Here is a 135,732-nt window from a genome sequence, read left to right as displayed (position 1 = left end):
GCCCCCCCGACCCCAGCTCCCCCCTGCCCCCACTCCTAGAGTGCCTCTTCTCCCAGCCTCCCTCCCCGTCCAACCAGCCCCCCCCGACCCCAGCTCCCCCCCTGCCCCCACTCCTAGAGTGCCTCTTCTCCCAGCCTCCCTCCCCGTCCAACCAGCCCCCCCGACCCCAGCTCCCCCTCCCCCACTCCTAGAGTGCCTCTTCTCCCAGCCTCCCTCCCGTCCGACCAGCCCCCGACCCCAGCTCCCCCCTCCCCCCACTCCTAGAGTGCCTCTTCTCCCACCTCCCCCTGTCCGACCAGCCCCCCCGACCCCAGCTCCCCCCTGCCCCCACTCCTAGAGTGCCTCTTCTCCCAGCCTCCTCTCCCTTCCAACCAGCCCCCCCGACCCCAGCTCCCCTCCCCCACTCCTAGAGTGCCTCTTCTCCCAGCCTCCCTCCCCGTCCGACCAGCCCCCCCGACCCCAGCTCCCCCCTGCCCCCCACTCCTAGAGTGCCTCTTCTCCCAGCCTCCCTCCCTGTCCGACCAGCCCCCCCGACCCCAGCTCCCCCCTCCCCCCACTCCTAGAGTGCCTCTTCTCCAGCCTCCCTCCCCGTCCCAACCAGCCCCCCCGACCCCAGCTCCCCCTGCCCCCACTCCTAGAGTGCCTCTTCTCCCAGCCTCCCTCCCTGTCCGACCAGCCCCCCCGACCCAGCTCCCCCCTCCCCCCACTCCTAGAGTGCTCTTCTCCCAGCTCCTCCTGTCCGACCAGCCCCCCGACCCCAGCTCCCCTCCCCACACTCCTAGAGTGCCTCTTCTCCCCGCCTCCCTCCCCATCGACCAGCCCCCCCGACCCCAGCTCCCCCCTGCCCCCCACTCCTAGAGTGCCTCTTCCCAGCCTCCCTCCCTGCCGACCAGCCCCCCCGACCCCAGCTCCCCCCTCCCCCCACTCCTAGAGTGCCTCTTCTCCCCAGCCTCCCTCCCCGTCCGACCAGCCCCCCGACCCCAGCTCCCCCTCCCCCCCCACTCCTAGAGTGCCTCTTCCCCAGCCTCCCTCCCCATCCGACCAGCCCCCCAGACCCCAGCTCCCCCCTCCCCCCACTCCTAGAGTGCCTCTTCTCCCAGCCTCCCTCCCTGTCCGACCAGCCCCCCGACCCCAGCTCCCCTCCCCCCACTCCTAGAGTGCCTCTTCTCCCAGCCTCCTCCCCGTCCGACCAGCCCCCCGACCCCAGCTCCCCCTGCCCCCCACTCCTAGAGTGCCTCTTCTCCCAGCCTCCCTCCCCGTCCGACCAGCCCCCCGACCCCAGCCCCCCTCCCCCACTCCTAGAGTGCCTCTTCTCCCAGCCTCCCTCCCTGTCCGACCAGCCCCCCCGACCCCAGCTCCCCCCTCCCCCCACTCCTAGAGTGCCTCTTCTCCCAGCCTCCCTCCCGTCCGACCAGCCCCCCGACCCCAGCTCCCCTCCCCCACTCCCTAGAGTGCCTCTTCCCCAGCCTCCCTCCCCGTCCGACCAGCCCCCCCCGACCCCAGCCCCCCTCCCCCCACTCCTACAGTGCCTCTTCTCCCAGCCTCCCTCCCCGTCCGACCAGCCCCCCGACCCCAGCTCCCCCCTCCCCCCACTCCTAGAGTGCCTCTTCTCCCAGCCTCCCTCCCCGTCCGACCAGCCCCCCCGACCCCAGCTCCCCCCTCCCCACACTCCTAGAGTGCCTCTTCTCCCAGCTCCCTCCCCATCCGACCAGCCCCCCCGACCCCAGCTCCCCCCTCCCCCCACTCCTAGAGTGCCTCTTCTCCCAGCCTCCCTCCCCGTCCGACCAGCCCCCCCGACCCCAGCTCCCCCCTGCCCCCCACTCCTAGAGTGCCTCTTCTCCCAGCCTCCCTCCCCGTCCGACCAGCCCCCCGACCCCAGCTCCCCCTCCCCACACTCCTAGAGTGCCTCTTCCCCCAGCCTCCCTCCCCGTCCGACCAGCCCCCCAGACCCCAGCTCCCCCCTGCCCCCACTCCTAGAGTGCCTCTTCTCCCAGCCTCCCTCCCTGTCCGACCAGCCCCCGACCCCAGCTTCCCCCTCCCCCCACTCCTAGAGTGCCTCTTCTCCCAGCCTCCCTCCCGTCCGACCAGCCCCCCGACCCCAGCTCCCCCTCCCCCCACTCCTAGAGTGCCTCTTCTCCCAGCCTCCCTCCCCATCCGACCAGCCCCCCCGACCCCCCCTCCCCCCTCCCCCCACTCCTAGAGTGCCTCTTCTCCCAGCCTCCCTCCCCGTCCGACCAGCCCCCCAGACCCCAGCTCCCCCTCCCCCCACTCCTAGAGTGCCTCTTCTCCCAGCCTCCCTCCCTTCCAACCAGCCCCCCCGACCCCAGCTCCCCCCTGCCCCCACTCCTAGAGTGCCTCTTCTTCCCAGCCTCCCTCCCCGTCCGACCAGCCCCCCGACCCCAGCTCCCCCCTGCCCCCCACTCCTAGAGTGCCTCTTCTCCCAGCCTCCCTCCCTGTCCGACCAGCCCCCCCCCGACCCCAGCCTCCCCCCTCCCCCCACTCCTAGAGTGCCTCTTCTCCCAGCCTCCCTCCCGTCCGACCAGCCCCCCCCGACCCCAGCTCCCCCCTCCCCCCACTCCTACATGCCTCTTCTCCCAGCCTCCCTCCCCGTCCGACCAGCCCCCCCGACCCCAGCTCCCCCCTCCCCCCACTCCTAGAGTGCCTCTTCTCCCCAGCCTCCCTCCCGTCCGACCAGCCCCCCGACCCCAGCTCCCCCCTGCCCCCACTCCTAGAGTGCCTCTTCTCCCAGCCTCCCTCCCTGTCCGACCAGCCCCCCCCGACCCCAGCTCCCCCCTCCCCCCACTCCTAGAGTGCCTCTTCTCCCAGCCTCCCTCCCCGTCCGACCAGCCCCCCGACCCCCCCTCCCCCCTCCCCCCACTCCTAGAGTGCCTCTTCCCCAGCCTCCCTCCCCGTCCGACCAGCCCCCCGACCCCAGCTCCCCCCTCCCCCCACTCCTAGAGTGCCTCTTCTCCCAGCCTCCCTCCCCGTCCGACCAGGCCCCCCCGACCCCAGCTCCCCCCTCCCCCCACTCCTAGAGTGCCTCTTCTCCCAGCCTCCCTCCCCGTCCGACCAGCCCCCCCGACCCCAGCTCCCCCCTCCCCCCACTCCTAGAGTGCCTCTTCTCCCAGCCTCCCTCCCGTCCGACCAGCCCCCCCGACCCCAGCTCCCCCTCCCCCCACTCCTAGAGTGCCTCTTCTCCCAGCCTCCCTCCCCGTCCGACCAGCCCCCCCGACCCCAGCACCCCCCTCCCCCCACTCCTAGAGTGCCTCTTCTCCCAGCCTCCCTCCCCGTCCGACCAGCCCCCCCGACCCCAGCTCCCCCCTGCCCCCCACTCCTAGAGTGCCTCTTCTCCCAGCCTCCCTCCCCATCCAACCAGCCCCCCGACCCCAGCTCCCCCCTGCCCCCACTCCTAGAGTGCCTCTTCTCCCAGCCTCCCTCCCCGTCCGACCAGCCCCCCCGACCCCAGCTCCCCCCTGCCCCCCACTCCTACAGTGCCTCTTCTCCCAGCCTCCCTCCCCGTCCGACCAGCCCCCCCCGACCCCAGCTCCCCCCTCCCCCACCTCCGCCCCGGGGACCCTCCCCCCCCAGCTGTAACCGTCCCCTCGCGCGCCGCTCCTCACCCGCCGCCCGGCCCCGCCCCCTGGGCCCCCCCGGCCTCCCGCGCCGGCGCTCTCACCTCGCTGCTCCCGGCCCCTCCCCCCCCGCGCGCGCGGCCTCCTCGCTCGGCGACCAGGGGGGCCCGCTACTGCCGCCGCCGCCGCCGCAGACAGGGAGAGGGGGCGGGGCAAACGGCCGACGTCCCGTCGGCTCGCGCGAGAGTTCCCGTTGGCTTGCACTCTCCCCGCCTCCTGTGTCCGGCTCTGTGTGTTCGCGTCCGCTCTTTCGACGCAGGAAATTAGAGCGACTCGCCTCCGCTCCGGGTGGGGCCCGGCTGGAAGGCCGTCCTCCTCTCTCTCTTCGTTCTGTAGGGGGACGATTTTTTTTTGCTTTCTCACCCCCAGCTCGGGAAAGATGACGAATCCGCGCTTGGGAAACAGCAGCTAGCCCCGCAGAAGGGAAGGAGGTGCATTTTCGCCACAGAATGCCATAAATTTAAATTTATTTACATAATGAATTGCAACGTAGCGGAGAGGCAAAAGGAATAATGTGAGTCGCCCTGATGCACCGCGCTATTTTTTAAGGGGATAATTGGAGATACAGGATTGAATCAGCTGTGGTGAAATCACGGCTCGTTCCTAGGGGGAATATAAAACCTCAGAACTTTCGTCATGGGATGGAATAATGTTAAATAACGTTAAATAGTCAATTACAACATTAGTAACGGGTAAAAGGAAAAAACCATGACCCTTGATGCGTCATATTATTTTTTAAAGGGCGGGAGAGAATTGAATGTTCAGAGAACGCATCCGGTCTGTCGAAATCACAGCTAGGGGGAGGAGAATGTTATTTGCCTCTCGGCACTTTCGCCATGACCATGGATTGTATTTAAATAAATCGAAATATTTGATTACAGCAGCCTCGACAAGCCAACAGAGGCAGATGATCCCTGTCCCCACCCCTTCTCGACTCACACTACTTTTTTTAGAGGGGAGAATGGGAGAGGCATGTATCGAATCTACTTTGGTAACATCATAACTTGCTCCTTCGAAAGGAATGAGGGATTATTCAAACTCTGCACTTTCGCCATCGGAAGGAATACATTTAAGTATATTTTAATAATTAAGTACACAATTGTAGGAAAGCCAATAAGAGGAATGAGACCCCCCCCCCAGTATATCATATTTTATATTGGGGAAATAGTAAACTGAGAAATACAATTTTGCCAAAGGAGATACTATTTAGTACCAAGGAAGGGAGGGGAACCTACTCGTTCATTTATGCACAGCACTTTCGTCATATGATTGAATACAGTTGATTAATTTTACAATATTGTTTACACTGTAATAACGGAGCCAATAGGACGAACATGACCCCATCCTCCAAAAACAATGACCAAATTATTTGTGCAGGAAGAAATGGGAGGTTCAAGTATTTAATCTGCTTTGGCAAAATGCCAGCTAATTCCATAGACGGGAGGGATATGGTTATTCTTACCTTCCACTTTCACTATGAAATAGAAGAAATTTAAAATACATTGAAGTAACGAATTACAATGGTAGAAGAGAATGAGAGGGAGGCAAATGAGTCCATGGATTAGATATAATTATTTAAAAGGGAGTAATTGGATATCACAGGATTGAATCTGCATTAGCGAAATCACAGCTACTTCCAGTGGCTGGGGGAATCCTGAGGGATTGATTTGTCTACCGCACTTTTGCCACAGGGTGCAACAAATTACAATACATTAAAATAAATCATGTCCTCCCTTTAAAGAGTCACGAGTAGGAGAGGAATCAGCTCCTGGATTAACATAATATAATTATTTAATTTTAAGGGTTATGCCGAACCTGCTAAAGCCAACTACAGCTGGAGCCAAGTAAGATGAGAGGAAGAAGAAAAAACTCTCTCATCCGCTGCCAGCACTTTCGTCACAGGGTAGAAAAATCATTAAATAAATTAAGGTTTCAGAGTAAATTAATTAAGTTACACAACTTCGGAGAGCAGAAATTCAACTGCCACTTCGCTAACTTTTTTTAAGCCCATGGATCAATTGTGTGGAATCTACAAAGCTAATCAATCGCCTGATATTCCCACCCGGGAAAGCAATAAAAAGCCAGTGACTCGCCTTCAGCACTTTCTTCATTGTCAATAAATTGAAATAAATTTAAGTCATTAATAAAACCATCCAAAATCTCATAAGAAGCCAAATAAAATGCCAATTCATCAAGGCTGATTTTTGTCATCTACTTGATGGAGGAGATGGGTGAGTCTGTTGAATCTGCTTGTGCCCTTCCATAGGCTCAATTACAACCCTCTTGAGACCTATCTTGTGCCCTCTGGGAGGTATTTTGCATCCTCTGACCTATCTTTTGATAGTCGGAAGCACTTTCAAAACAATTAATTACCACCGATTCTCCCTATTTCTTTAATCAGCCCCACCCATTCACATTTAGAGGAGGAGGCCGCATTTAATTACAAATGGTTCAATATTTCCATATGTAGTTTTCACTAGTGTTGAATCTACTGATCTCAATGCACACCCCTGCTGTGTCGTTGCCACAAGGGGTCAACACAGTGTTGAGTGTAAGGAGATGCATTAGGTGCCCCCAGCTAATCTCCTCCTCAATGTACACGTTACACCAGTCCCCTTTGACGCCCGCTAGCATTGAAAGGCAGCAAGCTACATTCTGGGGTCCTGCTCATCTTTATTTAGGGGGTGGGGTAATAAACCCCTTGTACCCAAGATCTGCCACCAATGGGCATATTAACATTGCACGAGAACAATACGCAGATAGCCCCCACAGATACCCCCGCCCCAGCAGATTCCACCACATGTATAAATGAGACTTGTTGCCGCATAAAAGTGGATGGAGCATAGATGGAGAAGGCCATTAACCCTCCTAACCAGCCGCTGACCCTGGTACAGCTATAAAGGCCACTTAATGGTCTTTGTCCTTTCCTAACCTCCCTATTTAACTCAAACACCTGCCAACCATTGGTGGGAAAAGTTTGTTATGTGAAATACCCAACATGGTTTCAATTTAAGGCTGTGACAGACCTGACCCACATCTCTGGGGACTCCTAGGAGACTCCAGCCAACCGAGGTAGGCAAAGTACAGTTTGTTCCAAGACTAAAGTGACATGAATTACAAAACTCCTTCAGGGCTTGTGTACATAGAGGAAAGAAGAAAAAAAAAAAGACACAAACATAGGGTGACCAGATAGCAAATGAGAAAAATCGGGACCGGGGGTGGCGGGTAATAGGTGCCTATATAAGAAAAGCCCCAAATCTCAGGACTGTCCCTATAAAAACGGGACATCTGGTGACCCTACGCTAACACATTGTGACGGTCGTTCTTGTGGTTAAGATACCAGACAGGCTCTGGATGGCTGGGTTCTATGCCATCTCAGCCGCAGCCTCCCTCTGGGACTTTGGGCCAATCACTGAATCTCTCTGGGCCTCAGTTTCCCCATCTGTGAAGTGAGAAGAATGATCCTGCCCTTGTCTATTTTGAACGCGAGCTCGCTGGGACAAGGATCCTGATCTCAGTCGGGTCCCGCAGGAAACATGGAGTGAGAAGAAAGAGATGAAGTAGAAATAACTAATAGCAACCGGCATTTGATTTCCCTTGTTGCTGGTCACCTCTACAATCCCCTGGTGTAATTGCCTCATTTCCCCACCAGAGGGCAGCAGTTACCCAGATATTTCAGACCTAGCTTAAAACTAGCTCCCTACCTACCAACTGTTCTGTCCTTTGGGGTTACCTCTGTCCTGGAGCCAGCTGGTTCCCAGTCAGAGGGTGGGATGGGAGTTGGCACCCCCTAGAGGGGAAAGGCCCCATGCCCATTCCTCACCCTGGGGCCAGATGGGAGCTGGGGCCCCCTACAAGGAAAAGGGCCCATGTCCCATTCCCCAGCTAAAGTTTCACACTGAACAGCTGTTAATTCATTTTCTCCACCCCTGACGAGTCCAGACCTGAGTTCAGCCCTGGGGGTTTCGGTTCATGGCGTCCCTAAAACCAGGCACACGCCCTAAACCTGCCCTTCCCTGAGTCTCACCGACACCCCCTTGCTGGGAGAGGCCGGGCCTGGAGTAGCGAGGAGCACCCCGCACAGCCAGAGCTCCTGCCCTGCTCCTCACAGCACCCCCTGCTGGGTGAGGCGGGATGGCAACATCTGCTCCACCTCTGGCCCTCCCATCCCAGACTCTGAGGCAGCCTGGCCCTTTGGTCTCCGTTTCCCAGGCCCTTGTCTCGCTCTGGCCCTGGGCCCAGCTTGCCCCTCCCTCTGTGGCGAGCCATGTAAATATTTCAAGGCTGGGTAAATGTTTATTCTGGATCGGGGCCATCAACAGAGTCTGTCCCAACTCAGGACTCAGCCTGCCTTCGAGTGGGGGAAGATGCAGGTGCCCCCTGCTCTAACGCAATAACCCCCATGCCCCTCCCAGAACTGGGGAGCGAACCCAGGAGTCCTGGCTCCCAACTCCCCAGTTCTAACCCACCAGACCCCACCCCTGGTCCCAGAGCCGGGGAGAGAACCCAGGAGTCCTGGCTCTCAGCCCCTGTGGTGGAGGGAGCTGGGGCCATGCATGTGGGTCCAGCTGTTAGGCAGAAACTGCTTTGCCTCCCGAGAACCACCTGTGTCTACAATCGCTCCAAACTGCCCGTGCAAATAAGTGTCCCCAGTCAGGCCCTTTGCCAAAGACAATCATTTATTTACAAACTGACAAAAAATGACAGGCGCAAAAATACCAGAAAATCCACCAGCAGAGCCCAGGGGGCTGGAGCCAGCCACCATCCCCGGCGCTGGATCGAACTGTCGGCATTAGAGGGAACAGGCACCCCCGGCTCTGACCACCAGACCCCACTCCCCTCCCGGTACCAGGCTGCTGGTGATGATAAGGCACCGCAGTATGGCTGTGAATTGCTCTGCATATATTAATTTCTCAGTATCTCTTGCACATGGTTCTGCCCTTCCAGCTAAGACACGCATTTCTGCTCGCCGCCCCGCAGGGCGGAGTACACAATATTATAGGCCCTACACAAAGCACTGGCAGTTTGTTTCCATTAAGCTACTTGCCCGCACATTGGCTGAATCTGTGACAACATATTATAGGCCCTACCAAAACAAAAAACAAAACAAACAAACAAACCCCCACTGACTGGCTGTTTCAGTTAAGCAGCTGGCTGGACCTGCACCACCACATTACAGGTCCTGCCAAAAACACTGATTCGGCAAAGCAAGATATGCTCCCCTCCATCCGCAGACAACGCCACATATTGTAGGTCCTACAAAAATATAGTCTGTTTTGCTCTGCTAAAGCACCTGTTCCCGGCTGATAGAAACGAAGCACAAGACACATTATAGGTCCTACAGAGCTGGCTTTTGTTTTGGTTTAGCAATGGGTGTTGCCTTCTGCTGGCTCCTTTAGGGACAGGGTATGGACCATATTATCAGAGGGCCTACATTAATGGTAGCTACCATTTTGTTCTCTGCAGTGGGGCCACTCGCGATCTCGCGACTTTTGATCTTAGCTCCAATGCTAAGATCAAAAGTCGCGAGATCAGCTAGTGAGTCACTAATTCTATTTAATGACGAGTGGGGAAAAGGACACAGGCTCCAACCCAGCTGGGACTGGCTGGCTCAGGGGGACACGGGGCCTTCCCCCTCCAGGACAGGGCTGGGGGGTTGGCTGGCCCTCAGCCCAGGAGCCTCTGGGACAAGTGCCCCACTCCCATAGCCACCGAAGGCTGGAGAGGCCGTCGATGCGGAGATCCCCCACTAGGGGGCAGCACGGAGGCAACGTGGTTGAGAATAACACCCCGGCATCTACCCCCAGCTCTGGGCCCGCTGTACCTGACGGGTGGGCGAGCCCCAGATCTGTGCATTTGCCCCACTGCAGACCCCAGCTTGGTCCTATCAGTGGCTATACATTCCCCCCGATCGGTACCGGCGTGCCCCACACAGCACCCCCCTCCCCACCACCCCACCACGAGCCCATTACCATAGCCCCAGCAGGGGAAGCACGGGAAGAAGAGGGGACAGGGAGTGGTTCGCCCAGCTGGCATCTCCTGGGCAGTGCCTGGTCGGGCCGGAGAAACCAGCCCCACTTCCCCCACGACTGGGGCGGCGTGGTACGGAAAACCAGCCCAAAAGCAGCCGAGGAAGGAGGAGAAGACGGCAGAGAACGACCCCAGCTGTGGATTATCCCCCAGCCAGCCGCCGTCTCTCCTATCCGGCTCACGCAGCCTCCGCTCGAGGGGGGGGAGCCGCGAATGTCTTCCGGCCATCCCGGGGCAGCAGCCCGCTCCAGGCGCCCCCTGCGGTCAGGAGTGGGGGGGGGGGGCGCGCCCGGATCCGACCTCACACAGTTTGCACCCCGGTCGCCTCCCCGTCCAGCTGGTACTTAATCTTGCTGAGCTCCTCCAGCTCCTGCTGGTGCCGGTCAGTCTTGTGGCTCACCAGCGAGCGGTAGAAGTGGAGGGCGAACACACAAACACCCACCCCACCGGCACCATGATGACGGTGGAGGCCACGGCGGCGTCCCAGCCGCCGCGGCCCATGGGCATGAACTTGACCCAGCAGATGAGCACCACCTCGGTGAGGAAGAGGAAGATGCCCAGGGCGGTGGAGAAGCCCCAGGCCAGCTCGATGTAGCGGTGCATGCGCTCGTGGGGCGACTCGTTGACCGAGTTGAGGTTGTGGATGTTGCTGACGGCCTCGATGTTGGGCAGGATGCAGGTGCTGACCATGAGGGCGAAGAGGTGCACGGCCACCAGCACCGTCGTGCAGGCGCTGAAGGCGATCAGCAGCCCCCGCGGGTAGTCGTACTTCTCCAGCTGCACCTCCACCATCGCCACCTGCAGGGGGCGCCGGAGACACCGTCAGCCCTCGCGGGAGCCAGCCAGCACCCCCCCTGCCCTGGGCCCGGATCAGAGCCCGTGCCCCCTAGAGGGGAAAGGCCCCAGGCCCCATTCCCCACCCCCTGCCCTGGGACGGGATCACAGCCAGCTCCCCCTAGAGGGGAAAGGCCCCAGGCCCCATTCCCCACCCCCTGCCCTGGGACGGGATCACAGCCAGCTCCCCCTAGAGGGGAAAGGCCCCAGGTCCCACTCCCCACCCCCTGCCCTGGGACGGGATCACAGCCAGCTCCCCCTAGAGGGGAAAGGCCCCAGGTCCCACTCCCCACCCCCTGCCCTGGGACGGGATCACAGCCAGCTCCCCTAGAGGGGAAAGGCCCCAGGTCCCACTCCCCCACCCCCTGCCCTGGGACGGGATCACAGCCAGCTCCCCTAGAGGGGAAAGGCCCCAGGTCCCACTCCCCACCCCCTGCCCTGGGACGGGATCACAGCCAGCTCCCCCTAGAGGGGAAAGGCCCCAGGCCCCATTCCCCACCCCCTGCCCTGGGACGGGATCACAGCCAGCTCCCCCTAGAGGGGAAAAGCCCCAGGCCCCATTCCCCACCCCCTGCCCTGGGACAGGATCACAGCCAGCTCCCCCTAGAGGGGAAAGGCCCCAGGTCCCCACTCCCCACCCCCTGCCCTGGGACAGGATCACAGCCAGCTCCCCCTAGAGGGGAAGACCCAGGCCCCATCCCCACCCCCTGCCCTGGGACAGGATCACAGCCAGCTCCCCCTAGAGGGGAAAGGCCCCAGGTCCCACTCCCCACCCCCTGCCCTGGGACAGGATCACAGCCAGCTCCCCCTAGAGGGGAAAGGCCCCAGGTCCCCCTCCCCCACTCCTTGAACACATCACAGCTGGAGCCAAATTCCAGCAGGGCTCCTTTCCCAGCTGCTCTGGGGTGCAGGGCGGGCTCAGCAAACACCAAATATTTCCCAGGCCCCGACAGCTCAGTCACTGTGTTTAATGCCGTCTCGGGCAGGGGGAATGCAGGCAGGAGGGCAGCATAATAAAGTTTGCGTTCAAGGGGTGCAGCGGGGTGGGCTCGGCGCAGTGCTGCGGAGCGTGGGGGGGAGGGGTTGGCAGGGGGCAAGAAGGGGGTCTCAGAGCCCGGCCCAGCCCGCGGGCACTGGGCGAAGCAGGGACAGGGGAAGGGGGGTGGGTCACATTCATGGGGCAAGCACCAGTGGGAGACACTGCCAGGGATTAAGCCCAAAGGGGGGGGTAGTGGGCAAGGTGGGGGAGGGATCTGCCACCCTGGGCCCTTCAGTCCAGCCCCCAAAAGGGAGAGGGCAGCTTCCAGAGGGGGCAGTTAACCTCACAGTGCCAGTGGGGTCACCACTCCAGATTGACCCAACCCCACCCTCAGGCAAGAGGGGAGTAAATAGGACGCCAGACCATGGACCGGGGAGCCAGGACTCCTGGGTTCTAATCCCCGACCCTGGGAGAGGGGTTGTGTGGGCAGCGCTGCCCCCTACTGAGAGGGGATCCGGCCCTCGTGTGTTTCCCAGACTGGGCGCAGGCTGGGAATCGGAGGTCAGGCCTCCTCAATCGAATTAACACAGCCACAGCAACTGGCCAACAAACCGACAAGGCCACCCAGGGGGCTGGATAAGAGCTGGTGCCCCTAGAGGGAGAGGCTCCATGCCCCATTCCCAGGCTGCAGCGGTAGGTTCCAGATTCCGCCCCCCGAAGCCTAATCGGTGGCTGCGGTTACAGGAGCGAGATCATCCCCAGGGCTGAAATTTCGCCTGGGGACAGGGCTGGGTGGAAGCAAAATTATCTTCACAGAGAGACGGGAGGGCCTTGAAGGGGCAAGATCAGGGATCCAGGGCTGGGCTAGCAGGGGCTGCGGGTTGGGAGTGAGGGGCACTGGCAGGGCTCGGGGGGGGGGGGGGCGGGCAGGGGGCTGCGGGTCGGGAGTGAGGGGCCCCGGCAGAGCTGGGGTGGGGGGGGGAGAAGAGCTGTCTCATCTTGTTGCTAGGTCTGTGACAGTGTCACACCCACTGGCACATGCCACCGCCCTGGGGTCAATTAACCACAATTAACACGTGGGCCCCGTGGCAGGGAGGGGAAAGGAAAGGTTGCCAGGCTAGCTGGAGGGGGAGGGGCAGATCTGGGCCTGGGTGACAGTCCTCCTGGCTCCCAGCCCACGGCTCTACCTCCCGTGACCCCCCAAACACAGCTACAGCTCGTCAGGACTCCTGGCTTCTATCCCCGGCTCTAGGAGAGGAGTGAGGTCCAGTGGGTTAGAGGAGGGGGGTTGGGAGCCAGGACTCCTGGGTTCCATCCCCAGCTCTGGGAGGGGAGTGGGGTCCAGTGGGTTACAGCAGGGAGCACTGGGAGCCAGGACGCCTGGGGTTCGCTCACCATGGCGAAGCCGGAGAGCAGGGCCGAGGTGCGGCTCGAGGCCTTGAGCTTGGCCCGGCTGAGGTAGAGCCGGCGCCAGTTGAGGGCGTGCAGCGAGTGCTGGGTTGGCCCCCATCAGCTCCAGGTAACTGTGGCGCACGAACTCCCGGTAGGTGGGGGAGACCCCCAGCGTGTCTGCCGCCTCGGGGTTCAAGGGCTCCCGCTCCCCCTCGCCTCCCAGATCCCCCTCGGCGCCCCCGCCCGCCTTCATCGGCCCTGGGTGGCGAGGCCTCAGATCCCCCGCTCGGTGGGGAGGGGAGACCAGGGAGCACCCAGGCAAGGGGGGGGCGGGGTGGGAAAGACAGGAAGAGAGAGAGGAGCGGGGCGGGGGGACAGGCAGACTGTGGGGGAGGTCACAGATTGCAGAGGGGAAAAGGCAGGGGAAACTTGAGGGAAGTATGGGGTGGGGGGAGACTTCAGGCAGGGGAGGGGAAAGGGGGGCACGGGGATGCCCTGGTCAAGGAAGGGGGAACCAGTGGGGGATGAGACTGGAGAGACCTCCATGGGCAGGGATCACCTGGGGGGGAGGGCTGTCTGGGGGAAGGAACCGGAGGGGAAGTTCAGGGTGGGGGGGAAGGCAAAGGAAGAGAAGGGGCGAGGGTAGGGCGCTGAACCAGGAAGCGAGTGGGGAGGGGGAGGGAAAGTGGCTGGAGGAAGTGCCGGGGGGGGGGGAGTGGGGCGCTGTTCCGGGACGGGGGGAGCAGAGGAAAGAGCCCGGGGGGGGGGGTGGTCCCTGCAGGAAGGGGCTGGGAAGACCCGAGATCGGAAGTGGGGTCCCTGTCCTAGGAGGTCCAAGCGGGGACTGCCCGGGGGAGGGGGGGCGCTGTCCGGGGGGGGGGGCAGCAAAGGGAAGGGCCCGGGGGGTACCTGCAGGAAGGGGCTGGGGGAGCCGGGATCGGGGGGGGGGGGTTCCCTGTCCTAGGAGGTCCCAAGCGGGGAGTGCCCGGGGGGAGGGGGGCGCTGTCCCCGGAAGGCGGGGAGCAGAGGGAAGGGCCCGGGGGTCCCGGGGAAGCGGGGCTAGAACCTGGGGCGCTCGGAGCCGATGCCCGGGTGCGCGGCTCCGGCAGCCGCGGCGGGGGAAGGGAAGGGAAGGGAAGGGGAGGGGAGGGCCGGGCCGGGAGGGGCGGGACCAGCCGGACTCGGCTGTCCGGGCGGAGTTTTTAAAGGGGAAGCGGCAGCCGGAGGGGGGAGGGGCGGAGAGACGCGGGGCTTCCGCTGAGGACACCCCGCCCCGCGCCGAGCACCCCGGGGCGCAGCGCGCTGCCTGGGCTGGGGGGTCTCGGGCGCGCCGCTCTCGCCCACGAGCGCCCCCCGCAGGCCGCACCCTGAGTGCGGCCAAGGTCCGACGGAGAGAAAGAGAGGCTGCCTGGGGTGAAGAGTTATCGATGGGGCGGGTGGGTAGGTGGGGGGCAGATGAGAGGTGGGCAGGTATGAAGCGGGGGGTGGATGGATGGGGAGATGGGACGTTGATGGGTATGTACCGGGGGGGTGGATGGATGGGTGGGGAGATGGGAGGGGGTGAGTAGATAAGGAGGCGGGTGGGTATGTATGGGGGTGGATGGATGGATAGATGGGTGGGGAGGGTACATAAGGAGACAGGTGGGTATGTACAATGCGGCATGGATGGATAGATGGGTGGGGAGATAAGGAGGTTGGTGGGTATGTATGGGGGATGGATAGATGGGTGGGGAGATGGGAGGGGGTGGGTATGTACGGGGGTGGATGGATGGGTGGGTAGATGGGAGGGGGTGGCTAGATAAGGAGGGTGGGGGTATGTAGGGGGGTGGATGGATGGATGGGTGGAGAGATGGGAGGTCGGTGGGTAGTTAAGGAGGTTGGTGGGTGTGTAGGGGGCTGTATGGATGGGGAGATGGGACGTTGATGGGTATGTACCGGGGGGTGGATGGATGGGTGGGGAGATGGGAGGGGGTGAGTAGATAAGGAGGCGGGTGGGTATGTATGGGGGTGGATGGATAGATGGGTGGGGAGATGGGAGGGGGTGGGAAGATAAGGAGCTTGGTGGGTATGTAGGGGGGTGGATGGATGGATAGATGGGGTGGGGAGATGGGAGGGGGTGAGTAGATAAGGAGGCGGGTGGGTATGTATGGGGGTGGATGGATGGATAGATGGGTGGGAGATGGAGGGGGTGGAAGATAAGGAGCTTGGTGGGTATGTAGGGGGGTGGATGGATGGATAGATGGGGGGAGATGGGAGGGGGTGAGTAGATAAGGAGGCGGGTGGGTATGTATGGGGGTGGATGGATGGATTAGATGGGTGGGGAGATGGGAGGGGGTGAGTAGATAAGGAGGCGGGTGGGTATGTATGGGGGTGGATGGATGGATAGATGGGTGGGAGATGGGAGGGGGTGGGAAGATAAGGAGCTTGGTGGGTATGTAGGGGGATGGATGGGTGGGTGGGTGGGGAGATGGGAGGTTGGTGGGTAGTTAAGGAGGTGGGTGGGTGTGTAGGGGGGTGGATGGATGGATAGATGGGTGGGGAGATGGGAGGTAGGTGGGTAGTTAAGGAGATGGTGGGTGTGTAGGGGGGTGGGGAGAGATGGAGGTTGGTGGGTTGTGTAGAGGGTGGATGGATGGATAGATTGGTGGGGAGATGGGAGGGGGTGAGTAGATAAGGAGGCGGGTGGGTATGTATGGGGGTGGATGCATGGCATAGATAGATGGGAGGTTGGGGGTCACATAAGGAGGCTGGTGGGTATGTACAATGCGGCATGGATGGATACATGGGTGGGGGAGATGGGAGGTTGGTGGGTACATAAGGGGCTGGTGGGTATGTTGGGGTGTGGATGGATGGGTGGGGAGATGGGAGCGGGGGTACATAAGGAGACAAGTGGGTATGTACAAGGGGGAGGAATGGGTAGATGGGTCGGAGGGTAGAATGAGTTGGGGTGGCTATATGAGGAGCTGGCTATGGCTATTTTACATGGATGGAGGAAGGGAGAAATGGGCAGACATGATGAGTGATGGATGAGGAGAGACACACCCTGCTCAGAGTCTCGACTGGAGCTCCTGGGATGTCACCGTCCTGCGGCTGGTGCCGGGACATGGGGTTACTGGTGCCGGGGAGGCAGAGGGCTGGGCCCAGCCTTGAGAGTCTGAGGGTTTAATAATGAACGTTGAGCCACCTGGGAAACTTGCATCCCACCCGTCTTCCATCCCCAGCTCTGAGAGGGGAGGGGGGTCTAGTGGGTGAGAGTATGGGGGGGCGGGGAGCCAGGACTCCTGGGGTCCAAGTGAGACTCTGCCAAAGTAATTTGCACATAAACCAGTCTCAGGCCATTTACCCATCTATAAAAATGGGCATCTCAAATAGATTTAAGGGAAATTGTGTTTATTAGTGTTCCTTACAGTCTATGAGGGGCTTCTCCAGCTCAAACCCACCTAGTCCAGTTTCAGGGAAGCCTTGGCTGATCAGGGCAAAGTTTCTGGGTCAAAGCCAATTTCCCAGCCAAGGTCAGGGAAAGTCCACAGGGCTCAGAGGCTCTTTAAGGATTTCAGAGGTGGCAGGGTAGAGGAACCATGAGGCCATGTCCTTTCATCTCCTACATAGCCCAGCCCAGAGAAGTTCACTCAGTGATTTCTGCCGAGAGCTCAGAGCTTGGTAGGGTGACAGTCCGGCCTTGCCTTCGACACCCAAGTCACCGAGAAGAGGTCACAGTGCTCTGGAACTGTAGCAGTATGTATGGGGGTGGCCAGATATGGGGATGGGTGGGGGGTAGACTGAAAGGTAGCTATATACAGGGTTGAGTAGATGGGTACATACATAGATGGGTAGATAGATAAATATGTATGGGGATGTGAATAGATAGATACTAGGGCTGTCAAGGAATTAAAAATATTAATCCAATTAATCATGCAATTAGTTGCCTTGTTAAACAGTAGAATACCATTTAATATTTTTGGATGTTTTCTACATTTTCAAATATTAATGTCAATGACAACACAGAATACAAAGTCGACAGTGCTCACTTTATATTTATTTTTATTATAAATATTTGCCCTGTAAAAACCAAAAGAAATAGTATTTTTCAATTCACCTCTACAAGTACTATGAGGCAAACTCTATCATGGAAGTTGAACTTACAAATGTAGACTTGTGTACAAAAATATTTAAAAAAAAACATTCAAAAATAAAACCAGTGTAAAACTTTAGGGCCTACAAGTCCACTCAGTCCTACTTCTTGTTCAGCCAATCGCTCAGACAAACAAGGTTGGTTACATCTACAGGAGATAATGTTGCCCTCTTCTTCTTTACATCACCTGAAAGTGAGAACAGGTGTTCTCCATGGCAGTATTGTAGCCGGTGTCACAAGATATTTACGTGCCAGATGCGCTAAAGATTCACATGTGCCTTCTTGCTTCAACCACTGTTCCGGAGGACGTGTCCGTGCTGACGACGGCGGGTTCGGCTCGATAACAATCCAAAGCAGTGCGGATCGATGCATGTTCATTTTCATCATCTGACTCCAGCAGAAGGTTGATTTTTGTTTATGATGGTTCGGGTTCCGTAGTTTCCACATCAGCGTGTTGCTCTTAACGCTTCTGAAAGCATGCTCCGCACCTCGTCCCTCTCTGATTTTGGAAGGCACTTCGAGTTTCCGATTCTTAAGCCTTGGGTCGAGTGCTGTAGCGATCTTTAGATATCTCACACTGGCACCTTCTGGCACCTTCTTTGCGTTCTGTCAAATCTGCCGCGAAAGTGGTCTTAAAATGAGCAGCATGTGCTGGGTCATCGTCCGAGACTGCTACAACATGAAATATACGGCAGAATGCGGGTAAAACAGAGCTGGAGACATTGAACTCCTTGGGGGAGAGTTGTGTCACAAATGTAATTAATGCGTTATTTTTTTAACGAGCGTCATCAGCATGGAAGCATGCCCTCCGGAATGGTGGCCGAAGCACGAAGGGACATACAAACATTTCGCATATCTGGCACGTAAATACCCTGCAACGCCGGCTACAACAGTGCCACCCGAACGCCTGATCTCACTTTCAGGTGACATTGCAAATAAGGCGGCGGCAGCGTTATCTCCCGTCAATGGAAACTAACTTGTTTGTCTGAGCGATTGGCTGACCAGGACGGAGGACTGAGTGGACTTGTAGGCTCTAAAGTTTACGTTGTTTTGTTTCTGAGAGCAGTTATGTAACAAATATTTCTAAGTTGCACTTTCACGATAAAGAGATTGCACTACAGTACGTGTACAAAGGTGAATTGAAAAATACTATTTCTTTTATCACTTCTACAGTGCAAATATTTGTAATAAATAATAAAGTGAGCCCTGTACACTTTGAATTCTGTATGGTCATTGAAATCAATATATTTAAAAAAGTAGAAAAAAATAAAAAAATATTTAATAAATTTCAAAGGGTATTCTATTGTTTAACAGTGCGATTAAAACTGCAATTAATTGCAATTCATTTTTTTGAGTTAATTGCGATTAATCAACAGCCCTAATAGATACATACGGGGCAGGGGGAGGGGATAGAGAGGTATCTCTAGGGATGGTTGGGTACACATCTAAAGCGTTGGATGCGTGGGTATCTAAAGGAAAGGATGGACAGACGGGCGGATGGATCTACACAAGGCTGGGTGGGCATGTCCAGGGAGGGATGGACAGACACAGGAATGGATGGGTATCTTTGGGGCGGGGTGGATGGATGGGTATCGAAGGGGATGTCTGTTAGATTAAAGAGATGGACTGTAATTACGAAGGGCCTGGCAAAACATAACAAAACAAGTTGGACTTTATCTAGCAGGGCTGTGAGCCCCACGGGGCAGGGACTGGCTCTGTGCAGCGGGGGTCCTGCAGTGTCCAACCCAAGAGCGGCCCCGATCTTGGCTGGGGTCTGTGCGGCACCTGTCCCCTCTCTAGCCTGCGAGTGCCCCCCCCCCCCCCCCCAAGAACCAAGCTAAACCAGAAAAGTAGAAAACAAAAAACCGGAAATGATATTTAAAAAAAAACCAAAACAATATTTTTTCCAGCAACGTAAAGAAAAAAAAACCATAAAAAATTAAAATAAAATAATAAAAAAACCAACCGTTTTATTTTGCATTTTTTGGGGAAGAAAATGGAAGGGGGGGGATATATAAACAGGCTTAAGACCAAAACCACAATTTCTTTTTTTGATTTTTTTTTTTTTGTATGGCAAACAGTAGAGCACAACGCAGAACCCCTGAAGTCAGGATCGGAGTCGTGTTCGTCCGGTCCGCCCTCGCTCCGAGCGGCTGGCGGGGCTCAGAGAGGGGCGCGCTCATGGAGTGGCTGGCCCGCAGGAGAACTGGGGAGGGGGGAGGGGGGGGGGAGGAGAGACTGGTTACTTCTGAAGCCCAGAGAGGGGGGGGGGGGGAAAGGGAAAACTTTGGTCCTTGGCTGGGGTTGGAGTCAGGCTAGAGGGAAGTTGGGGGCGGGGGTGCGGGAACCTGGAAACGCGCGAGAAGGCTGTCGCCATCTAGTGGCTGCAGCTCACACGGCGGATGCAATTCCCAGCACAGCGAGGGGAGAGACTCGTCTTTAGGGTGGGCCCCCCGCCGCCCCGCGGGAGGTGGAGCTGGGTGTTCGGCTCCCGGGGGAAATGGGTGGGAGGGGATCCATGGGCGCCCGGGTTACCCTAGGAGGAAGGTGGGTGCGAATCAGGGCCGGGCTGGGGATATGTTTGCGTCTCGGGGTAGGGGACGGCTCACGCTCTGGGGAGGTCTGTCTCGGTTTGGAGGGAATCTCTCCGGCTGTAGGATCGCCATGTGTCCGTCCGTCTGGGGGATCCGTCCGTGGGATCGCCCCGTCCGTCCGTCTCTGTGACCCATCTGCCCGACTGACCTTCCCAATACCCCGCACTCTGTCGTCCCCCCCGCCGCCCCCATAGCAGCAGTGGTTAGCCCAACATGCCTGGCGGGATTTTCTCTCTAATATTTCAACTTTCTTTGCTTTAAACCTGAGGTATTCTCCACAAAAACATCTGCTTACAACTACCGCAGAGCCAGGCTGGAAGTGGGGACTCCCCCCCCCGCTCCTGGGGAGGGAGGAAGGGTTATCCAAGCCCCAGCCCCACCAGGAGGAAAGGCCGGGAAGTGGCCCGGACACCTGGGTCCGCATGGAGTGGATGATGCTCAAAGGAACAGGAAGAACTGGACAGGAGCGGGGAGTTACTGATGGGGGGGGGGAGGGGAAGCTATACGGGAACACCCCCCCCAGATTCCTCTTAACCCTTTACAGCCAGCGTCCCAACTGATTGGGGGAGGGGGGGGCGTGCCCGAAAACAGACCCAGCCTTGAGGGTCCCCCATCAAGCCCCACAGACATCCCCGTCAGGCTGAGGGATCCCCCGCCACCAGATCTACCCTGCCCCCCAACACTGCCAGATTGCCCCCCCACTGGAAGGGCAAAGTCAAGAAGACCCTGCTGGGGGGGGGGGAGGGGATATGCCCCAGGGGATTGGGGGGACGACCCCCCCCCCAACATTTCCTTTGCCTTTAAACACTGAACAGAAACAAAAACGGGGGAAGGGAGAGAAATACCTTTTCCTTTGTGTCTTTCGCCTCCGACGGCAGAATCTACAGCTACGATTCAAGTAACGCATTAGCCGGTGGGGGGGGGGGAGGTTTCAAGTATCAAAAGAAAGGGTGGCCTGCCGCCCCCCAACAGCCGCCCCACAGAGAGGATGCCACCGCCCCCCTCCCCCAGCTGCCAAAATCCGGGAGGGTGTCCCCCCACTGTCCGCCTGCCCCACCACATCCCTCAAACCAAAGTGGAGCTGATCACATTCACCCTGTATGGGGGGGGGGGGGTGATTGGCCAGACACCCCTCTCCTTGGGGCACGGAGGAAACGGACCAGGGTGCCCCCCACCCCTTCCCCGATCCACAGGTAGAACCGCTGCCCTGCCGAGTGAAGCCCCGCCCCTTCCCCCCCGTGGGAGGAGCCAGGGGGAAGCATAACCGTTTTGAAAAAGGAGGTCTAAGTTTCGCGGGGGGGGGGGGAATCCGAGCCCCCCTCAGCTGAAAAGGGGGAGGGGCATTAGGAGGGCCCCCCCCCCCCAAACCAGGAGGAAATCCAGACGTTGCCCCCGCAAGTGGTTATTTAAAGCTGGCGGATCCGGGGGGGGGGGGGGGGGGAACGGACATCGGGCATGGGTGGGGCTCCCCCGCCCCCCCCCCAGGGAGTGTGAGAGTGTGTGGGGGTGGGGATAAACCATCAGTGCTAGAGCCCCCCACAGAGGGGGTGTGGGGGGGGCAGATGCAGTAGCCACATACTTGGCAACTAACACGACCAATTCCAAAGGCAGCACGCTGAGGAGCTGGGGTGGGGGGTGGGGGATTGAGATACTTTTTTTTTTTTTTTTTTTAAAAGGGGTGGGGGGATGTGACCACCGGTACCAGTACACCCCCCCCCCCGTCCTGGCTTCCATCCCCCCCCGGGGGCAGTACCAACTCCAATCAGCCCCCCCTGCCACCTTATCAAGCAGAGAGAGGACTGAACGGCGCCCCCCCCAGACAGCCCCAAATGGGATCCCCTCCCAAATCAGCAGTGGGGGCGGGGGGAATGGGTTTCCCCCTTGCTCCCCCCAGCCCTGGAAGGCCCCCGGCCCCCCCAGGATTCAGTGCATGGCTTTAGTAAAAGGTCTCTCTTCAAGTCTCTGGCGCAGCCTGGCCCCGCCCGGCTATTAGCTGTCCTTGAGCAGCAATTTCTCCTCGGGGCAGCGGAAGGGCGGCCCGGCAGGCGGCGGGGCCGGGGGCCCCGAGTCCTCGCAGAAGCGGGCGCAGCCCTCGGGGGTGATGTGGCGGCAGGAGCGCAGATCGACGCGGGAGAGGCGCGGGCAGCGTCGGAAGAGAGGCAGACACTGGTCCGTCAGGCGGTTACACCCTGCGCGGCAGAGGGGCGGGCAGTGAGACGGGGGGGGGTTTCCCCTCTAGGGGGTGCCGGCTCCCTTCCGGTCGCAGGGCACGGAACTGGCTGGCTCAGGGGGGCGGGGAGTGAGACACGGGGCCTCTCCCCTCGAGAGGGTGCTGGATCCAATTCAATCCATAATAGTAGGTGTGTCTGTCAGGCAGGGCTCGGGGGGCCCAGGGCTGGGCTAGCAGGGGCTGCGGGTCGGGAGTGAGGGGCACCGGCAGAGCTGGGTTGGGGGGCCCAGGGCTGGGCTACCAGGGGACTGCAGGTCAGGGGAGAGGGGCACCGGCGGAGCTGTGGGGGGGCAGGGCTGGGGTAGCAGGGGCTGCGGGTCGGGGGAGAGGGGCACCGGCAGAGCTATGGGGGGGCAGGGCTGGGCTAGCAGGGGGCTGCGGGTCGGGGGAGAGGGGCACCGGCGGAGCTGTGGGGGGGCAGGGCTGGGCTAACAGGGGCTGCGGGTCAGGGGAGAGGGGCACCGGCGGCGCTGGGGGGCAGGGGCTCACCGGAGAGGTTGATCTCGGCGAGGCTGTCGCGGAGGGGGGAGTTAGCAGCGGTCAGCAGGTTGACGGACTGGTCACCCACGTGGTTGCAGTGGCTCAGGTCCAGCTTGGCGAGCTGGGGCGTGTGGCGGACGACGAGGCGCAGCGAGGCGTCCGTGATGTCCAGCCCCGACAGACGCAGCTCGGAGACGTTCTGCAGCCGGCCCCGGCTCTCGGTCTGACCTGGGGGAGCAGGGACAGGTCGGCTCCCTGCAGCACAGCGCCCCCAGGTGCTGCATTGGGGAACAGCGCCCCCGCGGAGCCCCTACGGCACCCCGTAGCACCCACCTGGCTTGCTGTCTGTAGGGGGCAGCAGCAGCTCACGGAGGTGCGAGTCCTTGACGTCCTCGATCCAGCGCAGGTCGAGCAGCCGCAGCGAGGGGAAGCTGGCGGTGCTCAGCGCTGAGACGGAGCACCACGAGCAGCCCGTCAGGACCAGCTCCCGCAAGCCTGCAGGGGGCAGCAGAGAGACGCCGAGTCATGGAGAGAACCCAGGCATCCCGGCTCCCATTTCCCCAGGCTCTAACCCACCAGGCCCCACGCCCCTCCCGGAGCTAGGAAAAGAACTCAGGAGTCCTGGCTCCCAGCAGCCCCCCCCTACCCTGTAGCCGGTTGATAAGCCACATGAGCTGCTTCTTGGAGATGTTGGTCCAGCTGAGGTCAAGGCTGCCCGGCTGCCGGCGGATGATGCCGCTCAGCATAGACGGGGTGATCGATTTCCGGCGGCTCAGGTCGATGCGGGTCCACAGGCGCTTATCACAGCACCTGGGGGAGGCGGGGGTGGAGAAAATTAGACAGCACCACTACTACAGTCAGTACGGTAGCCGCACCAGCATCCCACCTCTGCCCTAAAACGATCAACAGGGTAAAAGTTCCCGCCATCACCCCGTCTAACACAGCTTCCACCCAGAGCACTCACACAATCAATACGGTAACAGCACCAGCCGCCGCCTCGTCTAATACAATCAATACGGTAACAGCACCCGCCAGCCGCCGCCACCTCTGAATACGGTAAAATTGTATTAATTCGGTAACAGAAATAGCACCAGCCACCGCCTCTTCTAATACAATCAATACGGTAAAGATATCAGCTTCTCCCCAATATGCTGGTATATAATGCCCTACTTGATTTGCGATACTGCCGGCCCCACATCATTCGGCTTCCACCTAATTCTGCCGGCCCGGAGCCCTGGCTGTAGGCCCCCCGGGGGCTCCCTCTCTCAGCCCCCCACGTTAATGACTAGACTGTAGGTGCAGCAAGGTGTCGGATCATCCACCACCACCGCCAATCAGGCGGCATCCCAGAATACTTGTTCCAGCTCTTCTCCGGCTTCTCCAATTCCCGCCATTAATAAGGGTCCGTTAGTGCTTTGCCGGGACTGGCCACGTCTCGGCCGCAAGCATTTGACAAGCATCCCAGGACTCAAGCAGGGCCCCACTTATACAGTCAATATGGTGAGGGCACCAGGCCTCACCGTCTCTAATACAATCAATACGGTAAAGGCACTGGTTTCCCAGCCAGTATGCTAATACAGTCAATACGGTACAGTAACCCGGCCCCGCCCTTCTTCCCGGGCAGCAAAGCGCGACCCGGCAGCTCCCCCGTGTGGCCACAGAGACCATTGCAGCCTCTGCAGCCTGCAGCGCCCCATGGGACCCACAGGCCCCCCCCCCCAGCACCTACTGCCCCACGTCTCTCCCGTGGGATCCCCTCTTCCCACCCCATGGGACCCGCAGCCCCCCCCGGCCCCCCAGGGACCCACAGCCCCCCCCCCTACTGCCCCACATCTCACCCATGGGACCCGCAGCCCTACCTCCACCCTCCAGGGACCCACTGTCTCCTGGCACCTACTTGACCCCCTCCTTTCACTCCATGGGACTCACAGCCCCTCCCCCGGCACCTACTGCCCCACGTCTCGCCCATGGGACCCGTAGCCCCATCCCTGCCGTCCAGAGACCCACAGCCCCCAGAGACCTATCACTCCACACCTTGCCCATGGGACCCCTTCCTCCCGCCACATTGGACCCACAGCCCCCCAACCCGCCCTCCAAGGACCTGCTGCCGCACGGGACTTCTACACCCTGTGCCCAGGGACCCCCACAGCCCCACACTCCTCCCCCTCCCCCCAGTGACACTCTCCTTCCCCACTCATCCCCCACAGGCTGCAAACCCAGCCGTCGTTTCAGTCCCTGACAGCCCCACGGCAAGACCCCAGTCAGGGCTCAGGAAACCGACCTGCAGAGTGACAAAGCGGCCCCTCTAACACAGCGCCCCCTAGTGCCGCCCTCGGGCACCAAGGCCAGCCCTGGCTACCAGGGGAGAGCGCCCCCTGCTATGCCCCACACACACGCCCCACCACAACACAGCGCCCCTTATTGGCGGACTTGGGACCTGCATCTTGCCCAACGCCCCCTAGCGGTGCATGCAGTTCCTACAGCTTGCCAGCCTCCACCCTGCAACCCCAGGGCCCCCTAGTGGCACACTGTGGTACTTCAACACCCTGCTCAGCGCCCCTTGACGGCGCCCGGGGGGAATGCAGGTCCTCAGCGCCCCCTAGCGCCACGGCGCCCGCCCGCCCGCCTGCGCTTACCATCGGCTCCAGGTCCGACACACCCGCATGCAGACGCAGAGCTCGCGGTAGCTGAGGTGCTGGAAGACGGCCAGCCAGACGTCACGCTGCATGACGTGGTCCGAGCCGCTGTCCAGGGGCAGCGAGTCCGGCTCGGGGCTGTCGGGGGGCGGGCGCACCACGTGCCGCTCCAACTGCAGCAGGGGCTTGGGGGGCGAGGGCACCAGGGGCCACTGGAGGAACTGAGTCCGGGTCACCATGTGCAGGCCCGTCTGCCCGGCCGGCCGGCCTCCCTTGCGGCCCCCGGCCTGCTGCTTGGCTCGCTCGCTCCCCCTGCTGGCGGCCCGGTGGTGGTTCTCCTTCTCCTGACAGTTCGCCCGCGGCCCCTTGGGCTGCTTGCCATTGCGGGCCGCCTCCGAGCCCCCGTTGCGGCCTTCCTCCTCCTCCTCATCGTCCTCCTCGTCCTCCTCGCTGGCGCTGAAGCCGAGGGCGGCCAGGCGCTGGGCCCGGGAGGCAGGCGAGGTGGCCCGGCTGGAGCCCCCGCCCCCGCTGGAGCCCTCCGAGCCCCGCGAGTCCGTGTCCGAGTCCGAGTCGGAGCTGGAGCTGGAGCTGCTGCTGTTCTTGACGCGCTCCAACATCTGGCACATCTGCTTGAAGCGCTCCAGCTTCTCCCTCTGGTGAGACTTGTCCGACTGCGCAGAAGGCTCCAGCGGTCCCTGAGGTGCCTTGGTTTTCTAGGGGGGGCGGAAAGGGGGTTATGGAAAATGGGCCCTGCCCCGCCAGGGGGCACTGGCTCGGATCCGGCCCCAGGGCAGGGGTGGGGAATGGACATGGGGCCTTTCCCCTCTCGGGAGCTCCGGCTCCCGTCCGACTCCAGGGCAGGGGACTGGCTGGCGCAGTGGGGTGGGGAATGGGACTCGGGGACTCTCCCCGCCAGGGGGCGCCGGCTCCGATCCAGCCGCTGTGGGGGGCTCCGCTCTGCTCTCACCTCCAGGTCGCTGGGGCCAATCTGGCTCAGGTGGATGGTCGAGTGGGAGATGGACCCTTTCACCTCCAAGTCGCCGCTCCCCACGCGGCCCCAGCTCGGCAGCGGCTGCAGCTTGTTCCCATCCGACGGCTGCTCGGAGGCCTGCAGGGGCACCGAGCGGGGCAGGTCTCAGCGGGGAAGCCAGCGGCAGCAGGTCGCGGCCACCAGGCTGTGCCCCACGGGGGAGGCCCACGGGACACCCCCAGCGCTGGGCAGCCCCCAGCCCCCCACCCCCGATCCCAACAAGCGCCCAATGAGCCCGCCACTGATTAGCCCCGACCAGGCGACGCCAGGGCTAATCGGCAGATATGTAAATATCAGGGAGAGAAAAAGGGAATCCTGGCCCCAGGGAAGGGGCGGGACCCAGGGCCTTCCCCCTCTAGGGGCGCTGGGTCTGATCCAGCCCCAGGCCGGGGGACTGGCTGGCTAAGTGAGGGGAGGAGAGCCGGGGAATGGGATCCGGGGCCTTTCCCCTCTGGGGGGGCAGGTCTCCCCTCTTCCCGGGCACGGAACTGGGCAGCTGGAAGATCAGAGCCACTCACCTTCTTCAAGTGTTTTTCCCGCCCGCCTTTCAACTGCAAAAGACAGTCAGACAAAGACACAGTTAAACAGAGCCCGGACACCTGGGTTCTACCCTGGCTCTGGGAGGAGAGTGGGGTCTAGCGGTTGGGGGGGGGCAGCTGCAGCTGGGACTCCTGGGTTCTATCCCCAGCTCTGGGAGAGAAGTGGGGTCTAGTAATTAGAGCAGGAAGCATCTGGAGCCAGGACTCCTGGGTTCTATCCCAGCTCTGGGAGGGCAGCTGTGTCTGGTGGGTTAGAGCAGGGGAGGCTGACAGCCAGGACTCCTGGGTTCTGTCCCGGCTCTGGGAGGGGAGTGGGGTCTAGTGGTTAGAGCGGGGGGGGGGGAGGTGTGCACGGCTGGAGCCAGGACTCCTGGGTTCTATCCCCGGCTCCGAGAGGGGGGGGTCTCTGACCTTCTTCTTGGGCCCCGTGTCGGGGGGCGGCAGCTCCTTCTCCTTCTTGCGCTTGTGGGCGCTGGCGGGGGGCTCCTCCGCAGGGGGCGGGGCCGGCAACAGCTTCTTCTTGTGCTGGGCCACCTCGTCCGTCAGCTTCCACCGTACCCCGTCCTCGCCGTTGTCCGACCGGCGCTTCCCTGTCCCGTCGCCACCCGAGTCCTGGGGGCGAGAACAGGTGGGTGCCCCTCCCCCAGCACGGCCCCTCCCCCCACATGCCCCACCTCACCCCCAGGAGCCCTGTCCCTCTGCGTTCCCCCGCGTGAACAGCCCCACCTTGTGGGCAGCCCCCCCAGACAGTCCCTGCCCCACACCACAGCTACCCCCAGATCCCTGTCCCTACCCCCTTCCTCCCCTCCCGCAAAACTGCCCTTCCAGGTGTCCTGCCCCACCCAGACACCCCGTGACCCCTCCCCCCCCCCCGGGTCATCTCAAGTCCCCCCCGCGCAGGAAGGATCCTATATTGGGGTCGGGAGCCCCGCATATTCCAACCTAACCCCCCTCAACCTCCAGTGCCCCCCCACCCCACTGACACTCAGAGCAGATGGCCCTTTGCTGTGGAAGCAGCGCCACCTGGTGGTCAAACAGCAACAGTGGCCTGGGACCTCCCCCCCCCCTCCGGGGGAAAGGCCCTGGGTCCAATTCCCAGCTGCCGAAGCCAGACAGCCCCCTTTGCTGGGGCTGATCCAGCGCCCCCTAGAGGGGAAAGGCCCCATCTCCAGCCCCTGAGGCACATCCAGAGCCCCCTAGAGGGGAAAGGCCCCAGGGACCCATCTCCAGGCCCTTAGCCAGCCAGACCCCTGGGGGCCGGGTGGCTACATACCTTGTTGGATTTCCCTTCTCGTTTGCATTTGGGGCACTCCCAGCAGTTGGGAATCTCATTGTTAATCACAGCTTCCGCCGTCCCCATCTGGGTAGATGGACAAACAGACATTCAGCCAGCCATCCCGGCCTCGACCCAGCCCCATCGCCGTCGAGGGGGGTTACAGACGCCCTCCCCCACCACGTCAACAGCAGGGAGGGTTCTCCCCACTTCCACGTTGGGGAAACTGAGGCACAGAGCCACGCAGTGACTTGTCCAAGGTCACACAGGGAGTCTGGGGCAGAACTGGGCACAGAACCCAGGAGTCCTGGCTCCCAGCCCCCCCCCCCCCCGCTCTAACCCCTAGACCCCACTCCCCTGCCAGAGCTGGGGAGAGAACCCAGAAGTCCAGGCTCCCAGCCCCCGCTGCTCTCACCACTAGGCTAGCGGTTCTCAACCTGGGGTAGGTGTACCCCTAGGGGTACGGAGAGGTCTACCAGGAGTACATCAACTCATTTAGGTCTTTACCTAGTTTTACAAGAGGCTACATAAAAAGCACTTGTTTATTCTGCTCTGTATGCTACACGCTGAAATGCCAGTACAATATTTATATTCCAGTTGATTTACTTCATAATTACAAGAGAAAAAAGGAGAAAGTCAGCAATTTGTCAGTTCCAGTGTGCTGTGACACGCGTTGTATCTTTACGTCCGATTGTGTACGTCAGCCGTTTTTAAGTGAGGTGAAACTTGGGGGTAGGGAAGACATATCAGATTCCTGAAAGGGGTACAGTCTCCAGGAAAGGTTGAGAGCCACTGATCTAGACCCCACTTTCCTCTCAGACCCGGGGATAGAACCCAGGAGTCCTGGTTGCCACCAGACCCCACTCCCCTCCCAGAGCTGGGGATAGAACCCAGGAGTCCTGGCTCCCAGCCCCCTCCTGCTCTAACCACTAGACCCCACTCCCCTCCCAGAGCCAGGCACAGAACCCAGGAGTCCTGGCTCCCATTCTCCCCCCCCCGCTCTAACCACTAGGCCCCACTCCCCTCCCAGAGCTGGCACAGAACCCAGGAGTCCTGGCTCCCAGCCCCTTCCACAGGTGAGGCTGGCCCGGGTGGGGAGCGCTGGGCTGGGCCCCATGGGTGGGGGCAGGCCAGGTTCACCTCTTCCCAGGCGCGGCACTCACCTTGAGGCAGGCGGGATGGACGATCTCGTTGCAGATGGAGCACTCCATGAGCGACAGGTTGAATTTCTCCTCCTCCCCCTCCACCGTGTCCTCCTTCCCGGCCTCGCCGCAGAGCAGGCACACAGCCGTGTGAGGCAGGACTGGCTGCGGGCGGCAAGGAGAGGCGCCGGGGCCAGCTGAGCTGCCGGCCCTGCCACCAGGGGGCCCCCGAGAGAGAGATCAGGGGATCCCCTGCCCTGCGTGGAGATACGGCCCCCTCTGGGGCGGGCCACGGAGGCTGGTTATTCTGGGACCCCCTGGCTCTGTGATACAGCCACCGCTGGGGCGGGCCGCGGAGGCTGGTGATCCGGGGACCCCCTGGCACTGTGATGCGGCCCCCTCTGGGGCGGGCTGCAGAGGCTGATGATCCGGGGATCCCCTGGCACTGTGATGTGGCCCCCTCTGTGGTGGGCTGCAGAGGCTGGTTATTCTGGGACCCCCTGGCACTATGATGCGGCCCCCTCTGGGGCAGGCTGCGGAGGCTGGTTATTCTGGGACCCCGTGGCACTGTGATGCAGCCCCCTCTGGGGCGGGCCGCGGAGGCTGGTGATCCGAGGACCCCCTGGCACTATGATGCAGCCACCTCTGGGGCGGGCTGCAGAGGCTGGTTATTCTGGGACCCCCTGGCACTGTGATGCGGCCCCCTCTGGGGCAGCCGCGGAAGCTGGTGATCCGAGGACCCCCTGGCACTATGATGCGGCCCCCTCTGGGGCAGGCTGCAGAGGCTGGTGATCCGAGGACCCCCTGGCACTATGATGCAGCCACCTCTGGGGCGGGCTGCAGAGGCTGGTTATTCTGGGACCCCCTGGCACTGTGATGCGGCCCCCTCTGGGGCAGCCGCGGAAGCTGGTGATCCGGGGGCCCCTGGCCTGCCCCGCTGCACCCCCAGCTCACCGCTGTGCATTGCCTCATCAGGCAGGACTGCTTCATGCGCCCCGGGCCCCCGAACTTCTTCATGTCCTTGCAGAAGTGGCACTCGCCGCACTCCGTCCGCTGGCAGGCTTTGCACTTACGGCAGCGCGTCCGGCGCCGGCGAGATCCAGCCCCCGCCCCTTTGCTGGACGACATTGGCTACCTCCCGCTTCAGCTACTCTGCAGGCTGCGGGGCAAGGAGATGCCGGGAGTTAGAGGGGAGCTTTGGGGGGGAGCCGCGGGGACCTCAGAACTCCCCTAAAGCAGAGCCAATCACCCCCTAACTGAGCACCCAGGGAGGGGAAACTGAGGAACAAAGCCGTGCACAATGTCCCACAGTAAGTGATGGAGTAGAACCCAGGAGTCCTGGCCCCCAGACCCGCTGCTCTAGCCACTAGACCCCACTCCCCTCCCAGAGCTAGGGAGGGAACCCAGGAGTCCTGGTCCCGAGCCCCGCTGCTCTAGCCACTAGACCCCACTCCCCTCCCAGAGCTGGGGAGGGAACCCAGGAGTCCTGGCCCCCAGCCCCGCTGCTCTAGCCACTAGACCCCAACCCTCCCAGAGCTGTGATTGAACCCAGGAGTCCTGAGGCTAGCCATGCTGTCCAGGATGACGCCCAACCGGAGGAGCGAGGGGATGGGACAGCAGCCGCCCCAGAGGAGCCAGAGGATGGAACCCAGGCGTCCGGCTCAGCTCAGGCCAGGGGGCTGTGGAGCGTGACTCACGTTGGATACACAAAGCTGGGGCCACCAGGGCCCCTCACCCACAGCTGGCATCAGATCTCCCCTCCCAGGGACCAGGCAGAGGAACCAAGAGGGCATGGCCAGCCACAGGACTCCTGGGTTTTCTCCCCAGCTCTGGGACGGGAGTGGGGGCTAGTGGTTAGAGTAGAGGGGGCTGGGAGCCAGGACTCCTGGGTTCTCTCCCCAGCTTTGGGAGGGGAGTGAGGTCTCGCCCCTCCTAGTCTAACCACTAGACCCTACTCCCCTCCCATAACATCCCAGTCTGTGAAAGGCGAAGGGCTTGGAGCTCACAGTGTCTCCCCTGGCCAAACAACTCTACAGTTAAATGCTCCAGCTTGAACCCCTAAGATTCAGCTGCCTCTGGGGTGGGGCAGCTGGGGAAAAGCCGCACAGCGACACTACAGGATCCCTCTGTCACCCAGGCTCAGACCAACAGGCCCACCTAACCCAGTCTCCCGTCCCCCCAGCTCTGGATCTGACAGTCACACCTTTAATGGGCCGGTATTTGACACCCAAGCATAGCATCAAGGAGTTCCACAGGTCACCACAACAAGCCAGGGCCCCTACCCAATACCCCCTATGGACTCGGCGAAGGCCTGGCCCTCGCATGCCACACAACGCGAGGCTGTGCCTGCCGGAGTCTGCAGAGAGCCTGAGACAAGAGCTCTGAGGAGAGACGGGTGTCGACTCTGAAACCTAGTGACAGCAGATGAGCCACCAGCATTATTAACTGTTCCACTGCTGTCCCAGACCAAAGACAATTTCAGGGAGGCCTTGTGAGGGGCACATGCGCATTACGGTTGTGCCACAAGGGGACCGAGGTCAGGGCCCCCATTGTGCCAGGCACTGCGCAGACCCCGACCAAGATCAGGGCCCCCTCTCCGTGCCGGGTGCTGCACAGACCCACCGTGAGAAACACACCCTGCCCCCAGCAACTTACAGTCTAACCTGACATGGGGAGGGGGGATAATCCTGCCTTGATCACAGATGGGGAAACTGAGACCCAGAAAAATTCAGGAACTTGCCCGGGAACACAGAGGGGGGTCTCGGCAGAGCCAGGACAGAATCCAGGAGTCCTGGCTCCCAGCCCCCCCATCTCTAACCCACTAGATCTTTCCCCGCTCCCAGAGACAGGGAGAGAACCCCGGAGTCCGGGCTCCCGGCCCTCCTGCCCTAACCACTGGCCCCCTGGTGGAAAGCAGCTACTGAAATCAAGAGCTCCTGGGCAGAGAGACGAGAGCAGGATACCCCAGCTACTACGCGCCCCTCGGCCTCCCACAGGCCCCACAACTCCTCCCCCCACTGTCAGCTTCCCTCCACAGCCCCAACCCCGCCCCCCCTTCTGCTGTGATCAGCAACGAAAATATCATAAGGGAATCGGTATCAGCAGAGCAGCGGTGGGGGGAGCCCAGGGCTGCGCTGGCAGGGGGCTGCGGGTCGGGAGTGAGGGGCACCAGCAGAGCCGGGGGGGCAGGGCTGGGAGGGGCAGGGGGCTGTGGGTCGGGGCTGGGGGGACAGGGAGGGTGCTGCGGGTCGGGGCTGGGGGGGCAGGGAGGGGGCTGCGGGTCGGGGCTGGGACTGGCAGGGCTGGGGGGGGCAGGCAGGGGCTGGAGGGGCTGCGGGTCGGGGCTGGGGGGCACTGATAGGGCTGGGGGGCAGGGCTGGGGCGGCTGGGAGAGCTGGGGGGCAGGCAGGGGGCTGGGGGTCGGGGCTGGGGGGCACTGGCTGGGCTCGGGGGGGCTGCGGGTGGGGGGGCTGGGGGGCAGGGCTGGGGGGCTGGGAGAGCTGGGGGGGCAGGCAGGGGGCTGGGGGTCGGGGGTCACTGGCTGGGCTCGGGGGGCTGCGGGTCGGGGGGGCTGGGGGGCACTGGCAGCGCTGGGGGGGGCCACCGGCAGCGTCTGCCCCCCCCACCTACCTGGCCCGGCATGCTGCGGCCGGGCCCGCCCCTGGCGCGGCGCCGGGGGCGGGGGCGGGGGTCGGGGCCGCCCCCCAGGCCCCGGGCCGGGGCGAGACACGAGCCCGGTTCCGCCGGACACAGCCCAGGGGTCCCGCCGGCTATTGCGTCCCCGGGAAACCGCGCGGGGAAACTTTGGTTCCTGGGTCGCCCCCCCCCCGGCCGCCCGCCCCCCGGTATCGCCCAGCGACGCCCCCCCCCGCTCTAGCAGCCAGCGCCCCGATCTGCCCCCCCCAGAAAAAACCCCGCAACCCGCAGGAGAGGGGCGCGAATAAACCCCGCAGCAACAAAGGGGACGGGCGGAGGGGGGAGCGGGCTCCCCCTGCCCCCTCGTGCTTGGCCATCTCGGGGGGGGGTCGCCCCGAAACGGCCCCAGCCCCCCCCGCGCTCCGGCTCCCCCCGCGAGTCGGGCTCCGCTGCCGGCCGGGCCTGGCGGGGGGGGGCAGCTCCCGGAGCCCCCCTGCCGCCCCCCCATCGCTGCACCGCGCAGCCCCCGGGGGCGCCCCCCCGAAAGCCGGCCGGGCCCGGGGGGGGGGGACAGCGGCGGGGGGGGGGCCGGGCCCGGGGGAAAGCGGCGCGATCTCCGCGGAGGCAAAAGAAACTTACCCGGAATCCCGGCTGGCCTGGCCCCTTCGCAGGCACCGACCCACCCATCCCTGGGGTGGCTCTGCGCTGGGGGGGGGGGGTCCCCCCCAGATCCCCCGCAAAGGAGGAGCGGGGGGGGGGAGACACTTACCTGCTGGGTAGCCATGGGGCTGCGTGGGATCCGGCGTGGGTCACAGGCTCTTCCATGGGGGGGGTGGGGGGGGGAGAAACTGCAACCAACCCAGACTTTTGTTTCCTTCGTCCCTACGGCGTGGGGGTGGGAGGCTGGGGGGGGGGGCGGCTCGGAGGCGGCCTCTGAGGAGCAATGTGGGGCACCCCCCCCCCGCAGGCGCGCTCGCCTCAACCTGACCCCCCCCTTCCCACAGCCGGACAGCCCCCCCCCTTTACCCTTCACCGCTTTCTTGTCCTTGGAGGAGGAAGGGGAGCCGATTGCACGAGCACCCCTCTCCCCCGACCCTGTCTCCTTCCCCCTAGGGGGGCACCCCCAAGTCCTCAGCACCTCCTGGGCTTTTTTGGGGGGCGGGGGAAGGGATCTGAGCTGCCCAACCCCTCCCCAAGAGGGACCAGGTCCCCGCCCTCCTCCTTCTAACCCCCCCAATAGGAATCAGGGTGTCCTCCCCCCTTTTCAACCCACCCCAACTACGGCTCAGCCCCCCCCTCTTTCCGAGCCGCCCCCCAATAAGAATCAGGGCCCCCACTTTGCAACCACTCCCCCCAATAGGGAGCAGGTCCCCTGCTCTTTCCAAGCCCCCTCCCCGACTTAGGGAGCAGCCCCCTACTTTGCAGGGCCCCCCCAATAGGGCTCAGACTCGCCCCCTGCTGCTCAAGCTGCTGCCCCCCACCAATAAGGGGGTTCGCCTCCCTCTTTTAGGGGGGCCTTTGCCCCTTCCTAGCCTGCCTCCACCCACTCGGGGCAGTCTCTGGGCTCCCCCCAATTGAAGAGGGGAAGCTCAGCCCCCACTCCACCCCCCCTAATTTAGGGATCTAGCCGGGGGGAGGGGTCCTGCGCTGCTCCAAGCCCCCCCACACACATATGGGGGCGGGGCCTAAGCTGCCTTCCTCGTTTCCCCCTCCCCCCACTCGGGCTGGCTCGTGCGGGGGGGGAGGGGCTGTCCCAGCGCCCCCTAAAATTGCAGAGAGGGGGAGGGGTGCAGCTCCTGGGACGGGGGGGCTTGGCCCCAAGGCTGCTGCTCTTCTGCTGCGGCTGCTGCTGCTGCCCCCTCCTGTAGCCTGGCTCATCCCCCTCCCCTCCCCCTCTCAACCCCGCAAACACACAAAACCCATCATGGCGGCCCGGAGCCAGCCCAGGCCCGCGCGCCGCCTCATGGGAGACGTAGTTCTCCGGCCTCCAGGCCGCGTTCGCTTTAAAGGGAGGACGTGCGTGTTTGGACTACAAGTGTCATGGCGGCGCAGGGAGGCCGGACCCGCGCCACGCCTCATGGGAGATGTAGTTCCCCAGCCCCTCCTCTGAGGCACGTTCATGTCTGTGGGGAAGGGGCCAATGTTTGGACTACAAGTGTCATGGCGGCGCAGGGAGGCTGGGCTCTCGCGCTGCCTCCTGGGAGATGTAGTTTCCTTTACTACCCCCCGAGCCCTGGTGTTTTCCAATGAGGGAAAGGGGTGTTTAGACCCAAAATGTCATGGCAGCGCGGGGGATGTGGTCCTCGCGCTGCCTCATGGGAGATATATTTCCCCACCCCACTGAGCCCATTTATGTCCAGGAGGAGGGCATGTTTGGACTCCAAGTGTCATGGCGGCACACAGCAACGGCTCATGGGAAATGTAGTTCCTCAGCTGCCCAAGTCCCTTTCATTTCTAAGAGAAAGGGGACATGTTTGGACTTCAAGTGCCATGGAGGCATGAGGAGGGGGATGCGCAATGCCTCGTGGGAAATGTAGTTTTACACCCACACCCACACACCTTAAAAGAATCCCCTTTGTTCTTCTAGAAAAGTGGGAGATGTTTCAATTACAACTGTCATTGCAGTGCAGCCAGGCTCATGCCTGAAACGGCCTCATGGGAAATGTGGTCCTCACGCCTGGACTACAACTAACATGGCGGAGCTGCCCGCGCACGGCCTCATGGGATTTGTAGTCTTCCCCCTTCCCCTATGATAACTGGCAAGCAAAGAGGCTAAAACTGGACTACAACCACCATGGAGGCTCAGGGTGCAGAGGGGAAAATTCCATGCAAGACCTCATGGCAGTCGTAGCATTTGCCATTGAGTTAAAGCTGGAGTGGAGGAGGAAAGGGCCTCATGGGAAATGCAGTCCAGTTCCCCTTCCCCAGCCCCCATTCATCTCAAAGAGCACTCACTCCCAGCCCCTGACATCCATCTTTACCCTACTCCCCTCCCAGAGCTGAGAATAGAACTCAGGAATCCTGGATCCCACCACCCCAGCTCTAACCCACTAGATTCCACCTCCGCCTGGTGTTGGCACCAAGACAAAATTCCGTCACCCTCATTCACGACAGCGGGACTAGCCAGGGACTAACATCACTCTGCATTTTCTGCAGCGTTACCAGCCCCAGGCGCTCAGAAATCATGAACGAAGCCTCCAAAATTCGCCACCTCAGTGTGGCAAATCACGAGATTTCATAAATCAGATAACATCTCCTGTGCTTATTAGTGGCCTTCTTGGTTGAGTGCCAATGGGGGTGATGTCTTCAGGCTTTTCTCCAGCAACACGGAGTAACCAATAATTATTTGATGCTTTTAAAGGCAAGCAGAGTTTTTCACGTGACTCCAGAAGCTCGAGGCATTATGCGGGGGAGGGGAACAATGGAAGATTCCTGATAAAATGGTTGCATGCGGCTCAGGGTCTGCTCCTGGGACTAAATTGTGCAAATATAGCTATAACCCTGACCTGAAGTGTCCCTCCCAAGCAGAGTGCTGATGCGACAAAAGTATTTCACCACTTTGCAATATCCGCTGACCCTGCTAATTCTTCCCTGCAGCATGTGGCTTTCAAAAGCAACAGAAAAACTTCATTCTGATCCAGTCCGGAGCGACTCCATTTTCAGGGTCAGATTGTGAGCTCAGTGACCCTGGTGTAAACCTGGAGCGAGCCGAATCTACCCCATGATTAACTCCAGGTCGTAACCTGGCCTTCCTGGCACGCTAACCAAAAATAACAATTCAATTAATGCTGAAACTCAAGTCGACCAAGGTATTCCTGGAATTAAAACCGAAGGCAGGGATAAGTGTGGGTCAGATCTCGCAGCAGGTGCTTCAAACAAGTCCCTCATTCTAGAAGGAAAATTCTACTCATTTGCAGCATGGAGGTCCGCCTGGACTGGGAAGGGACAGTGCCCCCTACTGAGCCCTGCCCCACTCCCTGCAGCACAGCGCCCCCTAGCGCCGCACTGGGGCATCGGGGCCGGCCCTGGCTGCCCGGGGAGAGCGCCCCCTGCTGAGCCCCCGCTCCCTGCAGCACAGCGCCCCCTAGCGCCGCGCTGGGGCATCGGGGCCGGCCCTGGCTGCCCGGGGAGAGCGCCCCCTGCTGATCCCCCGCTCGCAGCAGCACAGCGCCCCCTAGCGCCGCACTGGGGCCTGCTAGGGGAGAACGCCCCCTGCTGATCCCCCGCTCCCACCAGCACAGCGCCCCCTAGCGCTGCACTGGGGCGTCGGGGCCGGCCCTGGCTGCCCGGGGAGAGCGCTCCTTCTCTCCACAGCCGAGTGAAGGGTTAATACGACCGATCACTAGAAGCCTAGACAGGACCAGGCGGGTCTTCTCTGGGGGGAACGAAATAACAAAGGGACCTTCCGCTTCCTTCCACTCCCCCCACAGTCCAGGCAGCTGGGGGGGGGGGAAGGGGTCGATCCCCAGTCTCCCCTAGCCCCGGGCAAGCAGGTACGTGGGTGCAGACAGGGTACCTCTACACCCTGCATGGGGGATGCGTGCATTGATTTGCTCGTCAATTGCATGGTGCAGATGAAGCAGAGGGAGGTGGGATGGGATGGGGGGAGGTCGGAGAGGACCCCGCGTTCCCCAGCACCCCCTGAGCTCTGCCCCTCTGGATCGGGGCCCCACCAAGGAGGATCGAACCCCCAATCCCTGGAGTCCGGGACATCTGGGGAGGGAGCTGAGCCCAGCAGGGTCACCCCCATGCCATCAGCTCTGGGGGTGCGTGGGGGGGAGGGGGATGTGCAGGGTCCCCCCGACCCAGCCAGCTCTGAGGGTGCATGGGGGAGGTGTGCAGGGTCCCCCCAACCCAGCCAGCTCTGGGGGTGCATGGGGGGTGAGGGGTGTGTGCAGGGTCCCCCCAACCCAGTCAGCTCTGAGTGCACGGGGGAAAGGTGTGTGCAGAGTCCCCCCAACCCAGCCAGCTCTGGTGGTGCATGAGAGGAGGGGGGTCTGTGCAGGGTCCCCCCAACCCAGCTAGTTCTGGGGGTACATGGGGTGAGGCGTGTGTATGGGATCCCCCCAACTCAGATAGCTCTGGGGTTGCATGGGGGGAGGGGTGGGTGCCGGGTCCCCCCAACCCAGATAGCCCTGGGGGTGCATGGGAGGAGGGGGTCTGTGTAGGGTCCCCCCAGTTCCACCAGCTCTGGTGGCGCACAGTGAGAGGGGACATCTGTGCAGCTGAAGACCGCAGGGTTCCCCCCACACACACCCATCCCCATATTTTGGGTGGGTTGCAGATGACAGTTAGTGGGACGGACAGCAGTGAAGATGGACTCCCCCCGAGGACTGTGGGAGGCAAGGAGGCTGCACCCCAATCCTGCACCCCAAGAGGAGGCAGGGCCAAGCCAATGGCCAGAAGCCCAGGACCAGGAGCCCCACATGTTACAAGGTAGGGCTCACTGTTTGCGGGGGGGGGGGTCTCCCCAGCAGGGGTCACTCTCCTTGAGGCGGAGGGGCTCTGGGGGGACCCCAGGACTGAAAGGGAGGGTTGGTTCCCCTGGGGTCTCCTAAACGACTCGCTCTTCTCTCTCAGATCTCACACGCCCCCAGGTGTCTCTGCCTAGCTCGGAGAGGCGTGAGCCGCAGCGGGGCCCGGCTGACCCGCCCTGGGAGCCTGGCGTCCAGGTGGGTCGTGGGGCTGGCCGGGTTCCTGGGAAGAGGAGACTGGCCTAGATTCTGGTCTCAGTGACCCCAGTGTACGTCTGGGGTGGGGCAGGAGTGAGCAGGCGAGATACCGGGCGAGCTGGGCCCCTGGGTCTGAACTGGGGCGAGATACCAGGCTCGATGGATGTATGGGTCTGTTGCTATGAGTGTTGCTAGGAAGTGAGGCTGCTGGGATATTCCCACAATGCACTGGGGCACGTGGGCCTGGGCAGCCCAGGGGCCGCTGCTGGGATATTCCCACAATGCACCGGTGCAGCATGAGGGTGTCTGCCCAGATATTCCCAGAAGGCGGCTGGGCACTGGCCAGCTCCACCCCTCAGAGAGCAGGGGTGTGGCCGCGGCGCCCAGTCGGGTCCCTTGCGGTTCCAGGCGCCAGTAACGTTCGAAGAGGTGGCCGTGTATTTCACCGAGGAGGAGTGGCGTCTCCTGGACGAAGGGCAGAGGCGGCTCTACAGGGATGTCATGCTGGAGAACTACACCAACCTAAGCTTCCTGGGTGAGGGTCCGCTTCCCCGCGGGGACAGGAGCTGGGCAAGACAGTCCCGGGCTCTAACCACTAGACCCCACTCCCACCCAGAGCTGGGGATAGAAATCAGGAGTCCTGGTTCCCAGCCCCCCCTGCTCTAACCCACTAAACCCCACTCCCCTCCCAGAGCTGGGGAGAGAACCCAGGAGTTCTGGCTTCCAGACAACCCCCATCACTCTATCGTTTTACTCTATACTAAGTATTTCACCAATGGAATGATCTATCTCTCTATCTCTCTATCCGCATATCTATCTATCTATCCATCTATCCCATGCCTCTCTTTCTCTCTCTCTTTCTCTCTTTCTCTCTCTCTTTCTAATACCCTAGGCCGATCTCTCTCCATTAACACATCCCCCAGCCGAGCCAACTCGGCCCCCTCCGGGAGCTGAATTCCGCTCTCTGCTTTCCTAGTCGCTCCGGTCTGGTCTGGAGTCTCACTTGATCTTATCCCACCGCTGGCAGGATTCCCGGTCCCCAAACCGGCCGTGATCTCCCGGATGGAGCGAGGGGAAGAGCCGTGCGTCCCGGATCTCCAGGGCTCTGAGCGGAGGGAGATCCCAGGTGAGGAGTGAATGACACCAGCTCGGCGACCGTCCGGGAGTGAAGGGGAAAGTTTGCCCGGTCTCACTGAGTGTCACCCCCAGTGGGTGCCCGAGCCCTGTGGCAGGAGCCCGTCCCTCCCGCAGCCTTTGAGGGCTCAGCTGGGTCACTGGGGCAGAACCAGCCCCTCTGCTCCCCTTGGGGGGGAGGTTCGGGGAGGAGGTTCCTGCCCATTGGGTTTTCTATTTAGTCACCAACCCCTTTGCTGCCCGCTCTGTCTGCAGCGCAGGGAACGAGCCCTGGCTGGAGTCTCTCTCTCCCCCCAGCAGGTGCCAGGACGGCGAGTGAGAATCCCCAGCAGAGAGTGGATCTGCGTGGGACATTCCCGTGGAGCTCGCAAGAGGACATATCCCAGAATCCTCTAGGAGCTGATCTGTGCGGGCAGTTTTCAGGGCGATCCAAAGAGGACATATCCCAGCGTCCCTTGAGAGGAGATCCATGCAGGCTGTCCTCCACCCAGCAACCCAGAAGGGCCCATCCAGGGGCGGGAGCGGGGGGCCGCCTGGACCCGCCCAGGGGCCCCCGGCGCGGGGAGCGACCCACCATCTGCGGCGAGTGCGGGAAGGGCTTCCTGCAGAACTCGGACCTGGTGAAGCACCTTCGCACCCACACGGGCGAGAGGCCCTACAAGTGCACCCAGTGCGGGAAAAGCTTCACCCAGAGCTCGGCCCTGACCCAGCACCTCCGCACCCACACGGGCGAGCGCCCCTACCCCTGCCCCCAGTGCGGGAAGAGCTTCACCGAGAGCTCCACCCTGGCCCAGCACCGGCGCACCCACACCGGCGAACGGCCCTACCGCTGCCACCAATGCGGCAAGGCCTTCAGCCTCAGCTCCACCCTGAAGAAGCACCAGCGCACCCACACCGGCGAGCGGCCCTACGTGTGCGAGGCGTGCGGGAAGAGCTTCGCCGAGAGCTCCCACCTGGCCAACCACCGGCGCGTCCACACTGGGGAGCGGCCCTACCGGTGCAAGGAGTGCGGCCGGGGCTTCAACCACACCTCCACCCTCTTCAAGCACCAGCGTGTCCACACCGGCGAGCGGCCCTACCCCTGCGGGGACTGCGGCAAGGCCTTCAGCTGGACCACAGCCCTCAAGCAGCACCAGCGGGTCCACACGGGCGCCAAGCCGTACCGGTGCAGGGAGTGCGGCAAGGCCTTCAGCTGGAGCTCCACCCTCAACCAGCACCGGCAGGTCCACTCCGGGGAGAAGCCCCACGTCTGCCCCGAGTGCGGCCGCGCCTTCGCCCGCAGCTCCCACCTGGCACAGCACCGGCTGGTGCACTCCGGGGAGAAGCCGTTCCAATGCGGGCAGTGCCCACGGGGCTTCATCCAGAACGCCCACCTGGTGTCCCACCGCCGGCTGCACGCCGCCCCCGCCGGGTCGCCCCAGGGCCAGGAGGAGGGCCCCGGCGACCGGGGCCGGGTTCAGCTCCCCCCGTGAGCCCGCTGCTCCCCGCTCGCCAGCCCTGGCTTGGGTGTACCTGCGCTGCACACCCTGGCATAAGTTAGAACAGCTTCAGAGCTTCTGCTGGCCACGCCCCCTCCTTCTCAGGCCCCACCCCCTCAGATGCCCCTCCTTCTCAGGCCCCACCCCCTCAGATGCCCCACCCACGTTGGCCCTGCCCTAAAACATGCCACTCCTACCCAGGCTTTGCCCCCTAAAATGCTCTGAAATGCACCCCCTGCCTAGGCCCCACCCCCTATGATGCCCCCTCCCTCTCAGGCCCCACCCCCTGATGCCACCTCCCTCCCAGGTCCCACACCTGACATCCTCCTCCTAGACTCTGGTCCCAACAGGCCCCCTGCTCTGCCCCTTCCCTCCCAGACTCTGCCCCAATAGCCCCTCTTTACCAGTCCCCGCCCACTGACACACCCACTGTTCTGCCCCTCCCTCTTAGTCCCGCCTCCTGACAGGCTCCTCCTCCCAATTCCCCCTAACCACGCCCACTGCTCCGCCCCATACCTCCCTAGCCCCACCCCTGCGCTATCCCTTCCCTCCCAGGCTCCACCTCCTGGTGTTGCTCTGCCCCTCCCACCCAGGCCCTGTCCGGGACCCTGGAAAACGTTACAGAGACCGCCTGATTCTGGTTTAAGGATGGGATCTTAAGTCCCAGCTAATTAGCACCTTCTCGAACACTGAAGCACTGACATGGGGAACACAGACTTGATAAAGGGCTCGTCTGGCAAAGATCTAACCGGATCCGATGGTTGGAAGCTGAAGCTTGACAAATTCAGACTGGAAATAAGATGTAAATGTTGAAGGGGGAGAGGAATTACTTACCGGGGGTCGTGGTGGATTCTCCATTGCTGGCCATGTTTAAATCATAGTTGGGTGTTTTTCTAAAAGCTCTGCCCTAGGAGTTATTTGGGGGATGTTCTCTGGCCTGTGTTACAGAGGAGGCGAGGCTAAATGATCCCAGCGGTCCCTTCATGGCCTTCGTGAATCGATGGACTCCAGTCAAGATAAATCAATTATATGTTAGCATGTATTAAACCGATCGCGTTAAAGTCTATGTTGTTTCTCAGCTTGTTTAAAATCAAGCAAAATGTGTTATTCTAGAGTCTAGACACAGTCTAGACACTAGTCTACATTTGGGGGAAGGATGGATTTTTTTTCGTTTCCATGCCAATTCCGAAAAATTTTAAAAAATCCTTTTCCAGGGACCACAAAATTAATTTTTTCCCCAAATGTCCAGTGAATCAAAATGCCGGAAAATAAAATCATTTCGGGTCAAACAACATGTTTTGTTTGACCCAAAATGAAACATTTGGGGCATTATTTAATGTGTTTTTTACTCTTAAAAAAAAAAAAAGGCAAGAAAATTTAGAATTGAAAAGTCATTTTGAGTTAAAAAATCTACCCATTTTGGGGGTTTTGGAATTTTTTTTTTAGGGTTTTTTTCCCCCTCCCGAAAGAAGCTGGTGAAACGGATGCAAATCTTCAGTTTTCACCAAAAATGTTTCAGTCAAAACTTTTCACAAAACTCTAGATACAGACTTCAATTCCAGTGTAGCATCTTAGATAGAGTTCATTAGATCAGTGGTTTTCAAAGTGCGGGTCATGACCCAGTACTGGGTCGCGGAACGTAACGCACTGGGTTGCGGCGGCTCTGGTCAGCACTGCCGACCATTAAAATCGATTAAAAGTCCCGTTGGCGATGCTGCTCAGCTAAGGCACCAGAAGTGGCCAGCAGCAGGTCCGCATCCCAGGTGGGGGGGCCATGGAGCTCCGTGCGCTGCCCATGCCCCAAGCACCAGCTCTGCACTCCCATTGGCCGGGAACTGGCCAATGGGAGCGGGAGGGGGCGGTGCTTGCGGGCGAGAGCCGCTTGCATGTGTCTGCCTAGGGAAAAGATGAGGAAAAATACCCCAACATTTAAAAAAAATTGCTTATAAATAATCCAAAAAGTTTTTGCTTTGGAAAGGAAAATGATGAAGTTTTGGAGTAAAAAAAAAAAAAAAAAAAGGAACATTCCCCTCAAATCAAATATTTTTCGTGCCAAAAGTTTAGTAAAATATTTTAAAGACACAAAACATTATGCCGTGTTGGAATTAGAAGAACTTTGAAATTCTGGAATGAGACAACGAGGAAAACCCCAAAATATTAAAAACAATCAAACAGAGTGGAAAGGTTTGGGAAAAATTTTAAAGAAAATGAAATGGTTTTGGAAGGAGAACAATGTTGAATTTTTGAATGAAATGAAAATCTGGGGAGGGGGAAATATTCCGGGAGATCATTCATTTGTTGCAATCGGTGGCAAAAAAACCAAAAATAGAAAAACACGCAAATTGCATTTTTTCTAACAACAAAACCAGTTTTGCAATACCGTTAAAAGAGAAAGAGAGAGGAATTGTTGGTTTGAGAATGAAAATAGTGTTGAAATTTGGGGGGGGGGGAAATTGAGGAAAAACTCCCCCAAATCAGAACTTCCTGCCCCCCAATTCACAAAACATTCTTTTGAATGAAAACGACATTGACATTTTGCAATAAAAAACGAGGACAGACGCCCCAAATCGGATGTGCCCCAATCTTTTGCCAGACATTGTTTGCAAACCGGTCGGTTTGGGATTGAAAGCAACGGTCCTCAACTTGTGAGAGCAGCATCGTTTCAGAGCCGAACAAAGTTGTGCGCCATCTCGGGCGGACCCATCGACTTGGAGAATGAACTTCTCCAGCTGAAACTGAAGACCCGGCGTCTGTAAGAGGTGTTGTAACAGCCTCATACGTGGCGTGAGTATGGGCCACGTATGGACCCGTGGGTTACAGCTGAACTGGAGGCAAATGGCTACCTTTGATACCCACAACACCTGGTGGAAGTACCCCCAGGAGATGGACTGTGGACATCTTATCATTGGCTCAGATCCTTTTTGGGAAGAGACTTTTTTTGGTTCTGTGTTTGTACAGCACCTGGCACATTGGGGTCCTGAGCCATACCTGGGCACTAGGACACGGATAATCAATTACACTAATTCCACCAAGGATTGGGATGGGGAAATCCCCAGATGGGAAAGGACCTAGTTCATCAAAACCTCCTTTGGGGATCTGGGGGAATTTCTTGGGGCTTTTGATTGTTGATGGGGATGGTGGAGATGGGCAATCCAAATTCCCTTCCAGTGGGGCTGGGCCTGGCTCCGTCACCACCAGCAGCTCTGTGGCCAATGCACACCAGCTAAGAGGCAGGGTGGCCAAGTGGATAGAGCGCTGGGCCTCAGGATGCCTCAGTTCTGTTCCTGCCCCTCTCCGGGCCTCAGTATCTCCATTGGTAAAAATGGGACTACTTTTGTAGACTGCGTTAAGCTCTACCGATGGAAAGTGCTAGCTAAAGGTGAAGTATCATTATAATGCGGTGTGGGAGCTGGAGGAGAAGGGGAAAGGTTCTGAGGGATGTTGAGGCATTGGAGGGAGGATTTTTCCCCTCTGTGTGTCTGTGTGAGAGAGACATAAATGGGTCAGATCCCCAACTGGAGTCAATTGGATGTATCTCCGTCAGGGTCAACGGGGCCAGATCCTCAGCTGGTGTCACTCGGCCATAGCTTCAATGGACCAGATCTCCAGCTGGTGTCAGTTAGACATGGCTTCATCGGAGTCAATGGGGCCAGATCCCCTGCTGGTGGGAATGAAGTAAACAGATCTATGCCCGTTGATACCAGCTGGAGATCTAGATCACTGGAGTCAGATTCTGTGGAGATGGGACCAAAGGGAGAGGAATTTACTGTAGAGTTATGAATTATCCTGACCAAGGAACTTCTGAAATCAGGCCAGGCTGGATTCTATGTTTCTCCACCCCTTTGCCACCACTCCAGTGGGCTCCCTACGCTGGTCTCTGGTTACCCTTTCCAATTCCAACTGAGAAGCAACCCAGCACCGAAAATCGTCGAGCTGCCAGGTACGTCTGTTGGCATCTCTGTCTACACAATAAATCTCTTTCCCTAGTCGCCTGTTGTCTGTCTTGAGTTGCCAGTTCTGCGCTGAACTTGGCCGAATCTGAAAGGAAATGCCTTGGGACCATCAAAAGGCACCTCCTTGACTCCAGGGCTCTTCCACCGCCCAGGCCCCCGATGGGAAGAATGGAAGTGTGGGAGCTTTACAAATACAGGCCGCCAGACTCTTTCATCCCAGAAAGGGTGCGGCCAGTTCAATGGTGGGGTGGCTACCAGCCTCCTCTCTAGTAACAGCCTCAGAGGTGTTGTCTGCAGAGGCACCGTCCAGCTTTGGTGGGGAACGTGGAACTTCTTCGAAAGCCAATTGGGCCATGTCTACGTGACCACTTATGCCGCTCAGGAGCGTGGAAAAAACACCCCCGAGAGACATACGTTTCGCTGGAATCGGTAGTAGCGTGCACAGCGCCGTGTTGGCAGGAGAGCTCTCTCCCGTCGGCATGGAGCGGCTGCGTGAGCGATCCTACAGCGATGCAGCTGCATTGGTGCCGCTGTGCCGCTGTAAGGTCTGTAGTGTAGACATAGCCTTAGTAATTCCATGATCGGGGATGCCTCCGCCCCAAGGGGGGACATGGAAGCATGCAGTTGGGAGCCAGGACTCCTGGGTTCTATCCCTCGCTGTGGGAAAGGAGCGGGGTCTAGTGGGTTCGGGAAGTTTGGGCTGGGAGCCAGGACTTCTGGGTTCTATCCCTCGCTGTGGGAAAGGAGCGGGGTCTAGTGGGTTCGAGAAGTTTGGGCTGGGAGCCAGGACTCCTGGGCTCTATCCCTCGCTGTGGGAAAGGAGCGGGGTCTAGTGGGTTCGAGAAGTTTGGGCTGGGAGCCAGGACTCCTGGGCTCTATCCCTCGCTGTGGGAAAGGAGCGGGGTCTAGTGGGTTCGAGAAGTTTGGGCTGGGAGCAGGACTCCTGGGCTCTATCCCTCGCTGTGGGAAAGGAGCGGGGTCTAGTGGGTTCGGGAAGTTTGGGCTGGGAGCCAGGACTTCTGGGTTCTATCCCTCGCTGTGGGAAAGGAGCGGGGTCTAGTGGGTTCGAGAAGTTTGGGCTGGGAGCCAGGACTCCTGGGCTCTATCCCTCGCTGTGGGAAAGGAGCGGGGTCTAGTGGGTTCGAGAAGTTTGGGCTGGGAGCCAGGACTCCTGGGTTCTATCCCTCGCTGTGGGAAAGGAGCGGGGTCTAGTGGGTTCGAGAAGTTTGGGCTGGGAGCCAGGACTCCTGATTTCTATCCCTCGCTGTGGGAAAGGAGCGGGGTCTAGTGGGTTTGAGAAGTTTGGGCTGGGAGCCAGGACTCCTGGGCTCTATCCCTCGCTGTGGGAAAGGAGCGGGGTCTAGTGGGTTCGAGAAGTTTGGGCTGGGAGCCAGGACTCCTGATTTCTATCCCTCGCTGTGGGAAAGGAGCGGGGTCTAGTGGGTTCGAGAAGTTTGGGCTGGGAGCCAGGACTCCTGGGCTCTATCCCTCGCTGTGGGAAAGGAGCGGGGTCTAGTGGGTTCGAGAAGTTTGGGCTGGGAGCCAGGACTCCTGGGTTCTATCCCTCGCTGTGGGAAAGGAGCGGGGTCTAGTGGGTTTGAGAAGTTTGGGCTGGGAGCCAGGACTCCTGGGCTCTATCCCTCGCTGTGGGAAAGGAGCGGGGTCTAGTGGGTTCGAGAAGTTTGGGCTGGGAGCCAGGACTCCTGATTTCTATCCCTCGCTGTGGGAAAGGAGCGGGGTCTAGTGGGTTCGAGAAGTTTGGGCTGGGAGCCAGGACTCCTGGGCTCTATCCCTCGCTGTGGGAAAGGAGCGGGGTCTAGTGGGTTCGAGAAGTTCGGGCTGGGAGCCAGGATTCCTGGGCTCTATCCCTCGCTGTGGGAAAGGAGCGGGGTCTAGTGGGTTCGAGAAGTTTGGGCTGGGAGCCAGGACTCCTGGGCTCTATCCCTCGCTGTGGGAAAGGAGCGGGGTCTAGTGGGTTCGAGAAGTTTGGGCTGGGAGCCAGGACTCCTGATTTCTATCCCTCGCTGTGGGAAAGGAGCGGGGTCTAGTGGGTTCGAGAAGTTTGGGCTGGGAGCCAGGACTCCTGGGTTCTATCCCTCGCTGTGGGAAAGGAGCGGGGTCTAGTGGGTTCAAGAAGTTTGGGCTGGGAGCCAGGACTCCTGGGTTCTATCCCTCGCTGTGGGAAAGGAGCGGGGTCTAGTGGGTTCGAGAAGTTTGGGCTGGGAGCCAGGACTCCTGCGTTCTATCCCTCGCTGTGGGAAAGGAGCGGGGTCTAGTGGGTTCGAGAAGTTTGGGCTGGGAGCCAGGACTCCTGGGCTCTATCCCTCGCTGTGGGAAAGGAGCGGGGTCTAGTGGGTTCGAGAAGTTTGGGCTGGGAGCCAGGACTCCTGGGCTCTATTCCTCGCTGTGGGAAAGGAGCGGGGTCTAGTGGGTTCGAGAAGTTTGGGCTGGGAGCCAGGACTCCTGGGTTCTATCCCTCGCTGTGGGAAAGGAGCGGGGTCTAGTGGGTTCGAGAAGTTTGGGCTGGGAGCCAGGACTCCTGGGCTCTATCCCTCGCTGTGGGAAAGGAGCGGGGTCTAGTGGGTTCGAGAAGTTTGGGCTGGGAGCCAGGACTCCTGGGCTCTATCCCTCGCTGTGGGAAAGGAGCGGGGTCTAGTGGGTTCGAGAAGTTTGGGCTGGGAGCCAGGACTCCTGGGCTCTATCCCTCGCTGTGGGAAAGGAGCGGGGTCTAGTGGGTTAGAGAAGTGGGGGCTGGGACTAACTCCTGGGTTCTAGCCCCAGCTCTTCCAGAGATACCCTGTGAGACTTCTGGTAAGTCATTGCTTTCCTTTGGGCCTCAGTTTACCCATCTGAAAAACGGGGCCTGTCTCTCCCTCTCTGTGTGTTTGTGCAGCGCCTGGCACAAAGGGGCCGTGATCAGAGCACTCTGTGGGTGCTCTGGGGCTGGAGCGCCCATGGGGAAAAATCCACAGCCAAGCTCCCTGCTGTTCGGGGGCGTGCTGCGAGGAAGTGGGAGGGGCAGGAATGTGGCGCGCTTAGGGGAGGAGGCGGGGAAGAGGCCGGGCTGGGTGGGGATTTGGGGAAGGACTTGGAATAGGGGCAGAGAGGGGGCAGGGACTTTGGGGAAGGGGTGGGAAGGGGGCGGGGCAAAGGCGGGTCCGGGGGCAGAAGGGGGTCGAGCACCCACCAGCAGGAGCAGAAGTTGGCGCCTATGGCCCGGATCACGGATGGGGTCTGTGCAGCATCTGGCACAATGGGGCCCCCACTAGCCGTCAGCACCGGGCACAACCAGGAGGACCCTGCTCTCAGCTGAGTTCTGTGCAGCACCTGGCACGGCGGGGGCCCAATCTCAGCTGGGGTCTCTAGCTACGACAGTAATACACCTAGTAAAAAAAAAAAAATTCCGTCTCCACTGCCCCGAGACCTTGGGGACTATTTCCCCCACATCACTTTGCTCATGACCCTGCTCAGAGGCATATCTGGGGGCAGAGGACGGGCTGGCTCAGAGGGGTGGGGAATGGGACAAAGGGCCTTTCCCCTCCAGGGGGCGGGGGGTCCGATCCTGCCCCCGGACTGGGGACTGGCTGGCTCAGGGTGGGCAGCGAACGGGACCCAGGGCCTCTTATGGCCCGGCGTATCCCACTGCTGCCACCACGTGGCGAGCCGCAGCCCACAGCTCGCCCCCTGCTGCAGCGAACGCGTTCCAACGAGACGGCTCCGCCTCCTGGGCTTCTCAGCCAGGAAGGAAGAGGGGACAGTCGAGCAAAGGGACCTTCCCGTTCCCAGCTCCTCGAGCCCGCCCCCCCCAGCCCCTGGGCTCGGCGGCGGGCTCCCTGGGCCCCAGGGGCCGGATCGGGCTCCCCTGGGGTGGGGAAAATCGTTCCCCCCTCCCCGCTCCGGTGAGTCGGGGCCTCCTCGGAACCAGGGAGGGAACTGAGCCCAGCAGGGTCCCCCCTCCCCCGCCGCCCAGCCCGCTCCGGGGGCGCACGGGGAAGCGGGTGGTGCAGGGTCCCGTCCCCCCAGCTCTGGGGGTGCCCGGGGAGCGGGGGGGACTGTGCATCTGAGCCCACTGGCTGCAACGTGGGATTTTCCTGGGCGTGAACTGGTGGGGATGCACTAGGACAGGGGTTCCCACAGCTCTGGTTTTGGTGGCCGGCGAGGACAATTTGTCCTAAAATACTGAATTCGCTTTCGGAGAACCAAATACATCTGCCCGTAGCCACGTCCAGACCATTACAATTGAGCTAGGTAGGGGTGGGGTGGGGTGTTTTTTTTTTTTGTTTTTTTTTGCAGACTCAATAATAAAAATAACGTCCAGTTGTGTCTCTTCTTTACTGGATCTAAGCCAGCGGTTCTCAAACTTTTGTCCTGGGGACCCCTTTCACACAGCAAGCCTCTGAGTGCGACCCCCCACCCTTATACATTAAAAACACTTTTTTTATATATTTAACACCATTATAAAGGCAGGAGGTGAAGTGGGGTTTGGGGTGGAGGCTGACAGCTCGCGACCCCCCCGTAATAACCTTGCGACCCCCTGAGGGGTCCCGACCCCCAGTTTGAGAACCCCTGATCTAAACAGAATAGAAACGCAAATCGGGTGCTTTGCATGCCGTCTTTTGGTTGTTGTTTCTTTTGCTTTTTGGATTGGGGTGGGGTTTTTTTAGGTTTTTTTTAGATTTGTTAGCTAGTAAGTCTGGGGCTGTGAATCGTGATAGCTGTGTGTTTCTTAATATCACTTTGCACAGCACCGGACTTGCACGCTGGGAGGCAGTGAAAAGGGATATTAACAAAACGTACAAATAATCACCTTTCACAGCAGACTTTCTCAGCCCCGGCAAGCCGGGGGACAAATTACGCCTTGGAAGGGAGGCCAGGGGTGATGGGGTGGATGGGCGAGGGGCCAGGGTGGGCAGTGGGGACTGGGGGTGATGGGCTGGATGGGCAAGGGGCCAGGGGTGATGGGGTGGATGGGCGAGGGGCCGGGGTGGGCAGTGGGGACCGGGGGTGATGGGGTGGATGGGCGAGGGGCCGGGGTGGGCAGTGGGGACCGGGGGTGATGGGGTGGATGGGCGAGGGGCCAGGATGGGCAGTGGGTGATGGGCTGGATGGGCGAGGGGCCGGGGTGGGCAGTGGGGACCGGGGGTGGTGAGCCCGAAGCCCCAGACTGAAGCTGGAAGCCTGAACCCCACTGCCCCAGGAAGCTGGGGAACTCACTCCAGCTGTCTGCTCCTCCGGCATTTGTGGCTCCAGAGGAGGGGGCCCCAATCCATACTGGAGGCCCCAGGGGAGGGGCTGCTGCTGTCCTCCCCCCGCCACCCAATCACCACCCTGGAGGCTGTGGGTTTCTCAAATGCAGCTGCAAGAAAAGCTCCTGGTGGCCACAGGCAGCTGCATTTGAGAAACGCTGCACTTGGACGCCCTTCGGTGTAAATGACTATAGTGGAGATTGCACTGTGGGGCAGAGCTAAGGTGGAGGTGGAGCCCACGGCTGGAGTGGCAGGGGGCTTGCCCCCGGGCTCTGCCTCCTGCCCCAGAAACACTCAGACCCGCAGCGCCTGTTTGATTGAGCCCTCTTCGCTCTGGCTCTGTGCTCACGGGTGCTTTTGGGTTGTCCTCAGATCGGCGTTGGCCTATGGACGACCCCCGGAGCCATGGAGCCATGGAGCCCTCCCTGCAGCACTGGGAGGCGGTGAGCGTCAAGGTGGAGGGAGAAGAGCCCAGTGCCACCGGGGAAGCCCAGCAGGGGGTGCTGGCTCTGAGCCCCTACCCCGAGGCTGCATGCCCACTGGGCTGGGCTCTGAAAGAGGAGCCGGAGTTCCAGCAGAGAATGGGTAAGAAACTGGGGGTGTGGTGGTGGGGGTCTCCCCAGCAGGGGGCGGTCTTCTATAGGTGGAGGTCTGTAGAGCAGACCTCAGTGCTCAGATTGGATTTTGGGGCAGGACTGGTCAGGGACAGGGATTTTGGGTACCCCCTTTGCTTCTCTGCCCCAGTTCAGAAAGCCCGTCTGGGTTCCTTCTCTCTATTCCAGCAGGTGATGGTGAAAGCCTGGGATGGGATCCGGCGCAGAAAGATCTGGAGAAGGCTGAACTGCACCAGCTCTTATCGATAGCGGACGTCCCCCAAGTAGAGCTGGGTGAGGTGCTGTCTGGAGGACCTGAAGAAACCCTTCCCCAAGCGGATCTGCTTCGGACGGTCTCTGGAGGGTCTGAAAGAGACGTTCCACAACTGGATCTGTGTGAGATGTTCTCTGGAGGATCCGAAGGAGATGTTCCCCATATCAACCTGTGTGGGATACCCTCAAGAGGCTCTGCAGGGGAGGTTCCCCAGGTGGATCTGCATGGGATGCCCTCAGGAGGAGCCGAAGAGGACGTTCCCCAAGCGGATCTGCGGGGGTCATTCTCTGGAGGGTGGGAAGGGGTGGACATGCAGCCGCAGGGGGACCCTCCAGGGAGGAGCCAGGAGAAGCCAGCCCAGCATGGCAGCCTCCCTGCACCGGCCCCGGAGAAACCTTACAAGTGCTCGGTGTGCGATAAAAGCTTTGGGCAGAGCTCCCACCTCATCCAGCACCAGGTGTCGCACACGGGCGAAAAGCCTTACAAATGTCCCGAGTGCGGCAAAGGCTTCACCTGGAGCTCAGCCCTGGCCCAGCACCGGCGCATCCACCGCGGCGAGAGACCTTTTGTCTGCCCGGACTGCGGCAAGAGCTTCAGCCAGAGCTCCAACCTGAGCACCCACCAGCGCACCCACACGGGCGAGAAGCCGTTCGTCTGCCCAGACTGTGGGCGCGGCTTCAGCCAGAACTCCAACCTGGCGGCCCACCGGCGCACCCACACTGGCGAGCGCCACTACCGCTGCTACGACTGCGGGCAGGGCTTCTTGGAGCGGGCGGCGCTGGCTGAGCACCAGCAGGGCCATGCCGGGCATCGGCCCCTACACCTGCGGGCAGTGCGGCAAAGCCTTCGGGCAGAGCACCAAGCTGGCCCAGCACCAGCGCATCCACACCGGCGAGCGGCCCTTCCGGTGCGAGGAGTGCGGCAAAGGCTTCAACGACGGCTCCTACCTGGTCAAGCACCGGCGGGTCCACACCGGCGAAAAGCGTTACCGCTGCCCAGTGTGTGGCAAAACCTTCAGCCAGACTTCCAACCTCATCACCCACCAGACCACCCATACCGGAGAAAAGCCTTTCCAGTGTGGGGACTGCGGGCGTAGCTTCATCCGCCAGGCTCACCTGGCTGCCCACCGGCGCACTCACACCGGCGAGCGGCCGTACCAGTGTGCCCAGTGCGGGAGGTGCTTCTCCCAGCGCTCCACCTATGCCCAGCACCGGCGCACCCACACCGGCGAGCGGCCTTACCGCTGCCCTGACTGCGGCCGGGGATTCAGCCAGAACTCCAACCTGGCGGCTCACCGGCGCATCCACACTGGCGAACGGCCCTACCAGTGTGGCCAGTGCGGCCGGTGTTTCGTCCAGAGCTCTGCCTTCACCCAGCACCAGAAGACCCACAAGAAGGGACGGGACTAGGGAGGGATGCGGGGGACCGGCCTGCAGGAAGTCGCTCCCGCTGGGGCAGCTCTGGCTCATAGGAAACTGTGCCGCTAGGCAGGTCTTGCTCACAGGAAGTCGCCCCACTAGGACACGGTCTGGCTTATAGGAAGTCGATCCATCTAGTGAGCCTCACTCCCAGGAAGTTGTCCCATTCGGTAGGGCATCACTGACAGGAAGTCACCCCCTCTAGCATGGGTCTTGCCCACAGGAAGTTGCACCCCTGAGGTGGGATCACTTTCAGGAAGTCACCCCCGCATCCAGGTCTCTCTGACAAGAAGTTGCACCCCTGTAGGGTGGGTCTTGCTCACAGGAAATCACACACCCCGTGTATCTTGCTCACAGGAAGTCACCCCCTGTAGGGTGAGCCTGTGGCTAACTTGCCATGTGGTCGGATGAGATCCACGAAAATGCCTCGTTATATTAACGAGGTCTCGGGTCTAATGAACCTCTTTAGTGGGGAATGCGGACTTCTAGAGAATTTCTTCTTGAACAGTATAGATGGAGATTGTGTGTGTTCTTGTTCCCTTCTCATGGCTGGTCCACAAAATAGGATACAAGCCTGTTACAGCTGCTGGTGGATGGAGTTAACTTGTTTAGTTTGTGAAGTAAAGGATCGTGCTTTTATCACTGGAAAACCCAATGTTTGAACCCCGCTGATGACCCAAAATGGTCATTCTACAGTTGTGCCATATTAATGTGCTCAATGGCTGTGAGAGCGTCCTTCCTCGGCTTCAGAGGAAAGACATCCCTTTGAACAGACAAAGATGCCATTGGTGGGTTCTTCCATAGGTCACACCGCAACTCCATGGTGAGCCGTCTTCAGGTCTTGTCTAGCCACTCTTCTCGTCTTTGACTCTATGGTTGGCTGGAGGACTGGACCTTATAGCCTCACCAATACTATAAGAAATAGTTGGTTTCTAGATACTGTAAAGAGAAACTTAACTAAGAGGAGAAATTAGGGTCGTGGTTGATATTACAAAGGGCTAACGAATGACCTGTGCATGTTATAAGGATGTTACTGACATGAGCACCACATGTTGTAGATGGTTATAAGCCACGGTTATTGGCCTGTCAGGACTGTATAACCATCAATGAGCTACTGATCTAAACAGAGATCCGATCGTTTATTAATAAATGGAACCTTTATTATAAAGGGAAAACCGAGTGGTTTTTAGTTCGACTCCTTAAAACTGGTGAATTTTGAAGTGCAAAGCCCTATATGAGGCAAAGGCCTGACATACCGATGGGAGAAAAACATTTGATGAAAATGTAGGAATTGGAGCTAGTTGAAATATGGGGTTTTAGGGAGAGCAAAATGTTTGCTTTCTCCCGTGGAATATGAATACTGAATAACTTCAGCTGGAGACGGGAATATTTCAGTTTGGAAAGGCTGCTGCAGGTTCTCTTGGGAGATCTCGCCCTGCTTTCCATAGGGGTGGGGTCCTATGCCCCGTCCCGTGCTCCAGGGCAGCCCAGTAGCGTCTGCTATTGGGTGGGGCCTCTGCTATGGGCCAGTGGCCCCATAACTGGCCCCTAAGGCCTTGTCTAGATTGAGGTGTGTAGGGGCTTTCTGGCATGTCTTATAAACCCCACTTAGTGCCGAGTGTGGATGGGGTCCGATCCCGTCAAACACGTCAGGGGCGTGGCCTAACCCGAGGGGGAGGGGCCTGCCCAACTGCCATAACAGACCCTTTGGAAGGTTCCATTCTCACTGAGAAGGGTATCTGGCCAACTGCCACTTTTGGAAGGTTCCATTGTCAGTGGGAAGGGGAACTGGCCAAGTGCCCTAACTGACACTTTGGAATGTTCCATTTTCACAGAGGTGGGGGAAGATAGTGTGCTGATGCAAATCCCCACTACTGGCACTTTGATTAAAAAAAAATCCCCCTTTTACTAAAAAGAACAAAAACATTAAAAGGCTCTAATTTTTCAGAGATGGAGAAATGAAAATGAAACGGGTCAAATTTGAACCTTTGGCATTTTACCCCTGCTCCCCCTCATCAGTGAAATGATTCATCCCATCAGCTGGGAGGCTCGCTGACCCCTGGAAGGAACCATTACACTCTCGGGAGGGGGGAGGTTAAAATTTCTGGGGAAATCAGATTGGATTTTTTTTTTCCTATCAGGAAATTAAAAATAAAAATCCTTCCCATTACAGGCCCCTTTTTAATCTGGGAAAGGAGTTTAATGCCTTGAGATTGGGGATAATTTCCCACCCCCCCCCCACGAGAATGGTACCTCCCAAGCCCAGAGTGACAGGAAGGGGGTCAATACAGCTCTAAGAGGGGTGGAGTGTGATTCTGGATTCACACTGGGGTCACTGAAATCAGAATCCAGCCTTTGCTCCATTGGTGTCAATGGAGTCACTCCAGATTCACACCGGGGTCACTGAGATCAGAATCCAGCCTTTGCTCCATTGGTGTCAATGGAGTCACTCCAGATTCACACCGGGGTCACTGAAATCAGAATCCAGCCTTTGCTCCATTGGTGTCAATGGAGTCACTCCAGATTCACACCGGGGTCACTGAGATCAGAATCCAGCCTTTGCTCCATTGGTGTCAATGGAGTCACTCCAGATTCACACCGGGGTCACTGAAATCAGAATCCAGCCCTTATTCTCTTGCGCCAGTGGAGTCACTCTGGATTCACACCAGAGTTGCTGAGATCAGAGTCCAGCCCTCACTCCACTGGCGTCAGTGGGATCACTTCGGATTCAGACCGGGGTCACCGAGATCAGCATCCAATCCTCACTCCACTGATGTATATTTTCCTTAAAGCCCGCAGCTCCTGGAGTCACGTGAAATCAGCTTCCATTTGGAAAATAAATGTTTAGGTCTCATGGATGCGGGGAAAAGGTTCAAAACATGACCCAAGTGTGACCCGAAATGTAGCCAAATGAAAAGCACCCTCCTGATTTTTAAGCCAATCTTGTGATTTTGTGAGGCCCCACTTGTGAGTTTTGAATCTGTAGCAACACCATTGTCTCTTGCGATGAAATGTCATTTTTGGGGGGGGGGCAGGGGAATAGCATTTCAATATGAAACATCTTGGTTTTCCCCTTTCCAAAGGATGTTTTCTGTTTATGACATTTACAAATTATAACGCAATCTCATAAAAATGTCAACATTGGAATGCAACACTTAGTTTGCAGAGCAAGGGAACCTTTTCAATTGACCCGGAGGGATTTTATTTTCCCAAGATGGATGGATAGATAGAGAGTGTGGGTGGGGATAAGTAGACAGACTGACACATAGATGGGGGCTACATATATGGATGTAGGGACAGATACAGTGTAGTGTATGGGGATAGATAGATTAGATTAGATTAGATGGCGTGTATGCGGTCAGGTAGATAGAGGGGGTGTATGGGGATAGATAGCTCAAGGGGGTGTATGCAGATAGATAAATTAGATGAGAGCGGTGTATGGAGATAGATTAGATTAGATGTGTATGGGGTAGATAGAAGGTTGTATATATGAGGCGGGATGGATAGATAAAGAACAGTGCACAAAGGGATGGATGTATAGATAAGAGATGCATATGGGGATAGACAGACAGGGTGTGTGTATGGGGATGGAGAAATAGATATATAAATAGAAAGTGTGTGTGGGGATGGATAGATAGAGGGGTATGTATATGAGGAAGGATAGTTGGACATATATGGGTGTGTAAAGGGATGGATGGCGAGACAAGGGGTGCATATTGGGATAGATGGGGGTGCGCATGGGGATGGAGAGAGAGATCTATAGACGGGGAGTGTGGGGATGGACAGACATACAGGGGTGCATATGGGGATCTGGGGATGGATGGATGGATAGACACGCGTATCGACGGGGTGCAGGGGGATGGATGGATAGATGGGGGTACACATGGAGATGGGTCGATACAGGGCTGAATCTGTAATGAAAACGGTGCTGGGGCAAAAGCAATTTTTTTACATTCATAACTGACGCAGCGAGCCCAGGGGCGCCGGGGCTCTGACCCGCCGGGCCCAGGGGCGCCGGGGCCGTGACCCGCCGGGCCCAGGGGCGCCGGGGCCGTGACCCGCCGGGCCCAGGGGCGCCGGGGCCGTGACCCGCCGGGCCCAGGGGCGCCGGGGCCGTGACCCGCCGGGCCCAGAGCTGCCGGGGCCGTGACCCGCCGGGCCCAGGGGCGCCGGGGCTCTGACCTGGCACAGAGGAAGCCCCGCCGGCTGGCTCGCTCGGTGCCTCCTTGGCAGCCATACGGGGGAGCCTGGCGCCTCTGGCCGACGGCGGGGCGGGGGGGGTCTCTGGGGCCAGCGGGGCGGCCGGGGGGCTCTGGGACCGGCGGGGCGGCCGGGGGGCAGGCGGCCAGCGGGGCGGCCGGGGGGGTGGGCGGAAGGGCTGGCGGCGGGGCGGCAGGAGGGGGGCTCTGGGGCCGGCGGGGGGCAGGCGGAGGGCTGTGGGGCAGGCGGCGGGGCGGAGGCCGGCGGCGGGCTCTGGGGGCGGCCGGGGGGCTCTGGGGCCGGCGGGGCGGGCGGGGGGCGGCTCGGGGGGCGGCCGGCGGGGGGCAGGCGGAGGGCTGTGGGGCAGGCGGCGGGGCGGAGGCCGGCGGCGGGCTCTGGGGGCGGCTGGGGGGCTCTGGGGCCGGCGGGGCGGGCGGGGGGCGGCTCGGGGGGCGGCCGGGGGGCAGGCGGCCGGCGGCGGGCTCTGGGGGCGGCCGGGGGGCTCGGGGGCCGGCGGGGGGCAGGCGGCCGGCGGGGGGCTGTGGGGCGGGCGGCGGGCTCTGGGGGCGGCCGGGGGGCTCTGGGGCCGGCGGGGCGGGCGGGGGGCGGCTCGGGGGGCGGCCGGGGGGCAGGCGGCCGGCGGGGGGCTCTGGGGGCGGCCGGGGGGCTCGGGGGCCGGCGGGGGGCAGGCGGCCGGCGGGGGGCTGTGGGGCGGCCGGGGGGCTCTGGGGCCGGCGGGGCGGGCGGGGGGCAGGCGGCCGGCGGCGGGCTCTGGGGGCGGCCGGGGGGCTCGGGGGCCGGCGGGGGGCTCGGGGGGCGGCCGGGGGCAGGCGGCCGGCGGGGGGCTGTGGGGCGGGCGGCGCCGCGCAGGGCCGGAGCCCCGGGCCGGGGGGACGCGAAGGGCGAAGGCGACTTCCTGTTCCCGGCCTGCTCGGCGGCGCGTCGCCCGGCCGCGGGGCGGGGGCAGGGGGCCCAGTCCCCGGCGCCGAGATCCCCCTCCAGCGTCGGCGCGGGGGGGGGTTGCGCAGGGAGCCGGGGTGAGTCGGGGGCGGCCGGGAGCGGGGGGCGGGGGCGAGGGCAGGGCAGGGAGGCAGGAAACGGCAGCCTGTCGGAAGTGGCCGGAGGGGGATCAGCTGGCGGGGGGGCTGGGGGGTGCAGCCGGCTCTGGGGGTGCATGGGGGCGGGGGGGTGTTGAGCTAGGGCGGCCGCCTGGCCAGGGTTTTCCAGGATGGTCCCTTTGTTGCGATGGCTGGACCGGGAAATCTGTACTGCAAGGGGGGGGCTCTGGGCAGCTGAGCCCGGCAAGGCCCCCCCTCCCCGCCCAGCCTGCTCTGGGGGTGAACGGGGGGGTGTCTGTGCAGCTGCCCCCCCCAGCCAGCTCTGGGGGTGCACGGGGGGGGTCCTGTGCTGCTGCCCCCGCCCAGCCTGCTCTGGGGGTGCACGGGGGGGGGTCTGTGCAGCTGAGCCCGGCAGGGCTCCCCTCCCCACCCAGCCTGCTCTGGGGGTGCACGGGGGGGGTCTGTTTAGCTGGCCCCCGCCCAGCCAGCTCTGGGGGTGCAGGGGGGGGTCTGCAGCTGAGCCTGGCAGGGCCCCCCCCGCCCAGCCTGCTCTGGGGGTGCATGGAGGGAGGTCTGTGCAGCTGCCCCCCAGCCAGCTCTGGGGGTGCACGGGGGGGCAGCTGGCCCCCCCAGCCAGCTCTGGGGGTGCACAAGGGGGGTGTCTGTGCAGCTGGCCCCCCTCAGCCAGCTCTGGGGGTGCACAGGGGAGTCTGTGCAGCTGGCCCCCCTCAGCCAGCTCTGGGGATGCATGGGGGGGGTCCTGTGCCACTGGCCCCCCCCAGCCAGCTCTGGGGGTGCATAGTCACCCCAACTCAATCAGGGCCAATGCTGGGAGGTTCCTGGTGTCATCCGCCACTAGGTGTTGCACTGGACATGATGGGCCTTTCTGCCCCTATTGACACCACTGGTGTCCTCTCTGCCCACCCGCCCCTCAGGGTATGACTCCCCGTCCCCCTCCATCTACTGCTCTTTCTCCCCCCCCCGCCTCCCCATTCTTTTCATCCAGCTATAACTCCCCCCAGTATGCACAGCCGGTTTGCAGGGAGCCCCTCCTGCTCTGGCTCCCTGCCCCCTGGATGTTTGGTGCTGCCCAGCCAGGGGAAATCAGGGGCCCTGACCCTGGGTGCGTCTCTCCTTGCAGGTGCGGGGGGCTGCGATGGAGGAGTGGGCTCTGCTGGATGAGAGGCAGAGGGAGCTCTACCGGGACGTCATGCAGGAGAACTATGGGGACGCCATATCACTGGGTGAGGGGCGGCATCGGTACCCCAGGACCGCAGGCAGAGAGACTGTGACCCCAGGTCCCCTTCCCGTGACCTGATGCGGCTCCTCAGCCCTCTCCTCCTGCCCTGCTCCCCGCACAGTGCCCCTGGGCTCCCTATTTCCCACAGTGCCCCTGGGCTCCAACCCTGCTCCCCCCTTCCCACAATGCCCCTGGGCTCCCCCCATTTCCCATTCTGTCCCTGGGCTCCCCCCACTCTCCCCTTCCCACAGTGCCTCTGGGCTCCTCCCTTCCCACAATGCCCCTGAGCTCCCCCCCTGCTTTCCCCACAAAGCCTCTGGGCTCTCCCCTTCCCACAGTGACCCTGGGGTCCCACCCTGCTCTTCCCACAGGGCCCCTTGGCTCCCCCTTCCCACAATGCATCTGGGTCTCCCCCTTCTCACAGTTCCCTGCCCACCCGCTCCTCCCACAATTCCCTTGGGGTTCTGCCCCACTCCTCCCACAATGCCCCACGGGACTGCCTTTGATCACCCAGATCCCTTTCAGAGCGGCGCAGGAAACTCTGGGAGGCCTCTCCCCAGAAGGCATTGCTGCTGATGCGACTGAGCGTGGCAGTGACGCGCCTCCCCGCGGACACGTGCAGACACCGTGCACGGACACGCCAACGCATGCTCGCTACGGGCCAGATAACTGTCCAACGAAGTACAGTCAAGATCTATCTGGCTCCAGCACCGTAGCATCTGGGCACCTCACGCTCTCTAGCGCGTTTAATCTCACATCACCACTGTGAGGCAGGGCTTTTAGCCCCCTTGTACAGATGGGGAAACTGAGGCACAGAGCAGCTAAATGACTTGCCCATGGTCATCTAGGAAATGTGTGGCAGAGCAGGGAATTGAGCCCAGGTTTTCTGGCTAGCCCCCTGTAACCACGGGGCCACCCTTCCTCTCTGCCCGATAACACCTTTGGGGCTGGAGCTGGCAGAAATGTCTGGAGTGACGGATTTACTGGAAAATGGCCGTATTTAAAAAAAAAAAAAAATCACGAAATATTTGGTTTTCTTCAAAAAACACCAATTTGTTCGGGGGGTTTTCTGACAGAAGTGGGGAATGAACAATGGAGGTGGTTTTTGCAGTTTCCCATTGCTGGCAACGGAAGAACAAGGGGGGAAAATGTCATCAATGAACAATTTTCAAAATAGAAAAATGTCACTGAGATTTTCTTTTACTGCTGGTGCGTTTTTTAAGTCGGAAATGAAAATGGGGGGAAAAAAACCACTTTAAACAACGAACAATTCTCCACTCAGAAAATGTTCATGGAAAAAAATTTCATTGTTTTTTTTTTTAATTCTGCGATTTTCAAAAAAGTGGCAAATTATTTTTTTCCCCAACTTTCCTTTTTTCTATTTCTTCCCCTTTTTGTGCAGCAAAAGGGGAGGGGACGAGGGAAAAACCCCAAAGTATGGAGAAGTGAACGTTTCACAATTGCATGCAGTGTTGTAGCTAGGTCAAAGAAGACCTGAAGAAGAGCCCTGTGTGGCTCTGAGCTTGTCTCTCTCCCCAGCAGAAGCTGGTCCAATAAAAGACACTGTCTCATTTTGCAATTGGAAAGGTTAATGGAAATTGAAAACACCTCTTTTTTGTTTCAAACAAAACTGAAAACATTTAAATGGCATCAGGTTTTCAAGTTTCCTGTCCAATCCCTTTGTCTGTGGAAAATTGAAAAAGGTGGAAAAAAAGGGAAAAGTTTAGCAAATGAACATTTTCAACCCCAAAAAGGTGCACAGAAAATGTGTGGGTTGAAAAAAAGCGCTCTTTAAAAAACAAAAAGTGGAAAATTAAAAGATCTGCGCTGGTTTTCAAGTTTCTTTTCTCCAGTTTCTCCCCCTTTGCTGTGGCAAAACGAATGAAAGGGAAAATCCCTCAAATTTTAAAAAAACAATGTTTTCAAAATTGATTAATTTTTTTAAAAATTTGGTGGGGTTTTTTTGTGATTAATTTAGAAAATGACATGGGTTTTCTAGTTTCCTCCCCCATCCTTCACTTCCTCCCCTTTTATCTGCAGTAAAATAAGAGGGGAAATGGAAAAATACCAAAGAATCGTCATGGAAAATTTTAAGTTTAAAAAAAAATAGCCCCCCTTTTTTTAAAACAAAACTAAATGGGGTTGTTTTTTCAATTTCCATTTTTCTTTCCTTCTCTCCCCCTTTTACTGTAGAAAAATTAAAAAATGGGGAAAATACAAAAAAATCCTCAAAAATAAACATTTTCAAAACCATTATTTGGGGTTTTATTTTAAATAATCTTTTTTTAATGAAACAGGAAAAAAGAAAATGGAATTTTTTTTAGGTTTCCTTTCCCCTCATTTCTTCCCCTTTTTCTATCACAAAGGGGGAGTGGGGTGCCCAAATATTTATTCATTCATATTCTATTCACCTCTGTTATAATTAGTGTATAACAAAAGTCAAAAAAATGCATTTTCCCCTTATTGTTTTGGCTTTGTATAATATAATATAATTATAATGAATTAATAGGAAGGATTCAGGTTCTATCATTAAATGTTGATTTTCCCCTACAAACAAACCAACAAAAAAAAATTTCCATTGATGATAATCGAAACTTACAAATAGGCAACATAAGACTTCACAGGCAAAATCCAGACTTTTGAATGAGTGGCTGTTTAGTTTGGATATTTTGACATATGACGTTGACAATTTATGTTTAGCAAACATAAAGCTTTAACTTTTTGAGTTGCAGCATCGACTGTCTGACTTCCCCCACCCAATCATTCCCCATAACTGTGAAAACTGGGGGGGGGGGGAGGGGGAATCCTTTAAACCCCTAATTTTGCACAGTTGTGAAAATTGCAATTGATAAAAATCTTTTAAAAGTTTGAAAATAAACATTGACAGTGTCAAAATCATAAAAAAAATAATTCTCCCAAGCCATATTATATTACATTTATTTTATATTCATTATATTATATTATTACCTTGTTTCCTGCCACTCCCCTATTCGGGGTCAGTGACTCTTACTACAATAGAATATAAGTATAATATAGTAGCAAATGTTTTGATTATTAAGTAATAGTGAAAACATTTTGCGTGTATTGTATTGTGTTACATTATATTACGATAATAAGAATATAGTTAAAATGAAATATTTTGACTGCATGTGGACATCCCCACATGTGTCCTACCATGGATTTTGGTGCACGGAGAGGCCACTGCTTCTTCCATTGTCCTAAAGGAGCTCCATGAACGTTCAGAGTGGGCTTTGATGAATAGATAACAACCTGCTTTCCCCCCCGCTGGCAGGATTTCCCGTTCCCAAACCGGCTGTGATCTCCTGGATGGAGCGCGAGGAGGAGCCATGCGACCCAGATCTCCAGGGCTCCGAGGAACAGGAGATCCCAGGTAAGGAATGAGTGACACCAGCTTGGAGACCATCCAGGAGTGAAGGGAAAAGCTGGGATCCCAGCAAAGCTGCCCAGAGCCCCCCTCAGTTCTTTCTCGTCTTCTCCAGCGGGTGTCCTGTCATCATGGCAGGCGTCACTTCCGGCTTCCACCTGCCCTGCCTGACCCTGGCTGGACCCCTCGCCTCCCCCAGCCTTTCTCTGAGGGCTCCGTGGGCCATTGGGGCAGAGCGGACCCCTTCTCTCCCCTTGGGACAAGAGACTCAGACCCCAGGGTGATGGGTAATTTACATAGATGGGTATTTATGGGGATGGAGAACGGGATAGATGGAGATGTGGGGATGAAGGAGGGATGTGTCTGGGGATAGTTTTGTATGGAGATGGATGGATGGTTATGCATTTGGACGGATGCCTGGATGAGTGTATGGGGATGGATGGAGGAGGGGTGTGTGAGGGGATGGAGGGATGTGGACAGGGAGGGATGGATGGATAGAGGGGTGTGTATGGGGATGGATGGAGGGATGGATGGGTGGGTGTTTATGGGGATGGATGGATGGAGGGGCGGATAGATGTGGGGGTTTTTATGGGAGGGATGGATGGGTGGGTGGGTGGGTGTTTATGGGGATGGATGGAGGGACAGATGGGTGGCTGGGTGGGTTTTTATGGGGATGGATGGAGGGAAGAATGCGTGTTTATGGGGTGGATCGATGGATGGATGGGTGGGTGTCTATGGGGTGGATCGATGGATGGATGGGTGGGTGTTTATGGGGATGGATGGAGGGATGGGTGGGTGGGTGTTTATGGGGATGGATGGGTAGAGGGATGGGAGGGTGTTTATGGGGTGGATGGATGGAGGGATGGATGGCTGGGTGTTTATGGGGTGGATGGATGGAGGGATGGATGGGTGGGTGTTTATCGGGTGGATGGATGGGTGGGTGGGTGTTTATGGGGATGGATGGAAGGATGGATGTGTGTTTATGGGGTGGCTCGATGGAGGGATGGGTGGGTGTTTATGGGAATGGATGGAGGAATGGATGGGTGGGTGTGTTTTTATGGGGATGGATAGAGAGATGGATGGGTGGGTGGGTGTTTATGGGGACGAAGGAGTGGGTGGGTGTTTGTGGGGATGGATGAGTGGGTGGGTGTTTATGGGGAGGGATGTATAGGTGGGTGGGTGTTTCTAGAGAGAGACAGACAGTTGCGGGGAGTCTTGCCCCTCAGTCTCAGCCCTCTCCCCGTGCCCGGTGTTGGTGGGAAGCCCCTCTCCGGTGTGGGAGCGAGCCCTGCCGGCACTCTGCTGTCTGTCTCCCAGCAGGTGACGGGACGGCGAGCGACAACGAGGAAGAGGAGGTGGCCGAGCCTCCCCGGCAGGAGGAAGAGCCTCCAGGGCCGGAAGCCCCCAACCGCCCCGACTGGGCCGAAGCCTGCGAGAGCTTGTGCCGGCCCCCGCAGCGGGGGGGCCGCTGGGGCCCGTACGCCCGGCGGCGGCGGGTCAGCGCCAGCCCCCGGGCCGAACCTCGCTTCTTCGACTGCCCCGACTGCGGGAAACGCTTCACGCTCAGCTCCCACCTCATCCGGCACCAGCGGGTGCACACCGGCGAGCGCCCCTTCGCCTGCGGGGTGTGCGGGAAGAGCTTCTCACAGCGCTCGGACCTGGGCCGCCACCAGCGCACCCACACGGGCGAGAAACTCTACCGCTGCACCCAGTGCCAGAAGAGCTTCAGCGAGAGCTCCCACCTCATCCGCCACCAGATCATCCACTCCGGCGAGAAGCCCTTCAAGTGCAACGTCTGCGGCAAGAGCTACGGCGACAGCTCCTACCTGGCCGTCCACCAGCGGGCCCACACCGGCGCCCGCCCCTACCGCTGCCCCCTCTGCGGCAAAAGCTTCGGACGCAGCTCCACCCTCATCCGCCACCAGCGTGTCCACGCAGGCGATGGGACGCCCCCGGAGGGCCAGCCCGCCCTGCCCGGGCCCCCGCCGGCCCCGCGGCCCAACGCCCGCCACCTCCGGATAGTGGGGTGGCAGTGGGGCGTGGAGTGAAGGGGGCGGGGTGGGGGGGGCTAGGGAGCGGTCGGTCACTGTTGGGGGGTTGGTTACCACGGTGGCTACGGAGGGGATCAGTGCGTGCGTTACCCTGGTGATTCGTCACTGTGGAGGGGATTGGTGGGTTGGTTGCCATGGTGGTTGGTAACTAGGGAGCAGATTGGTGGGTTGGTCACCGCGGTGGTTGATCGCTAGGGAGGGGATTGGTGGGTTAATACCATAGCGATTCTAGGGAGGGGATTGGTGGGTTGGTTGCCATGGTAGTTGGTAACTAGGGAGGAGACTGGTGGGTTGGTTACCGCAGTGGTTGGTCACTACGGAGGGGATTGGTGGGTTGGTTGCCATGGGGTTGTTGGTAACTAGGGAGCAGATTGGTGGGTTGGTCACCGCGGTGGTTGATCGCTAGGGAGGGGATTGGTGGGTTCGTACCATAGCAATTCTAGGGAGGGGATTGGTGGGTTGGTTACCGCAGTGGTTGGTCACTACGGAGGGGATTGGTGGGTTGGTTGCCATGGGGTGGCTGGTAACTAGGGAGCAGATTGGTGGGTTGGTCACCGCGGTGGTTGATCACTAGGGAGGGGATTGGTGGGTTAGTACCGTAGCGATTCTAGGGAGGGGATTGGTGGGTTGGTTACTGCAGTGATTAGTCACTAGGGTGGGGGTTGGTAGTGCAGTTACCATGCTGACTGACCACTAACAGCGATTGGTGGGATGGTTCCCGTGGTGGTTAGTTGCTAGAGAGCTGATTTGGTTAATAAGGATGATGGGTCACTCTTGAGAGAGGGAGGGGATTGGTGGTTTGATTACCAGGGTGATTGTTGCTAAGGAGTTGATTGGAGGTTCAGTTACTAGGGGCTACTGGTCACTAGGGAGCGACTGGATTGATGCTCTGTTTACTGGGTGTGAAATATTGTTCGGGGGCGGGGGGTGTTTGAGGCTTAAGGGATTAAATTTGCGTGACGGGGGACAGATTTTGGTACTCCCCAAACCTTTGTAGCATTTAATGATGGTGCCCAGGGGGTTCATACCCAGGAACCCCCCTCATCCCAGCTCACCAGGAATCCCCACCAACACCACTGCCCACTTCCTAGTGCCCAAGTCATGGGGCACCCCATTCCTTCAGATCTCCCCATCTCTGGGCCTCTGCTTGGTTCAGAGGGGAGGGAGGTGGATTGACAGCCTCGTGACATGGGGGGCGCATGAGGCAGGATAGACTGACGCCCCCTCATTCGGGGCCGCGTCCACAGCATTCGCCGATTTGAGAACCAGCTGCCAGGACAGAACAGGAACAGACGTTTCATCAGGGAGACGGGGCTGTCAGGCGCCCGGGTGAATCCTGTCCCTGGAGCACTGAGACACCGCTGACTCCACATGGCAACAGGGAAATGGATGAGAACAAATATCTTCTACTTAGAGAGTCAATGGGGCCAGATCCCCAGCTGGGGTCACTCGGCCGCAGCTCCATTGGGGTCATTGGGGCCAGATCCCCAGCTGGGATCACTCGGCTGTAGCTCCAGTGAGGTCAATGGGCCAGATCCCAGCTAGTGTCAATCAGCCATAGTTCCATTGGGGCCAGATCCCCAGCTGGGGTCACTCGGCCGTAGCTCCATTGAGGTCAATGGGGCCAGACCCCCAGCTGGGGTCACTCGGCCGTAGCTCCAGTGGGGTCAGTGACACCCGCTGGGGGTCTGGCCCCACTGAGCCCAGTGGAGCTGCAGCCGACTGACACCAGCTGGGGGTCTGGCCCCAATCGGCCATGACTCCAGTGGGGTCAATGGGCCAGATCACCAGGAGGTATCACTCCGCCGTCGCTGTCTCGGAGTCAAGGCTGGTTGACGGCAGCTGGCCATGGATCCTGGAAGTTCTCAGATCTTGTGACACTATAACATGACTGACCTTTATATTTATTGACGGTTCCCGTCCCCCTCCCCGCAGCGTGCCCTAGGTTTGTCTAACTTAGATTGTAAGCTTACTGGGGCAGGAACCTTTCTATTTTTTTTTTTTTTTTTTTAGACCTCTGTACGAGCACCGTGCAAAGCCGCGGGGCTGCGGAAGTGTTTAATAATAATAATAAAAACCTAACGAGGAGTCATCTCAAAGCACCTCCGTGGCCGCGCCGATCTACAGCCAAGCCTACGGTCCACAGACCGGGATTGGGGCCGGCCCGTCGATGGATCCTCGGTGGTTTGGAGAACCTGGTTTCTACGGTGTCTGTTGCTGATATGCAATCCAGGGGTGGGTAGCCATGTTCCTTTGTTGGGTCATGAGCCAGGACTGGACCTGCCGACGGGAAAGCATGAGCCTTTGCTCATTGAGCGATAGGATCAGACGCTGTTGCACGACGGCAGGGCCCATCACTACAGAGAGGCATGCAGTGTCATTGTGGTCGCTTATCCCATTCCTCCCCTCCCCGAGCTGGCCAGTCCCCCGAAACCTGGAGCTAGATCAGTGCTGGTGCCCCCTAGAGGGGAGAGGCCCCATGTCCCCATTCCGCACCCCCTTGAGCCAGCCAGTCCCCTGCCCTGGGGCGGGATCAGAGTCAGCACCCCCTAGAGGGGAAAGACCCCGTCTCCCATTCCCCACCCCCCTGAGCCAGCCAGTCCCCTGCCCTGGGGCGGGATCAGAGTCAGCACCCCCTAGAGGGGAAAGACCCCATGTCCCATTCCCCACCCTGGGTAGCTGCAGTAACCAGAGGTATTTCTGCCTTGAGCTGAGGATGACCAGTCCAGGGGTGTGAGGGGGTTGTCATTGCGCCATGTGGCCAGGAGGTGGCAGTGCAGACACCCATAGCCCAGAGCACTAGGCCAATCCCCTGCGCTCATCCCTTTGGGGTGAACGGTTCGCGATGGACCCCCACATGCCGGAGAGGTGACTCCAGAAGAGCTGGGAGCCAGGACTCCTGAGTTCTAGCCTAGCGCTGGGAGGGGATTGCTCTGAGGGCATGTCTGTGAGGCAGTCTAATTTATTAATACAGCAGGGGGAACTGAGGCAGGGACAGAGGGGCACAGAAAGAACCCAGGAGTCCAGACTCCCTGCTCTAACCTACCAGGTCCTCCAGAGCCAGGGAGAGAACCCAGGAGTCCTGGCTCCCAGCCACGTAAGTAGTTAGTTCACGGAGTGAAATGGAAAGTAGGAGCTGGATAGCACGGCAGACTAACAGCCTTCCAGTCTGCCTACCAGGTGCTTTCCCATCCGGTGCCCAGCTGGCGTCTTGGACACCGGCCTCCATCCGCCATCTGGGGCTGGATTCCTGGAAAGAATAAACCGTGACTGATTCCAGTTAGACCAGTTCCACCAGATGACGTGCCTGCCCAACGGCGCCCCCTATGGGGAAAGGCCCCGTCTCCCATTCCCCATCCCGCTGAGCCAGCCAATCCCCTGCCCCGGGGCCAGATCGGAGCCGGCACCCCCTAGAGGGGAAAGGCCCCGTCTCCCATTCCCCAACCTGCTGAGCCAGCCAGCCAGCCCCCTGCCCTGGGGCCAGATCGGAGCCGGCACCCCATAGAGGGGAAAGGCCCCGTCTCCCATTCCCCATCCTGCTGAGCCAGCCAGCCCCCTGCCCCGGGGCCAGATCGGAGCCGGCGCCCCTTAGAGGGGAAAGGCCCCGTCTCCCATTCCCCATCCTGCTGAGCCAGCCAGCCCCCTGCCCTGGGGCCAGATTGGAGCCGGCGCCCCGTAGAGGGGAAAGGCCCCGTCTCCCATTCCCCATCCTGCTGAGCCAGCCAGCCCCCTGCCCCGGGGCCAGATCGGAGCCGGCGCCCCTTAGAGGGGAAAGGCCCCGTCTCCCATTCCCCATCCTGCTGAGCCAGCCAGCCCCCTGCCCTGGGGCCAGATTGGAGCCGGCGCCCCGTAGAGGGGAAAGGCCCCGTCTCCCATTCCCCATCCTGCTGAGCCAGCCAGCCCCCTGCCCCGGGGCCAGATCGGAGCCGGCGCCCCGTAGAGGGGAAAGGCCCCGTCTCCCATTCCCCATCCTGCTGAGCCAGCCAGCCCCCTGCCCCGGGGCCAGATCGGAGCTGGTGCCCCTTAGAGGGGAAAGGCCTCTCCCTTTTTTCTCCCTGACCACCGCAGATTCTCTTCCCAGGATCTTGGGCTCCTTTCATGCCCCATTGTGTTTCCATTCCCCACCAAGACAGAGTTACAAAAAGGAAATTATCTAGAATAAATAAAGGCGAAGGGCAAGGGATGGGGAAAGTGAGGGGACTCTTAGCAGGTGCTAAATTCCAGGCAGAGAGGAAGGGAGCCGAGTGTTAGCAGGGCTGTATTGTTTGATTATACCCCGTCATGAAACACTTTAGGATTTCCAGCTAGACCCTGGGAAAGTCTCTCTTTCCTCTCGTTGACCATCTAAACCCTCCCGACTGGCCTGTTTGTAGGTGATGCGCATTCTGTCGACTCTTGGCCCGTGCCCAAAATTGTAGCAGCTGTGGACAAAACTTGGGCAGATCGTTGGTTTTGGTATTGGGAATGGAACCCAGAAGTCCTGACTCCCAGCTCCGACTGCTAGACCCCACTCCCCATCCAGCGCTGGAGATCAAACCCAGGAGTCCTGAGTCCCAGCCCCTCTGCTCTAACCACAAGACCCCACCCCCCTACTGGAGCCAGAGATGGAACCCAGAGATTCCCAGACCCCCCTGCTCTGACCCACTAGACCCCACTCCCCTCCCAGAGCTGGGGCTAGAACCCAGGAGTCTTGGCTCCCAGCCCCCTCCTGCTTTCAGCTGCCACAATTTCCCCATCAGTGTGGGAGTGTGTGGCAGGGAAGGAAATAATTCTGTATTTGATGTCAGTGGGGGGTATGTGATGGGGTGTAAGGAAGACTGGAAAGTGACCAATATGCAAATGATTGGACAAGACCAGGATGCCTTGGGGCTTTCAATCCTGGGCATGGGAGTGTCCTCACTCTGACTGGAAATCATCCACCGGTCAGAGGAAACCACCATGCCTGGGGTGGTGAAGGATTTACCCCCCTGAGCCTTCACAGGCAGATACGTGCCTCATTTCTTCTCCTCACCATGAGCAAAAAAATCGTGGGTCTGTGTCGACCCCAGTAAAGTCGGGGGGGCTACCAGGCCGGAGGTCTGCGTTTGTGAGAAGAATAGAACTGGTGCTGGAAATAAATTATCTCACATATAAAGGTGACTCTTGGGTTTCTTATTTGTTCTGCTGGGGCCTCTCAATCCTGACCCACAGCTCTCCCCACTCTAACCTACTAGGCCAGGGGTGGGCAAACTTTTTTGGCCAGAGGGACACATCGGGGTGGGGAAATTGCATGCAGGGCCATGAATGTAGGGCTGGGGCAGAGGGCTGGGGTGTGGGAGGGGGTATGGTGTACAGGAAGGGGCTCAGGGCAAGGGGTTGGGGCAGAGGAGGGGTGTGGGGTATACAAGGGGACTCAGGGAAGGGGGGTTGGGGTGCAGGAGGGGGTGCAGAGTGGGGGAGGGGGCTCAGGGCAGGGGTTGGGGGTGCCCGGTGGCACTTACCTGGAGCAGCTCCAGGGTGGCAGCAGCCAGCACCAAACCCTTGGGGTAGAGGGGGCAGAGGGCTCCGCACACTGCCCTCGCCTGTGGGTACCTCCCCTGAAGCTCCCATTGGCCACGGTTCCCCGTTCCCAGCCAATAGGAGCTGCGGGGGGGGGGGGGGGAGGGCCGTGTGCCTGCAGGCGAGGGCAGTGCACAGAGCCCTCTCCCCCCGCCCCCCCAGGGGCGACAGGGACGTGTTGCCAACTGCTTCTGGGAGCAGTGCGGGGCCCACGGGACCACAGGGGTGACAATCCCACGGGCCGGATCCAAAGCCCTGACGGGCCAGATCCAGCCCGTGGGTCATAGTTTGCCAATCCCTGTACTAGGCCCTACTCCACTCCCAAAGCCAGGAATAGAACCCAGGAGTCCTGGCTCCCAGCCCCCCCTGCTCTAACCCACTAGACCCCATGCCCCTCTCAGAGCCCGGGCTAGAACCCAGGAGTCCTGGCTCCCACCCTCTCTCCTCTGCTGGATTCTTTCCTGCCCCCCAGGTTGCTTTGTGGCTGGAAACCCAATCTGGCGAGGACGTGCAGAGATGCCAGTTGCCGTTGGCTGGCACAGCCTGGGCACCTATTATGTCTGTCACAATGGGACCCCTCCCTGCGGCCCCCCCCTCCCCAGCTCTCAACGCTTCTCATCCCACATTTCTGTCTTGAAGGAAGGGTCCTGGCTGCCGGTGCCCCCTTGTGGGGTGGGTCGAGCCCTCCACTTGCATCTGCCCCGGGGGCACCGTGCCCAAGGCTGGCCGAGGGGGCTGTGGGTCCTGGGGCGATCTGGGGGAGGGGCATCTAGGGATGGGAGGAGGGGTGGAATGAAGAAGGGGGATTGGTGGAGTGGGGCTGGGGATGCAAAGCCAGAGGACCGGGGGAAGGGACAGAGAAGGAGGAAGAATCTGCAGGGTTAGCTCCCCCGCCCCCGTCCCACCCCATGTGGCTTTGGGACTTTCAGGGTGGGGTGTGTCCATCCCCCAGACACATTCTCACTTTCCCATTCCTTCCTTCCTTCCCTCGCACGAAACAGAGCCATTTCGCAATCCCAACCCACACACCTGCAATTTCTCCCCTCCCACCCCCACGACTCCCTGCCCCATGCCGCACCCTGCCCCATTCCCCTCTCCCTTCCTGGAAACAGAGTCCAGGAAAGCCAGGTGCCTTCCCCGCTCCCACCCTGCTCTTGGCAGGAGACGTGTGCCCTCGTGGGGGGGTGGGACAGGGCCCGGCCTGCCTATAAAGCAGCCACATCCCCTAGGGCTCAGGTAGCAGACGAGACCTGGCCCCAGAGGAGCCCCTGGGAAGCTCCCAGCACAGACAGAGAATTCAGTGGGGCAGGTGCTGGGATCAACCACTAGGTGGCAAGAAGCGGAGGTGCTGGGACTGGCCACTAAGGGGCGACAGGAGACAGTGCCGGGATTAGCCACTAGGGGGCAAGAAGAGGCAGTGCCAGGATCAGCCACTAGGAGGCAAAGGAAAGAATTTGGGGGGGCACACCCCTGTTGGCACCCTCTGGATGCCAGGGCTCCAGATATGCCTCCCACTCTAGGTAAGTGCCCCTGCACCAGGCCCCTGGGGCAGATTTAACTGAGCTTCGAGCCCCCCTGCTCTAACCAACTACACCCCACTCCTTTTCCAAAGCTGGGGATGGAACCCAGGAGTCCTGGCTCCTGGCTCCCCCTGCTCTAACCCACTAGACACCACTCCCTTTCCAGAGCCAGGGATGGAACACAGGAATCCTGTCCTGCCCCACTCTAACCACTAGACCCCACTCCCTTTCCAGAGCCAGGGATGGAACCCAGGAGTCCTGGCTGCCAGCCTGCCCCGCTCTAACCCACTAGATCCCATTCCCCTCCCAGAGGGTAATATTCAATGCACAGTCTCCAATCCGGACAGGTGTGTAAATCCGGTTCTGGATTTATTTCCTCCCCGTCAATCTGCCCATTGACAGCTGCAGGGGCCCAGCTGGGGGAGTCACAGGGAAATCCCGGAGTGGAGTATGGCTCAGCACTGGATTGGGGACCCAGAGTGCAGACTAAATAGCAGAGTGGCCAGATAGGGGTTCCATCAGGGGGCAGCAGGCTGGTATAGCCCAGAGCTAGGGGCAGGAGGAAGAGGCTGCTGGGGGAGGGGCCTCTCATAGTCCAGAGCAGAGGGACAGTGGGGGTGGTGGGATCCCAGCCGAGGAAGAAGTGGCTGCCATAGCCAAGAGCAGAGGGATGGTGGGAAAGGTGGGATCCCAGCAGAGGACGAAGTGGTCACCATAGCTAAGAGCAGAGGGATAGTGGGGGTGGTGGGTTCCCAGCCGAGGAAGAAGTGGCTGCCATAACCCAGAGCAGAGGGATGGTGGGAGAGGTGGGATCCCAGCAGAGGACGAAGTGGTCACCATAGCTAAGAGCAGAGGGATAGTGGGGGTGGTGGGTTCCCAGCCGAGGAAGAAGTGGCTGCCATAACCCAGAGCAGAGGGATGGTGGGAGAGGTGGGATCCCAGCAGAGGACGAAGTGGCCGCCATAGCTAAGAGCAGAGGGATAGTGGGGGTGGTGGGTTCCCAGCTGAGGAAGAAGTGGCTGCCATAACCCAGAGCAGAGGGATGGTGGGGGTGGTGGGATCCCAGCAGAAGCATGTCTCAGGCTGAGGGAGGGTGTTGTGACAGGCCAGGCCAACGGCTGACTCCCCTACTAAGCCTCTCCTCCATGCTACTCTTGCAGCCCAGAATCTGCTTGTGTCCCTGGTCCTGGTCCAGCTGGCCCGGCCCGACCCCAATCCCAGTGCTACTACCATCTCTCAGACCTACAGCCTGGCCCGACTGCTGCAGGCCAACACCACGAAGCTGCTCAACACCTACGTGAGTGCTGGGCCCCCAGGGGAGGGGGCTCGGAGGCCTCTAGGGCCATTCATGGGTAAGGCTGGGTGTCTGTCGTGGAGGTCATGGAGTCCATGGAGTGCAGGAGCAGTTTGGGGGTGGGAGGGGGCTCAGGGCTGGGGTGCAGGGGGGTGCTTATCTTGAGGGGGGGCGCTCCTTGGCTCCCACCGGCATGTCCCAGCAGCTCCTAGGAGGAAGGGCCCGGGGGCTCCACGCACTGCCTGCATTGGCAAGCACCGCCCCCGCAGCTCCCATTGGCTGCCATTCCCGGCCAATGGGAGCTGCGGAACCGGCGCCTGTGGCAGGAGCAGCGCGCGGAGCCCCCGGCCCTTCCGCCGAGGAGTTTCAGGGACATGCCGGTCAGAGCGGGGGAAGGGAGCCTGCCAGGCCCGCCAACCCTCCCTCCCCCAGCACCAGCACCAGTGGGGGTCTTGGGCCACCCCTGCCCAGCACCCATGGCCCCCGGCCCTAGTTTTAGTTCGGGGTATATAGTAAAAGTCCTGGACAGGTCTCGGGCTGTGAATTTTTGTTTACTGCCTGTGACCTGTCCATGACTTTTACTAAAAAATACCCGTGACTAAAACGCAGCCTAATTCATGGGTCCAGAGATCTGGGTTCGACTCTCTCTAGCCTGCACCCCTGGAGGGGGATAGGCCCCCTGTCCCACTCCCCGCCCCCTGAGCCAGCCAGTTCCCCGCTCGGGGACGACACATATGCTTGATTTAATCCAGTCTCTTGGTGAATCCTCCAGTGGCCTTGACCTTCTGTCGAGAGCCTTCACCCCCTGACAACGCGGGGGGGTGGGGGGGTCATATTTTGGCTGCCCCACCTGGGGCCTCTTGGCACCAACCCCAAGCTGGAAGACGCCTGCTCAGGAAGTCACGCCCAGCTGAGCACCCGGCCAGCACGCTCTCTGTAGCCTGGATTCCAGCCAGCAATTCCAGAGCTGGGGTGGTGGTGCCAGGTGGTGATGGGGTAAGGTCCGCGCCTCCCCCCTCCCAGCCCCATGGGAATCCCCACCAGAGGACCCAGCTCTCTCCCCCTCCCATTCTACCTCTGCATGTCTATGCAGTCCCCGTTCCCAGGATGGGGGGTGTCGAGGGAGGAGGTGGGGTCTCTGTGGGGAGGGAATGGGGAGATTTGAATCAATCTTGCGGTGGAGCTGGGGGAGGGGGACAGGAACTGAGGGTAGGACAGGAGTCGTGGCAGGTAAGCTACTGGGGGAGGGCAGCACATGCCCTGACCCCCCCTTTCTCTGTGTCTCCCCCCCAACAGCTGAACGCCCAGGGCTCCCCATTCAGTGACCCCGGTTTCAGCGCCCTGGGGCTACGGTGGGCAGGGGTGCCGGTGGCCTCCTTCCCGTTCCTGGCCTGGCGCACCATGGGCGACGCGGAGCGGCTGGCGCAGAACTATGGGGCGTACGCCACCTTTGACGCCTTCCTCCAGCTGGTGTGGGATGACCAAGATGAGCTGTGCCCTGACTGCTCTGAGCTGCTGGCCATGCTGGGCACTGCCCGGGCCCGGACACGAGGTCTCCTGGCCAACCTGACCTCCATTATGGCTGCCATGGGCATCCCGGTGACCCTGGCCACAGACCCTTTGACCTCAGAGGCAGCCGGGGTGGGGGCATTTGAGAAGAAGTGCCGGGGCTACGTGGTATGCCGGGAGTTCCATGGCTGGGTCGACCGGACTGTGCGTGACTTCACCCTGCTCAAGGCCAAGTACCCGGCCTAGGGGGCGCCGCCACGCCAGGCACTGTCTGTGAGCATAGAGACCGGACCATACATTTCCTGTTGGCCTAGAGGATGCTTCCTGTTGGCTGGGCCAATGCACTTTCTGTTGACTTATAGACCGGGCCATGCACTTCCCGTTGGCTGGGCCATGGATTGCCTGTGATCCTATAGACTGGGCCATGCACTTCCTGTTGGCCTAGTGGATAGCCAATGCACTTCCTGTTGGCCTATGGACTGGATCATGCATTTCCTGGTGGCCTAGAGGATGGCCAATACACTTCCTGTTGGCCTATGGACTGGATCATGCATTTCCTGGTGGCCTAGAGGATGGCCAATACACTTCCTGTTGGCCTATGGACTGGGTCATGCACTTCCTGTTGGTGTAGAAGATGGTCAATACACTTCTTGTTGGCTTGACCATGCCCTTCCTGTTGGCCTCTGAGGTCCATGGCTTCAAGTCCTAGGCCACAAAATCCATTACATGTGTGTAAAGAATATTAATGGATCACTTGATGATTCCCTGCTCTGTTCATTCCCTCTGGGGCACCTGGCACTGGCCACTGTCGGAAGACAGGACACTGGGCTAGATGGACCTTTGGGCTGACCCAGTCTGGCCGCTCTTATGTTCGAATATATATTTTTAAATCCCATTGTATTTATGTCCAAAAGAAACATTTATCTGGATTATTTATATTATTTAACAGACACATGAACGTTGACTTGAATTTGGGGCTTCTAATACTTTGGACACCTCTTGAGTCCTGGTCAAGACAAAATTACCGTCGGTTTACTGAAGGGAACCAAGAGAAATGTTCAAGGAGCACTTTATAAAGTGATGTGAGGTACCGAGGTGGGAATCCAAGCCAGTGCTAATATGCAGCTGCCTCTGGGGTGGGGCAGCTGGGGAACAGCTGCTCAGGAATGCTCCATAAGGATGTTGCAAGCCCTAAAATCTGATGCCTCAGAAATCATGGTCAAGTCTTGCTACCTGTGGAATTTCCTTGAATACTGTTTTAATTTATTGACTTTTGTGGATGTCGCCACTTGATTGTTACAATAAGCCTAGATGCTTCTACTGTCCAACACTTGTCTCTCTACGCTGTGTATCTGCTCAGGGCTGTTATTCCAGTGGTGGGTGCGTAGCAGCCCAGATAGAAAGAAGGTTGTCTACCTTAAAAACATGGGCTACTTCTGTCTGAGCTCAAGGGAACCTCCATTAGCAGTATGGGGAATATGAAACATAGTGGAGCAATTTTGATTCTAGCCGGTAGAGGGCCGTAGTCTTTCTCACACGCGTACGCAGAGAGACGCAAACACAGCCCCACTTCCCCCCACCAGGGGGCAGTGCTGGAATTCCTGTGAACTCTCCCATGTCTCTTTCTCTGCAATCGCGTCACGGGAATGTTGGTAAAACTGGTTTCTTCGACACTCAATAAAAGCTCTGGTTTTTCTGAGATAATACGCTTGTGTTGGGATCTCTCCCCAGATCTGGTAGGGGAGTGGGGGCTGGTGGGTTAGAGCAGGGGGGGCTGGGAGCCAGAACACACTCGTGCCCCCAGCAGCAAACTCCCCACACTGTGAGCTTCTACTAAAAATACTTTATTAGTAATAATAATTACACTGTGTTTTCTGGTAAGAACATACCACAGTATGAACTACAGTTTTGGGGGGGATGGGGGTGGAGGGGGGGGTCAAAGGCTGCCCCATCACCTCCACATATATGGGCGGGGGTCCCCCACTATTGTGCGGGGGCAGAGGGGACTCCGCCTAACCCCTCTGCATAAACCAGGGGGGAAATGTCTGTATTGACAGGGAGGGAGGAGTTGGGGCCGATTCCCCCACCCCCAGAGTTCAGCGGGGCAGGGCCCCTTCGGGGAAGTGTGTGTATGTGGGATCCCCTCCCCGCAACCAGGGCAGGAGTTGGGGGAAGGGAGACCCCCCCCCAGGGGTTTGCAGTGAGGGGTGGGGAGGAGAGGCTGTGAGAGTCGGAGGTTGGAGCAGTAGGGGCAGAGGGTTGCGGGGGGGCAGATGGGGGAGCAGGAGATTTCTTGGGGGAATGGTTGGGGCAGGGGTACTTGGGGGCAGATGCAAGGGGGGTTTGTGTGGGGGCAGGGATTATCTGAGGGGCAGATGGGGGGCAGGACCTGGGGGGTGACAGGGGCAGGGCATATCTGGGGGGCAGGAGCCAGGGGTTCCCAGGGGAGACAGGTGGGGGGCAGGGGTAGCTGGGGGGCAGAGGGGAGGATGGGGGCACTCACAGTGGGTACTTGGTGTGGAGAAGCCCCAGCGCCTCGTGGCTCCGCCTGGCCCAGTCCCGATGCAGCCGGCACACGTGGTACCCGCTCAGCTTAGCCAGGAAGGCGCTGGTGGCAGGGCCGCCCAGGCTGGGGGAAGGAGGCGGGGGGCCTGGCACCCCCAAGGCGCCCATGATCCCCTCCAAGTTCCCAGCCAGCCCCCGGCACTGACGGGCCGCGGCCTCCAGCTGCCGGTGCAGCTCCAAAGCCAAAGGGTTGAGGTCGGCCTGCTGCCGCCGCACGGAACCCAGGAGTCCGGGCAGGGTGGCATAAGCCATGGCTAGGTGCCAGAGCCGCTTCTCATCGCTCAGTGCCAGCCAGGCCTCGGGGGGGACAGAGGGCGAGGGCAGCCCAGGGACTGCCATGGCAGGGGGTTGGAAATCTGGACTGCTGAATGGCTCTCCTTGGTGACGCACCTGGAACAGAGAGACACTGAGTCAGGACTCCTGGGTTCTATCCCCAGCTCTGTAAGGGGAGTGGGGTCTAGAGGTTAGAGCAGTCGGGACGGGGACCCACAGCTCCTGGGTTTAGCAGTGGCTCTGGGAGGGGACTGGGGTCCCAGGAAGCTGTCTGAAGCATTTGAGCTGTAGGAGCAGCAGTGAAATCTGTGACAAATTTAATACTTGAATTGCCATCATTAGGTTCAAGAGTTAACCACTATTTGGGGGCAGCTTCCCCCACTCACAGCCATCGTGCCAGGCTGTCCGCAGACTCAGGCAGATGTCATGGTTTCACTCAGGAGCCCAAAGGGCGCCTCACCAGCAGGGGACAGAAGGAGATGGTCTCCCCTGGGATTGAAGCCCGGGAATAGAAGAAAACCTTGCAGGCCACTGTGTAACAGGGACACGCACACAGAGGACTCTGACCCCTCCAGCAGGGGGCAGCACTACCTCCCCCCCCCCAATGCTCACATATTCTGCCAGCAGCTGTTCAGAGCGGTGCTTCAGAAGCACCGTCAGGCTGTGTGTTTGCTTGATCTTGGTGGCTACCTCTTGCTGGGAGAGGGACGAGGGCGAGGAGGCAGAAGACAGTGGGTTGGCGCGATCCACTGGAGAGAGGGAGTGAACCAAGGGTTAATTCCGCTCACGCCCCGAGCCACAAGCCTTTGGCGCGTGCTCCTGGGCTCAGAAGCCACCTCGAGAGAAAATTCATCGTGGGAAATTCCGCCCGCTTGGAAAAATACTTCTGAGATGCGGCCACCTCTGGGGTGGGGCAGCTGGGGACCAGCCCCACGCAACGGTTCCTTCCATCTGCCTGCAGCACAGCGCCTCCTAGCGCCACACGGGGACACTGGGGCCTACACTGACTGTCCGGGGGGGGGGATACCCCCTACTGAGCCTCCTGCCCCATAGCACAGCTACCCCTAGCACTGCTCGGGGGCATTCGGGCCAGCTCTGACTGTCCAGGGAGAACACCCCCTGCTGACCCATTCCCCCGCCAGGTGTCAGATGCACCCCACCCCATATTGTCCTCAATATTTTACCTCCCAGGCAAGCACCAGAGATCCCATTGTCCTGAGCCAATGCACCAGAACGAGCAGCAGCTCCCTTGGAGGGGAGGAAAAGTCACAACAGAGCTGTGGATAGAACCCAGAAGTCCTGGCTCCCAGCCCCCGCTGCTCTAACCCACTAGTCCCCACTCCCCTCCCAGAGCTGGGGAGAGAACCCAGGAGTCCTGGCTCCCAGCCCCCGCTGCTCTAACCCACTAGTCCCCACTCCCCTCCCAGAGCTGGGGAGAGAACCCAGGAGTCCTGGCTCCCAGCCCCCCCTGCTCTAACCCACTAGACCCCACTCCCCTCCCAGAGCTGGGGAGAGAACCCAGGAGTCCTGGCTCCCAGCCCCCCCCTGCTCTAACCCACTAGACCCCACTCCCGTCCCAGAGCTGGGATAGAAACCAGGAGTCCTGGCTCCTAGACCCCCCTGCTCTAACCCAGTAGACCCCACTCCCGTCCCAGAGATCTGGATAGAACCCAGGAGTCCTGGCTCCCAGCCCCCCCTGCTCTAACCCACTAGACCCCACTCCCCTCCCAGAGCTGGGGAGAGAACCCAGGAGTCCTGGCTCCCAGACCCCCCTGCTCTAACCCAGTAGACCCCACTCCCGTCGCAGAGATCTGGATAGAACCCAGGAGTCCTGGCTCCCAGCCCCCGCTGCTCTAACCCACTAGACCCCACTCCCGTCCCAGAGATCTGGATAGAACCCAGGAGTCCTGGCTCCCAGCCCCCGCTGCTCTAACCCACTAGACCCCACTCCCCTCCCAGAGATCTGGATAGAACCCAGGAGTCCTAGCTCCCAGACCCCCCTGCTCTAACCCAGTAGACCCCACTCCCGTCCCAGAGATCTGGATAGAACCCAGGAGTCCTGGCTCCCAGCCCCCCCTGCTCTAACCCACTAGACCCCACTCCCGTCCCAGAGATCTGGATAGAACCCAGGAGTCCTGGCTCCCAGCCCCCGCTGCTCTAACCCACTAGACCCCACTCCCCTCCCAGAGCTGGGATAGAACCCAGGAGTCCTGGCTCCCAGCCCCCCCGGCTCTAACCCACTAGACCCCACTCCCCTCCCAGAGATCTGGATAGAACCCAGGAGTCCTAGCTCCCAGCCCCCGCTGCTCTAACCCACTAGACCCCACTCCCGTCCCAGAGATCTGGATAGAACCCAGGAGTCCTGGCTCCCAGCCCCCCTGCTCTAACCCACTAGACCCCACTTCCCTCCCAGAGCCGGGGAGAGAACCCAGGAGTCCTGGCTCCCAGCCCCCCTGCTCTAACCCACCAGACCCCACTCCCCTCCCAGAGCCCCCCTGTCTAACCCCCCACCCCTTTCATTGATCTCGGAGCATGATGAGCTTGTGCCAGGCAGTGCCCATGCCCGCCCCCACTCTCAGGCAGCTGGTCACGTCCCAGCTGTCAGCCCCCGCCCGGCCAGGTTCCCAGCCCGACTAGCTACGGGGATGTCCCAACGGCCCGAGAACCTTGCCAGCCCCAGCCCTGCAGGAGGGTGACGCGGGCACCGCAGTGGGTACCTGCCCAGGCCGGAGGAGCTGGCCAAGGCAGAGAAGAGGACTCCTGTGGAAGCACCATCGCTTGGGACCCTTCTCCACCTTGGGTGATGCCAATCTCCTGGGGGGTGTTGCCACCACGTCATGAGTTCTATCCCCGGCTCTGCGAAGTCTAGTGGTCAGAACAAGGGGGGCTGGGAGCCAGGACTCCTGGGTTCTATCCCCAGCTCTGGGAGAGGAGTGGGGTCTAGTGGGGGAGGGGGGGCTGCATATCAGGACTCCTGGGTTCTCAGGAAGGGAATATGGCCTCCTGGTTAGAGCATATATAAGCAACACCCCCTGTGCCCTCCCCCCCAGGATGGAAGAAACAGAGCGGTCGAGTGGGTCTTCCACCAGCCACAGCTCTGCAGATGCCCCTCAGTCCTGACCCCCAGCCTTGGGTGGTCGTGTTGGTGGGTCTCAATGAGCACGTCACGGGCTTTGGGTTCGAGACCTGACCGCGCGCGTCACGCTCTGTCCCTACCCAGATTCCTCTGGCGCCCAAAGCTCCACCAGTCAATCATTAGCTAGGGGCCACCCCACCCTAGAGATGGAGCCCGGAGGAGCCGCCAACCAGGCAGGTGGCTGGGCGGACAGCAGAGTCCACGTTGCCCCTCTGGCTTGCCCCGCAGAGACATCTCCAGGGCAGGAGCTGGTGGGTGGACAGAAGTGGGTTAGCTCTGTGGAAGGGAAGATGAGGAGCACGGTAGAAGAAGACCTGGGGCTGGCGGCCAGAAGTATAGAGTGGTGGCAAGGATCTGGAGAAGTTTCTACAGGGGACGGGGTCCTCTTGGGGTTCCTCAGCTCTTGGCATGTACCCCAGCCCTGGCTGCCCCCAAACTGTCTCCATCTCTCCCCAATTCTTAGCCACCCCCGAGCCCGGAGGCCTCCTCAGGGAAGCCAGGTCCCTCACCAGCCCACACCCCGTGCCATCTAAACTCTTACTCCCACCCCCAATTCAGTACTTCCACCATGCAAGCTGACCCAGGAATGCCCCGGGACCCAGGAATGTCCCCCAAATAAGGGGGGACTGAGTCATACACAGGTGGGGACAGAACCCAGGAGTCCTGGCTCCCAGTCCCCCCGCTCTAGCCCACTAGACCCCACTCCCCTCCCCTAGCCAGGGAAAGAACCCAGGATTCCTGCAGCTACCCCAGCTCTAACCCACTAGACTCCAAATCCCTCCCAGGGCCAAGGAAAGAACCCAGGAGTCCTGGCTCCCCTACCTGTCAGCACTTCCATGCTGTCCCAGCCGTGCGCACTTGTTGCTGTCCCGCAGAGGCCAGGCTGGGGGCGGGGGCCCTGGGTTTATATCCCCTCCCAGCCCCCCCCTTCCCCCCCACCCCGCCCCCGCCCCGGACCCGCGTGGGTGCCAGGAGGCTGAGCTCAGCGCTAGCCCGGCCTGGAGCAGCCCCAGCCCGGGCCGGGGGTGTGTGTAGGGGGGGGCGGGGGTGAGCAGCCTGGAGGTGGGGGGGAACGGGCGGGGGGTTGCTCTTTGCTCCGCTCCCCCCGCCCGGGCCCCGTCCCTCCATGTGCGGGCGGGGGGGGGGGGGAGAGGGGACAGCCTCGGGCATAAACACATTCCTGAGCCGGCTTAAAGGGGCCGCGGTGCGCCCGGGCCGGGGGGGGGGCGGGGGGGCAGGCGCTGTGTGTCCCTCACTGCGCCCCTCTGGGCCTCCCCGCCACTCCCTTCTCTAGCTATCCCTCCCCCCCCTCTATCGTACCCCTCCCCTCCATCCACCCGCACCCCCTTCTCTAGCTACCCCTCCCCCTCCCACTACCCCACCCCCTCTATCGTACCCCTCCCCTCCATCCACCCCCACCCCCCCTTCTCTAACTACCCCTCCCCCTCCCACTCCCACACCCCCTCTATCGTACCCCTCCCCTCCATCCACCCCCACCCCCCTTCTCTAACTACCCCTCCCCCTCCCACTCCCACACCCCCTCTATCGTACCCCTCCCCTCCATCCACCCCCACCCCCCTTCTCTAGCTACCCCTCCCCCTCCCACTCCCCTCTCTATCGTACCCCTCCACCTCCATCCACCCCCACCCCTCTCTATCGTACCCCTCCCCTCCATCCATCCCCACACCGGTCTCTATATTACCCCCTCCATCCACCCCCACCCCCTCTATCGTACCCCTCCCCCATCCACCCCCACCCCTCTCTATCGTACCCCTCCCCTCCATCCACCCCCACACCGCTCTCTATATTACCCCCTCCATCCACCCCCACCCCCTCTATCGTACCCCTCCCCCATCCACCCCCACCCCTCTCTATCGTACCCCTCCCCTCCATCCACCCCCACACCGCTCTATATTACCCCCTCCATCCACCCCCACCCCCTCTATCGTACCCCTCCCCATCCATCCCCACCCCTCTCTATCGTACCCTGCCCCCTCCATCCACCCCACACCGCTATCTTACCCCCTCCCCTCCATCCACCCTTCACCCCTCTCTATTTTACCCCTCCCCCTCCATCCACCCCACACACCGCTCTCTAGCTAACCCCCTCCCCCTCCACCCCCACCCCTTCTCTACCTTACCCCACCCCATCCATCCACCCCCACACACCACTCTCTAGCTAACCCCTGCCCAATAATCCCCCCATCCAGCCAGCCCCATACACCCATCTATCACCTTTGGGGGGAGTGCGGTCTAGTGGGTTAGAGCAGGGAGGCTGGAAGCCAGGACTCCTGGGTTCTCTCCCCAGCTCTTTGTACATTTAACTCCTTTCTTTGTGTCCCTCACTCCTTATATGACCCAGACCTGTGTAATATCACAGAGACACCCCCCCCCCCGCCCCCGCCAGCTATTGCAAGATGTTTCATGACTTTTCTACGTCTCTTTATTTGTGAAACGTGCAGGGACGAGGGGCAGAAAGACACAAGGGCCACCTAAGCTCCCGGCACACCCAGCTCTGCCCGGGCCCCTCACTCCCGACCCGACCCCCCCCCCACTTTGGTCCCTAGCAGGTTGGAGATACCTTCCCTTGTGAGGCTGAGGTCATGGTGACACCCCCCCACACACACACCTCCGGTGTGAGTCAGCGACGGCACAATGAGCTCAGTGTAGACATCCGAGCCCCTCCATTGTAATCCCTTCCAAGCCGCTTCCAGGATTAACTGTGGGGGTGGGCGTGGGAAAGGGGTGGCGGGCTGGGAGCCGGGACGCCTGGGTTCTCTCCCTGGCTCTGGGGGGGGGGAGAGAGTGGGGTCTAGTGGGTTAGAGCAGGGGGGGCTGGGAGCCGGGACACCTGGGTTCTCTCCCCAGGTCTGGGAGGGGAGTGGGGTCTGGTGGGTTACAGCGGGGGGGGGCTGGGAGCCGGGACTCCTGGGTTCTCTCCCTGGCTCTGGGAGGGGAGTGGGGTCTGGCGGGTTACAGCACGGGGGGCTGGGAGCCGGGACTCCTGGGTTCTCTCCCTGGCTCTGGGAGGGGAGTGGGGGTTGGGACCCAGAATGTTTGGGTTCTATGCTTCTCCTGGGGAGGGGAGTTGTATCGAGTGCCAGAGAACCCAGGCGTCCTGGCTCCCAGCCCCTCTGCTCTAACCCACTAGACCCCACTCCCCTCCCCTCCCCGATAAGAGCTTGGGAGAGAACCCAGGAGTCCTGGCTCCGACCCGCCTCCCCTTCCGCCTTCCTCTGCCCCCCCCCTGCGGCAGGCCCCAGCTCGGCTCGCGGAAGCCGGGGAGTTTTGCTTCCGCTCCACCCTTTCGCAGCGAGCCGAGCCGAGCCGAGCCGTGCCGAGCCGAGCTGCGCTCCGGCCTGGCCACCGGCACCGGGGCCGCCCGACAGACCCAGCCGTCCGGACAGGGGGAGCGGGAGGGCGGCTGCGGGGGCAGGGATCCATAGAGGGGGGGCAAAGGGGGGCAGAGACAGGAAGGGGGGCGATAGGAGCGGGGGGGGGGTCTGTGGGGCCGCACCGCTAGGTCCCAGCCAGGCAGCCAGCGGGGCAGAGGTGGGCGATCGCTGGTTACAGGGGTAGGCGTGCGGGGGGCTGGATGGACGGGTGGCCTGTTAGACAGACAGACTCCGAGTGAGCCTCCTCTCGGCTTCCCCCCCCCGCCCCCCGGTGTCGTTCCCCTCCGCTGCCCCCCTCTCTCCCCCCTCCCCCCCGGGCGCCGTCCCCATGTCAGGGCGCACGGTGCGGGCCGAGACCCGCAGCCGGGCCAAGGATGACATCAAGAAGGTGATGGCGGCCATCGAGAAAGTGCGCAGATGGTGAGCGGGCAAGGGGGTGGGTGGGTGTGTGCCCCAGCTGCCCCACCCCAGACGTGGCTGCATCTCAGTGCCAGGTAAACCAGCGCCCCGTGCGGCGTTGATGGGCGGCCGTGCCCCAGTGCCCCACCCCAGACGTGGCATCTCAGTGCCAGGTAAACCAGCGCCCCGTGCGGCGTTGATGGGCGGCCGTGCCCCAGTGCCCCACCCCAGAAGTGGCTGCATCTCAGTGCCAGGTAAACCAGCGCCCCGTGCGGTGTCGCTGGGCGGCCATGCCCCAGCTGTTCCACCCCAGACGTGGCTGCATCTCAGTGCCGGGCGAGCCAGCCCCATGCAGCATCGCTGGGCGACCGTTCCCCAGCTGCCTCGCCCCAGAAGTGGCTGCATCTCCATGCCGGGCGAGCCATCCCCGTGTTTAAAGAAACTCCCTGTGACTAAATGCAGGATCAGGCTCTTAATGAGAACAATTAATTATTATTCCATGGTTTTATTAATTATTTTGTTGATCGTTCACCTCCTTTTTTCTATGGAAATTGCTCCTGAGACATGAGTGGCTGTCAAATTATTTACCCTGGCCTAGATGATATGTGTGACACGGATCAGGATAACAACTTACTACTGCTGCTGTTTAAAGGAGTCTCTGCTTTAACTCAGGGGGTGGAAGGATGCAGTGTGAGGGTTTCATCCCTCATGACAGAGGGTGATAAGCTACCACTGCTCCTAGCTCAAGGCCTGGCCTCTTTAGCTCTGCATGGAGGACAGCAACTTCCCAACGCAACTAGCTAACGGCATCAGTCCTTTAGCATTGCCTAGTGGATAATAACCTACTACTTCTGCTAGTGAATGGCCTTACAATCAGGTCGATGGCGGGGGGGATCTCTGAAGATTTTGGGGGTGGGGGGGATCTCAGGAGGGCTATAATCCATCCCATTGAACTCCTCATCTCCCCCCACCCAGGGAGAAGCGCTGGGTGACTGTGGGCGACACGTCTCTGAGGATCTACAAGTGGGTGCCCATTGTGGACCCCCGGGATGAGGTGAGAGAGGGGCTGAGCGCCGGTCTGTCCCAACCCCGCCCCCCCCGTCTGTCTGTCCCTCCTGTGCTCCCCTCGCCCCTCCTTTCCAACACCCCCCGTTTGGAGGCCATCTCTACCACCCGCTCTCTTCCCTTCCCTGCAGGAGAAGCGGCGACTGGCTAGCAGTGGGGAGCGGCACAAGGGCCGGGAGAGGAGGGGGCGCGTGCCCAGCCCCCGGGCCAACCCCGCCCTCCTCATGCTGGACCTGAACGGTACGTTGCTGGCTGGGGAGGGCCCGCCGGGGTCATCTAGTCCAACCTCCTGGCGAGATGCAGGGTTTGCTGTGTCTGAACCATCCCTGACAGGTGGCTCCAGCCTCCTCTTAAAACCCACGACCCTCCCTCGGCAGGTCCGTGCCACGGTCCTCCTGTTCTTACCGTCAGGACGGGTTTCCTGAGATTTCATCTCAATCTGCTCTGCTGTGGTTTGAACCCGCGGCCTCTTCTCCTGCCCTCTTTGCCAACTTTTCTCCATCCTTTTCATGGCAGCCTTTCAAGTGTTTGAGGACCGTCCTCATGGGTCCCCCTCCAGCTCCTCTTTTCCAAACGTACCCAGGTCCTCCGGCCTTTGCTCAGGTGGCTTGCCTCCCATTCCTTTGATCATAGAATCATAGAATATCAGGATTGGAAGGGACCTCAGGCGGTCATCTAGTCCAACCCCCTGCTCAAAGCCGGACCAATCCCCAATTTTTGCCCCAGATCCCTAAATGGCCCCCTCAAAGATTGAACTCACAACCCTGGGTTTAGCAGGCCAATGCTCAAACCACTGAACTATCCATCCTCCCCCTGAGCTATCCATCCTCCCCAAATCATCTTTGTCACTTTGTCACGCCGCTGGTCCCTTTCCGGTTTCTCCACATCCTGTCTGTACGCCGGTGCCCAAAATTGGACAGTCCTCCAGCCGAGGCCGAACCGGTACCATGCCCTCCCGTGACTGGCATGCTATGCTTCTGTTACGTTGCATTTGCTTTAGTTAGTTTGTTTTTAGTTTTTGCCACAGCAGCACGTTGCTGACTCTCATGCGGAGGTTGTGATCCACCACGACTCCCAGATGCTTCCCAGCAGGGCTGCTGCCAAGCCAGTTACCCCCCCCTTCTCTTTGTGCATTTGGTGTTTCTTCCCTAGGTGTAGCACCCTACATTTGTCTTTAGAATCATAGGGCTGGAAGGGACCTCGGGAGGTCATCTAGTCCTGTCCCCTGCACTCACGGCAGGACTGAGTATTATCTAGACCATCCCTGACAGGGGTTTGTCCAACCTGCTCTTAAAAATCCCCAATGATGGAGATTCCACAACCTCCCTGGGCAATTGATTCCAGGGCTTAACCACCCTGACAGGTAGGAAGTTCTTCCTCATGTCCAGCCTAAACCTCCCTTGCTGCAATTTAAGCCCATTGCATCTTGTCCTAGCCTCAAAGGTTAAGAAGAACAATTTTTCTCCGTCCTCCTTGTAACAACCTTTTACATACTTGAAAACTGTTCTCATGTCCCCTCTCCATCTTCTCTTCTCCAGACTAAACAAACCCAGTTCTTTCAATCTTCCCTCACAGCTCATGGGTTCTAGACCTTGAATTGTTTTTGTTGCTCTTCTCCGGACTCTCTCCAATTTGTCCACATCCTTCCTGAAATGTGGCACCCAGAACTGGACCCGATACTCCACTTGAGGCCTAATTAGAGCGGAAGAATTACTCCTCGTGTCTTGCTGACAACTCTCCTGCTGATACAACCCAGAAGGATGTTCCCTTTTTTTGCAACAGCGTGATACTGTTGACTCATATTTAGCTTGTAATCCACTATGACCCACGGATCCCCGTCCACAGCACTCCTTCCTGGGCAGTCATTGCCCATTCTGTGTGTTGAATTTCATTCTGTCTGTGGCCCAGTTTTCCAATTTATCAAGATCCCTCTACGCTCCAAAGTGTTGGCAAGCCCCCCAGCGTTGTGTCATCTGCAAATTTTCTCTATTTTTACAGCCAGGTCATTAGTAAAGATGTTAAACAATGCCGGACCCAGAACGGATCTCTACGGAAACCCGACTTCATTCCGTTAATAGCTACTCAACCAATTATGTATCCACTTCATGGTATTTGTGTTGAGCGCGCATTTTCCCAGCTTACTTATCAGACTGTCACGTGGGACTGTGTCAAAAGCCTGGCTGAAATCCGGTTATATTATGCGCACCGCATTCCCCCCATCCACCTTGGGTGACCAGACGTTCCGATAAAATCGGGACTGTCCCGATTTTTAGGTCTTTGTCCCGCGTCCCGACCGATGCATGGTTGGGACACCATTTGTCCCGATATTGCGGCTTTGGCCACTCCAGTGGGGGTTTTTTTAGCTTTGGCAACTCCGACTGGTTTTTTGTTTTTGTATTTGCTTCCCCCATGTGTCCAGATATTTTCTCCGTCACATCTGGTCACCCTATATCCACCAAACCCGTTACCCTGTCAAAGAAGGAAATCAAGCTGGTTTGGCAGGCTTGGTTCTTGGTCACACCATGCTGGCTGCCGGCGATCACCCCGTTCATCCTCAAGGTATTCACAGATTGAAGGGTTTACACATTTCTCCAGCAGCTTCCCAGGTATCGAACTCCGGCTGACTGGTCTCTCGATCCCCGGCTCCTCCGTTTTCAAGATGGGCGCTGCGCTAGCCCTTCCGGGACCTCTTCACTCATCCCTGAGTTTGCAAATATTACTGCCAGTAGCTCCGAGAGGTCTTCTGCTAATTCTCCTCGTCCCGATCTGCAGCCCTTCCCCGATTTGGGCTGTGGTAACTTCGCGAGTCGCGCGGTCACATGTCATTTTGTGTGTGAGGACTGCAGCAAAGTAGGCCTTGAGCAGCTTTGCCTTCCTATCGTCTTCCCTTGCCAGCTCGCCGTCTCCATTGAGCCACGGATCCGCGCCGTCCTTGGTCTTTCTTTTTTGTCTGATGTATTTGAAGAACCTCTTCTTGTCTCTCGCATTCCTTGCCAGCTGGAACTCATTCTTTGCCTTGGCCTGCCTGATTTTGTCCCTACACGCTCCTGCGGTTCCCATGTAGACGTCCTGCGTGACGTGCCCCTCCTGGCTGTATCCCTTTGGGGCTTTCGGTGGCTAAAACGCTCCTCGTGCAGCCACCTGGGCTCTTCTCTTTCCTCTGCTTCAGAACAGCTTGATGTTGAGCCTTTAGTGTTAAATCTTTTAGGGGGCTGGCAGTTCCTTCGATTCCTCTTCTTCCTAATTGGTCTTTCCATGGGACACCGCCTGCTAGTTCTCCAAGTCGGTGGAAATCCGCCTTTCTGAAGTCCAGTGTCCTTGTTTTGCTATTCTCAGGCCCGACTTTCCACAGGATCTTGAAATCTGTCGGATCCTGATCGCTTCCTCCCAAATTCCCGACCACCTTCACGTAGGCAACTCATTCGTCCCTCTGGGTCCAAGCCAGCTCCAAACGGGGTGGACCCCTGCGTTGTTTCCTCAGCCGTCTGGATCGGAAAGCTGTCCCCTTCCCACGCAAAGAATTTGCAGGATATCAGGGGAGTTAAGATCCCCCGTTAATACCAGCTCAGGTGTGCCCCCATCCGGGAGGGCAGGGCAGGAGGCTGACCCCCCAGACTGAGGAGATGACACCCAGGTGTCCAGAATGGGAGTCAACATTTGGGATGGCACCGTAAGAGTTCACCTCAAAGGGGCCCTGGGGATCAAGGGGATGGGACCCAGGCATCTGGGAAGTCCGTGCTCCCAGCCCTGAGGAGATGACAGGATGGGACCCAGGCATCTGGGAAGTCCGTGCTCCCAGCCCTGAGGAGATGACAGGATGGGACCCAGGCGTCTGGGATGGCAGTGGGTCCAGCATGTCTGGAGTGAGGGGATGGGACCAGGCATCTGGGATGACAACGCCCCCCGCCCCCAGACGAGTGAGCGATGGGACCTAGGCATCCGAGACGGCCCCCGCCTGTAACCCTCTCCCCTTTTCAGATGAGAACAGCAACCAGAGCTCATTGTCTGAGACCTCCCTGGCCAAGGGGGGAGACACCAGCTCCAGCCCCACCCCCGACCGCAGCCAGACGGCGACCCCCACCCCGCTGGGGGAACTGAAAGCGGAGGACTCGCAGCCCCCCATGCTGGGGCAGGAAGGGGGTAAGTGCCATGATGGTGGTGGGGGGAGGGGGAGGAGGGAGGCCATGTTCCCAGCCTCCAAAGGAGGGAGGGAGCGCGTGGAACCCAGGAGCCCGGGACCCCCAGCACTTCTTGGGCGTGACAGAATCCAGGATGGCATCACTTCAAGGCCCAAGGGAGTGAGGGGATGGGACCCAGGCAGCCGGATGGCCGTGCTTCCCGGAGGGCTACAGCAGAGGGGTGCTCCATAGGGTTACTGGGGGTGAGCTGGCACCAAGGACCTATAACCCCAGGGCACTCCCTTGTCTTCATTCCTATCTGGGTGCAGACTCTGGGGTGTTGCTGCTTGAGGGGACGGATGAGCCCCCCATGCTGACCAAGGAGGACCCTGTTCCAGGCCTACTGGAGTCACAGGTGCAGGGGGAAATTGAGGGGTGAGGGGCATGGAGGTGGGTTGAGTGTAGACTGGGGAGCGCATGTTCGGGGAAAATGCATGGAGGAGTGGAATTGAAGGATGTATGGAGTTGAGATGTTGGGTCAGGTGCATGGGGGTGAAGGGTACGTGGGGGTGGGTTGAGTGGGGTGGAGATTGGGAGGTGGGTTGGGTGGAGGTTGGCCCATTGGCAGTGGTTGGGTTGGGTTGGGTTGGGTGGAGGTTGGCCCATTGGCAAAGGTTGGGTTGAGTTGGGATGAGTGGAGGTCGGGCCAGTGGTGAAAGTTGGGTTGAGCTGGGTTGCGTCGAGGTTGAACCATTGGCAAAGGTTGGGTTAGATTGGGTTAGGTGGGTGGAGGTTGAGCCACTGGCACTGATTGGGTTGGGTGGAGGTTGGGTTGGGTTGGGTGGAGGTGGGGCCATTGGCCCGCAGGTCTCATTGGTTATGTTGGGGTGGATGCTTACCCGTGGCACAGGAGAGAGTAGGGAGGTTGATGGGGATCTCTGGGTGGGATCAAGGCTGGCATACCAAAGTTGCTGGGGGTGTCCATCCCCCAGGCTGCTCTCTCTCGAAGTATAGCACCCCTTCCTTGTTTCCCCAAAGGGCCAAGAGGATGCACCCCCCTTTGAGACGGCCCCAACCTTCCCGCAGCCGGTGCTGGAAGAAGAGGATGATGAGTCCATGGGGGCACCTCCCCTGAAGCGCATCTGCCCCGAGGAGCAGGAAGTGGGTGCCCCCCACTCCCCATAGACCTAGCCTCGTCCCTGCCTTCTTCCCGGCTGGAGAGCATGGGGGGCAGAGGGGGAGTGGGGCAGGAAGTGAATCATGCTTGCCAAATGCAAAAGGACCAAAGACACTTTGAAGAGGATGTTGAAGAGGGTGTTGGTGTTGGGTCAGGACTCCTGGGAGGGGAGTGGGGGGCTGGTGGGTTAGAGCAGGGGCGGACGCGGGGCTGGGAGCCAGGACTCCTGGGTTCTATCCCTTGCTCTGAGAAGGGAGTGGGAGGAGATTGGACGTGGCTAGGGAAAGATGGGCAGCATCCCCTGATGCCAGACTTTGAGGGGGCCTGGGTGAATTTTACATTCTCTGTGTATATACGTATTTTTTTGGTCTGAACAATAGACTTTGCTATTAAACTGCTAATGTGGCTCTGTGCCAGTCATTTAACAGCAACCCCCATGCAGCCTCAGCCCTCTTGAACCAGGTGAACGTCTCCTCGGCACCCCAGCACTGAGATGCAACCACCTCTGGGGTGGGACAGCTGGGAAACAGCCACACAGCGGTGGAGCAGAGGGATGACTCCCCCGCTGCTTAAAAACACAGCTCTGGTGTCCCCATCTAGGTCTGTTCCTTTTGGGGTGATGGGCCAGAGGATGGGGCTGTATCTGGACTATAACGGAGGCCTCCTACAATTCCATGAACAGGGCCCACCTCTGCCCTCATACTACCAAGGTTCGAGGGAAGGCTGTACCCCAGTCTGGGGTCTGGTGGGTTAGAGCAGGGGGAGCTGGGACTCCTGGGTTCTATCCCCAGCTCTGGAAGGAAAGTGAAGTCGTGTGGGTCAGAGCAGGGGCGGGGTTGGGAGTCAGGACTCCTGGGTTCTATTCATAGATTCCAAAGCCAGAAGGGACCATTGTGATCCTCCAGCCTGACTTCCTGGGCAACGGGCCGGAGAACGTCCCCCCAGATCATTCCCAGCACGGAGATTTTTGAACAATGTCCACTTCTGGTTTTAATATGGTAAGGGATGGAGAATCCACTGCCACTCCTTGGTAAAGTGTTCCCGTGGTTAATTACCTTCACTGGTCAAAACTTTCCCCGTACGTCTAGGCTGAATTTGTCGAGTGTCAACTTCCAGCCGTTGGAGTGTGTTAGATCTTTGTCTGCTAGATTGACGAGCCCGTTATCAAACCTTTGTTTCCCATGTAGGTATTTCTAGACTGGGATCAAGTCACCTCTGGACTTTCTCTTTGTTAAGCTAAATAGATGGAGCTCCCTGAGTCTGTCACTGTAAGATGTGTTTTCTAATCCTTTAATCATTCTCGTGACTCTTCTCTGACCCCTCTCCAATCGATCAACATCTTCCTTGAACGGCACCAGAACCGGACAGAGGATTCCAGCTGCGCTCGCACCAGGGCCAGATCCAGAAGTAAAATAACCTCCCTGCTCCTGGAGGGTCCCCGGCTTGTGCACCCCACAGGCTCACCGGCAGCTCATGTCCAGCTGATGACCCACCATGACCCCCAAATCTTTTTCAGGGTTGCTGCTTCCCAGGAGAGCTTCCCCCAGCCCGTAAGCACGGGCAACATGCTTTGTTCCTCGGTGGATACATTGACGTCGAGCCGTATTAAAACACCCATTGTTTGCTTGCGCCCAGCTTACCAAGCGAGCCACATCTCTCTGGAGCAGTGACCCGGCCTCGTCATTATTCACCACTCCCCCAATTTGTGTGGCATCTGCAAACTTTCTCAGGGATGATTTATGTCGGCTTCCAGGTCAGTGATAAAAATGTTAGCGTTGGGCCAAGAACGGCTCCCTGCAGGACCCCGCTAGAAGCATCCCCGCTCGCTGGCGATTCCCTGGTTACAGTTTGAGACCTATCAGTTAGCCAGTTTTTAACCCATTTAACGTGAGTCATGGTCATTTTATATCAGCCTGGGTTTTAATGAGAATGACAGGCTGTACCAAGTCAAATGCCTTACAAAAGTCTGTTACATCAACATGATTACCTTTATCAAGCAAACGTTCCCTGGTCCGGCTTCCGCTTGAGGGTCTCAGCAGAGTGGCAGCGGATGGCGTCTTTCAGGGTCCTTTCCAGCACCGTTCTGGCGGTCGGGGTGACGATGGTGTGGTCCGAGGTCTTTATGCCTGGCACCAGTATTCCCAGCTCATCACAAAGAGAGATATCAAGTTAGTTTGACGGGATCTATTTTCCGTAAACCCATGGTGATTGGCATTAATTATAGGACCCTTCTTTAATTTATTATGAATGGATTGCTTTATCAGCTGCTCCATTATTCTGCCCAGCACCGATGTCAGGAAAATAGGCCTACAATTCCCCATTTACCCTTTTTAAATATTGGCACAATATTAGCTTTCTTCCAGTCTTCTGGAACTTCCCTGGTGCCCTCCGGCTTATTGAAAATCAGCATTGACCATCCAGCAAGCTCCTCAGCCAGCTCTTTTAAAACTCTTCGATGCAAGTTAGCCAGACGTGCTGATTTAAAAATATCTAATTTTAGTGGCTGTTGTCTAGCTGCCTGAAAAAAGCGGGAGAATACATCCTGAGTTCTAAGGCTTTGAGTCCCCCCAGGAGGCACCCCACATCCTCCCAGGCCAACCTGGTGCAAGTGTTTGACAAGCTCTGCTAAAAGAATACATTGATTGTAAATTCTTTTATACATTGTTTTAATTTGCTAAGTGTGTTATAATATTTGGAGAGCAGGGCCCCATTGTGGTGGGTGCTGGACTGTTTCCCCCCACAACTGAGATTGGGGGACCTATCATGCCGGATGCTGCCCTGGCCCCCTCCAACTGAGATCAGGGTCCCCATTGTGTTGGGCGCTGCACTGACCACCCCCAACCAAAATCAGAGGCCCTGGCACATTGGGAGCTGCACTGACCCCCTCAATTGAGATCGGGGGCCCTGTTACATCAGGTGCTGTACTGACCCCCTCCCCCCTGGATTGAGGAAAACCCCACTCCCTCCTGCAGCTTGGGATTGAACTCCTGGGTTCCATCCCTGGCTCTGGGAGGGGAGTGGGGTCTAGTGGTTTAGAGCAGGGGGGCTGGAAGCCAGGACTCCTGGGTTCTCTCCCCGGCTCTGGGAAGGGAGTGGGGTCTAGTGGGTTAGAGCAGGGGGGCTGGAAGCCAGGACTCCTGGGTTCTATCATTAGCTCTGGGAGAGGAGTCCGACTATTTCGGAGAGGTATATGGGTTGGGGAGATGTGCTGCAAGGGGCCTGAAGGGCTTATGGGGCTGGATGGGGTTGGGGGTGGTCAGAGGAGAGAATTAGCTGGGGTCTCAGCAGGCATCAAAACCATCCTTCCCCTCTCTAGCTGAATGGCACCTCGTCAGCAGAAATCAGGGCCAGGGAAGAGCCTGGCAAGGGCCCCGTGAGGCTGGGGAGCTGGACGCTGCTCCTCCCCAGGGACGTCAGACCCGTCTCCTGAGTCCAGCCTGGGGAGGTGCCTTGTTGTCGGGCCCCATTCCTCGGCTCCGGCATCTGGCCACTGGCCCTGGGTGCCTCTTCCTGGCTACCGCCACCTGCTCTGACCCCTGGGCCTGAGGTCTGCTCTAGCCACTAGGCATGACTGCCCGTTGCCCCGTCTCGGCAGCCAGCCTGGGCTAGGGGTTCCCCTTTCCTGCTCCCCAGTTCATTGGACGCCTTCTCAGCTCTCCCCGCGTCTTCCCTCTCCAAAGTCAGCAGATCTGCTGAGCTCGGCCAAAGCACAAGTCCAGAATATCCTCCCCGTGGCTCAGACACCTCCTGGGACGTTGTCGGCCGACCCTGCCTGTACGTAGGAAACAAAACCACCGCTTTCCCCTTCTACTCAGCCATCTGTGCCCAGCGGATGGGCCTTGTGGCCCGTGCAGGGGTGGGATAACCATGCTGGGCTCATCGGTGGAGATCAGAGTCCGGCCCCGCCCCCCCTCGCGTCCGTGGGGTCGCGCTGGCTTCATGCCGGAGTCTCTGAGATCAGATTCTGGCCTGGTTCTATTGGGTTGCCAATAAAGAGTCTGTGTCGATGCCTTTGCATTTCTGCATGGTGCGGGGGGAAGGATCTGCGCCAGACGTTCTTGGGGAGAGCCCACGAGGACGTATCCCAGCATCCCAAGGGAGCAGCAGCAGTGTGGGATGTTCTGGGGATCCAGGAAGACGTACATGGCAGCATGCTTGGCACACATGTCCCATGATCGTGGGGGATGCCTACCGATGAATTCCCCCGTCCCTCCAACCTCCTCCAGCACCAACGATATCTCAGCCACCGGCAGGCTGCGGGGGAACCCCATCTCTGCCCCGACTATGGCTCGGGATTCACCCAGTGCTCAGAACTGACAGCGCACCACATGGTGCTCCAGAGTGGCAAGGGATCCTACTACAGACACCAATGTGGAGAGACCCCCCTCCCCTCTAGTGCTGCCACTGCAGAAAGGGGTTTATGTGGGCACAGAAATGCGATTCCCGTGAAGGATGGAGAGATTCCACCAGGTGTCTACACTTTTGGAATTCTCTCCGAAAGCACATTTGGTTTCAGGGCCATCAAAGTGTTTCATTTTGACAAAAGCACTGGCAGCGGGACCCCTGAGAAAAAGCTCAGGGTGAGATTTTTGGGCAGAGCGCTGGCTGGAAGGAGGCGTGGGATTGTGAGCAAAGAAACTGTCTCCTGCTGTTTTGAATCTCCTTAGGGTCAGGAAGACAGGACTTTGTGTCTGCCCTTTGTAAAGAAACAGGATTGCATCAAAGAAAGACCAGACTGGTATCATCAGTTTCTCCTTCAACCCTGGGAGATAAAGTTCCAGGGGTAACTGACTTCTGCCTGAGCCGATTGCCTTGAGATGGGGGAGCTGTTCTGATTGTGACCAATGCAGCCACCCGGCCTTGGCCTGCAGAGAGCCTGAGCCCACCGCTCTGAGCATCAACTTCCTTGCGCCTCTCGATCTCTGCCTGCCGACTTTGGCATTCACTATTCCCTTGCTGATCCTTGCAGTGGCTGGAGAGGGAGTGGGAGTGATGCCAGTGGGGACAGGATGAGGGAAGGAAGGAAATCTGGGGCGCTCAGTTTATATCCCTAAGTGGATGTGGACTCCGGCTCTGGTAGTAGGTTGTTGTCCTCCAGCACATGAGCCGCTCAGTGGAGCCATGACACTGGAGGAGTAGCGCCATCAACTGATGTGGATTGCACTCTCAGCAAATTTGCGGATGATACTAAACTGGGAGGAGTGGTAGATACGCTGGAGGGGAGGGATAGGATACAGAAGGACCTAGACAAATTGGAGGATTGGGCCAAAAGAAATCTGATGAGGTTCAATAAGGATAAGTGCAGGGTCCTGCACTTAGGATGGAAGAATCCAATGCACCGCTACAGACTAGGGATCGAATGGCTAGGCAGCAGTTCTGCGGAAAAGGACCTAGGGGTGACAGTGGACGAGAAGCTGGATATGAGTCAACAGTGTGCCCTTGTTGCCAAGAAGGCTAATGGCATTTGGGATGTATAAGTAGGGGCATTGCCAGCAGATCGAGGGACGTGATCGTTCCCCTCTATTCGACACTGGTGAGGCCTCATCTGGAGTACTGTGTCCAGTTTTGGGCCCCACACTACAAGAAGGATGTGGATAAATTGGAGAGAGTCCAGCGAAGGGCAACAAAAATGATTAGGGGTCTAGAGCACATGACTTATGAGGAGAGGCTGAGGGAGCTGGGATTGTTTAGTCTGCAGAAGAGAAGAATGAGGGGGGATTTGATAGCTGCTTTCAACTACCTGAAAGGGGGTTCCAAAGAGGATGGCTCTAGACTGTTCTCAATGGTAGCAGATGACAGAACGAGGAGTAATGGTCTCAAGTTGCAATGGGGGAGGTTTAGATTGGATATTAGGAAAAACTTTTTCACTAAGAGGGTGGTGAAACACTGGAATGCGTTACCTAGGGAGGTGGTAGAATCTCCTTCCTTAGAGGTTTTTAAGGTCAGGCTTGACAAAGCCCTGGCTGGGATGATTTAATTGGGGATTGGTCCTGCTTCGAGCAGGGGGTTGGACTAGATGACCTTCTGGGGTCCCTTCCAACCCTGATATTCTATGATTCTATGATTCTATGAAGCAGCTCTAAAGGAGTGACTCCATTATCTGGCAGTGGCAGCAGGTTGTTACCTTCTAGCACACAAGCCACTGGAGAGCAGCTGAGCTAATGGAGTGACTCCCTCATCTGCCAGCGGTTGCAGGTTGGTACCCTCTAGCAGAGCAGCCACTGGACACCAGCAGAGCTAAGGAAATCCCTCCCCCCACTCAGTTCAGAGGGGGATTCGTGGCTGCAGGAGGGGGTGGGGGGTGAGCTTGAGCTCTCAAGCTAGGGGGCAGCATCTTCAGTGCTCAGATCAGAACTGGCTACCAGGGAGCAGCCAAGGGACAGGGAAGGTGAGATATTTCCTGAGGCAACAGACCTCCAGGCCCGACCCAGGCCCAGACTCCCCCATTCCCAGCACAACACCCTGGCCGGCCCCCAGCTCTGGATCATAGAAGATCAGGGTTGGAAGGGAACTCAGGAGGTCACCCAGTCCAACCCCCTGCTCGAAGCAGGACCAATCCCCAACTAAATCATCCCAGTCAGGGCTTTGTCAAGCCGGGCCTTAAAAATCTCCAAGGATGGAGATTCCACCACCTCCGTAGGGAACCGATTCCAGTGCTTCCCCACCCTGCTAGTGAAAAAGTTTTTCCTAATATCCAACCTAAACCTCCCCCACTGCAACTTGAGACCATTACTCCTTGTTCTGTCATCTGCCACCACTGAGAACAGTCTAGATCCATCCTCTTTGGAAGCCCCTTTCAGGTAGTTGAAAGCTGCTATCAAATCCCCCCTCGTTCTTCTCTTCTGCAGACTAAACAATCCCAGTTCTCTCAGCCTCTCCCCGTAAGTCATGTGTTCCAGCCCCCTAATCATTCTTGCTGCCCTCCGCTGGACTCTCTCCAATTTGTCCACATCCCTTCTGTAGTGGGGGGACCAAAAGTGGACGCAGTACTCCAGGTGCGGCCTCACCAGTGCCGAATAAGGATCCCCTTATGCAGCAGATTCTGGGCTGGGGTTTCCTGAGCCCGGCAATTCTCCACTGCGTAACTGGAGCGATTTCAGATGCCCGCACCGATGCTCGCCATTTTTTATCTTCAGTCTCCTGACACTTGGGGGTGTTTGAATTCAAGCCCCACGTGGTGCAGGCAGGAGATGGGCTAACAAGCTCAGCTTGCATTTAAGGCAGGATGCCTGGGTTCTATCCCTGACTTGGGGCGGGGGGGGTATTGGGGTTTCATAGTTAGAGTGGGGGCTGGGAGCCAGGACTCCTGGGTTCCATCCCCAGCTCTGCGAAGGGAGTGGGGTCTAGTGGTTAGATCTGGGGGAGCTGGGAGCCAGGACTCCTGTGTTCTCTCCCCTGCTCCACGAGGGAAGTGGTGTCTAGTGGTTAGATCTGGGGGCGCTGAGAGCCAGGACTCCTGGGTTCTATCCCCAGCTCTGTGAAGGGAGTGGGGTCTAGTGGTTAGATCTAGGGGAGCTGGGAGCCAGGACTGCTGGGTTCTCTCCCCTGCTCCACGAGGGAAGTGGGGTCTAGTGGTTAGATCTGGGGGGAGGGCTGGGAGCCAGGACTCCTGGGTTCTATCCCCAGCTCTGCGAAGGGAGTGGGGTCTAGTGGTTAGATCTGGGGGAGCTGGGAGCCAGGACTCCTGTGTTCTCTCCCCTGCTCCACGAGGGAAGTGGGGTCTAGTGGTTAGATCTGGGGGGAGGGCTGGGAGCCAGGACTCCTGGGTTCTATCACTGAGTCCGGGAGGGGAGTGGGGCCTAGGGGGGTAATCTAGGAATCAGAACCGTGTGCCCCCAAAACACATATGTCTATCTTCCTTCTCGTACACACCAGGCCAACCCCATTGGTGGCACATGTGTAACTGACAGGAGGATTTGAACCAGAAGAGGAGACAGACAAGATAGTGGGGAAGCAGGAATTATTCGCTGTGAGTGGACACTCTAGATGCCTCTCCCCTCGCAGATCTGGGGAGGGAACCCAGGAGTCCAGGCTCCCAGCCCCCCTGCTCTAACCCACTCGCCCCCACTTCCCTCCCAGAGCTGGGGAGGGAACCCAGGAGTCCAGGCTCCCTGCTCTATCCCACTAGCCCCCACTCCCTTCCCAGAGCTGGGGAGGGAACCCAGGAGTCCAGACTCCCAACCCCCCCCCCCAGCTCTAACCCACTAGCCCCCACTTCCCTCCCAGAGCTGGGGAGGGAACCCAGGTGTCCTGGCTCCCAGCCCCTCCCTCCCCGTGCTAACCCACTAGCCCCCACTCCCCTCGCAGATCTGGGGAGAGAACCCGGGAGCCCTGCTCCGAGCCCCCCCCTCCCCCCCGCTCTAACCCACTAGCCCCCATTCCCCTCGCAGATCTGGGGAGAGAACCCGGGAGTCCTGCTCCGAGCCCTCCCCTCCCCCCCGCTCTAACCCACTAGCCCCCATTCCCCTCGCAGAGCCGGGGAGAGAACCCAGGAGTCCGGGCGGAGGCGGGGCTAGAACCCGGCGCCCAGCTGGCGAGGACCATAGAGCGTGTTCCTGTCTGGCTCCGGGAGCAGGCGGGAGCGGGAAGTAGCGTAACAGGGTGGGTGGGTTGGGGACAGGATACGTAAAGGGACCTTCCTCCGCTCGCCAGCCAGTCACCCTGAGCCCCGGGCCCGGCGCCTGGCCACCCCGGGGGGAGCCCGGATCATGGGGGCCGCTCTGCGCACGGGCAGCCTGGGGGCATAGTCCTCCCCCGCCCCGGGCAGCGCCGGCCGGAGCGGTGAGTGGGGCCCGGCGGGGGGGAGCCAGCGGGAACAATAGAGGGTGAGCGAGGGGGGGCGGGTCAGAGGGAGACGCAGCCCAGCCCACTAGTCCCCACTCCCCTCCCAGCGCAAGAGAGAGAACCCAGGAGTCCGGGCTCCCAGCTCCCCCCGTCTTCTCTAACCCACTCCTCTCCCACAGTGGGGGAAAGAACCCAGGAGTCCTGGCTCCCATCCCCCCCACTCTAACCGACTAGTCCCCACTCCCCTTCCAGAGCTGGGGAGAGAACCCAGGAGTCCTGGCTCCCAGCTCCTCTGGCCTTCTCTAACCCACTCCCCACCCAGAGCTGGGGGGGAACCCAGGAATCCTGGCTATCAGCGCCCCCCCCCCCCGCTTTAATCCACTAGCCCCCAGTCCCCTCCCAATGCAAGAGATAGAACCCAGGAGTCCGGGCTCCCAGCCCACCCTGCTCTAACTCACTAGACCCCACTTCCCTTCCGCAGCTGGGGAAAGAACCCAGGAGTTCAGGCTCCCAGACCCTTCCTGCTTTAAGTGCTAGAGACCCCACTCCCCTCCCAGAACCGGGGATTGAACCCAGGAGTCCGGGCTTCCAGCCCTCCTGCTCTAACCCCCAGACCCCATTCCCCTCCCAGAACTAAGGATAAAACCCAGGAGTCCTGACTCCCAGCCTCCCCCCCCCCCCCCGAGCAATATTAGTGGGGGCTCAGTGCAGCTGAGCCCAGCAGGGACCCCCAACCCAGTCAGCGGGGGTCCGAGGTGCTGGTTCCCCCAGAAATGTGCAGGTTGAAACTTTGCCCGTCTCTTCCGTTGCTCCACGGGGGGGGGGAATCATTGCTAATCCCTAGGTGAACGAGGGGTTGATCTGCGTTAAAATACACCCCGATGTCTTCTGTGCCATGGCGCGGCGTCTAGCGCGGTGGCCGGGAGAGCGAGCGGCGTCCGTGGGTGGACGGAGACGCTCCGGGCAGGGAGCTGGTTTCCCTGCTCCGTGTGAGGCTGGCGAGACTGTCCCAGGCGCACCCTGTCCCGGGCTTGTGTCCACGGTTCCAGATTTGGGGTGGCTTCGGAGGGGCCGCACAAAATTGCCTGACCAGAAGTCAGGAGTCCTGGGTTCTCTGGGAGGGGAGTGGGGTCTAGTGGTTAGAGCAGGGAGGGCTGGGAGCTAGGACTCCTGGGTTCTCTATCTAGGCTCTGGGACTGGAATGGGGTCTAGTGGTTAGAGCGGGGGGGGGGGGCTGGGAGCTAGGACTCCTGGGTTCTCTCCTAGGCTCTGGGACTGGAATGGGGTCTAGTGGTTAGAGCAGGGGGGGCTGGGAGCCAGGACTCCTGGGTTCTGGCTCTGGGTGGGGAGTGGGGTCTGGTGCGGGGGAGCGGAGAGGCTGGGAGCCAGGACGCCTGGGTTCTTGCCCCAGCTCTGGGAGGGGAGCGGGAACTGAATCGTGGGAAGCAGTGACTCTAGAAAGGATTGGGGTTCGTAACAGCCGCACAACTCAACCCGAGCTCCCCGTGATACAAACTGGACCCTCGGCCACATTAACGAGAGCGTCCATGCTGCTGGCAGAATTGTGCGGGCAGTCCTGGGGGCAGTAGGGTGACCGGACAGCAAGTGTAAAATATCGGGATGGGGGTGTGGGGGGGTAACAGGTGCCTATATAAGAAAAAGCCCCCAAAATCGGGACATCTGGTCACCCTAGGGGACATGGGTGAATTGTCGAGGACCCCCCAAAACGAGGCGAGGGCGGGAGAAAGCCTCCGAGAGCGAGAGACTTTGAGGCGACCCGGGACCCTCCTTGCTACTGACGAGCTCTTGAGCCGAGAAAGACGGCTGACGCGTCCGCGGGCGGCTGCTAAAACCCAGACGAGTCCCCACGGGGAATAAGACCGCACGTTTTCAACGCTGTGGGTGACTGTCCATTGGAACAAACTCCTACGGGCCGGGGTGGGTTTCCCGTCTCTTGAGGCCTTCCAGTCCAGACTGGCTGCCTTCCCGGGAGATGCTTGAACCAAACACAAGGGCCTGGGCTCCATAGCAGGGGAATTCTCCTGCCTGGGTTATACAGGAAGGCAGACGCGTCCCCGGCCCGGCCCTTAAATAGGATGAAATTCAGTAAGGACCAACGCCAAGTGCGAAGTTCGGGCAGGAGCCACCCCTTGCCCAGACACAAAGCGGGGACCGATGGCCTAGGAGGGACTGCTGCAGAAAAGGCCCCCGGGGCGAAATATGAGTCAACACGGTGATGCCGTTGCAAAGAAAAACCCCAACCCCGTGACCTACCGGGAGCGGTTGGAAAAATGGGGCTTTCTCCAGGCTGGAGGAGAGAAGACCGAATGGGGAGACGAGGGCAGTTTTCAAGCCCGTGACAGATGGTGACAAAAACCGGGGTGATAAATTGTTCTCCTGCTCCACTGAGCACGGGGCAAGAAGCAATGGGCTTCAATTGCGCCGGACCACGGGACCCAGGAGAGCCCTTCCCTTCCCGCCCGATGTTTCGATGATAATAAATAATGATTGTCACGAAACCAACCGCCATTCGGCAGGCCCCCCCCGCTGCCGGCCAGCGTTCTGTCCGGCTGATCTTCTGGGATTTAGGCTCTTAGGCGCGGCTCAAAGTCTCGCTGCAGAGCCGGGCTGCGGGGTTGCCATTGTTCTTACCAGCAACGGATTTCCCCCTTTTTCTCCCCCAAAATAGTAGACGGCTGTCCGGGAAGGAGCCGTCCTGAAACTGGCAGAGATGGGGTGAAAAATCTGCGCTCGCCCAAATCTATCTATCTATCTATCGTACCTATCTTTCTAGCTGGGGCGCAGGGGGTGGGAGCCAGGACTCCTGGGTTCTCTCCCCAGCTCTGGGAGGAGAGTGGGGTCTAGTGGTTAGAGCAGGGGCAGCTGGGAGCCAGGACTCCTGGGTTCTCTCCTCAGCTCTGGGAGGGGAGTGGGGTCTGGTGGGTTAGAGCAGGGGTGGCTGGGAGCCAGGACTCCTGGGTTCTATCCTCAGCACTGGGAGGGGCGTGGGGTCCAGTGGGTTAGAGCAGGGGCTCTGGGAACCAGGACTCCTGGTTCCTATGTTGAGCTCTGGGGGAAAAGTGGGGTCTTACATAGGGCAGCACCTGGCACGACAGGGGCCCCTGATCTCAGTCAGGGTCCATCCAACCCCCAGCAGAATGGTGTTACTGTAATTTAAATCATAAGAGTCATTGACTCAAGAGTCCACAGGCTGTTAGGTGGCTTTAAAGTTGCTGAAGACACAAGGGCCCAAAAAAAAAAAAGCCAAGTTTTTGCCGGGCTTTTAAAGGGATAAAAACCAAGCACCTGGTCCAAGGTTCCCGAGCTGAGGATTTAAAGCGAGGCAGCTGCATCCATGTTGAAGGAAGTCCGGACTGGATTCCGATCTGGGCGATCCTGGCGCAAATCCGGAGCGACCCCAATGCAGTCATGGCTAGGTTCTGATCTCCGTGACCCTGGCTCTACGCAGGGTGAGCTGGGCTCGCAGCCAGGGATTTCGGAGCCTGAATCTCAACCCTTCCCCTGACTCATCGTGGACCCCCGGGCAAATTACTTCATCGTTCTAATTCAGCTCCTGGTGTGTCAGGCAGGGCTAAGAATACCTACCTCACAGGGCTGTTGGGAGGATTAATTAGCTAATGCGCTCTAATTGCTTTGAAGATTAAAAAAAACCTGCATGGAAACTTGACAAGGGCTGTAAATTTCGTCTGAATAACCCAGGCCGGGAGGGCAGATTCCTGGGGCTGATGGCGGGGAACCTACTCCACTTCTCACCGGGATCAGGTGTCGGGACGGATTCGGATCTCGGTGACCTCTGTGTAAATCTGGAGCAACACCTGTGGGGACAGGGATCTGGGAGGGGAGGGGGGGGGGGTCTAGTGAGTTAGAGCGGGGGGACTGGGAGCCGGGACTCCTGGGTTCAGTTTCTGACACGAATGAGCCCTCCGTGCCTCAGTTTCCTCGGCTATAAAATAGGATTAACAGGCCCCTCCTGCGCCCGGGTTATGTGCTTTGAGATCCAGCCAGGGAAAGAGCTACATGGTCGAGCAAAGGGTTAATCTGATCCCTGCCTAGGAACTCCCCATCCCTGCTTCCCCCTCCAAGGGTGGGATCCTCCCATGAGGGCAGGTCCTGACCCAGGCATCCTTGTCATTCTAGGTGCCCACGGCTGGGGAGGAGCGGATCTGTGGTTAGAGCAGGGGGGGCTGGGAGCCAGGACTCCTGGGTTCTCTCCTCCCTGTGCAATTACCTGTTTTTCTTTTCTCCATGTGCAGATTATCCCGATTCTTCCCCCGCTGTGACCTCCCGGATGGAGAGAGGGGAAGAGCCGAGCGTCCCGGATCTCCAGGGCTCCGAGGAAAGGGAGATCTCAGGAGGTACCCACACGCATAAGGAATGGGAGAGACCGGCTCGGAGACTGTCCGGGAATCAACTGAGGCTGGGCTCCTTGGTTTTCTGGGAGGGGAGTGGGAGTGGGGGCTGGGGGCCAGGACTCCTGGGTTCTCTCCCCAGCTCTGGGAGGGGAGTGGGGTCCAGTGGGTTAGAGCAGGGGGATTGGGAGGCAGACCTCCTTGGTTCTATACCTGTAGGGGGAGTGCAACTTTCACTGGTCTAACCCACTAGACCCCACTCCTGTCCCAGATCCAGGGAGAGAACCCTGGAGTCCTGGCTCCCAGCTCCCCTGCTCTAAGCACTAGACCCCACTCCTGTCCCAGATCCAGGGAGAGAACCCTGGAGTCCTGGCTCCCAGCCCCCCTGCTCTAAGCACTAGACCCCACTCCTGTCCCAGATCCAGGGAGAGAACCCTGGAGTCCTGGCTCCCAGCTCCCCTGCTCTAACCACTAGACCCCACTCCTGTCCCAGATCAAGGGAGAGAACCCTGGAGTCCTGGCTCCCAGCTCCCCTGCTCTAACCACTAGACCCCACTCCTGTCCCAGATCAAGGGAGAGAACCCTGGAGTCCTGGCTCCCAGCTCCCCTGCTCTAACCACTAGACCCCACTCCTGTCCCAGATCCAGGGAGAGAACCCTGGAGTCCTGGCTCCCAGCCCCCCTGCTCTAAGCACTAGACCCCACTCCTGTCCCAGATCCAGGGAGAGAACCCTGGAGTCCTGGCTCCCAGCTCCCCTGCTCTAAGCACTAGACCCCACTCCTGTCCCAGATCCAGGGAGAGAACCCTGGAGTCCTGGCTCCCAGCTCCCCTGCTCTAACCACTAGACCCCACTCCTGTCCCAGATCAAGGGAGAGAACCCTGGAGTCCTGGCTCCCAGCTCCCCTGCTCTAACCACTAGACCCCACTCCTGTCCCAGATCCAGGGAGAGAACCCAGGAGTCCTGGCTCCCAGCTCCCCTGCTCTAACCACTAGACCCCACTCCTGTCCCAGATCCAGGTAGAGAACCCTGGAGTCCTGGCTCCCAGCCCCCCTGCTCTAAGCACTAGACCCCACTCCCCTCCCAGAGCTGGGATAGAACCCAGGAGTCCTGGCTCCCAGCCCCCCTGCTCTAAGCACTAGACCCCACTCCTGTCCCAGAGCCAGGGGTGGAACCCAGGAGTCCTGACACATTCTTATCATCTCTCTCTCTCTCCCCCAGCAGAGCGGACGTCGCCGGCGGACAAACCTCCCCAGGACCCCAAGCTCGCCGGCCCCAAGTGGCCGTGGGAGAACCTTTCCTGGACCCAAGCGGGCCGCCCGCCCCGCCTCGAGCCCCCCTCCTCCTCCGCCCGGCCCCCCGCCCCGCTGCAGCGCAAGGGCGAGCGGCCCTACATCTGCAACGAGTGCGGGAAGAGCTTCACCCAGTGGTCCAAGCTGGTGCGGCACCAGCGCATCCACACGGGCGAGCGCCCCAACACCTGCAGCGAGTGCGGGAAGAGCTTCACCCAGAGCTCCCACCTGGTCCAGCACCAGCGCACCCACACCGGCGAGAAGCCCTACCGCTGCTCCGAGTGCGGCAAGAGCTTCAGCTGGAGCTCCAACCTCATCCAGCACCAGCGCACCCACACCGGCGAGAAGCCCTACCAGTGCGGGGAGTGCGGCAAGGCCTTCAGCCAGAGCACCAACCTCATCAAGCACCAGCGCTCCCACACCGGCGAGAAGCCCTACCAGTGCGGCGACTGCAAGAAGAGCTTCTACCGCAGCTCCGACCTCATCCAGCACCAGATCACCCACACGGGCGAGCGGCCCTTCAAGTGCGCCCAGTGCGGCAAGGGCTTCACCCAGAGCGCCAACCTGGTCAAGCACCAGAAGATCCACGCCGGGGAGAAGCCCTTCCGGTGCACCGAGTGCGGGAAGACCTTCATCCAGAGCTCCGAGCTCATCCAGCACCAGCGCACCCACACCGGCGAGAAGCCCTACGAATGCCTGCAGTGCGGGAAGAGCTTCGGGCACAGCGCCACGCTGGTCAAGCACCAGCGGCTCCACATGGGGGTGGAGCCCTACAAGTGCCCCACCTGCCACAAGACCTTCGGCCTCAGCTCGGCCCTGGCTCGCCACCAGCGCTGCCACACCGAGGAGCGGCCCTACGCCTGCCCCGAGTGCGGGCAGAGCTTTAGCCTCAGCTCCAACCTCACCCTGCACATGCGGATCCACCGGGGCGAGAAGCCCTACCGGTGCGGGGAGTGCGGGAAGAGCTTCGGCATGAGCTCCACCCTGATCCGGCACCAGCGGATCCACACCGGCGAGAAGCCCTACCAGTGCGCCGAGTGCGGGAAGAGCTTCGTCCGCAGCTCCCACCTCATCCAGCACCGCCGCACCCACACCGGCGAGAAGCCCTACCGCTGCGGGGAGTGCGGCAAGGCCTTCAGCCAGAGCTCCAACCTCATCACCCACGAGCGCATCCACATGGAGGAGCGGCCCCACGTGTGCCACGAATGTGGCCAGCGCTTTGCCGAGGAGGAGGGGCTGCGGCGGCACCAGGAGGAAGGGCATAGCGGCGGGGCGGGAGGCGGGGGGCTCGGGGAGAGCCGGGAGACTTGTATCTGCAACGATTGCGGGGAAAGCTTTGGAGATAGCTCCGCCCTGGCCAAGCACCAGGAGATCCATGCGCCTTGCATCTGCAACGATTGCGGGGAAAGCTTTGGAGATAGCTCCGCCCTGGCCAAGCACCAGGAGATCCATGGGTCTTGCATCTGCAGCGATTGCGGGGAAAGCTTTGGAGATAGCTCCGCCCTGGCCAAGCACCGGGAGCTCCATGCCCCTTGCATCTGCAGCGATTGCGGGGAAAGCTTTGGAGATAGCTCCGCCCTGGCCAAGCACCAGGAGATCCATGCCCCTTGCATCTGCCCGGAATGCGGGCAGAGCTGTAAGGACAGTGCGGCCCTGACCCGGCACCAGATCACCCACATGCGTGAAAAGCTTTACAAGTGCCCCGACTGCGGGCAGAGCTTTGGTGACATCTCTGCCCTCACCCAGCACCAGAGAAACCATATCAGGGAAAAGCTGAGATGCCCGGACTGCGGGCAGGGGCTCGGGGTGAGCTCGGTTCCGGGGGCCCACCAGAGGGGCCGCGCCCCGGCCAAGCCCGTCCACGACTGCTCGGCCGCCGGTGCCCACGAAGGAAGCCGCGCCGAAGGGGAGCCCGTCCGTGACAGCTCGGAGCTGGGGGTCCACGAAAAAGGCCACCCCGTGGCGGAACCGTCCCACGTGGCTCTGGGTGTCCGTGGAAGAGGCCGGCCGGCGGCAGATCCCTTCCCCGACGGCTCAGCCAGCGGCGGCCGCCCCGGCTCGGGCGAAATGGCCAGCCTCATCTGGCGCCCGGCCACCGAACCCTACAAGTGCCACGACTGCGGCCAGAGCTTTGCCGAGGGCGTGGGTCTCTCCCGCCACCTGGCCTCCCACCCCAAGCCCTTCCGGTGCCCGGAGTGTGGGCGCGGCTTCCCGGACCCGCCAGCCTTGGCCCAGCACCGGGAGGCCCACGCTGGAGGGGAGCCGGCCGGGCCCGGGGAGAAGAGCCGCAAGAGCTGTGCCGAGATCTCCGCCATCCTCTTGCGCCAGGGAAACCACATGGCTGGGCGCGGCCTGAGGAGCCACGCGGAGGACAACCCCCTTCCTCCCGGCGGCTCGGCTCCGGCTCGGCCACGCCTCCAGCCCTCGGGCCGCGGCCTGGCCGTGGCCAGCCGCCGGGGCGGGGGGATGTCTCTGGCGCGGCCGGAATGTGGCAAAGGCTCCCAGGGGGGTTCTGTGCTCCTACAGCACCTCCAGAACCACGTGGGGGACAGGGTGTGAGGCCCGCGGGGGCACCAGGCCAGTTCATAGCTAGAGACTGGGCTTGAGGGGGGGTGGGGGGGTGGGAGGGAGGTCCTGCTGGAGTATGGGTAGCTGGAGGGGCGTGAAGGTTTGAGGGCCCTGGCAGGAGGCTGGGGGCGAGGCTGGGGAGGTTGGAGGATGTGGGGGTGGCTGGTCTGGGGATTGGTTTGGCAATGGGGGAGGTTGCTCTAGGGGATCTGGTTTTGTGGGGATCGTGTCGGAATCTGGGGGAGCCTGGTTTTGCCAGGGGTCATGCTGGGATCTGGGGGAGCCTGGTTTTGCAGGGGGTCGTGCTGGGATCTGGGGGGGCTGGTTTTGCAGGGGGTCGTGCTGGGATCTGGGGGGGCTGGTTTTGCAGGGGGCGGGGATGGGATGGGGGCTGGTTTTGCAGGGGGTTCGTGCTGGGATGGGGGGGGCTGGTTTTGCAGGGGGTGGGGATGGGATGGGGGGCTGGTTTTGCAGGGGGTGGGGATGGGATCTGGGGGGGCTGGTTTAGCAGGGGGCGGGGATGGGATGGGGGCTGGTTTTGCAGGGGGTTCGTGCTGGGATTGGGGGGGCTGGTTTAGCAGGGGGCGGGGATGGGATGGGGGCTGGTTTTGCAGGGGGTTTGTGCTGGGATTGGGGGGGCTGGTTTTGCAGGGGGTCATGCTGGTTTTGCAGGGGTTCGTGCTGGGATCCGGGGGGGCTGGTTTTGCAGGAGGTTCGTGCTGGGATCTGGGGGGGCTGGTTGCAGGGGGTCGTGCTGGGATCTGGGGGCGGTGGCAGGTTTTGCAGGGGATTGGGCTGAGATATAATAGACGGACGTGACTTAGATCATGTTGGGATCTGTTTGGGGGATCCGATTTCATTATGGGGGACTGTGAGCCGTCCCCGGGTGGTGTCGCTTTGCGGCTGTTCCCCAGCTGCCGCGCCTCAGAGGTGGCTGCATCTCAGTGCTGGGTGAGTCAGCCCCATGTGGCTGTTACCCAACTCCCCCAGAGACAAAATACTTCCTCTTCTATCCACTTTGAATTTATCTTGGCTCCTCTCCCAGCCACTGGCTCCCATTTGGCCTTTGTCTGCTCGCTCCAAGAGCCCTCTGTTCTCACAAACCTCCTCATTTAGGTGCTTATAGGTTGGGATCACGTCACCCCTCCAGTCAGCTGAAGTCTCTTCCTCTGCATGGGAGCGTTTCCAGGCCTCGAGTCAATCGTGGGAGTCAGTGTGGCCTAATGGGTAGTGCACTGGCAGCCAGGACTCCGGGGTTCTCTCCCCAGCTCTGGGAGGGGAGTGGGGTCTAGTGGTTAGAGCGGGGGGGGCTGGGAGCCAGGACTCCTGGGTTCTATCCCCAGCTCTGCCGGTCACCTTGGGTCAGATCACGTCACCGCTCTGTGCTTCAGTCTCTCCATCTGTAAAATGGGGCTACATAGACCAACATCCTTGGTGAAGGTCTTTGAGATCTCATCCCCCAATCCTTTCCCATGCAGGCCACTCGCTTACACGTGTATTTCATCTCCTGGCCTGGGAGGAACTCAGCTGGGAACCTTCCCCTGACCTGCAATGGCTGGGATCTGAGAGCTGATCCAGGGATTGTTTTCACCCCAGTCTCTGCTTAACCTGTAACTACAGAACAGCAGAGCCGAGAATTAAAATAAAATAAGGATTGAACATCGCTACGGTTAATGCGGGCATTCGAAGTTGTGGCCGTCAATGGGGCTTTTGGAACACCTCGAGCTGGGAGACGTTTTTCGGCCAAAAGTTTTTTTGGGGGGGGGGGTGAAACGTACCGATTCCATGCAACCTTTTGCAGTTTCTTGTCAGTTTCAGAAGATGGTTTCGGTTGGAAAAACCCCTAAAATCAATCCCCCAAAAAAGTGAAAATGCTTCACAGCTCTGATTGAAAAGGGCGGCGTGTTTCAAAATCTCCCTGGGTTTGATTGAAATAACGACTCAAAGGCGTGAAAAAAACCGAACAAGGCTCAGAATCAAAACAAAACATTTTCTTTGACCCGAGATAGGATTTTTTTTCAACTTTTGATTTGCCGAAAATTTCATAAACCTTCAATTTTGATCACAAAACCTGCTTTTTTTCCCCTCCAATTTTTCAGACCTGCCAGTGAACCGAAATCTCCATTATTCACCCAGAAATAAGCAATAGTCGGAGGGGAGGGAAGGGAAATGAAATCCACACTAGTCTGGGGTCCGAACTCTTGGGGCTTGAGTGGGATCTTCCTTTCCCTGGGGGCAAGTTATTCCAGGATTGTCCACCCCAGGGAAGAGAGGGTTGATCTGCCTTTCTCTGAAGCAGCTGGGACGGTCACTGATAGAGGTGGGATACCAGGGTAGATGGGCCCACTGCTCTGCTCTGGGGCAGCTGTTCCTGTGTCCCACATTGTGTGATTCTGCCAGCTATGGAAGAGGACCCATGAAATCTGACGTTGCTACTGCTCTGGACTGGGCAGAGATGCCATGGGGAGGACCGGATATTAAAATCAAGGATCGGGTCCCTTTAACAGCAAGCAGGGTGGGGGTCTTAGGCCATGGCTGGTGCTCAGAGATGCCACCACAATCCGGATAATAAATATAATTAATTTACGACCCATTTGGTGCATAGAGATGACGTCAGAACAAATGTATTCCCCTCGGAAGAGATCAGGGTTGTATTTCTGCTTTAAAATATTTGAGTCCGTTTCGGGGGCTGTTAGGGAAATGGGATGGAATTCCACACCTCCCACATTTGTTCCACTCCCCGACCCCAGTGAAATTTGAAATTATAATAAACTTTTTTTTTTTTTTTGGTTGAAAACTTTCATTGAAATACGGCTGGTTTTACTGGGATATGAAGTTTTACAACCATTGACGTGTATTGAGTAATGTGGATAGAAAATATTTCAGAGACATTCAGAATTCTGCTGGCAAATATCAAAATTCAAAGGGTTGACGGAAACTGTTTTGTTAAAATTGGAGACTGATGCAAAACTTCACTGGCATTTCAAAGTGGGACTGGGGAAAAGTGTCAATGAGATTTGCCATCGTGGGAGAAAATATCAAAATTGAAATGTCAATGCAAATGAGGTGAAATTTGAAATTGATGAAAAATGCCATGGGAATTTTCATTTTTGTAGGGGGCAAATTTCAATGAGATTCAAAATTCTGATGGAAAATATCCAAATGAGCAGTGCCACTGGAATTTTGGGGTTGAAATGCTTGTGATATTTTGAGGAAGAATTTTGTCGGTGCTCAAAATTGAGATGGAAAATAGCAAAACTTGAAATGTGGCTGAAAAGTTTTCACTGAAACTTGACATTTTGATGCACCTTCTCATCGATGTTTGATTTCAGAGCAGCAGCCGTGTTAGTCTGTATCTGCAAAAAGAGCAGGAGGACTTGTGGCACCTTAGAGACTAATGAATTTATTTGAGCCTAAGCTTTCGTGAGAGGCATCAATGAGAATGTTGGGATTCAAACTGTGGTGAAAAAATTTCAGAGCGATGAAATTTTGATGAAAAATGTCCCAGTTTGAAATGGTTTTAAATTTTGAAATTGATGAAAAATGCACTGGAATTTTAATTGTGACAAAAATATTTCAATGACATTTGAAATTCTGATGGATAATGGAAATTTGCAATGGCAGGGAAAGTTTTTTGTGTGAATTTGAAGTGCTGGTGAAGGTTTTCACTGAAATTTGACTTGTAGATGAGACATGGTGCGATTCAAATTTTTGAGCCAAAATTTCAATACGATTAAAAGTTCTGATGAGAAATTTTGAAATTCAAAACATGGATGAAATTTTTTTTTGTAGAAATGTTGAACATTTTTACTGAAATTGGACCTTTTGGACCATTATTATTGACATACGAAGGACTGATGGGAATTGTGTCAATTCATTTTCGGCTGAAAATGTTACAATGAGATCTGGATGGAAAATATAGATCAAAATTTGAAATGTCGAAAATATTTTCTTGGAATTTGAAATTGATGAAAAATTTCACGACAGTTTTCCATGGAGTGTGGGGGAAAAAGTCAGTGACATTCAAAATTCTCATCGAGAAGATCGATGTTTGGAAGGTGGATGAGAATTGTGAACTTTTGAGATGTTCTGAGAGTCTGAATTTGTGGGCGGGGGGGAACATTGCAATCAACCACATTTGACATTTTGATGGGAAAAGATCGAAATGTTGCAAGTTGTTTGTGGACATTTCAAGTGTTGGCGAGACGTTTGGAGGAGAACAATCGAGATTCCAGCTTTTGCATCGTTAGAGCAAAGACAACGGAGCTAAGCTTTCCCCCAGCTTCTCTCTCTAGCTCTCCCGTGAGGAGATGGGCCAAGGAGAATGATGTTATGGATAGTGTCTGGGGAAAACGACCTTTCATGTCGTCCCCATGCCAGGTCGACTAAATTGGCCAATTTCCTCCAGCCAATAAACTGGTCAATGGGAATTTGTGCTGTCTAATGCGAAAAGGAAGCAGAATTTCATCCCCTCCCGAAAATCACTGGAGGCCAGCCTGGCCCTGAAGCATGTGCTGGGGGTAAAGGAAGCCAGCTGGACCATCAAAATCAGTCTAGTTCTCTACCTCTGTGGGGCTCAATGGAATGACCCCCAATTGAGCCTTATATTTCCTGCTCTAGGCTTTCTCTCCGCTACCCACAGCCCTGCTCTGCAGAGACAGATCTCCTTCTCCCACGTGTATTGCAGCTCCCAGGGGCGGGGCCATTCTAGCACTACTGGTGGCCAGGAGGGGTACTGCGCCTTGAAGGGCCAGAGCCCCTCTAATGCAAGTTGCCCGCCGGAGGCCAGCGTTGTAAAACCTCAAAGGAGAACACTTGGGATTTGCAGCAACGCTGACGGGGTTTTTGCCCGTTATGGCAAGGGCGTCAACAAAAACAAAGCTGGGTTTTTGATCTGGGTTTTCTTTTCTATGTAGCTTGGAAGTGTGCGACCGGCAAGGAGATTCTCCGTTCCCAGGGACCAAAACTGCTGCCCAGGGCACGCTGTCCCGCCTCGAGGAGGTGGGTGCTCCGTGATGACTCGTTTGCCGACGTTGCTCTGGGGCAACGAGATTCTGCGTTTGGGCTTTCAACGCCGCCCGCCTGATCTGGACATTTTACAGCTGCTCTGACAGTGAGCCATGGGTTACAATTGCTACATGAATGCTCTCCCTCTATCAGTAATACACCCTGTGTCTGTCTGTCTCATGAGATTCTGGTCTCTTTGTCTGTCTGTACACTCTGTCTGACTTTCTCATTATCTATCTCATTAGATTGTGGTGTTTCTACCTATCCAGCCCCACACAAACCCTTCTACCTGCCTACTTGTCTGTCTCCTTACAGTCTAGTGTCTCTTGCACTTATTCGCTATAGACTCAGGGCTAAACACTCACTACTCTCCCCAGTAAAGCGTATAACCCTCCACGCGTAGCACGTGAAGAAGTGTGGTTAAGCTGCTGGAAATGACTGGTTTATTTATGTGTGTGTTTCATGTCATGGTAGCATTTGTCGCCTAGTAACTGTCTCCCTTTTAGCTCTGTGAATGAGCAGTGTCTTGTAAATGACTTTGCCCTGGGTTCTAGGAATGTAACCAGCCTGTGGGTGACGACGGAGGACTCTGGTTTGTTTGTTGGTAGAGGGGAGATGTTTGGTAAAAGTTTTCTAAGAGAAACGTCAAGAACGTTGGAGTGTGTTAGTGTGTATCTGTGCCCAGAGATCTAGGGCGAAGCTCCCATTGAGGGCAAGGGGGCAGGATTCACCTGTAAGGTGCACACAGACACGGCTGGGATTCTCCACCAGTAGGGGGCAGTGTGGTGGTCTCTCTCTGGCTCTCTCTCCCACACAGGAATATGACATCAGCCTTGATGGCCCATATATTCAAAAGCTCCCTGAAACTAACCCCAAGCAAATAACCCTCGAGCTCGGCGTCAGCTCGAAAGCTGGTCTCTCTCACCAGTGGAAGCTGGTCCAATAAAAGAGATTCTTCACCCACCTTGTCTCGCTAAGCAAATAAATCAAGCAACCCCCAAACCCCGCACAAAGCGTGCTGCGAGCAGAACTTTCACCCCCAAAACTTGGATGTGCCAGAGACAGTGTGAAATCGGCCAGGTGCTTTGCTAGTGCGACTGGTTTTACCCGGAAGGTGCCCAGACGCAGTGGGCCATGATAAATGGACAGGCAACCCCCGTCCCCCGCAATAGCTAGACGCACCCAGGCCTGCGTGAGAATCGCCCTATGAAGTGTGTAGATGTGTGATTAAAAATACACTGTGTCTGTGTGCGAAAGGTGAGTTATTTGTGTGTGTGTGGGGGAAGAGATTAGGATTATAAAAGGCGTGTGTGCTTAAAAATATCAATCATATGTCTATAAAAAGAACAGGGGGACTTGTGGCACCATAGAGACTAACAAATTTATTTGAGCATAAGCTTTCGTGAGCTACTGCTCACTTCATCGGATGCATTCAGTGGAAAATAGAGTGGGGAGATTTATATACACAGAGAACATGAAACAATGGGTGTTACCAGACACACTGTAACCAGAGTGATCAGGAAAGGTGAGCTATTACCAGCAGGAGAGCGTAAGGGGGTGGGGGGACGACACCTTTTGTAGTGATAATCAAGGTGGGCCATTTCCAGCACTTGACAAGAACAGCAGGAGGGGAAATAGACAAGGGGAAATAGTTTTACTTTGTGTAATGACCCATCCACTCCCAGTCTCTATTCAAGCCTAAGTTAATTGTATCCAGTTTGCAAATTAATTCCAACTCAGCAGTCTCTCCTTGGAGTCTGTTTTTGCAGTTTTTTTTGTTGAAGAATTGCCACTTTTAGGTCTGTAATCGAGTGACCAGAGAGATTGAAGTGTTCTCCGACTGGTTTTTGAATGTTATAATTCTTGACGTCTGATTTGTGTCCATTTATTCTTTTACGTAGAGACTGTCCGGTTTGCCCAATGTACATGGCAGAGGGGCATTGCTGGCACATGATGGCATAGATCCCATTGGTAGATGTGCAGGTGAACGAGTCTCTGACAGTGTGGCTGATGGGATTAGGCCCTGTGATGGTGTCCCCTGAAGAAACAGATTGACAGAGCCAGAAGAGTACCCAGAAGTCACCTACTCCAGGACAGGCCCAACAAAGAAAATAACAGAACGCCACTAGCCGTCACCTTCAGCCCCCAACTAAAAACTCTCCAGCGCATCATCAAGGATCTACAACCTATCCTGAAGGACGACCCATCACTCTCACAGATCTTGGGAGACAGGCCAGTCCTTGCCTACAGACAGCCCCCCAACCTGAAGCAAATACTCACCAGCAACCACATACCACACAACAGAACCACTAACCCAGGAACCTATCCTTGCAACAAAGCCCGTTGCCAACTGTGTCCACATATCTATTCAGGGGACACCATCATAGGGCCTAATCACGTCAGCCGCACTATCAGAGGCTCGTTCACCTGCACATCTACCAATGGGATCTATGCCATCATGTGCCAGCAATGCCCCTCTGCCATGTACATTGGTCAAACCGGGCAGTCTCTACGTAAAAGAATAAATGGACACAAATCAGACGTCAAGAATTATAACATTCAAAAACCAGTTGGAGAACACTTCAATCTCTCTGGTCGCTCGATTACAGACCTAAAAGTGGCAATTCTTCAACACAAAAACTTCAAAAACAGACTCCAACGAAAAGGAGGACTTGTGGCACCTTAGAAACTAACAGATTTATTAGAGCATAAGCTTTTGGGATCTACAGCCCACTTCATCGGATGAATGCAGTGGAAAATACAGTGGGAGATTTCATGAAAGCTTATGCTCAAATAAATTGGTTAGTCTCTAAGGTGCCACGAGTCCTCCTCGTTCTGTTTATGGATACAGACTAACACGGCTGCTCCTCTGAAACCTGCCAGCTGGTGTATCTGTGTGTGATGAGAACGTGGAGGGCGTCGGGCTAGACTTTGCAAGGATTTGGTTTTTATCGCTACCTGTCGATTTCACCGTCTCCACCCAGCGCCCCAAACCACTTCCAGCGAGAATCAAAATTAGCAGCGAGGCGACGTAAGGAAAACGCGGCCAGAGAACTAATGAGCGTTTGATTTCAGGAGATTTTGACACGCGACGGTGACAGTTTGCAGAGTCATGGTCATAAAGCTTTAACTTTTTGAATCTCACCCGCTCCTGTCAGTGAATCGTTATTCTCTGACCCTCCGGCCCCAATCTCTTCCATAATTTCCCCCAACTGTAAAAATTTAAATGGATACAAAGTGGGGCGGGGGGGGAGTGATTTTCGGAGAAGACACAATGTGTATATATCCTGCAGAGTGTGTGCGTGTGAAAAAGAGAGTGCGTGAGCAGGGCTGCCCTCTGCTAGACGGAAGCAGGACTGTGTGTGTTACCTGAGCAGAAGATTCCAGGGGAAGCTGAGCAGGTGGTTAACCTGCGGAACTCACCTCCCCATGATGGGCGTAGCAAGAGTCCCAGAAGGGCTGGGGATTTCATATAGGCAGCCAGAACAGCCACATTTGTAATGGTCAGGATTAGAAAACCAGCCAAGGCTTCACCCAGGGAAATTCTGGGCCTAAACCAAGCTTGGAATATGGGGGTTGGGAATAAATTCTCCCCGGCGGGGAGGTTCTTCCCGGACTGATCACCAGGGGGCACTTTGCAGTTTTCTCGGCAGCCTCTTGTACCGACAGCTGGGAGCGAGGGCGGTGGGGCTGATTCTGGCAGCAGGGGGGCGGCGGGATACCGGGCTACATAGACCCTGGGGGAGGGAAGCCCGAGCTGGGCCTGGGGCACTGCTGCAGGGAAGCTCGCAGCAATGGGGTGCCCGGCGCGGCTGTGCTGGGAAAGGCTGACGACACAGGGGAGCCAGGACTCCTGGGTTCTGTCTCCGACCCTGGGAGGGGCGTGGGGTCTAGTGGGTTAGAACGGAGGGGCGGGGCTGGGAGCCAGGACTCCTGGGTCCCATTGACTGAAGCACTGGGACAGCCCCACCCACAATCACTTCACGTGCCTGGGAAACTACACTCCCCATGGTGCTTTGCGGGGGGGGGGGACAGGGCCGGTCTTTATCCGCTGCTTCCTGCCCCCCCCCCACCACAGCGGAGGAGGGGAGCGGAGGGGGGTCGCTGCATGGAGCCGGGACCCCCGCGCACGGAGTCGGCTGCCACCCGCCCGGCCGGAGACGGGGCACCCAGGGCCGGTGGGTGCCGGGGTGAGCCCCCGCCGTCCCCCTGCACCCCAGCCCGGACCCCCGTTCCCACCCCTCCCCTGCACCCCGGGTCCGCAACCCCCCATCCCGCTGTCCCCCTGCACCCCATCCCCGGACCCCCGTTCCCACCCCTCCCCTGCACCCCGGGTCCGCAACCCCCCATCCCCGCCGTTCCCCTACACCCATCCCCGGACCCCTGTTCCCATCCCTCCCCTGCACCCCCCGTCTGCATCCCCCCATCCCTGCCGTCCCCCTGCACCCCATCCCTCCCTCCCCCTGTCCCCCCACACCTCACCCCCATCTGCATCCCTCACCCCCGTCCTCCTGCACCTCACCTCCCCACCCGCACATCTGCATCCCTCCCTCCCCGAACCCCATCCCTGCACCCCCGTCTCCATTTCCCCACCCTCCCATCCACATCCCTCCCTCCCCCTGTACCCCAACCCCCCATCCACGTCCCTCCCTCCCCGCACCCCCCCGAACCTCATCCCCTGACCCCTGCAACCCCCGTCCGCATCCCCGCATCCCCGCCGTCCCCCTGCACCCCATCCCCGGACCCCCGTTCCCACCCCTCCCCTGCACCCCGGGTTCGCAACCCCCCATCCCTGCCGTTCCCCTACACCCATCCCCGGACCCCTGTTCCCACCCCTCCCCTGCACCCCGGGTCCGCAACCCCCCATCCCCGCCGTTCCCCTACACCCATCCCTGGACCCCTGTTCCCATCCCTCCCCTGCACCCCCCGTCTGCATCCCCCCATCCCCGCCGTCCCCTTGCACCCATCCCCAGACCCCCGTCCGCATCCCCCCATCCCCGCCATCCCCCTGCACCCCATCCCTCCCTCCCCCTGTCCCCCCACACCTCACCCCCATCTGCATCCCTCACCCCCGTCCTCCTGCACCTCACCTCCCCACCCGCACATCTGCATCCCTCCCTCCCCCTGTACCTCAACCCCCCATCCACATCCCTCCCTCCCTGCACCCCCCCGAATCTCATCCCCCGACCCCCGCAACCCCTGTCCGCATCCCCATCCCCGCACCCCCCGTCTGCATTCCTCCCTCCCCCCGTCCCCATTTTCCCATCCCCACACCCCCCCGTCCGCAACCGTCACGCCCATCTGCATCCCTCCCTCCCCGCACCCCCTGTCCCCATCACTCCCTCCCTACTTGCACCCCCCATCTCCCCCCTCTGCCCCCCCAGCACACCTGGTCCCCATTCACCTCCCTCCCTGCCTGCACCCCTCCGTCCCCATCCCTCCCTCCCTCCCCACTCCCCCTCTGTTTCCCCCTTTCCTCCCCCATCACTGCGTCCCTGCACTCCTTTGTCCCCTCCCTCTCTGCACGCCCTGTCCCAATCCCTTCCTCCCCGCACCCCCATCCCCCCGTCCCTGCACCCCCGTCCCCATTCCCCCATCCCTGCATCCCTGTCCCTATCACTGTGTCCCCGCACCCCCCGTCCCTGTCCCTCCCTCGCCGCACCCCCCATCCCCATCCCTGCACCCCCCGTCCCCATCACTGTGTCCCCGCAGCCCTCTCTCCCCGTCCCTCCCTCCCCGCACCCCTCGTCCCCATCCCTTCCTTGCTGCACCCCCCCGTCCCTGTCCCTCCCTTGCCGCTCCCTCCCCGCACCCCCTGTCCCCATCCCCGCACCCCCCCGTGCCCATACACCTTGTCCATCCCCAAACCCGGTCCTGGATCTATCTCTCCATCCGTCCCGTTCATGCTTCGCTGAGTGCCCGTACACCCTCCTCGCCCTGTCCGTCCCAGTGGACACCCTCTACCCATCCTGCAACCCTGAGTCCCGGCAGGGTGTGGGGGTGTTGGAGTACGGAGCCCCCCGTGCGGGAGGAAGGATGGTAGGGAAGGGGCCTGTGAGCCTAAGCACTCCAGTGGGGAGGTGCCGAGGTTGGGGGGCTGAGAAGAAGAACCCAGCGGGGTTGGTAGGTAGAGGAATTAGTATAGACAGATAAATGGTGTATGGGTGTGTGTATATTGAGAGGGGTGGGGATGGATGGATAGAAAAAGAGAAAGGGGGGCGTATTGGGATGATGGATGGATCGATCGGTGTATGGGCATAGATAGATGTGTGTGTGTGGGGGGGATAGAGAGAGAGAGGGGGGTGTGGGGATGGATGGGATAGCTACATAGAGTCGTGGGTGGGGGGGATGGATAGAGCGAGGGGTGCATGTCTGTGGACAGATAGATGAAAAGGTTTGTGGGGATAGAGAGAGGAGTATATGTGGGGAGAGCGAGCGAGCGTGTGGGGATGGATGGATAGATGGATGGGGATAGAGAAGTGTGTATGGGGCTAGGTGAGATGGGTATGTACGTGGATGGATGGATGGATGTGCAGATAGAGAGTTGTGGGGATGGATGGATAGATGCGGGGATGGATGGGGATAGAGAGGTGTGTATGGGGCTAGGTGAGATGGGCACGTACGTAGATGGATGGATGTGCAGATAGAGAGTTGTGGGGATGGATGGATAGATGGGGGGGATGGATGGGGATAGAGAGGTGTGTATGGGGCTAGGTGAGATGGGCACGTACCTGGATGGATGGATGGATAGGAAGATGGATGGACAAAGGAGCATCATGCCTTCTTTTCCGTCTCCTCTCTAAGGCACGCGGTCCCCAGTTTGTACCACCTCTCTCCAGACAGAGCCCCGCGTGTGTCTTGGGTCGCCAGGGGGCGTGAGCGGAACCATCCCCAGTGCAATGTCTCTCTCCTTCTGTCACCACACTCTGGTGAACGGGCTGAGGGGCAGGAAGCTCCCATGACGGTGTTGGTGCGTGGCCGGCGTTCTCTGGCGGCCCTTGTACTCAGCACCCCCTTGCTTGTTCCTCAGGTCCTGGGCCCAGACGTCAGCTGGAGGAGGACAACAGAGCTGCCAAGATGGCGCCACCAATCGGGGACGTTCCTGGAAAGGCCCAAGAGGGGGGCCTGACCTCCGTGTCATTGGCCGGCCCCAAGGCGGAGGAGGAGGAAGTCGCCAAGATGGCGTGTCTCAGTGGGGATGTTGTGGAGACCACCAAGGGGCATGCAGTATGGAAGACTGTGGCCAACATGTTGACTCCCAGGATGGACATTCCTGGGAAGGGCCAATGGGCATGTCCAGCCTCTGTCTCACTGACTGTCCCTAAGGTTGAGGAGGAGGAAGAGGCTGCCAAGGTGGAGCCTCTCAACAGGGATGTTGCCGTGAAGGCAGAAGGGGGACATTCACCGTGGATGACTACGGCCAAGACGATGCCGCCAAACATGGATGTTCCTCGTTTGGGCCAGCTGGGATGTGTGGCCTCCGATTCATTGCCTGTCCCTAGGACTGAGGAGGAGGCCGAAGACACCAGGATGGTGCCACCCAGTGGGGACGTTGACGTGACGAGCCAAGAGGGACATTCAGCATGGATGACCATGGCCAAGATGGAGCCCCTCAACGGGGACGTTGACGTGAAAGCCCAAGGGGAACCCTTGACTGTGAGGCCTTTCCCTATCTCCAAGGCCGAGGAGGATGAAGCCACCAGGCCGGTAACTCCCTCCGCTCCTGCTTGCCGGGAGCGCCCGTACCGCTGCGGGGAATGCGGCAAAGCCTTCTCCCGCAGCTCGTCCTGCGTCAAGCACCAACGCACCCACACGGGCGAGCGCCCCTATGGGTGCCCGGATTGTGGCAAGTCCTTCGGCCAGAGCTCCACCCTCAACCGGCACCGCCAGGCCCACCTGGCCGACAGGCCGCACCGCTGCGCTGACTGCGGCAAGGCCTACGGGACCGCCTCGGCCCTGGCCCAGCACGGCAAGAGTCACCTGGCCGAGAAGCCCCACCGGTGCCCGCAGTGCGGCAAAGGGTTCTGCGAGCGGTCGAACCTGGCGAAGCACCTGCTGACCCACACGGGCGAGCGGCCCCACCGGTGTGCCCAGTGCGGCCGCGGCTTCAGCCAGAAGGCCAACCTCCGGCGTCACCAGGAGACTCACGGCGGTGCGGACTCGCACCGGTGCGCCGACTGCGGGCGGGCCTTTCGCCACGCCCGCCGGCTGGCTCAGCACCGCCGGGCCTGCCACGCGCCCGGCGAGCCCCACGCCTGCGCCGACTGCGGCCAGGCCTTCGCCGCCCGCTCCCAGCTGGCCCGGCACCGCCGCCGGCACGCGGACGAGCGCCCCTACCGCTGCGGCGTCTGCGGCAAGGCCTACGGCGTCAGCTCCCACCTGCTGGTGCACCTGCGTGGGCACACGGAGGAGCGGCCGTACCGCTGCGGCGAGTGCGGGGCCGGCTTCGCCGAGGCCGCCAAGCTGGCCCAGCACCGGCGCAGCCACACCGGGGAGCGGCCCCACCAGTGCGGGGAGTGCGGGCGCCGCTTCGGCCTGCGCTCCAACCTGACACGGCACCAGCGGGCCCACGCCGGCGAGAAGCCCCACCGCTGCGGCCAGTGTGGCCGGGCCTTCGGCCGCGCCTCCAACCTGGCCCAGCACCAGCGGACCCACCGCGGCGAGAAGCCTTACCGGTGCGGCCAGTGCGGCAAGGCCTTCGCCGTCAGCACCCACCTCCTCATCCACCAGCGCTCCCACACCGGGGAGCGGCCCTTCCCCTGCCCCCACTGCGGCAAAGGCTTCACCGTCAGCTCCAACCTCCGGCAGCACCTGCGGATCCACACCGGGGAGCGCCCCTACCCCTGCGCCCAGTGCGGGAAGAGCTTCCGGGCTCGGACTCACCTCCGGGCCCACCAGAAGCTCCACGCCTGAGCGGGTCTGCGGGCGGGCGGCCCTGGCGATAGAGGGGGACGGCAGGAGGCGGGGGAGTTAGTGACGGAGTTACTTGTAGCTTAGGAAGCATGGCTCTGTGGGGCCGTGGGGAAGTATTGGACGGGGGGGGGGGGGGGGTCCTGGGTCTTCAGAGCCAGGGGGGGTGGCGGTTTCATGGATCTTGAGGCTCCGAAGGGGCGATGAGTGGGGGTGGGTCGGAGCTGTGGGCGGGGGTGGGGGGTTCATAGATGGAGTCGAACCTTCCCGCAGCTAAGTAGGAGCCACAGAGACCCTCCGGGCACCGATGGCGGGTTCAGAGATTACACGGCCAGAAGGGACCGTCGCGATCTGACTTACAGAGCAGAGACCCTCGCCCAGCGGTTCCCACTGCCAGCCCGTAGCGGGTGGTCGAGCTAGAGCGAGACGCTGGGTTGGCACTGAAGGCCTCCACGCGCCAGAGAATCCACCAGAGCCCCTGGCATGCGGCTCCCTCAGTTAATTAGGAGCCTGGCATAAAAATACGGACCGTGGGCTCTGTCCCTGGCTCTGGGAGGAGAGTGGGGTCTGGTGGGTTAGCGCAAGGGGGCTGGGAGCCTGCACTCCTGGGGTATATCCCTGGCTCTGGGAGGAGACTGGGATCTGGTGGGTTAGCGCAAGGGGGCTGGGAGCCCGGACTCCTGGGGTCTATCCCTGGCTCTGGGAGGGGACTGGGATCTGGTGGGTTAGCGCAAGGGGGCTGGGAGCCCGCACTCCTGGGGTCTATCCCTGGCTCTGGGAGGGGACTGGGGTCTGGTGGGTTAGCACAAGGGGGCTGGGAGCCCGGACTCCTGGGGTCTATCCCTGGCTCTGGGAGGGGACTGGGGTCTGGTGGGTTAGCGCAAGGATAGGGGCGATCTGGGAGCCAGGACTCCTGGGGTCTGTCCCTGGCTCTGCCACTGTCCTGCTGGGTGACCTTGGGCATGTAGCTTCTCCTGTGAGTGCCTCTGGTTCCCTCCCGCTCTTTGTCTTGTCTGTTTAGCATGTGGGCTCTGCAGGGCATGGCCGGTCTCTCACTGTGGAGCACTGTCGGCCGGGGCCTGGGCAGCGCCCGGCGCGAGGGGGGGCCCGGTGCTTGGCCGGGGCCTGGGCAGCGCCCGGCGCGACTGGAACAGAATACTAATGTAAAATGGTGATACGTGCTCGGATTGCCCCTGTGGGACGCGGGCAACAGTCCCTGAGATGCACCAAGGGATGCAGTCAGTCCAGACTTGGGCTCCCCGCAGCCAGGCGCCACCCTAGTGGAATCCCCCCCTCCCCTGCCCAGCAAACTGCCCCAAATGCTCAGGTGCCCAGGCTACAGTGGCAGACTGGCCTAGGGGATTTAGAAGCCTCAGTTTCAAAATCAGTATTCTTAGTGTTTGTGTTACTGTAGGGCTTAGGACAGGGGTGGGGAAACTATAGCCCGAAGGCCGGATCTGGCCCTCTGCTTAATTTAATCCGGCCTGCGGCAAGTCTCCACTCCGTGTGCTGGAAGCCCCGAGCCTCGTGGCCCCCGCTCCCCCGCGGGGCTGCAGCCACAAGCGCCGGCTCACCCCGCTGTGGGGGGAAGCGAGGGTTGCCAGCCCGTCAGAAGTCTAGCTGGCTCTGGGCAGCATCCGGAAACGGCCGGCGTGTCCCTGCGGGCCCTAGGTACAGGGGCGATCGGGGAAGCTCCGCATGTTGCCCCCGCCTCCAGTGCTGGTTCCGCAGCTCTCATTGGCCAGGAACCGGGGCCAGTAGGAGCTGTGGGGGTGGCACTTCCGCTGAGGGGCTGGACATAGCGACCGCTTCTGGGAGCAGTGCGGAGCCAGGGCAGGCAAGGAGCCTGCCTTAGCCCTGCTGCGCCCTCGTCCGGGAGCCACTTGAGGTAAGTGCCGCCAGGCTCGAGCCTGCACCCCAAATTCCTACCCGGCCCTGGATCGGAACCCCCTTCTGCACCCTAACTCTCTCCCAGAGCTCCCCACCCCAACCCCGGAGCCCCCACCCCCAGCTGGAGCCCTCACCCCCTCCCGGATCCCAACTCCCTGTCCCAGCCCAGTGGAAGTGAGTGAGGGTGGAGGACAGTGAGGGGGGGCTGGAGTGAGTGGGGGGCGGGGCCTCAGGGAAGGGGCGGGGCCTCTGAGGAGGGGCGGGGCAAGGATGTTCAGTGTTGTACCATTAGAAAGTTGGCAACCCTCGGGAAAGCCCTGAGCCCCTGTGCCACTCCCCGTGCGGGGCTGTGTGGGGCCTGATTTTTTTTCTGTGACTCAGTGGCCCCTGATAGAAAAAAGGTTTCCCACCCCTGGCCTAGCAGGCCACGCCCTCGAACTGGCCCGGTCTCACGTGGGCCCTGGAGTGCCCAACTCCCATTGGCACGTTGGGAAGCTGTCCTCTGGGGTCGCGCCCTGGCGTTGTGTAGGCACCTAACTCCCCTGGGGTGAGTGACATCCATGGGATTTCGGTGCCTGCATAGCTCTGAGGTTCTGGGCCTAAGGGTAAATTACACTGAGATTAATGGGCTGTCTGTCTGTCCATCCCTGTACACCCCTCCCATGTAATCTATCCCCAGACACCCTTCTTATCTCTCTATCTCTCCCCTAACGCCCCCTCTATCTATCCATCCCCATACACCCTCATATCAATCTATGCCCATACACCCTCAGATCGATTGATCCATCCATCCATCCATCCATCCCCGTACACCCTCGTATCTATCCATCCATCCATCCATCCATCCCCGTACACCCTCAGATCAATCGATCGATATGAGGGTGTATGGGGATGGATAGCTCTATCTATCCCCATACACCCCTCTCTCTCTCTCGTTCAGGTGTCACACTCCACAGCCCATTAGGTGGTATCTGAAGCTTCCCCTGGCTGGATGACATAGCCCATGTTAGGCAGTGGGGGTCTGGGTCACCATCCCTCTTCCCCCCACCCCCCCGTCCATGTCCCGTTTGAGTTACCGCCTTCCCCGTCCCCCTCACCCAGCCTGCCACTTAGTGCCCATCTCAGGGGGCTCCTCATTCACCCACCCACCCCAGCTCTCCCCCTCTCTGGGTCTCGAGCCGGGGGGATCCGCAGGCTCTGGAGTTGGGGGTCAGGGGAGTCTGGCTGACAGACTCGCCCAGCTGGGGGGCCGGCTTGCCCAGCCTTTGGATCAGGAGCCCAGTGCGGGACACAAGCAGGGATGTTGCCTCATGGGGGACGGGAATGAGAAACGACACAGCTACCCCCTGTCTGCGAGCACCCTTCCCGTCGGACGTTAGGTTAGGACAGGGGAGGGACAGCTGGGAGCCAGGACTCCTGGGTTCTAGCCCCAGCCCTGGGAGGGGAGTGGGTCGAGTGGGTTGGGGGGGGGCTGATAGAACCCTAATTAAGTTCTAGTGGCCATTGTTTGCTCTAATCACTAGACTCCCCTCCCAGAGTTAGGAATAGAACCCAGGAGTCCTGACTCCCAGTCCCGCCTTATCTGTCACAGTCCTGTCCCGGCTATCTGGAAGTGAAATATGATTGAAAACCCCAGCGTTTATGGTGCCATTATTAGGTTCCAGGATTACCGTGTCACCCCAGAGGCGTACGGCGGGTCTGGTCTCTCACGTGGGCCTGGGAATACCCCCCCAACTCTTGGTGCCTGGGTCGAGTGGCTCCTCCTTTTAGGCTGGGGCAGGGCTTTAGATGGGGGGGGGGGGGGGCTCGCTCCAGCCCATCCCTGGCGATTCCATAGGTGGGCCTGGGGATGAGGCAACATCCTAATTGTTCTCCTTTCTGCGGTCAGGACTACAATTCCCACAATGCCCTGTGCCCATGTTCAGCCACCCATTCCCTTGATGGACACTCAGCCCACCCTGCTGGGCGGGGGCTGAGAGCCAGAACTCCTGGGTTCCATCTCCAGCTCTGGGAGGAGAGCGGGGATTTCTCCTTCAACAGAGACTGAAATTAATAGTATTTAGTGCCTGCAAGGCAGCAATGTCAGGGAGCCTGGACTCCTGGGTTCTCTCCCCAGCTCTGAGAGGGGAGTGGGGTCTAGTGGTTAGAGGGGGGAGGGGGTTTGGGAATCAGACTGGGTTATCTGGGGTTTTCTGCCCCCTTTCTGTCGCCCCATAGGGGTTTCCAAAGATCTCATGGCTGGAGAATGCTGAGGGGAGTTATAGGGCTGGGTCTTTCCGTGGGAGCTAGAGTCTCATCTCAGCCCCCCGCCCCGGGGTGAATCGGGAGTCACTCCTAGGCACTGTTTCCTCTAAGCTGTGGGTGTGCGCACCGATCCTAAACCCCGTGCACACGGCGAAACACCGCACGCACAAAACTGTTCACAGAAGCACCATTTGCACACAGGGCCTGTCAAAAATTAGAGGGGACGGTGCCCTCGGGCTGCAGTGGGGTCATGGCCAGATCATCGTAGTTCCCCTGGTGTAAATCTTGAGCTACCCCCTGGGAAACTGCACGGTAGTTAATGGACTCACTCTGGATTCACACCCGTTTACTTGTAATCGGGGCTATCACACCAGCTCCGCTCTCTGCATGGGTTGGGGGCATGAGCTGATTTCCTGCCTTTCCAATACGCCCGGCCTTAAGCAGTCGGAAGTTGCCAAACCAGCCGGCAAGACATTGCTCATGGCTCTGAAATAATCGGTCACAACGCCTGTCCACGCTTCTTTCAGTTGGCACTCCGCTGTGTCCGGCTGCATTTCGGATGCAGGGGCCGGGCGAGGAATAGCTTTTCCTCTCCGCGGTGGACTGAAACTCCGTGGCCCGGTCAGTTCGGTTCGACAGACTTCAACGTGTCTCGTGGCCATTGGACAGCAAAGAGCCATCTTGATGTTTTTTTAGCATTTTATTTCTGCTCTGGTTGGCTTCTTAAGGCTTCACCGTGGAGCGACACGCTGGATTTTAAGGGTTTTGTTCCCTGTGTGTCGATGTAAACTGGCACAATGGCGGGCAGTTACGGGGGCCGGCTGACTCAAATGATGGCATGACAGGAGAGGTCGCGATTCAAGCTTCGTAACTGTTAAGAACACAAATGGTCAAAATAGACACAATAAACAGCCTTCAAGGAACCCGCGCCTTTGTCTGACGGCGCCTTGCTGTGTATTTTGACGAGCGGTGGATTTGTCGGCTTGCGTGGGTCCAGTGAAATCCATTAGGGATAAAAAAATCGACTGCTGCCAAGCCTGGACCATAGCGAATGGTCCTCAACTGAAATTCAGACAGCCGCGCTCTGCCCCGGTGGGCAGGTTTAGCAGGGGCTCGGTCTCGCGGGGTCGGGAAGCTAATAAATCGGCTCTGGCTCTCCAGCCGTTTCTCACCGGCTCACGCCGCAGGAAGAAGCCGTATACCCGAGAGCAGCGGTTCTCCTACGGCGGCTCGGGACCCCAGTGGGTTGGGACCCCATTTTATTGGGGGCTGGCTTAGACCACGTCCCGCTGCCCAGGCCTGAAAGCGAAGCCCGAGGGCTTCAGCCCATGGGCGGCGGGGCTCAGGTGACAGGCCCCCTTCCTAGGGTCGTGGAGTAATTTTTGTTGTCAGACGGGGGTCACAGTGCAGTGAAGTTAGAGAACCCCAGAACTGGAGACCCCGGGGCAAAAGGGGCCAGTGAGAAGGTGAGAGATTTGGGGGTCATCCTGGCAAAGCAGCTCAACATGTGTGACTCATGGCCAAAGGGGCTAATGCGAGCCCGGGCTGGCTAAAGAGGGGAATCTGAAGGAGGAGCAGAGAGCTTATGGATGTGGCTAATTTGGGGAGGGGCTAGAGAAGAGCACGGGGCACGATTAAAGGCTTCGAAGACCTGCTGTACAAGGATCGCCTCCGCGGGGGTCAGTTGATTTCGCTGAACAAAGAGAAGGTCCAAGGGTGACTTGATCCCAGTCTAAAAATACCCCCGGGAACAAATACTGAATAAGGGGCTTCTCTAGCAGAGAAAAGGTCCAACGCGATCCAAGGGCTGGAAGCTGAAGTTAGACAACATCAGCCGGGAAAGAAGGTGTAAATTCTTAACGAGGAGAGTTTTTATAGTGGACCATTTTTAAAATCAAGCGAGGATGGGGTTTTTTGACGAAATCTGCTCTAAGAATTATTTTGAGGCAGGTCTCTGGCCTGGGGCAGACTAGATATCCACGGCGGTGGCTTCTGCCCTGGGAATCGGTACCGTTCTGGAGGGCTCGCATCTTTTGTCGGGCTCCGGGTGTGCCTCTCGGGGGAGCCAGTCACGGGCAACTAGGCCGCGTTAGCCGTCGGAGCCGCCGGCCTCGGTGTTTTCTCCGCTCCGCCTACCCTCCAGGGGTGAGCCCAGCGCTCGGCCGGGCGGAAGGGGATAAATACAGAGATTCCCTCGCAAGCCAAGCAAGGAACCTGCATGCCAGAAAACTCGGTGCCCAAGGCGGGTTTCAGAGGGCTAATAAATACCCCCCCCCCCCCCGCCTATAACAAACTAGGACAGGTCTGACGAGCGACTGACGATTCAGTTGAGGCCAGGGAGCGGTAAAAACTGGAGGCTGACTTTGGAAAGAAGAGGAGGAAATGATACAGGGTGGAATTCAGTAAAGAATGGCCCAGTAGTTAGAGGAGAGAGGACAGGGACTCTGGTTCACTCCCCAGCGCTGGGAGGGGAGTGGGGTCGAGTGGGATAGAGCAGGGGGGCTGGGAGCCAGGACTCCTGGGTTCTATCCCCAGCTCTGGGAGGGGGGTGGGGTCTAGTGGGATAGAGCAGGGGGGGCTGGGAGCCAGGACTCCTGGGTTCCATCCCCAGCACTGGGAGGGGAGTGGGGTCAAGTGCGATAGAGCAGGGGGGCTGGGAGCCAGGACTCCTGGGTTCCATCCCCAGCAGTGGGAGGGGAGTGGGGTCGAGTGGGATAGAGCAGGGGGGCTGGGAGCCAGGACTCTTGGGTTCCATCCCCAGCTCTGGGAGGGGGGTGGAGTCTAGTGGGATAGAGCAGGGAGTCTGGGAGCCAGGACTCCTGGGTTCCATCCCCAGCGCTGGAAGGCGAGTGAGGTCTAGTAGGTTAGAGGGGGGGGCTGGGAGCCAGGACTCCTGGGTTCTATCCCCAGGGATGGGAGAGGAGTGGGATCTAGTGGGATAGAGCGGGGCAGGGTGAGAACCTGCCAAGAGTCTGACAGAAGAACACAGCAGCTGTTATGCCAATAAGTCTTTATTACAAGGGTGAGGAACACAGGACCACGGCTGAGAGCAGGGACTGATCGCTCCCAGGTACCTGCAGCAGCCCCCACCACGCTCGGCTGTCCCCCACCCCAAGCTGGGATGACACACACGGACCCACCCCCACAATGACTCCCCAACCCCCCTCCCCCCACGCACAAGGAAGTGTGTGTGGGGGGAATAACTCCCCAACCCCACCCAGACTTCACTAACAGATTTTCCCCAAGGGCTGCATAGATGTTTATGGGTTAAACTGGAGAAGCCCCGCCCCCGGAAGCGTTACGGTTCCCCAATCTAAAAATGGGGAAACCGAGGCACAGAGTGGCATGCACCTCACGGTTACATAATGACAGCAAAGAGGGAGGACTGGGCAAAGAACCCAGGAGTCCTGAACCCCCCTTCCTGGTGCTCTAACCACTAGACCCCACTTCCCTCCCAGAGCTGGGGACAGAACCCAGGTGTCCTGGCTCCCAGCCCCCCCCCCAGCTCTAACCCACTTGACCCCACTCCCCTCCCAGAGCGGGAAGAGAACCCAGGAGTCCTGCCCCTACCCCGGCTCTAACCATTAGACTCCCGGCTCCCCTCCCAGAGGTGTATTGAATCTCCCAGTGGAACTCAGACACCCTCGGATTTCTTCTCTCTGTAGTGGTGGGGTTGTGCTAAACTCCTCTCCACTCACTTCCTGTTTAGTCCCCACCCACCCCACAGACTAGAGCCGGGGCTCCGTAGTGGGGGAAGGCCCCCGGTCCCTTTCCCCATCTCGGCACCTCTCCGCTGCTTCTCTACGGCGCGGCCTCTACTAAACTAACACCCTCTACGGCAACGGGGAACGCTGCCTACTCATTAATGTTGCCAACAGAGCGGATTACGGCATCCTCACCCCACCAGCTCCACGGCTCTAACCCACTAGACCCCACTTCCCTCCCGGAGCCAGGGATAGAACCCAGGAATCCTGGCTCCCAGCCTCCCCTGCTCTAACCACTACACCCCACTCCCCTCCCACAGCAGGGGACAGAACCCAGGAGTCCTGGCTCCCAGCCTTCCCTGCTCTAACCACTACACCGCACTCCCCTCCCAGAGCCGGGGACAGAACCCAGGAATCCTGGCTCCCAGCCTTCTAACCACAAAATCCCACTCCCCTCCCAGAGCCGGGGACAGAACCCGGGAATCCTGGCTCCCAGCCTCCCCTGCTCTAACCACTACACCCCACTCCCCTCCCACAGCAGGGGACAGAACCCAGGAGTCCTGGCTCCCAGCCTTCCCTGCTCTAACCACTACACCGCACTCCCCTCCCAGAGCCGGGGACAGAACCCGGGAGTCCTGGCTCCCAGTCCTCCCTGCTCTAACCACTACACCCCACTCCCCTCCCAGAGCCAGGGAAAGAACCCAGGAGTTCTGGCTCCCAACCCTCCCTGCTCTAACCCACCAGACCCCAATCCCCTGCAAGATCCAGGGATAGAACCCAGGAGTCCGGGCTCCCACTGCTCCCCTGCCCCTCCCACGCCTGTACACAAAAGACAGATACATTTTGTTCAGACCCAACCCCTCCACGCTGATCAGCATCAACCTCAGAGGGTTCCCAGTGTGTCTCCCCCGCAGCCCTCCTTCCCTCACTGCTTCCCCCTTCCCTATTGCCACGCCCCCCCTGGGGCGGGGGGCAGATTCTCACACTCCCACGCCTACACCCCTTCCTCGACCGCCATCCCGAGCGCTGCGGAGAGCCCCGGCGTCCCGGCCCCCGGGGCCACCTCCAGAGCCGCGGAGGCCGCCGGTGCCCCGGCTGCCGGGGGCGCCGCCCCGGCTCTCTCCTGGGCCAGGAGCTCCTCGCGGGCGTGCAGCTTCTGGTGCCGGGTGTACTGCAGGAGGTACCGGAAGGAAAGGCCGCAGCGGGAGCAGCGGTAGGGCTTCTCCCCGGTGTGGATGCGCTGGTGCTGGACCAGCGCCGAGCTCTGGCTGAAGCTCTTCCCGCACGCCCCGCAGGCGTAGGGCCGCTCGCCGGTGTGGGTCCGGCGGTGCTGGGCCAGGGCCGAGCTGTGGCCGAAGGCCCGGCCGCAGTCGGGGCAGGCGTAGGGCCGCTCGCCGGTGTGGGTCCGGCGGTGCTCCAGCAGCTTGGAGCTCTGGGAGAAGCCCCGGCCGCACTCCCCGCACCGGAAGGGCCGCTCGCCGGTGTGGGTGCGCCGGTGCTGGGCCAGGTGGGAGCTCTGCCGGAAGCTCTTGCCGCAGTCGCCGCAGATGTAGAGGGTGCCGGGCGGGCGGGCCTCCCCGCCGGCCCGGTGCACCTTGCGGTGCTGGGCCAGGTGGGAATTCTGCCCGAAGCCGCGCCCGCAGTCCGGGCAGCGGAAGGGGCGCTCGCCGGTGTGGACCCGGCGGTGCTGCGCCAGGTGGGAGCGGACGCCGAAGCTCTTGCCGCAGTCCGGGCAGCGGTGGGGCTTCTCGCCGGCGTGGGCCCGCCGGTGCCGCAGCAGGGTGGAGCTGAGGCCGAAGGTCTTGCCGCAGTCGGGGCACTGGTAGGGCCGCTCCCCGCTGTGGGTGGTCTGGTGCTGGATCAGGGTGGAGCTGAGGCTGAAGGCCTTGCCGCACTCGGTGCAGCGGAAGGGGCGCTCGCCGGTGTGGGTGCGCTGGTGCTGGGTGCGGGTGGAGCTCTCCGAGAAGCGCTTCCCGCACAGGCCGCAGGGGAAGGGCTTCTCGCCGGTGTGGGTGCGCCGGTGGTTGAGCAGGTTGGAGTTGCGGTTGAAGCTCTTGCCGCAGTCCGGGCACTTGTAGGGCCGCTCGCCGGTGTGGATGATCTGGTGCTGGAGCAGGGTGGAGCTGAGGCTGAAGGCCTTGCCGCAGTCCGGGCACTGGTAGGGCCGCTCGCCGGTGTGGACCCGCCGGTGCTGCAGCAGGTTGGAGCTGCGGCTGAAGGCCTTGCCGCAGTCCGGGCACTTGTAGGGCCGCTCGCCGGTGTGGGTGCGCTGGTGCTGGAGGAAGGTGGAGCCCCGGCTGAAGGCCCGCCCGCACTCCCCGCACTTGTAGGGCCGCTCGCCCGTGTGGATGCGGCGGTGCTGCGCCAGGGTGGAGTTGGAGCCGAAGGACTTGCCGCAGTCCGGGCACTGGAAGGGGCGCACCGGCGGGGCGGGGCGGGAGGACGGCGGCGGGCCCGGATTGCCGGTGAGGTCGAAGGCGGGGGGGGTTTCCGAGCTGGCGTGCGAGCCACGGCGGAAGCTGAGCTCCCCGCCCTCGTGCGAGCCAGCAGGCAAGCCCCGCTCGCCGTCTTCGTCGGAGCCCCGCTGGAAGTTTAGCTCGCCGTCTTCGTCGGAGCCGGCGTGCAACCCAAGCTCACTGTCCTCGTGCGAGCCAGCGTGCAGCCTGAACTCGTCATCTTCGTCTGAGTGCAACCCAAGCTCACCGTCCCCGTGCGAGCCAGCGTGCAGCCTGAACTCACTGTCTTCATCTGAGCCGGTGTGCAACGCAAGCTCACTGTCCTCGTGCGAGCCAGCGTGCAGCCTGAACTCACTGTCTTCATCTGAGCCGCCGTGCAGCCCACGCTCACCATCCGCGTGCGAGCCAGTGTGAAGCCCGAACTCACCGTCTTCATCTGAGCCGCCGTGCAGCCCACGCTCACCATCCTTGTGCGAGCCAGTGTGAAGCCCAAGCTCACTGTCTTCTTCCGAGCCGGCGTGGAACCCGAGCTCACCGTCCTCGTGCGAGCCAGTGTGAAGTCCAAGCTCAATGTCTTCTTCCGAGTCGGCGTGGAACCCGAGCTCACCGTCCTCGTGCGAGCCGGCGTGCAACCTGAACCCACCATCTTCATGTGAGCCACGCTGGAAGTCGAGCTCACCGTCTTCCCCCGAGCTGGCGTGCAGCCCGAGCTCACCGTCCTCGTGCGAGCCACGACAGTAGCTCCTCCGGTAGGCTGCGGGGCTGCTGTCCGGCTGGGAGCAGGCGTCCCCCACTGCCCCGCTGCCGGCTGGGCTGTCCGGCCCCCACTCCTCGTTATCCGACCAGCACTGGATGTCGCACGAGATCCCCTGCTCCGAGCCAGCCGGGCTCGGCGGCTTTTCCTCTTCCTCGGCCCACGGAGAGGGGCTGTGCTCTTCTGCCTCGCTCATGGCTGGGACTGGGGGGAGAAGAGAGGAGTTCATGGAGTGACAGGCCAAGAGGGGACCTGACCCCCCTGGACTGGGAGCCCGGACTCCTGGGTTCTCTCCCCGGCTCTGGGAGGGGAGTAGGGGCTAGTGGGTAGAATGGGGGGAGGCTGGGAGCCCGGACTCCTGGGTTCTATCCCCCTGGGCTACAAAGGCTGGGGGATGCAATGAATGTCAAGCATGAGCAGCGCCCTCACACACACACAAGGGGGGGGGGCGGGCCGGGGGTCCGTGCTGCTCTCCCCAGGACAAGGCGAGGGGAAGGGCTGGGGATTGGGGAAGGGACACACAGCCCAGGAGGTGAGGAGGGAAGAAGAGGAGAAATCTGCACCAGGGCTGGGAAGTGAGCCAGGGGGTGCCCCCAAACAGCCCCAGCCTGGGTGCTAAGCACTACACCCCGAGCTGGAATCCAAGGGCAAAACTACCCCGACCCCCAAACGGGCCAGGCGGGGGGGGGGGGGGATGAGACCCTGCACCGCCCGCCCCCTACACCCCTTGAGCGGGCCGGGCTGGGGGGGGACCCTGCACCACCCCCACTCCCCGTGCACCCCTCGAGCGGGCCGGGCTGGGGGGGGATGAGACCCTGCACCGCCCCCCCCCCGTGTACCCGCAGAGTGGGCCAGGCTGGGAGGGATCCTGCACCGCCCCCCCTCCCCGTACACCCCCAGAGCAGGCCGGGCTGGGGGGGGACCCTGCACCGCCCCCCCCATACACCCGGTGAGCGGGCCGGGCTGGGGGGGGGGCCCTGCACCTTCTCCCCCTCCTCGTGCACCCCCCGAGCGGGCCGGGCTGGGGGGGACCCTGCACCGCCCCCCCTCCCCGTGCACCCCCCGAGCGGGCCGGGCTGGGGGGGGCCCTGCACCTTCTCCCCCTCCTCGTGCACCCCCCGAGCGGGCCGGGCTGGGGGGGGGCCCTGCACCGTCCCGTGCACCCCCCGAGCGGGCTGGGCTGGGGGGGACCCTGCACCGCCCCCCTCCCCGTGCACCCCCCGAGCGGGCCGGGCTGGGGGGGGGCCCTGCACCCCCCGAGCGGGCCGGGCTGGGGGGCCCCTGCTGGGCTCGGCTCCCTGCCTGGATCCCGGGCGGCCCCGACTCACCCTTGCCGGGAGGGTGGGGGCTGGATCCCCGCTGGGGGCCCCGATCCGGCCCCTGGGGCCCAGCCGGCGCCGAGCCCAGGGCCGGGGGTGGGCGGGGGCCGGTAACAGGAAGGTCCCGGCGTGAAAGCGGCTCCCGGTTACGCACTTCCTAGGCGGGGGGTTTGAACTGGCGCCCGGGAGGGCTGGAGCCGGAGCCCCGAAGCCAGGGCGATGGGCGGAGAGTCACGCCCAGAGATGGGGGGGGGCAGATTTCCCCAGCGGGAGGGGCCACCCCCCGGCCCACAGCGATCCCCTCTGCACCCCCCACACCCATCCGCCCTATAGCCCTCTGGGCCCCACCCTCCTGCGCCCCCCATGCATGCACAGCGCCCCCCTCTGTACCCACACCCATCCGCCTTGTAGCCCTCTGGGCCCCACACCCCCAGCCCCCTCATGCATGCACAGCGCCCCCCTCTGCACCCCCCACACCCATCCGCCCCATAGCCCTCTGGGCCCCCCACCCACAGCCCCCTCTGCACCCCCCCTGCATGCATACGGCCCCCTACACACAGCCCCCCATGCACCCCCCGACAGTCTCTACAACCCCCCCCAGACATCCCCCTCCCCTTGCATGCACCCAGCACCCCCATGGCCCCCTCCAACCGGCACACACACACACATGCAGTCCCTCTCTGCACCCCGTATACATACACACAGCCCCTCTATGCCCAGGTGTGTACACACACCCCCCCCCCATAGCTAGAGGTGCCCGTTTCGGTTGGAGGTATTCCTGGGGGACCATCTTCCATTAAAGATTAATCTTTACTTCCTGCAGAGTCCAGGATAATCCCGGAGGGTTGGCAGGAGAGACACAAGCTCCCTTGCAGGGATATTCTCCAAGTACAGCTGGTAGGAGACAAAACATTTCCGCTTTCCCCACTCAGAACTAGGCAAAACTCGTCCAGTTTGATTTTATTCCGGATTAAAACGAACCGATCTGGGTTTTTTTTTTTAACATAAGGAGCCTTTGACCGGATGGAACCACCCAAAACACCCCCCCTCTGAACAGAAAACAAAGTCTTTTATTTCATTCTGATCACCCTGAAGTTATTTTCCACTGTCTGCAAGATGTAAGCCATTGTCTGAGCCAACCTAGATGCCAGTTCATATTGCTGTAACGAGGAAAGATTTTTACACTTCCATTGTTCCTCCCAGAAAATGGCGATGAATGTATTGTCTTTTAAACAGGTTTCAGAGTAGCAGCCGTGTTAGTCTGTATTCGCAAAAAGAAAAGGAGGACTCGTGGCACCTTAGAGACTAACCAATTTATTTGAGCATAAGCTTTCCTGAGCTACAGCTCACTTCATCGGATGCATTCAGTGGAAAATACAGTGGGGAGATTTATATACACACAGAACATGAAACAATGGGTGTTACCATACACACTGTAAGGAGAGTGATCACTTAAGATGAGCTAACACCAGCAGGAGGGGGGAGGAAGAAAACCTTTTGTAGTGATAATCAAAGTGAGATGACTTAACTTTCCATTGAAACTAAATGAAATCCTTCTCTTTTTCCATGTTGAAATACTGGACTTGGCCTCTCTGTCGCGAAGTGAACATGGTAATCAGCAGCCTTTTTACAAGAAAGGGAAACATTTTGACTTTCTGATCACAACCGAAAGAAAACCGGCTTTTGAATTAACTGAAATTTCAGCTTTTCCCAATTCGAAGCAATTTTCCTTCGGACTCAACACAAAGTGCAGGTCAGGGTTTTGGGGTTGATTTTTTTTTTTTTTTTTAAAGATTCACAATGTTTTGAATTTGATGGAAAAATCAATCACTTTAGCTAGAGCAGACATTTCCTTGCCCCCCTCCCCGCAAAATCAGTTTAGATGAAGACACCAAGGCCAAAAGAGACAGCCCCTGCCCCTAAAAGCTCACAGTCCAAATAGACAAAGCCAGGATCATTCCCCCATTTTACACATGGGGAAACTGAGGCCCAAACCAATTCAGTGACTCCCCAGAAGTCACATGGGGAGTCTGTGAGAAAGCCAGGGATAGAACCCAGGCATCCTGACTCCCAGTCCCCACTAGACCCTGCTTCCCTCCCAGAGCTGGGGATAGAACCCAGGCGTCCTTGCTCCCAGCCCCCACTGCTCTAACCCACCAGACCCCACTCTCCTCCCAGAGCTGCGG

The 135,732-nt window shown here is 59.5% G+C and overlaps 8 protein-coding genes and 1 long non-coding RNA gene across 13 annotated transcripts; 5 read left to right on the top strand and 4 right to left on the bottom strand.

The window, feature by feature from the left end:
- Positions 1-8,386: 8,386 nt before the first annotated feature.
- On the bottom strand, positions 8,387-13,120 carry ORAI3 (ORAI calcium release-activated calcium modulator 3). Its single transcript, XM_074956742.1, is given in 4 exon segments — positions 8,387-10,094; positions 10,097-10,460; positions 12,871-12,972; positions 12,974-13,120. Coding segments are annotated over 4 exon segments (744 nt in total). The 3' UTR covers positions 8,387-9,963.
- An 8,384-nt stretch (positions 13,121-21,504) lies between these two features.
- Positions 21,505-33,385, bottom strand: FBXL19 (F-box and leucine rich repeat protein 19). The gene is made up of 12 exons (XM_074954229.1): positions 33,329-33,385; positions 29,878-30,082; positions 28,945-29,088; positions 27,782-27,868; positions 26,920-27,120; positions 26,488-26,520; positions 25,907-26,047; positions 24,940-25,652; positions 22,950-23,113; positions 22,637-22,798; positions 22,313-22,531; positions 21,505-21,782 (listed from the first exon to the last, which is right to left on the bottom strand). Exons 2-12 carry the CDS (start codon positions 30,049-30,051, stop codon positions 21,583-21,585), a joined length of 2,238 nt encoding a protein of 745 aa, XP_074810330.1. The 5' UTR covers positions 30,052-30,082; positions 33,329-33,385; the 3' UTR covers positions 21,505-21,582.
- A 3,527-nt stretch (positions 33,386-36,912) lies between these two features.
- Positions 36,913-66,271, top strand: LOC141988885 (uncharacterized). Its single transcript, XM_074954944.1, is given in 14 exon segments — positions 36,913-37,052; positions 37,844-37,995; positions 38,140-38,231; positions 38,640-38,766; positions 39,259-39,357; positions 39,663-40,833; positions 48,490-48,695; positions 50,415-50,627; positions 50,825-51,723; positions 51,725-52,310; positions 57,398-57,564; positions 58,727-58,829; positions 62,118-62,216; positions 63,528-66,271. Coding segments are annotated over 13 exon segments (4,614 nt in total). The 5' UTR covers positions 36,913-37,052; positions 37,844-37,874; the 3' UTR covers positions 64,259-66,271.
- An 835-nt stretch (positions 66,272-67,106) lies between these two features.
- LOC141988881 (cardiotrophin-2-like) lies at positions 67,107-74,368 on the top strand. Its single transcript, XM_074954933.1, has 3 exons — positions 67,107-67,129; positions 72,430-72,616; positions 73,910-74,368. Exons 1-3 carry the CDS (start codon positions 67,107-67,109, stop codon positions 74,366-74,368), a joined length of 669 nt encoding a protein of 222 aa, XP_074811034.1.
- A 2,218-nt stretch (positions 74,369-76,586) lies between these two features.
- Positions 76,587-82,451, bottom strand: CTF1 (cardiotrophin 1). 5 transcript variants are annotated; one of them, XM_074954262.1, is made up of 3 exons: positions 82,332-82,451; positions 77,573-77,709; positions 76,587-77,077 (listed from the first exon to the last, which is right to left on the bottom strand). In XM_074954262.1, the coding sequence occupies exons 1-3, from the start codon at positions 82,414-82,416 to the stop codon at positions 76,622-76,624; spliced, it is 678 nt and encodes a 225-aa protein (XP_074810363.1). In that variant the 5' UTR covers positions 82,417-82,451; the 3' UTR covers positions 76,587-76,621. The 5 variants fall into 5 exon arrangements, with proteins under 5 accessions (XP_074810363.1, XP_074810366.1, XP_074810365.1 ...); XM_074954265.1 differs by having other exon boundaries at positions 77,651-77,709; XM_074954264.1 differs by lacking the exon at positions 82,332-82,451 and adding an exon at positions 80,919-81,028.
- A 1,360-nt stretch (positions 82,452-83,811) lies between these two features.
- BCL7C (BAF chromatin remodeling complex subunit BCL7C) lies at positions 83,812-90,431 on the top strand. Its single transcript, XM_074954267.1, has 6 exons — positions 83,812-83,911; positions 84,866-84,944; positions 85,087-85,195; positions 88,934-89,095; positions 89,403-89,488; positions 90,112-90,431. Exons 1-6 carry the CDS (start codon positions 83,820-83,822, stop codon positions 90,256-90,258), a joined length of 675 nt encoding a protein of 224 aa, XP_074810368.1. The 5' UTR covers positions 83,812-83,819; the 3' UTR covers positions 90,259-90,431.
- An 8,445-nt stretch (positions 90,432-98,876) lies between these two features.
- Positions 98,877-104,642, top strand: LOC141988481 (uncharacterized). Its single transcript, XR_012639758.1, has 3 exons — positions 98,877-99,031; positions 103,309-103,410; positions 104,624-104,642. It is a non-coding gene; the product is annotated as an uncharacterized LOC141988481 (long non-coding RNA).
- Positions 104,643-104,709: 67 nt separating this feature from the next.
- On the top strand, positions 104,710-121,289 carry LOC141988878 (uncharacterized; the record flags this gene model as incomplete). The annotated part of the gene is made up of 3 exons (XM_074954930.1): positions 104,710-107,249; positions 116,305-116,447; positions 119,300-121,289. Coding segments are annotated over 3 exons (4,566 nt in total), but the record flags the coding sequence as incomplete, so codon positions are not given.
- Positions 121,290-129,996: 8,707 nt separating this feature from the next.
- Positions 129,997-133,666, bottom strand: LOC141988439 (uncharacterized). Its single transcript, XM_074954228.1, has 2 exons — positions 133,556-133,666; positions 129,997-132,431 (listed from the first exon to the last, which is right to left on the bottom strand). The coding sequence occupies exon 2, from the start codon at positions 132,421-132,423 to the stop codon at positions 130,012-130,014; it is 2,412 nt and encodes an 803-aa protein (XP_074810329.1). The 5' UTR covers positions 132,424-132,431; positions 133,556-133,666; the 3' UTR covers positions 129,997-130,011.
- Between the last annotated feature and the right edge of the window lie 2,066 nt (positions 133,667-135,732).

This window comes from Natator depressus, chromosome 6 (genome assembly GCF_965152275.1).
Source record: "Natator depressus isolate rNatDep1 chromosome 6, rNatDep2.hap1, whole genome shotgun sequence".
Classification (NCBI taxonomy): Eukaryota; Metazoa; Chordata; order Testudines; family Cheloniidae; genus Natator; species Natator depressus.
The sequence above is the reverse complement of the archived record's forward strand: the minus strand, read 5'-3'. Positions and strand labels throughout refer to the sequence as shown.

Excerpts from the sequence above, each read along its gene's own strand:
- LOC141988439 (XM_074954228.1), bottom strand. The coding sequence starts at position 132,423 with ATGAGCGAGGCAGAAGAGCACAGCCCCTCTCCGTGGGCCGAGGAAGAG.
- CTF1 (XM_074954262.1), bottom strand. The coding sequence starts at position 82,416 with ATGTACAAAGAGCTGGGGAGAGAACCCAGGAGTCCTGGCTTCCAGCCT. Across the intron at positions 77,710-82,331 it reads AGACCGCACTCCCCCCAAAG|TGGATCGCGCCAACCCACTG; the intron begins GTGATAGATGGG and ends CCCTCTCTCCAG. Across the intron at positions 77,078-77,572 it reads AACAGCTGCTGGCAGAATAT|GTGCGTCACCAAGGAGAGCC; the intron begins GTGAGCATTGGG and ends TCTCTGTTCCAG.
- FBXL19 (XM_074954229.1), bottom strand. The coding sequence starts at position 30,051 with ATGTCGTCCAGCAAAGGGGCGGGGGCTGGATCTCGCCGGCGCCGGACG. Across the intron at positions 23,114-24,939 it reads TGTCGGACCTGGAGCCGATG|GTGCTGTGATAAGCGCCTGT; the intron begins GTAAGCGCAGGC and ends CGCCTCCCCCAG. Across the intron at positions 22,799-22,949 it reads GCTTATCAACCGGCTACAGG|GCTTGCGGGAGCTGGTCCTG; the intron begins GTAGGGGGGGGC and ends TGCCCCCTGCAG.
- BCL7C (XM_074954267.1), top strand. The coding sequence starts at position 83,820 with ATGTCAGGGCGCACGGTGCGGGCCGAGACCCGCAGCCGGGCCAAGGAT. Across the intron at positions 83,912-84,865 it reads ATCGAGAAAGTGCGCAGATG|GGAGAAGCGCTGGGTGACTG; the intron begins GTGAGCGGGCAA and ends CCCCCCACCCAG. Across the intron at positions 89,096-89,402 it reads CATGCTGGGGCAGGAAGGGG|ACTCTGGGGTGTTGCTGCTT; the intron begins GTAAGTGCCATG and ends ATCTGGGTGCAG.
- LOC141988881 (XM_074954933.1), top strand. The coding sequence starts at position 67,107 with ATGGACCCCCACATGCCGGAGAG. Across the intron at positions 67,130-72,429 it reads GACCCCCACATGCCGGAGAG|GCCAACGGCTGACTCCCCTA; the intron begins GTGACTCCAGAA and ends GTGACAGGCCAG. Across the intron at positions 72,617-73,909 it reads CGAAGCTGCTCAACACCTAC|CTGAACGCCCAGGGCTCCCC; the intron begins GTGAGTGCTGGG and ends CCCCCCCAACAG.